Here is a 144,179-nt window from a genome sequence, read left to right as displayed (position 1 = left end):
CCACCACCCTTTGAAGAAGCTTAGCATAATTAAGGGTTAATTATATAAATGATGGTAGTGGAGGATACTATGATCATAGGGACGGCACTCGTCACTTCGCCCGCCGACACGCTTTTCGCACGTGCCTTAGTATTTATATCTATAATCCTGCGTGTCAACCCAAAATAAAAAATAAAAAAACGTCCTTCTGCCGCTCAATCTTGGTTGGAAATTTTTGCGTGCTTTGGCCATGATTTTGAAGGTAAATACTGAATACCTCTCCTTATTATCACTGAAAATGCTTTTTTCTTTCCTAATCTCGGATTCTCCACCATTGCCGATCCCATGCTACTGCAGCGCTGATTAGAATGGAGTTCGACAGTCCCCCAGGTTGTGGGTTCGAATCTCCCTTGTGCGAGCGATGTAACTTGACTTGTGTCTGTGGGTGTGATAACATGTATGCTTTCTACTTTCAAGCCAAGATTTTTTTTATAAATAGATTCTCCACCATCGCCACATCTTTCAGTTCTACATGAGTTTTGACCCATTAGGGCCAAAATTGAAAAAAAAACGGCCATGTAAGGATTGGATTAACTTTCTTAATTAAAGTGATTTAACTAAAATAGTAGAGACAGATAGCTATATTAAATGTCTCTCTTTTATTTAGAAGAGAGTGTCTTTAATATGCTATCCATCACGTATCTATAGTCTTTAATTCACCTATCCTTTTAGCGGCCCTCTTACCTACTTTAGTACATGTTTTCTAAAATAAACTAATTTAAAATATTTGAATACATAACATACTTCTCTTTTCTATAAGACATGACACGAGTTTTTCCCTCTCTTTTCTTTCTACTGTATTTTTTCTCTCCCCGCCATCTCTTGCATCCTTTTTGGATCATTTTTATTGCTATGGCAACTCCAAGGGTTCATCCACACTTAAATTAAAGACACCATATCAACTTGGTACTTGACAAAGAATATTGCTCTACATGATGAGGCTGAAGCTTAAAGGCTATCTGCAGAAGGAAAGAAGGATGTAGATTTGTAAGTTCAAGGAGGTCTATACCCTCTTGACCCATCCAACTAGTAAGCCTCCATCATTTAGCACCTTGCATGATCTTGTTCGATTCATTGGGCATGGTAGAGAAGGCTTATTTGGATATTGCTCAAGATTGAATACTCAAGCTACTATTTTCCATTATCAACACATAAGTATGGCTGAAACTATGCTTGGTGTACAAGCAATCTATTAAAGGACTAGAAGACATCGTGATCTCACAAACTCAACATGTAAATGAGTTAGAAAGGATACTTTAGTCATCTCAAGAACAGGTAACAAAGCTTAGACAAGCTAACCAAAAATTGGAGGAACATTGTAAGATTCTTCCCTCCAGCTTTGGAGATGTAAAGGTGTAAGAACCTCCTCTTCAGTTTCTGTAATCATCCCCTATTTCTGAATACAAGAAAATATTGTTTTCCCTTGTTTTTGGCCTAGAGAGAGAAAATTTTCTAGAGAGAGATAATACAAAATTGAGATATTTTTGTATACAAAGTTTCTCCTAATATCTAAGATGAATTTCCCTAAAACAGAAGTTCAAAAAGAATTTTCCAATGTGCATTAGAAATTACTTGAATATGTGTATAAGAGACGTTAGCCTAAGGGTCCACATTTTCAAAAAAAATTATTAAGGTCCAAATAAGGTTCCAAAGGACCAATAGGATTAATCCAAGTGTTGGGATGACAAAAATACAAAGAATAAAAGAAAATCCCCCAAAAATGAGTAAATGCTCACATAAGATGAAGAGTTGACCAAGTACTAGGTTTATTAGTTAAAATTTAAGGTTTATTAGTAAAAAACTCAAATTTTAACACCTCAGTAAGGAGGGAAAGGGCTCATGAAGGAGTCACCTTTTTTCATCATTACTTTGCATTTTTTATTTAAAAAATGAGATATTTTTATCCCTCCTCTCTCCTCTTGCAAACGGGATCAAAAAGTGAGCTAAACTGGTCCAAAACTTATCCAAAATGGATTAAACTGAAGCTGGAAGCCTCTAGATTCTAGTTGGACTTGGTTAGTGGCCTCCCTCATCTTTAAATAGACCCTCATTCCTTTGTATTTTTGTTGAAATTTGAGCATAATGATGAGCTATGGTGGATCATACACTAGAATCAACATCATTAACAAAGTGATTAATAAATGATTAAGACGTAATTAGTGAATAATTAGCAAATAGATTAATGTAGGCATGGATACTCAAAAACCAGCAAATTCTCATTAGGGCTATGCCTCAATTTATAGAGTTTACATCAAGCATCTAATCCCATTGATTTCTCCATGATTCACTCCCAGAATATCTCCACCTTTTGCCTGATTCTCTCCACCTCTTCTCTTTTCCCTGAATATCACCCAGAATATCTCCACACTCCTAAATTCCCTCATGCTACCCATTATTCTCTCCCAGTAGATTCTTCTCACCTTTTCACAGGTTCTTTCACAATTACATCTTCTCTTTTACAGCCTCTATCTAAGAGCTTGTTCCCACACACATCCTATTCACTTGTATATTTCAACACCTCCTCTCAAGTGAATAATCCTAGCATACCTGGACCCTGTATCAAGTTTCCCTCTTACTTGATAGCCCGCGACCAGTGCCTCAAGTCCCTAAACTCCATAGTCCTTGACACACTCTCTCTCTCTATGTGTCCAAGGCTACTATAAGTGCCCGCGACCTTGACTAAAGTGCTCACACATACATCTACCACGTGGCCTACATCATCGGTGGCTCAGAGGTGGTTTTACTTTATTGGGGCAGGTTACATTGGGTTGTGGGGTCTCTCTCTCTCTCTCTCTCAGAAAAGATGATCCGACTCCACTTCCCTTGGAGCCTCCATGAAGTTTGCCGATGTCGTTCCTTCTTCACTGGGTTTGCTGTAGCAGTCTCTCGCCATGTGTCCTGGCTTTCCACATTTGTGGCAAGTGAAGGTCCTCCCTCCTACTCTGCCTCTTCCTCGTCCTCGTCCTCGAGAGAATCCTCCTCGGGTGAAGGTCCTCCCTCCTACTCTTCCTCGTCCTCGTCCTCGTCCTCGAGAGAATCCTCCTCGGGTGAAGAATGCTTTTTCCTCTCCTGCTATTGAGTCGAGCCCTTTCTTCTCTTTGCCTCTGCTCTCTTGCTCTAGTAGAGCTGCTTCTATCTCATGTATCTTCAATTCAGGTACATTCTTTAGTGTTGCTACAATGTTTTCATAATCTCCTTTGTCCACACTCTTCAGGAGTACAGCTTAATACTTCATCATCTTCTACCTTTTTGCCAATAGCTGCCAGCTGTTGCTGAATGCTTTTATATTTGTTCAAGTGTGTGATTAAAGGTTCACTTTCCTTCATGTCCAATTTGTAGAATTGCATTAATAGATTTATCTTTGAATTTTTTGCTTGTGTACCAAATAACTTATTGAGTTCATCCCATGCATCTTTTGCCCACTGTATCCCTGTGATGTGATAAATGATTTCATCATTTAAACTGAGTGCAATAAGTCCCAATGCTTTTTCATTCCTACTCTTCCACTCATTTTCTCCTCTCTCTGGGCATTCATCTCTCCCTTCAACTAATCTCCACAGATTTTTTCTCATCAGCAAATACATGGTTTTTGTCTGCCATGTATAAAACTGTTCCCCATTAAATTTAGCTATTTCCTGTGCTGAACTCATGGTGATGTGAAGGGGGTCTTACCTCTTGATCCAAATTCAAGATTCAAGGGCAGTGTCTACCCTTTTACAACTCAATCTGGGGTTTAATAGATGATTACAACAATTTTATCAGCATAAAATCACCAGAAATTACACTAAATTAAGGGTAACCAATTTGTACAGGATAGTTGGAGTATCAAACCAACTCCGATTTGCAATCTGAAGCTTTAGGGATCTGTATCAGATACCTAATGGTTAATTTGAATCCTCAATTGTACCAAAATATAGTGATTAGCACTGATTAATCACTGATTAGCAAATTAATGCTCTGGTTTGTGTGCAAAAAACAGAGTATGCGGGGAGCCCAGATCTGGTGCCTTCCACTTCAAATGAGCTCAAATGCTTTCAAAGGCATCAATAGCAATGATTCTAGTAGAGGATTAAGCCAAGAAACACAAGATTTGACCAAATAATGAAACCTTAATATCTGTTTTACCAGTCACCTGCAGATTTGATGAAGAGCTTTGATCTCAATGTAGACTTGATGAAATTGAATTCTGTCTTCACCAGCTTGTAGAGCATGCTTGATTACACCTTGGGCTAGGAGGAATTGAATCAATTTGACTTGCACAAGGAGAAATCTTCAAACTGCTTTAGAAAAACGGCGCCCAGTAATTTACGAAAATCGGCTGCATCCGTCGGCGGTTTGCTACTCCCTTTGGATGGGCTTGAAGCCAATGGTGTTGGCTAGCTTGTGTTAGAAGCACAAGACCTAATTCTATGTGTGCAAGGTACTAGAGATCCTCCACTGGCTGGGGGTGAAAGGGAGAAGTGAAAACTCACTAAAAATTTGATTTTTTACTAATTAATCCTAATTAATTAACTAATGGGCTCATAAACCTAATTGATTCTAGGCATGGCTCTGATACCATGTTAAAATTTAAGCATAATGATGAGCTATGGTGGATCATACACTAGAATCAACATCATTAACAAAGTGATTAGAAAATGATTAAGACGTAATTAGTGAATAATTAGCAAATAGATTAATGTAGGCATGGATACTCAAAAACCATCAAATTCTCATTAGGGCTATGCCTCAATTTATAGAGTTTACATCAAGCATATAATCCCATTGATTTCTCCATGATTCACTCCCAGAATATCTCCACCTTTTGCCTGATTCTCTCCACCTCTTCTCTTTTCCCTGAATATCTCCCAGAATATCTCCACACTCTTAAATTCCCTCATGCTACCCATTATTCTCTCCCAGTAGATTCTTCTCACCTTTTCACAGGTTCTTTCACAATTACATCTTCTCTTTTACAGCCTCTATCCAAGAGCTTGTTCCCACACACACCCTATTCACTTGTATATTTCAACAATTTTCATCTTTGAGTAATTACATGCCAGTATTATCTTCATTTTAGTGTAATTCTATTTTACCTCTACCTTTGGAAGCTTTGGAGCTTCACAATTCTCCATCCTCTCTTGGAGATTACCCTCCCCAACTTGGTGGCTAAAGCTTGCTTTGTGGGCTTCACTTCTTTCTTTAAAGAATCAAGCCAAAATCAAAGGTAAGCCTTAATCCAATGGTTTTTCTATCTTTCTCAATGGTTGTCTTCTTCCCAACCCCTCTAATGCTTGGGAAGCTTTTAATTAAATGGTTTTTTTTCTTGAAATCAAGCTTTCTAATGATTCATAATGTTTAAATGGATTAATACTAATCTTTATGCTTAATTATAGTACTTTTATTAGTAAAACTCTCTTTTTGGAAAGATTAATCATCTTTATGGTTAGATCCTTGTTAGAAGAATGGTTCTTAATGATTAAACTCATTTTCTTAAACAAAACTCTAGGCTTGACAAGCTAGAGAAAAAGATAAGGTATTTTTATGATTTTAATCTAGTTAAAAATGATGATTAATTTCTTTAATCTTGTTTATGATTAAGAAAAATCATATTAATTCATTTTAAGTTGAAAGAGGATTATGCTAATATTTTTGGAAATGAAGAATGGATATTTAGGAATAATCAAGAGATTTAATCATAATTATGCTTATAACTATGATTATAATTATCTTATATATGCATTTAAAAAATTAGTTTAAAAGAGGAGTTCTTATCATATTTCAATTATGAATATGAATTCATTTAAAGTTAGAAAATTGAACATTCTCAGAAAGTGCAATAAAACTATGGTTTTTTTTAATGAATTTAATTTTGTGCATAATTTTGTTAATACAAAAAGAGAAATTCCCATCGTATTCTAGGCATAAACATTTTTATGCTAAAAGAATGATTCTTGTTACATTTATGAAGGGTGCTTTTATAGTATGTATACATATTTATTTAAATAGAGAAAAGAGGAATGCCCATCATATTCTAGGCATAGATATTTTTATGCTAAAAGAATGATTTTTATCATATTTATGAAAAATGCTTTTATAGTATTTATGCATAATTGTTTAAATAGAGAAAAAAGAAATTTTTGTTATATTTATCTTTATATATGTTCATACACATAAATAATTTTATGCTAAAAGTGGAGTTTTGAGCATTATTCAATAGTTCATGAAAATAAAGAAGGTTATGCACAAATATTATAGAATCATTCAATTTATGAGAATTATGAAAATAATTCATTTAGATAAATGGATTAGTGTTTATGCTAAAAGAGTAAATATGGGTATAATTGATTTTGTAAATCCCATGAATCTTTTATTCAAAAAGAAGAATACTGAGCATATTTTATTTTGAGAAATTTGAGAATGAATGTGAATGGATGTAGGAATGATGTGAATGGATGCATGAATGATGTGATATGATGTGAATGGATGTAGGATGATGTGAATGGATGTGATATGATGTGAATGGATGTAGGATGATGAGAATGGATGCGAATGGATATGGAATGATGTAAATGGATGTAGGATGATGTAAATGGATGTGGAACGATGCAATGTGAATTGATATAGAAGAATGTGGAATGATGAGAAATGACGTGGGTGATGTGAAAAGATGGGAGTATGTTGGAAACTGTAATTGAAACCTGTTTTTAAATATTGTTTTATGTCAAGAAAGCTGGGGAAGCACTATTTTGTCAAATAAGGTCATGACACCTAAGTGAAAAGGTTGCAACAACAGCTGATGGAGAGTCAATGAAGGACGTCTGATGTGGCAAGATTGGCTGAGATCTTGACCAACCACGGTTTGATTAAAATGGTGAGCTTCCGGTACGGTGGATGAGGGACCAAGGAAGCGGCCTATGAGTGAAGTGCTAGGTGACCTACGAAGGAACCTAGAGGATGCTGACCATACGGTGCCACGCGTGCGTCGGGGAAGAAAATGAGTTAGAGTCGTTTTCTGAGCATGGGCATGGATCTGGTTGATTGGCCTTACTGGTCTTCAAACGGATGAATTCATCACTTTTTTACATGGATCTTCTTGGTTGATCTTGTTGATCCCCAACTGAGAGTCCATGTGGCTTTTATATGTGATTAAACTCCTATATACTATGCCACATCGCCACATCTTTCAGTTCTACATGAGTTTTGACCCCATTAGGGCCAAAATTGGAAAAAAAAAACGGCCATGTAAGGATTGGATTAACTTTCTTAATCAAAGTGATTTAACTAAAATAGTAGAGACAGATAGCTATATTAAATGTCTCTTTTACCTATATTTAGAAGAGAGTGTCTTTAATATGCTATCCATCACGTATCTATAGTCTTTAATTCACCTATCCTTTTAGCGGCCCTCTTACCTACTTTAGTACATATTTTCTAAAATAAACTAATTTAAAATATTTGAATACATAACATACTTCTCTTTTCCATAAGACATGACGCGAGTTTTTTCCTCTTTTCTTTCTACTATATTTTTTCTCTCCCCGCCATCTCTTGCATCCTTTTTGGATCATTTTTATTGCTATGGCAACTCCAAGGGTTCATCCACACTTAAATTAAAGACACCATATAAACTTGGTACTTGACAAAGAATATTGCTCTACATGATGAGGCTGAAGCTTAAAGGCTATGTGCAGAAGGAAAGAAGGATGTAGATTTGTAAGTTCAAGGAGGTCTATACCCTCTTGACCCATCAACTGGTAAGCCTCCATCATTTAGCACCTTGCATGATCTTGTTCGATTCATTGGGCATGGTAGAGAAGGCTTATTTGGATATTGCTCAAGATTGAATACTCAAGCTACTATTTTCCATTATCAACACATAAGTATGGCTGAAACTATGCTTGGTGTGTACAAGCAATCTGTTAGACTAGAAGACATCGTGATCTCACAAACTCAACATGTAAATGAGTTAGAAAGGATACTTTAGTCATCTCAAGAACAGGTAACAAAGCTTAGACAAGCTAACCAAAAATTGGAGGAACATTGTAAGATTCTTCCCTCCAGCTTTGGAGATGTAAAGGTGTAAGAACCTCCTCTTCAGTTTCTGTAATCATCCCCTATTTCTGAATACAAGAAAATATTGTTTTCCCTTGTTTTTGGCCTAGAGAGAGAAAATTTTCTAGAGAGAGATAATACAAAATTGAGATAATTTTGGATACAAAGTTTCTCCTAATATCTAAGATGAATTCCCCTAAAACAGAAGTTCAAAAAGAATTTTCCAATGTACATTAGAAATTAATTGAATATGTGTATAAGAGACCTTAGCCTAAGGGTCCACATTTTCAAAAAAAATTGATTACGGTCCAAATAAGGTTCCAAAAAGGGCCAATAGGATTAATCCAAGTGTTGGGATGATAAAAATACAAAGAATAAAAGAAAATTTTCCAAAAATGAGTAAATGCTCACATGAGATGAAGAGTTGACCAAGTACTGGATTTATTAGTTAAAAATTAAGGTTTATTAGTAAAAAAATCAAATTTTCACACCTCAATAAGGAGGGAAAGGGCTCATGAAGGAGTCACCTTTTTTTCATCTCATTACCTTGCATTTTTAATTTTAAAAAATGAGATATTTTTATCCCTCCTCTCTCCTCTTGCAAACGGGATCAAAAAGTGAGCTAAACTGGTCCAAAACTTATCCAAAATGGATTAAACTGAAGCTGGAAGCCTCTAGATTCCAGTTGGACTTGGTTAGTGGCCTCCCACATCTTTAAATAGATCCTCATTCCTTTGTATTTTCATCTTTGAGTAATTACATGCCAGTATTATCTTCATTTTAGTGTAATTCTATTTTACCTCTACCTTTGGAAGCTTTGGAGCTTCACAATTCTCCATCCTCTCTTGGAGATTACCCTCCCCAACTTGGCGGCTAAAGCTTGCTTTGTGGGCTTCACTTCTTTCTTTAAAGAATCAAGCCAAAATCAAAGGTAAGCCTTAATCCAATGGTTTTTCTATCTTTCTCAATGGTTATCTCCTTCCCAACCCCTCTAATGCTTGGGAAGCTTTTAATTAAATGGTTTTTTCCTTGAAATCAAGCTTTCTAATGATTCATAATGTTTAAATGGATTAATACTAATCTTTATGCTTAATTATAGTACTTTTATTAGTAAAACTCTCTTTTTAGAAAGATTAATCATCTTTATGGTTAGATCCTTGTTAGAAGGATGGTTCTTAATGATAAACTCATTATCTTAATTAAAACCCTAGGCTTGACAAGCTAGAGAAAAAGATTAGGTATTTTTATGATTTTAATCTAGTTAAAAATGATGATTAATTTTTTAAAGCTTGTTTATGATTAAGAACAATCATATTAATTCATTTTAAGTTGAAAGAGGGTTATGCTAACATTTTTGGAAATGAGGAATGGATATTTAAGAATAATCAAGAGATTTAATCATAATTATGTACATAATTATGATTATAATTATGTTATGTATGCATAAATAAATTTTAGTTTAAAAGAGGAGTTCTTATCATATTTCAATTATGAATATTCATTTAAAGCTAGAAAATTGAACATTCTTAGAAAATACAGCAAAACTATGGGGTTTTTTTTAAATGAATTTAATTTTGTGCATAATTTTGTTAATACAAAAAGAGGAATTCCCATCGTATTCTAGGCATAAACATTTTTATGCTAAAAGAATGACTCTTGTTACATTTATGAAAAATACTTTTATAGTATTTATTCATATTTATTTAAATAGAGAAAAGAGGAATTCCCATCATATTCTAGGCATAGATATTTTTATGCTAAAAGAATGATTTTTATCATATTTTTCAAAAATACTTTTATAGTATTTATACATAATTATTTAAATAGAGAAAAGAGAAATTTTTGTTACATTTATCTTTATATATGTGCATACATAAATAATTATATGCTAAAAGTGGAGTTTTGAGCATTATTCAATAATTCATAAAAATAAAGAAGGTTATGCACAAATATTATAGAATCATTCAATTTATAAGAATTCTGGAAATAATTTATTTAGATAAATGGATTAGTGTTTATACTAAAAGAGTAAATATGGGTATAATTGATTTTGTAAATCCCATGAATCTTTTATTCAAAAAGAAGAATATTGAGCATATTTTATTTTGAGAAATTTGAGAATGAATGTGAATGGATATAGGAATGATGCGAATGAATGTGAATGGATGTAAGAATGATGTGAATGGATGCATGAATGATGTGATATGATGTGAATGGATGTAGGAATGATGTGAATGGATGTAGGATGATGTGAATGGATGTGATATGATGTGAATGGATGTAGGATGATGAGAATGGATGCGAATGGATGTGGAATGATGTAAATGGATGTAGGATGATGAGAATGGATGCGAATGGATGTGGAATGATGTAAATGGATATAGGACGATGTCAATGGATGTGGAACGATGCGATGTGAATTCATATAGAAGAATGTGGAATGATGAGAAATGACGTGGAATGATGTGAAAAGATGGGAGTATGTTGGAAACTGTAATTAAGACCTGTTTTTAAAGATTGTTTTATGTCAAGAAAGCTGGGGAAGCATTTTGAATATTTTGTCAAATAAGGTCGTGACACCTAAGGGAAAAGGTTGCAACAACAGCTGACAGAGAGTCAATGAAGGACGTCTGACGTGACAAGATCGATCGAGGTCTTGACCAGCCGCGGTTTGATTAAAATGGTGAGCTTCCACCAGTATGGTGGATGAGGGACCAAGGAAGCGGCCTATGACTGAAGCGCTAGGTGACCTGCGAAAGAACCTAGAGAGTGCTGACCATACGGTGCCACGCGTGCGTCGGGGAAGAAAATGAGTTGGAGTCGTTTTCTGAACATGGGCATGGATCTGGTTGATTGGCCTTACTGGTCTTCAAACGGATGAGTTCATCGCTCTTTTACATGGATGTTCTTGGTTGATCTTGTTGGATCTTCTTGGTTGATTGGCCTTACTGGTCTTCAAACGGATGAGTTCATCACTCTTTTACATGGATCTTCTTGATTGATCTTGTTGATCCCCAATTGAGAGTCCATGTGGCTTTTATGTGATTAAACTCCTAGATACTATGCACTAGGAACTATTGAAAAGGCCCCTGAGAGTGAGCATGTGGTGAGCGTTCTGGTTGCCGATGATGCCATAGGTACGCTGAGGAAGGAATGACTGAAATTAAATCTTAGGGTTGGAAATTGGATCTGGAAATGGAATACTGAGGATTAGGAAAGAAACACTGTGGTTTTATTGCAAATCTATTTTGGAAATAGTTAAATAAGAGAAAAGGCAATTTTATATTGGTGGGTGTGTAAGTGGTCTGTCTATTTAATTTTTGCATGAGAGCCGGCTAGGGGGCCTGGGAACTCTTTTCCCTCGTACTCGGAACAAAACATAACCAAATTTTCATAATGGATCCTATCAATACAGTGGGTGGTTGGCTAACCCATGGGACTGGATGGGATTAGGCTGGACTAATGGATTCCTATAATTAAAATTCAATTCTGTTCAAGTTACGATAGTTGAAGTAAATCACAGATAATCCTTGTTCTATGGAAAAGAATCAACAGCTGTGTCTCTTGACGAGGAAAAAAGCGTTGGTCTCTATGATCCAAGTGCAAGTTCCTCCCTTCACCCGGCCATGTGATCCACAGGTTCGGTCGGAATGAAAAAGGGAAGTTAAGGCTCTTGACTACGTTAGAATATTTTCTTGGAGGAATCACCCATGCTTTCTGGGTGAGGAAAGTTTTTTTTGTCTCGATTTTGGAAGAGCTGTCGGATTAGTCTCTTCTTCGGGGCGAGGCCCCCAGTGGGAAACTCTGCCCTGCGCACAAGGTTGCTACTTCCGCTGCCAACACTCCAGAGTTCCGATGTGCAGAGGAGGCAGGGATCTCTCAGCTGGTATTAGAGCAAATTGGCTAAAGTTGATAAAATAAGAAGCAACAAATGTAAAAAATTTATGAGTTACTAGTAAAAGATTACAATTGCGTGTTAAAACTCGTACGAATCGATATTCAGAATGAAAATTCATAAATTGGAAATTGTGTTTTTAAATGAAAGTACCACATTTGTGTGGAATCCCCGACTTGCTTGAGGCCTAGATATGATGACATTTACCTTATAACATTAAGGATCGTGACCACCTGTATATACCGTGGGTATAACTGCAGCTCTTTACTGACCATATATACGAGTGAATCTAAGACCTTGATGTTATAAGCAAAAATGCTATCCTAGATGATGATTTTGAATGCTAGTTGATATGATTTTAGAATTCTGGTTGAGAATTGATGAATTGATTTGGATTTTGATTGAAGGATGATGATTTCAGAATTCGAATGATGAGCTAAATAAGTCATGATGATGATGAATGGAGAGAATTCTAGTAATGATGTTGGTAGCTGGGAAGACGATCAAGTCTTTCAGCAGATCACTATGAGATTAGTGGATTGTGCTGACAGATTGTTCGCAACTTGACCTTTCGCCCAGTGGACCAAATTGTGAAATGGCAGGTTAAGAACCTGTATAACTAAAATCCCCGTGGGGAATGTTCAGATGATAATTGAAAATCACTGGTCTGATGAATCATTTTTGTGTGGATCCTTAGGCTAAGGTCTCTTATACACATATTCAATTAATTTCTAATGCACATTAGAAAATTCATTTTGAACTTCTGTTTTTTAGGGGATTTTATCTTAGATATTAGGAGAAACTTTGTATCCAAAAATATCTCAATTTTGTATTACCTCTCTCTATAACATTTTCTCTCTCTTTAGGCCAAAAACGGAAAAATAATACTTTCTTGTATTCAGAAATAGGGGATGATTATAGAAACTGAAGGGGAGGTTCTTACACCTTTACATCTCCAAAGCTGGAGAGAGGAATCTTACATCCTACCCCACTTAAAAAGCGCAAGATGTCCTCATCTCACAACTGGAGGATAATCTCTTAGTTCGCTTTCTTCTTCTATTACTTCCAGCATTACCACCTTGGAAGTGGACGGCTGGTTTGGGAACTTCTTTTTTTTAATTTCCCCAATTCTTAGACTGAGGTCTTGCATAATTACTTTGCATTGAAGCTGTGGGTTGGTTAGGGGGTGTACCTTTGGGGTTTCCCTAATTTTAACGGAAAGGACCTTGATTACTCTGGAAGGAAGGAGCTGGAATCTAGAATCTTGGTCCCTGATTTCCTTGTCCTGAAAACCTTGATCAAAAAGGAGTTGGGCAATCCATACTATGATGACCGTATCCTTGGCAGTTAAAGCATTTAACTTCTTTGTTCAAGGGTGGAACTTTTGAAGTTGAATTCCAGGGGATTGTGTTCTGGGAAAAAGATCTTTCTTCCATTCTGGAACCTCCCGTATCCTGAGTTTGCCCTTGTTGTCTCTTAGGAGGTGGAAAGTTGGAATCACTTTTCGGAGCTAGGAATCTCTTGAAAGATGATGGTGTTGGCTTCGACGGGACCTTGACAACAAAGGCCTTGGCAAAATACTTTGCCATCCGCACTGCTTCAGCCATAGAAACTGGCTTAGCATTCTTCACCAAGGTATCCAAAGGTTCGTTCATTCCCCGAATGACCCTAGCCCCCATCAACTGTTCTTCATCCAGCGGTGGCGAGGAGGAGAGCGAATGCCTGGTGATATTCCTTTGTGGTTCGGCTTCCCTCGGTTAGCTCCACGAATTCATTCATCTTAGTTTCTAGGAAGCCGGGAGGACAGAATCTCTTCTTGAGGTAAGCTTTGAGATCATTCCACGTTTGGGTGTTTCGATCCAAACGGTTTGTCTCACAGTGGTTCCTCCATGCTATCTTGGATGTTTCTATGATATTCAACCTGGCAAGAGCCACCTTACTTTTTTCATTGTAAACCAGTGACATTGAAGTACTCTTCCATAGCTTTGATCCACTTCTCTACTATTTCTCCCAAGTGCTCCCCTTCACCTTTGAAAGGCCCAGGCTGAGATCTATGAAGAGCTTTGCGAACATCTAGATCGAGCTCTTCCTCATCGCGTCGGGGTCTAGCATTTCTACCACGATGACCTTGATCCATAATCCTATCAATACGAAAATTCCCTATTAAGTCCCTTTTTTTAACTTAATCAAGACGCTCATGTGAAAAGATCACTTCAAATCTGAAAGGAGTTAAACTTTAGATGCAACTGATTCTGGGGTTCCTTAAAGTTTGGTCAACCCTCTCAGAATCTTGGGATAAAGATCCCTTAGATATTTTTATGCTAAAAGAATGATTTTTGTCATATTTATGGAAAATACTTTTATAGTATTTATGCATAATTGTTTAAATAGAGAAAAGAGAAATTTTTGTTATATTTATCTTTATATATATACATGCATAAATAAATTTTATGCTAAAAGTGGAGTTTTGAGCATTATTCAATAGTCTAAAAAATAAAGAAGGTTATGCACAAATATTATAGAATCATTCAATTTATGAGAATTATGAAAATAATTCATTTAGATAAATGGATTAGTGTTTATACTAAAAGAGTAAATATGGGTATAATTTATTTTGTAAATCCCATGAATCATTAATTCAAATAGAAGAATATTGAGCATATTTTATTTTGAGAAATTTGAGAATGAATGTGAATGGATGCGAATGAAGGTAAATAGATGTAGAAATGATGCGAATGAATGTGAATGAATGTAGGAATGAATGTGAATGGATGTAGGAATGATGCGAATGAATGTGAATGGATATGCGAATGAATATGAATGGATGATGGAATAATGTGAATGGATGTAGGAATGATATGAATAGATGTGAATGGATGCAGGAATGATGTGAATGGATGTAGCATGATGTGAATGGATGTAGCAATGATGTGAATAAACATAGGATGATGTGAATGGATATGAATGGATGTAGGATGAATGGATATGAATGGATATAGGATGATGTGAATGGATATGAATGGATGTAGGAATGATATGAATGGATGTGAATGGATGTAGAATGTTGTGAATGGATGTAGGATTGTGAATGGATGTGATATGATGTGAATGGATGTGATATGATGTGAATGGCTGTGAATGGATGTAGAATGATGAGAATAGATATGAATGGATGTGGATGATGTAAATGGATGTAGGACGATGTAAATGGATGTGGAACGATGCGATGTGAATTGATGTAAAAGAATATGGAATGATGAGAAATGACGTGGAATGATGTGGAAAGATGGGAGTTTGTTGGAAACTGTAATTGAGACCTGTTTTTAAAGATTGGTTTATGTCAAGAATGCTGAGGAAGCATTTTGACTATTTTGTCAAATAAGGTCGTGAGACTGAGAATAAGGTTGTAACAACTGCTGAGACGGAGAGTCAATGAAGGACGTCTCACGTGGCAAGATTGGCCGAGGTCTTGACCAGCCTCAGTTCAATTAAAATGGTGAGCTTCCTACGGTGGATGTGATGAAAAACAGGTAGAGGGAGAGGAGACACACACAGGAGCAAACCCTAATGTATTATCAAACCCTAACCATAGAGAAAAGCCATCTCCCTTCTCACACAATGCATAAAGCCATAATCCATAATCTACAACACACTTGTGTTGTGTCCACACACTGCTAACCCTAGCTAATGTCCACACACTATGACCAGCCGAACGCGGTCATTTATGTCTCACACATGTTACTACCTAACATGCCAGCACATCGTGCAACTGGCACAAGCTGACATCGAGCTTTAATCTCAACAGCCCCTCTCAAGCTCATGATGTACTGCCATAGATGAAGATGTAGATAAGCTTGGGCTATCAAAGCTCTCAACACTCCCCCTCAAGCTCATCTCATGTACTCCCAACATAGTGCGGAAGTACTCAAACTTCTCCCTGCTAAGTGGCTTTATAAAGATGTCAGTCACCTCAGTCTTCACATACTTCAAATCCAATGTACCATCCAACACTTTCTCTCTTACAAAATGATAGTGGACCTCTCTGTGTTTGGTCCGTGCATGAAAAACTGGATTCTTGGCCAATTGTATGCTACTCATGTTGTCACAATGAATGACAACCTTGCCATCAATAGGCTCACCCAAATCAGCCAAGAGACTCTTTAACCATACTCCTTCACATGTAGCAATGGCTGCACCCCTATATTCAGCCTCTGTACTAGATAAAGCAATAGTAGGTTGCTTCTTGCTACTCCAACTTACCACTGCACTTCCAAATGTAAAGGCATAAGCACTAGTAGATCTCCTATCATACGAGCTACCTGCCCAATCTGCGTCTGTGTAACCGTGTACATCCAAGCCTTTACCATGCTCATAAAGAAGACCATAATGTGCAGTGGTCTTTACATTAGCGCATAATGCGTCTCACTACATCCAAATGAGGTTTTCTAGGGCTTTGCATAAATTGGCTTACTAGCCCCATGAAAAGATGCAAGGGGGAAGAGAGCTTGAGCTCTTGCAAAAGCACACACACACTCATTAGGTTCCTAGCCAACTGTATACTGCTAATGTTGTCACAGAAAATGACAACTTGTCTATTCACTGATAGACCCAAATCTGCAAGTAGCTTTCTCAACCAAGCTACCTCACATGCTGCCATAGCAGCTCCTCTGTACTCAGTCTCTGTCTCGACCTCTGTACTGGATAGAGATAGAGCAACCGTAGGCTGCTTCTTGCTGCTCTAAGTCACAGGAGCACTCCCCAAAGAAAACATGAAGCCACTAGTAGATCTTCTATCTGAGATACTACTAGCCCAATCAGCATCTGTATACCCATGTATACATATCTCTGTCCCAGTCTCATAAAATAGTCCGCAATGCAAAGTAGACCTCACATACCTCAGTATGCGTCTCAATGCATCCAAATGCGGTTTCCGTGGAACCTGCATAAACTGACTCACCAACCCAACAACATAGCTCAAATCTGGTCTGGTGATCGTCATATAGATCAAGCTTCCTACTATGCGCCTATACATAGTAGGATCCTCCAAGATCTCTCTTGAATCTGCACTCAACTTGCCATTCTGATCCAATGGCACAAAAATAGGTTTACAGCCTGTCATACCATACTTGGACAACATGTCCAAGCCATACTGTCTCTGCAGTAATCTAATACCATGTGGTGACCTAATCACCTCAATGCCCAAGAAATATCTGAGCTCCCCCAGATCCTTCATCTCGAACTTCTGTCTAAGCGAGATCTTTACATCAAAGATCTCTGCATCATGGTCCCCTATAATGATCAAGTCATCTACATAGATGACAACAAGCACAACCCCTCTATCACCATGTCTCACGTACAGCGAGACATCTGCATTGGCTACCTGAAAGCCAATAGTGACAAGATATTCAAAAATCTTGTCAGACCATGCTCTTGTGCTTGTTTTAAGCCATACAAGGCTTTCTTCAACCTGCAAACATGCTCGGGGTGACCCACATCCTCATAACCAGGTGGCTGCAACATATACACCTCTTCTTGCAAATCCCCATGCAAGAATGCATTCTTTACATCCATCTGATGTAAAGACCATTGCTTTGACGCTGCCACTGCTATCACAACTCTCACTGTTGCCATCTTGGCAACTGCGCTGAAAGTTTCCTCATAATAATCAATGCCATATGTCTGCGCATATCCTTTGGCTACCAATCTAGCCTTGTACATGTTTATACTTCCATCACTGTTATGTTTAACTTTGTACGTACCCACTTGTATCCAATGGCTTTCTTGCCTTCAGGTAATTGCACTAAATTCCAAGTCTCATTTCCATATAGTGCATCCATCTCCTCATCCATAGCTTTCTCCCAACACACATTTCCAACAGCCTCATCAGTGCATGTGGACTCTACAACCTACACAACCTTTGCCATATATGCATAGTGATGTGCCACATAATCATCATAGGTAAATCTCTGCACAGGATTTTTCACTCTCCCAGATCTTCGCAGCTTTTCATTCATGGCTTCCATAGCCTTCTTTACACCAGGTGTTCTCATAGCTGGGATCCCAAGCTCCTCATCAAGGCTCATCTCTGAGCCACTAGACTCTCCATCAACATGAGAATGCCCTGTAGAAATGTCAAGCATACCAAGGGGCTCAACCACTTTCTCTTTTCCTTTACGTGATGTACTAATCACATTTGCAGGGCTGGTATTATGACGTAGCCTGCCACTCCATGGTCTATCAACAGACCCACTAGATGAGGACTCTCTTGGTCCACTCAACAGACCCACTAGATGAGGACTCTCTTGGTCCACTCAAAGACTGTGATTGCTGACCTGCATTCTGTGCAACCACACTTCCACTCACATCAGCCCCAACAGCTTCTTTTTCAGCAGTATACCAGCTGCTCATCTCATCAAAGACAACATCCCTGCTTACCCTCAACATCCCTGCTTACCCTCAACTCACGTGTAGCAGGGTTATAACACATGTATCCCTTTTGCTCAAGGGAATATCCAATAAACACACATTTTTCAGCTTTTGGATCCAGCTTGGTTCTCAGCTCATCTGGCACATGCACATATGCAATGCATCCAAAGCCTTTCAGATGAGACAAATCAAGTTTTCTGCCAGTAAACCTCTCCTCTGGAGTTACATTATGTACTGGAGTTACATCATGTATGGCTGCAGTTGGAGTCCTGTTCATGATGTATACTGCTGTAGAAACAGCCTCAGCCCAATAGTTATGCGGCATATTCTTCTCTTCCATCAATGCTCGCGCAATCTCAGCAATGTGCCTGTTTTTCTGCTCAGTAACTCCATTTTGCTGCGGAGTGTATCTGCATGTAAACTGTCTCCGAATACCATTCTTCTTCAAAAATTTAGAGAACTCATTGGAGAAGTACTCTCCCCCTCCATCTGACCTTAGGCACTTTACAAATTTCCCTGTTTGCTTTTCAACCAAAACTCTGAAATTCTGAAAGTGAGTGAACACCTCACTCTTCTCTTTCATGAAATATATCCACACTTTCCTTGTGTGGTCATCAATAAATGTCACATAATATCTACAGCCTCCCATAGACATGGTCTTCGTAGGACCCCATACATCTGAATGCACAACATCTAGTGCATTTCTGCTCACATATCTATTTAGTGGAAATACATGCTTTGTTTGCTTTCCAAATTGGCATGATTCACATATTCTCTGCATACCTTCCACTTTAAGCTTTGGCAGCCCTGTCACAATTCCTTTAGTCTGCATAGACTTCATTCGCTGCACATTCACATGTCCAATTCTTTTATGCCAAATGTCTGTGTCTGCAACAATTCCTGAACCATTTGCAAACATCGCAGTACTCATTTCAGGCATGTCTACATTCAATGTAAACATTCTGCCCACTCTGTTACCTTTTGCAACCAACCTGCACTTGTCTTTAAAGTTTTCAACATAACAACCATCAGGATTAAACCGAACCTGCAAACCCTGCTCAATCATCTGGCCAACTGAAACCAGATTCTTTGTTATGTTTGGAACGTGAAGTACATCTGCAAGGTACTTCACTTTGCCATCCTGCATAGACAATGGCACATCTCCAACATGGGCAATTGGATGAGTAGTGTCATCCCCTGTTTCCACAAAACCTGGCCTTTCAAAAGGTTTTTCATCTCCTTGAACCACTCTCCCATGACTTGTCATGTGGTTCGAAGCACCTGAATCCACATACCATACATCATCTTTTTGTGTTGCTTCAACATTTTCAGACATGGCATTCACGACATGTTGCATAACAACAACCTTTCATTATCCTCATTGTTTCTGCTTGAGGATGCATAGTTGTTCTGCTACACTTTCCCATTTTGCATGTCAGCCTGCTTCTTATAACATTCTGCCTGCACATGTGAAGGCTTACCACAATAATAGCATTCACGTGCATCATTATACTGCCTTTGCCAATTTCCACGGCCTCTTTGACTCCCCCTGCCTCTGAATTTGCCTCTTCCACCTGCGTTTTGTTGTTGTTGTTGTTGTGTATTCTGGGACTGTTGTTGTTGCTGCTGCTGGCCATAATTCTGATTACCTGTTCGGCCACCTCCTTGACCGCGTCCACGGCCTCCTTTACCTCGTCCTCTTCCTAAACTTGTGTAGAAGGCCTGTTGCTCTGAACTGTTTTTGTTTTGTGAAGACTGTTGGTCTTCACCCAAGCTCTTCTCTTTTATAATCAGCATAGACACCAAATCTGTAAAGTTGGGAATGTTTTCTCGAGTCTGAATAGACGTCTTGAACGCCTTGTATTGTGGCCCGAGACCACGTAGACAGACTTCCACCTTATCATCATCATCTACTGACACACCAATAGATGCAAGGGATTCCACAATACCCTTTATCTTCAATGCATAGTCATTCACAGACATGCTCTTTTTCTCCACAGTATGAAGTTCGTTCTTCAATTGTATCTTGCGTGCCTTGGTATTTGTTTCATAGAGTTTAACCAAGGTGTCCCACGCCTCCTTGGGGGACTTGGCATCCTGAATGTGTCCAATCATGGTGTCCTTTATACTAATGGAGAGCCAATACATAACTTTCCTGGCTCCTTGGTTCCAGTCTTTAAACTCTTTCACATCTACAGCAGTTGGATGTATGTCTGGTATCTTTGGTGCCTCTTCATGCTCACCTTCTATGTAGTCCCAATAGCCCTTTCCCATCAGGAAATTCGTCAACCTGAACCTCCAAGCATGGAAGTTATTCTTATCAAGCTTCTCAGCCACAATCTGGATTATCCCATCATTTGACATCTTGGTAAACACACAATTTTACCAGAAACAGCACTCTGGTTTGTCCTGCACAAACTGTTGTATTTTCTGCAGCAATACTGTAGTACTCCCAAATGTCACAACCAGTGATTGCATATATGCATACATACACCCAATGGCAACTGTTGACCTCTTTGCAGCACCCACAGTGTCTGCACAGCCAATCTATCTTCCTACAGTTCTCAAAACAAATTTCTGCAGAGAATTGATGACTTACCCGCAGTGCTCGAAATCGCCTGCTTTCTGAAAAACGGAGGTCCAGACGCGCTCGAAATGCATTTTTGGCTCAGAAAATTTTGTTCGATAGGACGATATAGTTGCCTTATAGCTTTACTCCCGAAGAAAGCTCCTCAATCAGAGATTGTTTGCCGGTGCCTCCCGTAGAGCTCCCGACAAGGGTGTAGTCACCAACACAAATAGGGAAGAGTAGCTGGAGCTCTTACCCTCGTACCGCTTCCTGTGGTTCTCTTGCTTGCAGCTCAGCCCTTAGCACGAACCAGGCTCTGATACCATGAAAAGATGCAAGGGGGAAGAGAGCTTGAGCTCTTGCAAGCACACACACACTCACAAAACCCTAATAGAGAACACACAAGGTGAGAGGCTAAAAAGCTTCTTCTTCTTCACTCAACACTCAACACACCATATACAAGATCAGAGTACACACACTATGAAAGGTACTCAACCAAATACATACAAGGGTTCTCTATAGGGTGAACCCGACTAAATGAGCTGGCGCTATAACTATGCCAGTCTCTAGAATGGCTGTCACACACAGCCTGTCATCCCACTGGCCACATATCACCCAAGATCTCACTAACCATGCCAGTGGTGTAAGTGTGGGACCTATCCCCCAGGCGGGTCATCAGTGTCCACCGCCTCACCAGATGAGCTCGATATCTCAACACCCCACAACATAACTGAGATCCGGGCATGTGATAGTCATGTAAATAAGACTGCCAACCATCTTTCTATACATAGATGGATCGTCCAACTCCACCAAAATCAGCCTATAGCTTCACATTCTGCTCCAAAGGTGTACTCATTGGGCTTACACCCTGTCATCCCATATTTCGCCAACATATCTAATGCATATTGGTGTTGCACTAACCATGTCCCTGCATGGTCTTTGATCACTTCAATCCCAAGAAAATATCTCAATTCACCCAAGTCTTTCATATCAAACTGCCCACTCAATTCCTTCTTGACATACATAACATATGTAGCATGACCTCCTGTGACAATCAAATCATCCACATAGATGACAAGTAAGACAATCCCATGATCTATTTTCTTCACATAGAGTGAAGAATCTGTTGAAGAAACCTAAAATCCAAGGGAGATAAGATATCGGCTTATCTTATCACTCCAAGCACGAGGTGCTTGCTTCCAACCATATAATGCTTTCTTTAATCTGCATACATGAGTGGGGTACCTCGGGTGTACATATCTTTCTGGCTGTGCCATATAAACTTCCTCTTGTAAATCACCATTTAGAAATGCATTTTTCACATCCATTTGATGCATTTCCCAACCATTTGTTGTAGCCATAGCAATGACTGCTCTCACTATTCCCATCTTTGCAACTGGACTAAATGTTTCATCATAGTCCAAGCCTTGGGTTTGTGCATAACCCTTAGCTACCAATCATGCTTTATGGCACTCAATGGAACCATCTGATTTGCATTTCACCTTATAAACCCATTTGCAACCAATGACATTTTTGCCTTGTGGGTGGTAAGGCAACCAAATCCCAAGTGTCATTTTGAACCAATGTGTCCATCTCAAGATCCATTGCCTTCTCCCATACATGCTTCCCAATAGCTTCTGTATAGCATGTAGGTTCCACATGCTTCACCAAGGAGATCATATATGCGTAATGTATAGCAAAGTCACGATATGTTAACCTGTGTCATATGGTTTGATGCTCCAGATTCCATATACCAAGTGTCATCACTGTCACCATTTGTCATCATAGATCCCACAACATGTTTCATGGTGGCAAACAAGTGATTTGCACTGCCATCATTACTGCTTGATGCAAAATTTTCACCATTTGCATAATTTCCACCATGTTGTGCATAATGTCCACCATGTTGTGCTCTACCCCCTCTCAAATCATTTTGTTTGTGGAAACAATCACGTGCCATATGACCAAATTTCTCACAGTAATGGCATTCCACATTTTGCATAGATGTTTGTTGGCCTTGCCAACATCCTCTTCCACGAGGATTACCTTTGCCTCTGTGAGCTGTATATCCACCACGACCACCTCTAGCACCATATGTAGGTTGAAAATTCTGTTGTGATGACCTATCCTGCCATCCACGACCATTACCCTGACCACGTGATGCAAATCTCCCCCTGCCTTTAAATCCCCTTTATGAATAGAAAGCCTGATTTCTGCCATTATCATCATGGCTAGTAGATGCATCATGAAAAGAGTCACTGAGTTTGATTTCCTCAACAAGCAAGAGTGAAACCAACTCATCAAAATCTGGTAAACGTGTACTCCGAACAGAAATATATGTATCAAAAGACTTGTACTCCTTACCAAGACCACGCAAGGTAATGTCTACCGAATCATCATCAGGCATGGGGGCATTGATAGTTGCCAATTGGCACAAACAACCATTTTTAGAAGTGGAGGTGATTCAATGTCTCGTCTTTTTTAAGTGTGCGAACATCCCTGTGATGCATTCCATGCGTACAAACTCCTCAAGGGGTTCACAATTTGAAACATCTATGTCTCCATTACCAATGCCTATGGTGATTGAAGCTTCAATAAACTTGTTTTTCTGAGGAGGAGGCAACACTGATGGTTCTGACTGTTGTTTCTTACCTTTGTTGTTGGTGGTTTCACCAGAGCCTACAAAAAGAATGCTGTTTCTTTCCTTGGTTAGATTTAATACATAATGCTTATTCGTGGAAGCACGTACATGCTTGAGAAGAAGCACTTGAAGAACATGTGAGTGAGAGCCTTTAAAAAACGGTATGTAATATTTCCAGGAGCGCTTATTTCGCACACTTGTTAAATACTTATAAACACAAAGAAGAGTAATGCAAACATGCAAAATTTGTTTTTGATTATTGAATATGTTCATGATAGCTGGTATATAATTAATCCCAGAAAGAATTTATAACAGAAAATAATAAAATGACAGAGATCATTTTGTTGTATTAATTTTTATTAAATATGGGAATATATATGAGAAGGAGAATGGTTATATGATTACTGCTGCTTAAAAGGAAAGAAGGTGAAATTCAGATAAAAGGAAATACAAATATAGAACCTCTGGATTTTGCTAGCCTTTTCATAGCAAGGACATTGCGAACAGATGTAGGCCCTTTTGAGGAGGTGTGATTATCCTTCTCGGCAAAACGATTGGGTTGCTTCATTTCTAGGAATAGTATTGACTTTAGGTAGTTGTTCATGAGACAAAAGAGGGAAGCTTGTACACGAGGTGGGGCATAATAATTAGTGACGTCACGCAAAGCCGATCTTTTGGGAGCCATTATTGAAACCTTACAAAGAACGACCATAACACGATATTTATAAATGACGGCAAGCTTTTGAAGGATTTTTGGAAGAGCATGATGATAGGTGTGCATAGGAAAATGGAGTAGGATCCAGAACGGCAACGATAAGCAGGCTCCTTTGCATAAAGTCGATCATGCACCTTGTAGAAGTATCGTCCATGTGACAAACCAGTGAGAGGATGATAGAGCAGCAAATCCAAAAAAGAAGCACGCGGAAGCAAAGACGCTGATACATGCAAAAGTCTAAAGGCATAACTAAGCATGTGCAAAAAGACGATGGCATTCATACCCAACACAGAGCTGCATCGAGTAGCAAGGAGAGCACACCTTGTAGAAGCATCGTGCATGCAAAAAACTAGTGAACAGCAACACAAAGCATCGAATCCGAGGAAAAAAGCATGGCGTTGTAGACCCATCTGCAGAAAGTCAATCCATGCACCTTGTAGAAGTATCGTCCTTGCGACAAACCAGTTAGAGGATGACATAACAGCAAATCCAAAAAAGAAGCACGCAGAAGCCATGAGAGCAATACATGCAAAAGCCTAGAAGCAAAAACAAGCATGCTCAAACAGACGATTGCATGCATGGTCACAGAGGAAGAGATAGCTAGCAAGGAGAGCAGACATAGAAGCATCGTAAACCAATACATTGAAGCACGCCAACCATGCAGCAAACGACAGTCCATGTGGATGAGCCGAACATTGGCAACATAGAAGGAAAAAAAGCCACGTGGAACAACAAAAAATTTAATCAATCCAAAGGAACGCGTGTTGGCCAAAGTTGTGACCCAGGTTGTGACCAAACAAGCTTTCCACGCGAATTAGAGACATATTAAACAGGGTTTCCACGTGAATCAGACACATACAGAGTTATTCTAGGGTTTTCTTCTCGACACGGAAATACAGAGAAGATAGAAATATGGCCACTTCTGAGAATGGATCCGCTGCGCCTGCCGCTTACAGAGAACCAGATCGAGCTTGGACTCCCCCTCCACCTTCCAGCCATGGATTGCGCCTAAACAACAGCTTGTCTGGCTCCAAAAAGCCTTTTCTCACCAGCGATGGCTCCCGCCGAGGTATGATCCAAGGAGCCTTGATGCTAGTTATAGAATTTCTGCTCTATGTTGTTTTTCTGTAGCATTCCATGCCAGGAAAACGCAAAAATTCCTGCTCACCTGATCATACACTTTTTAAAGGGTTTTTATTTGTATGGAGTGTCGTCCATGTATGGTTTTGCTTTGTATTGAGTGTTGTCCATGCAGCGGCTTTCTTCGCATCAAGTGTTGTCCATGTAGGAGTGTCGCCCTTGTCAGGTTTTTCTTTGTATCGAGTGTTGTCTATATATATGGTTTTTTTCACCTTGAACCGACCATTAGTTCTTCATCCTTGGCTTGTTTCGAACATGGCAAAGACAATGCCAAAGCATTTAGGATGTGCATCTTCACACCAGCAATCTTGATGGGTTGGTAATGTATTCTTTGGTGCATTCCTTCACTTACAATCAAACAACAGGGATGTACCAATACCTTTTTCAAATAAATGGCTGCATTTGGCATATGAAAATAGTAGCTTGCATCATGTTGCTTATGTAAACAAAGTCCCTTCATCCTTATGTGAAAACCCCACAAAATAAGTTCTTTTATGATAATCTATTGTGTTTTGTTCTACAGTCACTTGGTACATTTGTGGGCCAACAGTATATGACTCATCCCATGTTGGCCATGCGAGAAACTATGTAAGCTTTGACATCATACGAAGAGTACTTGAGGTAAGTGGGATAGTTCTTTTCAAAGTCGTGCGAAGAGAATAATGGCTTTTGTAGGAGCAAGTTTTGATTTCGGCATTGTTGCACTCTCCAGGGTTATTTCAACTACCATGTTTTCTATGTGATGAACGTAACCGATGTAGATGATAAGATAATTAATCGAGCACGGCGCAACTACTTATTGGACAAATTTTTGAAAACAGCTGGAGAACCCAAGGAGGTTTGATACTTGCTTTGCAAAGTAGAAATTGATTGTAAAGCTGATGTCTGATTTTTTTTTCTCTCACAATCCGGAAGCATGAGAGCAAGGTAATGTAGCCATATTAGGATCTGTTAGTCTTATGTTTTATGGCCTCATTGCACTGTTGCAACTTTCATTTTGATAAGAAGAATGTCTAGGCAATGTATTCAGTGCAAACTATTGCAGATGCCAAGGATCAATTTTACCTTGTGACGGCTTAAGGCTCATAGGTCACGTTGAATCAATACCAAAGCCGATGAGCTTGTTGTCAAGAGAGGCATCCCACATTTAGAGAACTGACCAGGCCATCCACCAATGATCTTTTGAAGTATTGTGCCCGTCAAATTTGGAGAGGTGAAGAACACGACCCAAATTGATGTGACGCTTGCTTGATTATTTCAATGAAAGTATAAATGCCTTTGTAGTTTACAAGGTGCCTCTTGACATCATTGCTTATGTCACACACACAAATATCTAGATATTATTTGATACCCCTCTAAGAGGTGGTCTTTCACCTCAGCATGGTGAGAGATGCTATTGACAGGATGCAGACTAGGAGAGCACGGGATCATGATGGACTCCTCACCGAGCATTTCTCCCATGCTAGGGACATGAATGGGAGAGAGAATTAGGGTTGGAGATTCATGTGGGAGACATACACAGAGAAGCAAGGGAGAGAGAGAGAGAGAGAGTTGTGGGGATAAGTCAACTTATCAAGATGAGTGTGTGACTCCCCTATCACACATGTATATTGCACTAGTACACATAGTGCACTTAGTACATTAAAAGTACTAAGTGTACTATGTACTATAACTTATGGGCTTGTACACACTATAAGGGTGGGCATTATGCCTTTACCCCAAAAACCTCCCACTTAAAGCCAAAGTGCCCTTAAGTAAAGGAAAAGAAAAAATCAGCATGTACATGATAATATACAAGGCCATATCAAGGCTGAAACTGGCCTCATCCAATGCCCATCAAGTGTCTGCAATGAGCAAACTGCTCCGGAGGCAAACACTTTGTCAACAGATCAGCCGGGTTGTCATCCGTATGAATCTTAACAAGCTGAATTTGCTTCTTCTCTATCACCTCTCTAATGAAGTGATACTTCACATCCACATGCTTCGTCTTTGCATGAAAGACAGGGTTCTTTGCCAACTGGATGGCACTCTGACTGTCACAATGCAACAATGGAATATCCCCTGTATAACCCAAATCAACCACTAACCGAGATAGCCATAATGCCTCCTTGCAAGCCTCTGTGGCTGCAATATACTCGGCCTCTGTAGTAGATAAGGTTGTGCACTTCTGCATCCTGGATATCCATGACACAGCACCTCCTGTGAATGTAAACACATAACCGGTAGTAGACTTCCGGTTATCTGGATGACCGGCATAATCCGAATCCGTGTAACCATGCACTAATGCATCCTGTTTGCCAAAGCAAATGCACATATCCTGTGTGCCCTTCAGGTATCTCATGACACCTTTCACTGCTTCCCAATGCTTCTTGCCAGGGTTGGCCATGTATCTAGAAACCACTCCCACTGCAAATGCAATGTCCGGCCTAGTAGCAACCATGGCATACATGAGACTGCCACAAGCTGAAGCATACGGAATCTTGGCCATATCAGCCCTGTCTCTATCCGACTGTGGGCTGTCCATAGCACTGAGTTTCACATATGGAGGCAAAGGAGTACTAGTTTTCTTCCCCCCGTCCATATTGAACCTCTGCAAAACTTTGCCAATGTATTCCTTCTGAGACAAATACAACACATGCTGATTTCTGTCCCGAAGTATCCGCATACCCAAGATGTGATTTGCATCACCCAAATCCTTCATATCAAAGGTTTGATGCAGTCTCTGCTTCAAGGCATCCATCTCCTTACGAGATTTCCCGGCAATCAACATATCATCGACATACAAGATGAGGATCAATAGACTGCCATCCAAAGCTTTCTTGGTGTATAAGCAGTGATCTATGTCACTTCTCCTGAATTTCTGGGATTTCATGAATGTATCAAATTTATGATACCATTCCCTTGGTGCCTGTTTGAGCCCATAAAGATTCTTTTGGAGCTTGCATACAAGCTTCTCCTTTCCACTTACTGCATAACCCTCTGGCTGCTGCATATATATCTCCTCATGGAGCTCACCGTGAAGAAAAACAGTCTTCACATCCATCTGAATCAAATCCAGATCATCATGAGCAACCAAAGCTAATACAGCTCTAAGTGTGGTCATTTTGACCACTGGAGAGAAGATCTCATCAAAGTCCACACCATATTCCTGCTTGAAGCCCTTAGCCACTAACCTGGCTTTGTATCTTAGCTTAGCATCTGGTGCAACTTTGAGCCTGTATACCCACTTGCATGGCAAAACCTTCTTGCCTGCAGGCAAATGCACCAACTTCCATGTTCCATTTTTGTGCAGAGAATCCATCTCTGACTTCATGGCACGCTCCCAAAGAGCCTTGTCTGCCCTCTGTAAAGCCTCCTTATAACATGAGGGCTCCCCACAGTCAGTAAGCATCAAGTAGTCAACCCCTGGAACAAACCTGTCAGGGCCCTGGAGGGTCTTGTGGACCTCCGTACCTAATGACCATCATTTGCAGGTTGCTGTCCAGCCTGCATATCACCTATTGGTGGCTCCTGTTCCATGCCAGAAGGCTGAAAAATCATGCCCGGTATCTCCTCTAACTGTGGTATATCCATAGGGATATCTTCTGCCATCTCTGGCTGTCCATTTGGACTATTTTCAGCACCATTTAAGGGCTGGTTTTGCTGCTGTAATGGCTGATTTAAAGCCCTTGGTTGTTGTCCATGATGTCCATCATCATCAAAGATGACTCTGCCAGGCTCCTGTTGCCTTGCAAGCTCCTTATACATGCATGTTTCATCAAAAATGACATCATTGCTGCGTATAATCTTTCTATTCACGGGATCCCAAAGTCTATACCCCATTTCACCCCTGTCACCATATCCTAGGAATATGCATTTGTGAGACTTAGGATCAAGTTTGGTGCGCATTTCCCTGCGTATGTGCACGTACGCAACGCAACCAAACACTCTCAAGTGCTTGTATGACGGAGGCTTCCCTGTCCATACTTCCTCTGGCACTTTCCCACCAAGCCTCGTGTTAGGTGACCTGTTTATAAGGTGAACGGCTGTCATAACAGCTTCAGCCCAAAAACCATGAGGTAATGCAGCATGTGACAACATAGAACGGACCTTCTCCTGAATGGTCCTGTTCATCCTCTCTGCTGTCCCGTTTTGTGGAGGATCATAAGGAGTAGAAAGCTCCCTCTTGATGCCTTTAGCATCACAAAAGTCCTGAAACTGTTTGGACATATACTCTCCACCATTGTCGGAACGCAAAGCCTTCAGTGTTTTGCCAGTTTGATTCTCAACAAGAGCAACAAACTTCTTAAACACTGAGAATGTATCACTCTTCAAACGAAGAGGATAAACCCACACCTTGCGTGTGGCATCATCAATAAAAGACACAAAGTATTTTGCCTCTCCCAAAGAAAGCTGAGGCATCTCACATACATCTGTATGCACAAGCTCTAACTGAGCATCTTTTTGTCCAAGAGCTTTCTTGTGGGGGCACTGCAGTTGCCTGCCATATATACAATGCTCACAAAACTGAAAACTTGAAAACTTTAGAGAAGTACCCCAACAGGACACGCTAGCCCCTTTACTGGTTCACATGTTTAACATAGCTTTATGTGAGGGCTTCCTCGTTAGCTGGTCATCGAATACTATTGTACCCATCTTTTGAAAGCAGGTGACCCCATGGACCCCAACAACTATAGGACTATCATGATTGGTCACACCTTGGCCAAGATTTATGGTTCGATTTTGGAGCATGAGCTTAGTAGATGGTCCGAGGAGTAGAGACTCAGAGCATCAGGGCAGGCAGGCTTCACGAGAGGACACTCCACACTAGATCATATCTTTACACTACGGGGGATCATTGAAGAGGGGAGAGGAGAGCTCACGGGAAATGGATATACTGCTGCTTTGTGGATTTCCGCAAAGCTTTTGATATTGTCCCACGGGCCAGATTGATGAGGAGACTGCAGGATATGGGAGTGCCAGCAGAGATGCTGTGGGGGATCATTACACTCTATGAGTCAGTCACAGGTAGAGTATGGGCTCCAGGAGGTGACTCAGAGATCATACACAGCACTATCGGGGTGAAGTAGGGCTGTCCCTTGTCTCCTACTCTATTTGGTCTATACATTGACGAGATCTCGGATTACATAGACAGACAGGGAGGACCAGGAGCACATTTGGTAGGAGTCCTGATACCGATCCTCTTGTATGTAGATGATATTGTTCTTATTTCTAATTCACCAGAGGGGCTGCAAAGGCATTTGGATGCATTACGGGCCTTTTGCGAGGACCGGAACCTTACTGTGAACCTTGGAAAGACCAAGGTCATGATCTTTAACACCTCCTCACAGTGGATAAGTAGATCTGTAGTACAGTTTACATAGAGTGGAGAGCCTGTGGAGTATGTTACCTCATATGTATACCTTGGGATCACGTTTTCTGGACCTCAGTTCTCGATGCGGAAGGCGGCCGTTGCTAGATTGATGAGGGGATATGCAGCCCTTGGCTCGCTAGAGAGACAATGCTCACAGATACAGTTTCAGAAGCCGAGAACGAAGCTTTGTCTATTTGATACTCTAGTTACACTTGCACTACTGTATGGTGCCCCCATTTGGGGTCCTAGCTTATACCACAGGAGGAGACAGAGGAGAGAGCCGGCCGAGATAGATATAGAGAAGGTATATGATGGGTGGAGGCTGATGGAGAGACCCCTAGTGGCGATGATCTCACGCATGATTAGGAGTAAGCCATCAGTGCCACGTGAGATTGTGCGGGCAGAGATGGGGGTTGCACCGGTAGTGACAGAGGCTCTATTCCAGACAGTGACATACTAGCATAGGCTATGGGAGCTTCCACTTGATAGATACCCTCGGCTAGCCCTGGAGTCCTTGAGACAGTTGACACTTGAGGGAGATACAGAGTGCTGGTATGCATAGGTAGGCACTTGGTTTGGCATGCATGGTATGCAGATGGAGGCACTCCCCCCGTTCGAGTACATCATAGAGGCCCCGTCGTTTGCTCTCATCTGCACAGAGCGAAACAGGGTCATCAGGATGGACATTGTCAGACTTGATACTTAGAGGACATGGAGTTCACCTAGTCGTCCACTGGGGAGATACAGAGATCACCTCCTATGCCTTACAGAGGATGGGTTCATCATTCGTCCACGCTACATGGACATACACCTATCCTCTGGGGTGAGATGTGCGATTGGCCAAATCCGCACCTCGTCCCACCAGCTGAGAGTGGAGACTGCCAGATATGGGCCTAGGGCGGTCGCACCAGAGGACAGGATATGCCAGCTTTGTCACACAGAGCCCGAGACAGAGGACCATTACATATGCCGATGCCCTGTACACTATGAGATTCGGGGGAGGTTCCACCACCTCTTCCGAGCTGGGTTCGGACCACTTTCTAGGATCATTGACTTCCTTGATCAGAGATGCCTGGAACTTTTTCTTCTAGAGCTCCGTAGACACACGGAGTCCTTAGTGAGATCCAGATTAGCTGTACTTGCTCAAGGACCAGCACAAAGAGCTCTCACCGACTTCTTCCATACCAGCAGACTAAAGGGCCGATCCACCCATCATACCCAGACCACAGGCTAGTGTAGGAGCTCGGTCAAGAGGTGTGACACTCAACAGAACCACTGAGTTATGCAGAGCTGGATGCCCCAGACCCCATGGCCCCCTCGCCCACGGCCACGCCACCACAGGAGGAGCCGGGCCATCATCTCCCATCATCGCAGGACCTTCTCGCGCCAGCTTAGTTTTACCACCTTGAGCACCATGTCACAGCGGCCCATGAGGGATGTATTAGGGTGATATGAGAGCTCTTTGCTCATGTATCTAGATCAGATTTTAAAGTTCTAGATTTTTGTTATCTTTCTTTATTACTATTTTGTACCCAGGATGATGTACCTCATGGATATGATGTAACCTTTTGGTCTCATAGGTCATTTTGGCCTTTTGAAGACGTTAATACAACTTTCTTCTTCTTCTTTCTTCTCTCTCTCTCTCTCTCTCTCTCTCTCTCTCTCTCTCTCTCTCTCTCTGTGTGCACACCCACCCACCAAGGATTTCTTCGATCCACCATAGCTTCATCCTAGGTGTGCATCTCTACCATGAAAAACAACAAAGAGTACTTTGGGGACTTGTTGATTGAGCACTTTTCTTGGGTATTGCTTAATATGTTGCTTTTATGTCTCATGTTGGAAATCTGGTGGGTCTTGTGGAACATACTTTAGATGAAGATTGTACTTTTGAGATTGGTTTTTGTGCCCTTGTTTTGGGTATTTGTGATGTTACATTGGCTAGTCTCAGTTAGTCTTTGATTTGGCTACTAATTTGGAGACACATGTGAATCTTGTACTTGTACTTGAGTTTGGATTATGGATCTTCTTCATGGACAGATGGACTTCCTTATGGAAGTATGTTTATGTATTGGCATTGTGGCTCTTGGATTTGTTTATATGGAGTATGGATCTGTCTTGTAGAGATATGATTTTGCATTGGCCACTCTCAGCATGAACGATTCTCTATCCAGTGTCTTGTAGATTGAGAAGAAAGAAGAAAGCAAGAAAAGGGAGGAGAAAGAAGAGAGAGAAAAAGAAAGAGGAAGAGGTGGAAGGTGAGTAGAAAAAGAAGGTTGAAGGAAAAGGCGTGAAAAGGGTGAATAAGAAGAAAGAAGGTGAGGAGAATTGAAAGGAGATGGGAGCTTGCTCAAGCAAGTGGAGAGGAAGAGAATGGGTGAAATGGGAGGCAAGTTACTGGCATGGAGTTTGGGCAAAACACGACTAGAAGTAAGGCAGAAAAGCAATCAGAAGTAAATATACAAAAAAGGAAAAAGTAATGGTCTTAACCTGGGCAAGTTTTGTGGAGGTTTTGAAATGTTTCAGGCTAGAAATGTTTTGAAGGTTTTGTGAGCTAGAAATGTATTTTTTTGTTTTGTTTCTATGGGACTTTGCTTGAATTTATGACTATCTGATAATTTTATTAGAGTCTTTTTTTTTCACTCTTGAAAAAAAACGAGGTCTCTTACAATTTCATAGGTTGTGACATAAATCTCCATTTGGTATGTCATTCTGGTTTCAGATACTAGAGGAGCTCATGACAGCTTTTGAGAAAGAAAGACAGAAGCAAGAAAAGAAGGTGGGACTTCAAAGTCGGCTATGTATATAAAATTTTGAAGTGCTTTTGCTCTCACTCATCAGTGGTTACACACGTCTTTTTTGGGTAAAAAAGACACTATGTAAAGTTTCAAATTTTGAATTTTAAGCAGGTCCAGGAGGCCAAAGATGAACTTTCAAATGCTTCTTCTATTCGGCAGCATCAAGAACTAGAGGATGTGAGGTTTTTGAGACTCCTTGTACTTTTGATCTTTGGTGACACATGTACTTGATTTTTTGGATGCTTTATTATTTTAGATCAGATGGAAGGCCATGCTATGAAATCTCAGTTTTCTGGGTGCGTATGATGGGAAGTGAGTTTTTTTTTTGATGTCTTTGTAAGGCACATTTTGAAAATTGTATGACTTACCTTTTTGTTCTTTTGCTTCTAAGTATGGAGGGATTGGGGCTGGCCCATTTAAATGTCGCCAGTTTTATCTCTGTTAGCCCCAAAAGAGCAGCCTGCTCTTGTGTGCCTGTTGGTGTCCTCTGGGCCTTAAAAGTTACCCTTTAAGGCTTTGCTTGGCTCTCTTGTAGACATTTGTCTCTCTTCACCTTGCTGGAGCCTATGCCAATGGCCAAACTTGATGAAAGATATTGATACTGGAGGCACAATGCTATGGAGTCTTTCTTTTGAAGTGGAGGCTCTGTAACTTTTGAGGTCGTCAACACACGTTGACACAATAAAGCTAACCTGGCCAGTAATTCCTTATGGGACCCCCGAGGGAGAGTTGGGGCACATCTGGAGGAACCTCTCTAGGCTCGTTGTTGTGCGTGTCTCCCAAGGCGATATTTTGGCGCTTCGGCCTTCTTGTATCCCATGTTGCCCCGCAAATCCAACACTTCAGTCGGATCACAAATTGGAGCTCGTTTGCTCAAGTTATGAGCAAAAAACTCCTAGGTATGAACCACCTCTAAGAGCCAAAAAGCCCTTACTAAAGTCATCGTCGCTGATTGGGGGGGGGGGGGGGGGGGGGGGGGGGGAGCGGGGAAGGTGTCCTTAAACTGGATTTTTTTGGGAGAAGGCTGCATCTACAGGAAGAAAAGGGGAAGTCCTCCCTTAAGTCTATTCACATGGGGGGGGGGGGGTGGGGGAGGTGGGAGGGAGAAGCTAAGGACACTCTGTCCACAAGGGTGTGATGAGGCCAAAAAATTCTACAAAGGGTTTACTTGGAGATAGGCAAAAATGGCTTACTGGAAGAGGGGTGCAGAGGGCTATCGGGTACAGTCCTGCACAGAATGCCGGGTATGGATGGACTGTCGGCATAGTAGAGTGTCAGGGTATGGGTATGGTCAGCAGAGTGTCCGGGTATTGGTCATGGGGGTATTGGGGGTTTATTTATATGGGTGCGGGTGCGGGTACGGGTGCAGGGAAAGGAAGAGCAAAGCGTGGGTCCAAAGGACGGTGTATGATGAAAGTACACCGACTTGTGGCTTGCATGGGCCTGGGGAAAGGAATGGTACTTGTGTGTGGGCAAAAGCTATGGTGTGCATGTACCTTCCGCGACAATAGAGGCAGCATGGGCGTCCACGTGGCAGTCTGTGTGGACCGTACACTAGGGTGGTCGGCCTTTGGTCCTTGTGCGGGTGTTGTACGGGCACTCGGGTATGTGTAGGAGATCTTTTTGGGGCAGAGACCCCTAATTTAGGGCACTGGCCTCGATATGCATGTTGTAGCGCCTGACGGTGTGAAATTTTTTTTCTCGGCAAAAATTTCCGAGGTGTCTCCCTTGAATCTAATATGGAGTAATTACTTTCCAATTTCATATGTTTTCTTGCCTTTGCACTAGTAAAAATACTTTTATTACTCAGGTTAGTAATCTAATTCTTTTACATCTTTGCAAGGGCTATAGATGTGAGAAGAGCACGTAAAAGGTTTGAACTATGTTAAATACGCGCATACACACACTGGAGAAGTAAAGAGATTGCAAGTCATGATGTTTTCATGGATGATTCAGAGTAAGCCTTCAATGCCCCGCTCCATTATCCTCGCAGAGTTTGGAGCAGCGCCCTTGTTAGACAATGACGACCATATGCCGCATCTATACCTTGGACACAGGTAGGCTCCCTCAAGTCGAACTAGAGTCATCTAGGCGACTAGCCAAGACGGCACATGCTAGGCCAAGTTACTAAGTGGTTCCTCTCACATCCTTCAACCTTAAATGCATGCTGGAGCTTCCCCCTTGTTGTGCGCCTACCTCCCACTCTTTTGCCCCCCCTGTGATTGAGCCGCGCTTCGCCCCTCGCCCTCGTCCTTGCTACGCCCTCCTTTGCTTCTAGCTGTCACCTCCTTGCTGTTGTGCACAGCCTCTGCCTTCCTCCTCCTATTCGCCTATCCCCATCTTCGCCCCCACCGCCTCCCTCCTTCGCTTCCGCCATCTCCTTCGCACTGCCCTCCACCCCTTCTAGTTGCTCCACGTGCATCCTGCCACCTCCTTCCCCTCCCACCTTTTGCTCATCTAGCCGCTCCAGTTTCGTTGCCTTGCCGCCTTTCCACTCTCCCTCAGCTGTCAACGTCTCTCTTCTCCCTTTTCCGTTGTTTCGCCGTCGCCTCCCGCTCCTCATTGCCTTTCGTCATCCTTGCAGCTTTTGCTCTTGGGTTGTTTTTCATCGCAAGAGTAGACGCTTTTGGTCTTCACCTTCCAAGAGGACTCCATGGCAGGCCCGTCCAAGGTCGCCATCCCTTGCCCATTTTGAGAGGCGGACCTCCCGCTCTTAGCTTTGAGAGTATCTTCTCTCGTGGCCTCTTCCTTGGTCTACAAGATCGTAGGGAGACACCCTGTGCGCGGACAACCCTTTCGAGAGTATCTTGGCTTGTGGCCTCTTCGTTGGTCTGCAAGATCATAGGGAGACACCGTGCGCGCAGATGTTGATTGAGTGATGCAGGCACAGCCCCGTCACGATTCGCAACGCTGAGGCATTCTTCGCAAGATGACACCATGTTTTCGACCCTACATCCGACTCCCTACCCATTGATTTGATCGATTGGACGATCCATAGGGCAAGTTTTGGAGTCCCTGCAGAAGGCTGCATTTGTGGTGGCTAGGAGTCTAGGACATCTGGCATCCCGACGTTCAGAGTTTGCCTTGCCTCCCTTGAGGATCTCCCGCAGGTTATTGCTCTCTCGAGCCTCCACGGAAACCCGATTCTTCAGCGGCTAGAGTACGCCGTCTCCCAAGCTAGTGTGTCATTTGTAGATAGATGGGCCATATTGCTTGGTTATGCCCTTGATGATAGGCCCACCCGATTCCCGCCCGAGGCCTCATCAAGTGCAACATGTGAGAGCAAGGGAATCATGACCGGAGGCCAGAACAGAGGTTTTTGTCTAGCTGACCCTTGGACCTAGTCTCCCTCCCAAGCTCAATGGGAGGAGGGTCATAGCGGATCGCAGGCAATCCGCCGCCCTAGACGGCATCGTCGCTTGCCTCCCCAAGAGTGCCACTGGCTTGATCACCATGCATGTTACACCCTACGGACCTCCTAAACACAAAACACAGGTGATTAGTACAAACCCCCTACGAGGGGTGCGCTAGCTCACATCCCAATCGTAGGTTCTATCCTTCGAACCAAGGGCTAAGGTCCAACTCCTGAGGTTATGACAATAATAACCCATGTTTCATGTATATAGTGCCCACTGTCACTATAAATAACCATCATGTCATAAATAGACAGTACACATGGATTTATTAATAATAACCTTAGCCACCCTTATTAGCGTTCTTCCTCCTAATCCCAGGGCTTCCCTAACCTTGCCGGATTAGGCCCACTAATCTTGAGGATTAGTACTAGGTACGGAACAATGCACCTGGCCCTCTTGAGGTAACATAACCCATTGGCAATTGTTATGAGCATTTAGTTATCGATGAGGAGATGCACAATGTGGTGACCCCCTGTGCTGCCTAGGAGATTCCTACAAATCTTGGCTCATCCTTTGAGGCTCTAGAGCCGGTCCCCCCCCCCCCCCCCCCCCCTTCTCTCTCCTTCCTTCTCCCCCTCCCCTCTCTGCCACCTTGGTTTTTCTCCCTCTTGTGATCCTTGCTGGGGGTCGAGGGCAGCAAGGGGACCCCGGAAGTAGATAGAGGAGATTGAGGGAGGGGGGGAAGAAATTGAGGGAGGAGGCCTATGAAGAGGGGTGGGGGAGGGAGGAGCCACTGCGGACGAGGGGGAAGAGGGAGGAGGCCTATGAAGGGGGGAGGAGCCACTGCGGGGGTCCAGAGTCATCAGCTCGGACTGGCGAGGTGGCGGATACACCAATACACGGATCCTATGGAGATGACTATCGTAGCCTCCTCGATGGTTGCCCTTTACCCCCCCCCCCCCCCCCCCCCCCCAAAAAAAAATAAAAATAAAATAAAAAATAAAACATAAAAAATAAAAAATAAAAATCATGGGGCACATGTTGACTATGGCCTCCTTAAATGCCTTCCCGTTGAGGCCGGTGAGTTCTCGTGGAGATCTTGGTGGCACTCCACATTGTGTTGTCTTCCACCATACATGAGGCAGTGGAACGGTGGTCCTCCGTTTTTTGCTCTACGTCGCTACTGACAGGGAGTGGGATTGCGAGTCTGCCGCCTCCACCATTCTCTCCCAGGCGGTCTCCCTAGTTTAGCACTTGGGAGATCGCCGTCTAGTTGACATCGTCACCCACTTTTTGGCCCTAGCCCGCATGGAGTTAGCAGGCTCCTTTCTCCAATGTAAGGATGGAGACATTGATACCCCGAGCTTGGAGATGATATTGTATGTGTTCCTCCACGTGGCAGTCATTGTCCCCTTTAGGTCCTTCCTCCACTTCCTTTATGGCGAACGATGGTTCATAGTAGTGCAGGGCTAGAGCGGAGTGGAGCTTCATGGAGGATAGGATCATGGATCACTTGGCCCGGATCCGGCCCTTGTTAGACTGTGATTATTCCCCCCTCCAAACTGACCACAAAGACCCTTTGTGGAAAGGGTGTCCTGAGTAGGTCCCACTCCCCCCATCCTTATTTATGTGAATCGTCTCTTGGAATGTTCATGGGATGTGCTTCGTTAGGAGCTTTAGAGAGCTTATGTAGGAGGCCCGATTCCCAATAGGGTGGCGGGGTGGAGAGGCACTTCCCTAGGCTGATTTTTGGTGCACAACTCGAGATTTTTACATGCTAGAGGACATAGAGGACAGGTAAGGAGGAGGCTTGGATATGATCATTGGGAGTGAGTACACGGCTTGGGAAGAGCTGATCCTCTCCGTGAGAGGACAGGGTCTTTGGCACTTACCAGTATTTGGGTAAACGCTAGGAAGCCTTTGCGACCAAACTTCTCACAGGCTTGTCGCAAAGGTGGTTTGGTTGGTGTTCTCGTAGGCACCTTGTTGCCAGATCATTCGCTAGTTGTACTTCTCTTGGAGGATGCTTAGAGTGTAGGACCTTGAGATCGCCAAAAGAGTTGTTGAGATTTGGGAGTCCCTCACTTTTAGGCTGGGAGAGGCGGACCATGCTCGACAATGGACTTCAGGTTATGAACACCCTTTTATTGAGCGCAGCTCAAGACGGACCCACTAGGTTCAAAGAGGAGGAGAGTTGTATCTTGAGGGGCCTAACCTCCCTCCAGTGGCTGCAAGAGCAAACTGTAGACGATCCGTGTGGGTGGTTTCAATTGGAGGCAACCCGCACAGAGATTGGATTGATTGAGAGAGGAGGGTGGAGTATCGATACCATGCGAGGGCCTCTTTTTGGACTCAGGCAAGGGACACGGTCACCCATGATTTCTTTGAGATAGCATGCCCTCACCATCGTAGAGATGGGGTCCAGTGGGTTGAGGAGCTCAGATGGTACTACACCCCCCCCCCTCCCCTGGCGGGGCCACAAAGGTTTAGGCCCATAGCCACAGCTTTCTTCAAAAATCTTCCTTCAACAAATTTCCTCATCCCTCACGCGGAGGAGCGGAGAGAGAGTCTAGCAGCATACGAGGGAGGTGGTGCTGCCGAGCCACCAAGCCCTTTTGTGCTCCCCTTTCTCTTTGATCAAGTTATGTGATTCGCTCCATGCCCTTTCGCGGGGCAAGTGTTTAACTATTTGGCCCTCCTAGCTCTATTTCACATGATGGAACCCTTGCCAGGACATGAGATAGATGGAAGAAGGCATGGGGGCAGGGACCGTATGGTTTGCTCAAGAAAAAGCACAAGTCTTGGTCAAAAAGCAAAGAAAAGCAAAATGTCAAATTGGGTTAACCGCGAGCCAGGAGCACCATTGGCAAGAGGAGGCTGAGCCGGACCAAAAAGCAAAAGCCACTTTTTCAAAAAGCAGCTCTAGGGCCAAAAAACAAGGCCTTGAAGCCAGAAAAAGCAAAGCATAAGAACTTTGGAAAAGCCGGTCAAATTTGAATAATATTTCTTGTATAAGATATTTTATTATTAAAAAACAAAAGGGAAAAGCGAAGGCAAAAAGGTAAAAGCAAAAGCTTAGCTTTTTGGCAAAAGCAGGGCCCTCCTCAAGTATAAATAGGCTTGAACCTCTCTTGTAGCCCCATGAGCAAGACCATTGAAGGAGCTTGAAGATCATCGACTTCATCATCATCATCATAAAGATCGTGGGAGAGTGCGAGCAGATCATCATCATCATCATCTTCATCAAACACCACCTGGCTGTGCTGCCAGCCAACGCCTGATCCCTGCTGTGCACCACCTTTGCCGCCACTGCCAATGTACACCGCAACCCAGCTGCTGCTGCAGGTTACCGCCTTTGTACGCACGACTGCTCTTGATAGTGAGTGCTGCAGCTCCTTTACTGGTTCACATGTTTAACAGGGCTTTATGTGAAGGCTTCCCGGTCAGCTGGTCATCGAATACTATTGTACCTAACTTGAAAGCAGGTGACCCCATGGACCCCAACAACTATAGGACTATCATGATTGGTCACACCTTGGCCAAGATTTATGGTTCGATTTTGGAGCATGAGCTTAGTAGTTGGTCCGAGGAGCAGAGACTCAAAGCATTGGGGTAGGCAGGCTTGAGGAGAGGGCACTCCACACTAGATCATATCTTTACACTACGGGGGATCATTGAGGAGGGGAGAGCTCACGGGCATCGGATATACTGTTGCTTTGTGGATTTCCGCAAAGCTTTTGATATCGTCCCACGGGCCAGATTGATGAGGAGACTGCAGGCTATGGGAGTGCCAGCAGAGATGCTTTGGGGGATCATCACACTCTATGAGTCAGTCAGAGGCAGAGTACGGGCTCTAGGAGGTGACTCAGAGATCATACAAAGCACTATCGGGGTGAAGTAGGGCTGTCCCTTGTCTCCTACTCTATTTGGTCTACACATTGACGAGATCTCGGATTACATAGACAGACAGGGAGGACCAGGAGGACATTTGGCAGGAGTTCTGATACCGATCCTCTTGTATGGAGATGATATTGTTCTTATTTCTAATTCACCAGAGGGGCTGCAGAGGCAGTTGGATGCATTACAGGCCTTTTGCGAGGACCAGGACCTTACTGTGAACCTTGGAAAGATCTGCAGTACAATTTACATATAGTGGAGAGCTTGTGGAGTATGTTACCTCATATGTATACCTTGGGATCACTTTTGCTGGACCTCAGTTCTCGATGCTGAAGGTGGCCGATGCTAGATTGATGAGGGGATATGCAACCATGGGCTCGCTCGAGAGGCAATGCTCACGGAAACAGGTTCAGGAGCCGAGGACGAAGCTTTGGCTATTTGATACTCTAGTTACACCTACACTTCTGTATGGTGCCCCCATCTAGAGTCCTAGCTTATACTACAGGAGCAGATAGAGGAGAGAGCCGGCCCAAACAGATATAGAGGAGGTATATGATGGGTGGAAGTCGATGGAGAGGCCCCTAGTGGCGATGATCTCACGCATGATTAGGAGTAAGCCATCAGTACCATGTGAGATTGTGCGGGTAGAGATGGGGGCTGCACGGATAGTGACAGAGGCTCTATTCCAAACAGTGACATACTGGCACAGGCTATGGGAGCTTCCACTTGACACATACCCCCAGCTAGCCATGGAGTCCTCGAGACAGTTGACACTTGAGGGAGATATAGAGTGCTGGTATGCACAGGTAGGCAGTTTGTTTGGCATGCACGGTATGCAGATGGAGGCACTCCCCCTGCTCCAGTATAGCATAGAGGCCCCGTCATTTGCTTTCAGCCGCACAGAGCAGAATAGGGTTATCAGGAAGGACATTGTCAGACTGGATACTCAGAGGACATGGAGTTCACCGATCCACGTGCTGAGATCCAGATCAGCTGTACTTGCTCGAGGACCAGCACAGAGAGCTCTCACCGACTTCTTGCATACTAGCACTCCGAGGGCTGATCCACCTGTCATACCCATACCACAGGCTAGTGTAGGAGCTCGGCCGACAGGTTTGACACTGGACAAAACCATTGAGTTATGTAGAGCTCGACGCCCCAAACCCCTTGGCCCTTGCCCACGGCCACGCCACCACAGGAGGATCCAGGCCATCATCTCCCATCATTGCAGGACCTTCTTGCGCCAGCTCAGTTTTACCATCTTGAGCACCATGTCACAATGGCCCATGAGGGATGTATTAGGGTGATATGAGAGTTGTCTGCTCATGTACCTAGATCAGATTTAATAGCTCTAACTTCTAGATTTTTGTTATCTTTCGCTATTACTATTTTGTACCCAGGATGATGTACCTCATGGAAATGATGTAACCTTTTGGTCTCATAGGTCTTTTTGGCCTTTTGAAGATGTTAATACAACTCCAGGATGATCTTTCGACGCCTTGTGCGGAGGAAGAAACGAGTCTACCTAGCTAAGCTAGAGGAGGAGATCTACGAACTCTTCCTAGGGAAGGACAGCAAGAGGACATGGAAGATGTTTCAGGAGAGACAACCTGGTACTCTGATTACTGCACTTGAGGCATGGCTTACTTATGCTAGAGAGCTATATGATGCACCAGGACAGCCCCCCACCCCTCCTCCACTGGGAGCTAGACCAGCTAGCAGCACTTTTTTTACTATGCGGATGGTGCTAGATGCGATAGATAGGTTACAGAATGGAAAGGCACATGATCATGATGGGCTAGTTTGAGAGCACTTCTCATATGCACGTGACACTTTGGCTCCGCTCATCGTACATGTGTTTAATCGTGCCATTTGTGAGGGTTTCTCGGCAAGCTGGATAGAGCATATCATTGTACCACTCTTTAAGACTGGGGACCCCATGGTACCAGGCAATTACAGAATGATCATGATTGGTCATTACTTGGCCAAACTATATGGCTCTATATTGGAGTCCGAGCTGAGCCGCTGGGCAGAGAGGCATGGTCATCGAGCACATGGAAAGCCTGGCTTCAGGCGAGGATTTACTACCTTAGATCACATATTGACACTTAGGGCACTTATTGAAGAGGGCAAGGCACAGAAGAGAAGGATATACTGTTGCTTTTTATTGGCCAAAGATGAAAGGGTATGTAGAAGATTATGTTCTCAAGTGTCAAATTTGTCAGGCAAATAAAGCTGAACGCTTTAGACAGGCTGGATTATTGCATCCTTTGCAAATCCCAGGTAATAAATGGGAAAGTATTTCCATGGATTTTATTACCGGATTGCCAAGAACACATCAAGGCCACGATTCTATTTGGGTTGTGGTAGATCGCTTGACAAAAATGGCTAGATTTTTTTTTTTTTTCGAGAAAAGATCCTTTCATTAGTTATGTAAAAAACGCCCGTAGGGCTACAAAAGAGATCTCTCCTGCTCCTAACAGAGAGAAGAGCAGTGAATACATCATGGCAGCCCGGGAGACTCTCCCTAGGTGCTGCAAAATACAAGCATCAGTCTAAAGGACTGAGCGGCTAAATCATACAATGGGGGGGGGAAAGAGCCAAACAGGTGGCCTGTAGTGCCAACGGGGGGATCCCGTGTGTAGGGTGTAGAACGGGCCGCAGCGCCAAGTGGTATGAAAGGCCTGGCGCCGTAAGATCGCCTCATCCGAGTCTCCCCGGATGCGGTCGTACTGTCCTCGCAGGGTGTGGATCAACTCCTGCCAAATCCCCCGAACAGTCTCTGCTGGTGGCTCTAATCTCCCCTCAAAGGCCGTAAAGCACCGGGCCCTCCAGGTGAACCAGATGGTGAGGCTGCTGAGGAGCTCCCATCGTAAATCCCTCTCCTGTGTCCAGCTGGCGGACGAGAAATCCGGTGCCGGAACCAGGCGAGGCTGGCCCCTAATAAATCTGATGGCTTGACTGCCCTGCTCCATCTCATAGCCCATAGCAGGCCCTGACGAAGTCGACCAAGCAGTGGCACCCCACGTAAACATACCCTCTGGAGAGAGGGGGGCTAGAATACGCAGCATCCGCAGCCAAATCTGCTGTGCCTGAGGGCAGTCCCAAAGGCAATGTCTCTGTGTCTCCATAGGGTGGCCGCATCTGACGCAGGCCGCCGGAAGACCGCTGTAAACAAGCCAAGTGCCAACTGCTGAGCCCCTGTGGGCGACCAGCCCACTGAAAAGCCGAGATCCTGCGGGCCTGTCGACTAGCCCAGAGCCGAGCCCAGAAATCCTCCAGGAACTCCTGTGATAGTCCCTGCAATCGCCAATGCCCCGCTGCCGCTGGAGAAACCGTCCTCCTCGCCGTCAAAATATGCCGTCCCAGCCGAACAGTATACTGGAAAAATGTGATCTCTGTGGCCTCAAGGGATGCATAAGGATCATGCCACTCGTACTCTCCGGGGTCCCACTGTAGCCGGGCCAAGGGGCGCGCTGCATATGCCCATATGCGCCAATCCGGGAGCACGTCAGCAGGGTCGGGGTCAATATGCCACTTCCGAGAAGCGGCAGCCACTACCCGAATCCTCTGAAAGGTGCACTCTGCAACCAAAGGCGACTCCACCTCCACTCTCTGGAGTCTGCCCTCATCCTGAATCTCATAATAGAGGCATCTGCCATCCTCAGTGCTAGCTCTGACAGCAATCAGGATCTCCAACTGTGTAAAGGCTCCCATCCACCGTGGGGCCACTGGCTCGAGAGGTGTGAACCACTCCTCTGTAAGTGCCTCCTGAATATCATCCCTCATAATCAACCCCCCTCTGAAGTGACTCAGCCTCTCCACCTGGGTCTCCTCTGGTAGACTGCAGAAAGCCTGCCAGTCTCCAAAACTACGAGCTGGGCCTGCCGCTAAAGGTCCCCAGGCTAGACGAGGCCGAGAACCCAGCATATGACCCTGCTCTGTACGAACCGCTGGGCTCCAGATGAGCGGCTGCCTGGCCCGCTCCTCAACACAAGAAGGAGGCCGCTGAGAGAGCCCCGGTCTCAGCAGCTCCCAAGCTCTCAGGATACTCAAAGCAAATCTGTCCTCCCATCCTCTACTGAGGCCTGTCCTCCTCATCTCTATGAAGATCCAGCGAATCTCTGGTGCCCAAGTACCCCCTGCAGGAGGCGCCCGGGCCTGCAGTCGCTGCAAGAGGAGCTCTTTCCAAGGCTCAGCGCCTGGAAGCAACCCCCGAACAATAAGCTTCCCCAATAAGGCTCTACTCTGATCGACTGGATCTATAATGCCCAAACCGCCCTGAGCCAGCGGAAGTGTAATAACTGCCCATGCAACCTTTGCCCGAGCTGGCTGACCGTCCCGCCCAGACCACAGAAAGTTCCTGATCAGCCTCTGTACCTGGCTGATGCAAGAGCTCGAGAAAATCCAGCAAGACGTAATGTACCACATAGTCGCTAACAGCACCTGATTTGCCACCACCACCCTCCCAGCCAAGGATAGTCGAGCTGTACTCCAATACAATAGCTTCTTCCGAATGCTCAGAAGAAGCGGGGCAATCTGCTGCTCAGGTGACAAATCGAGGCCAATCTGGCATCCCAAATACCGCACTGCTGTGCCGGGAGGAATCCATCTAAAACCGGGGTCCGGACTCCATGCCGGAGTGGGAGCACTACTGATCCAAAAGGCCACTGTCTTGCGCCAATTGATCAATGCTCCCGAAGCTGCACTAAAAACTTGGAGCGACTGCTCTGCCCGAATAAGATTGGCCTCTTGGCCATGCAAAAATAAGCCCGTGTCGTCTGCAAACTCAGCATCAAGCAAATCCTCCCCCCGGACTGGGAGCTGAAGTCCTCTCAAACCAACCTCCTCTGCCGTCAAATACATACTCATAGCCTCCGCAAAGAAGAGAAAAAGGAAAGGGGCGAGAGGACACCCCTGACGGACTGATCTGGTCAGCTCAAAACTCGGCCCCCGACCTCCTGCAATCAGCACCTGGCTGCGAGCTGTGGAATACAAAGCTGCCACCCCTCTGATCCATCCTGGCTCAAAGCCCAGGCGTAGCATAGTGCCCTCTAAGAATCCCCAATCAACTCTATCGTATGCCTTCTCAAAATCGAGAAGCATCACGACCAAGTCCTCGCCAAGAAACCTAGCTCGGGCCGTCGCCTCCCAGAAAGTAAAGATGTTGTCAAGGATACTGCGCTCCTTGACAAATCCTGTCTGAGTAGCATGAATCAACTCCCCCAGGAAGGGCTGGATCCTCAAACTCAAGGCCTTTGCCAAGACCTTGTAGACAGTATTGAGGATCGTAATAGGCCTCCAATGCCGAATATCATCTGATACTCCCTCTCCCTTGGGGATAAGATAGATCAAGCCCTCTGAAAAGCTCTGCGGCATCACCCCAGTGTCCAAAACATGCTGAAAGCCCCTGCGGAGGCCTGGCCCCAAAAGGTCCCAATAGCGCATAAAAAAGGCCGGCGTCAGTCCGTCCTCCCCTGGGCAACTATGTCGCGGCAGGACCCTCAAGGCCTCGGCAAGCTCAATCTCTGACAGAGGCGCACCTAGAACTGTGCGCATATGGTCTGTGACCCTCCTCTGCACATGGGCCCACACAGTCTGTCTGCATACATCTCGATCCTCAGTGGCTGGCTCCGCTGAAAGCAAGTCACTATAAAAAGCAGTGGCAATGGCTCTGATCTCCCCGAGCTCAGTAGCTATCGATCCATCCGGTCTACCAAACTGGCGAACCCCTGCTCGCGCATGACGGGGTCCAGTGATCTCAAAAAACTCCCCAGTCACTCTATCACCAAGCTGCGTCCACTGAGAGGCCTGACGACGATAGTAAAACTCATGTCTCTGCTCCTCTGCCTCTCTAACCTCCTGGCGTGCCTGGCTCAGCTGGGACGCCACCCACTCACATGCAGGCTGCTGCTCCTGAAAGCGCTGTAGCGAAGCAAGGCTGCGTCTCAGCCGTTGCTCCCGCTCGCGAATCTCTCCCAGTCGTGTCAAAGCTGCAGCGTATAGAAAAGAGCTAAGATCAATGAGTCCCTGGGCACACTGGCCCGCTGCATCCTGGTCAGAGCACTGACTATCATGCCAGATCCTCTCAATGTCCTCAGCGAGACTGGGGTCTGCAAGTACCCTCTCTGGGATCCTCAACTGCAAGCTGGGCTCCCGTGTCCCCTCCTCCAAAGTCAATATGACTGGCGCATGATCTGAAAATGAGGTGCCAGCAAGAATGCCGACGGAGCCCCCTCGCTCCCCCAACCAATCGCCCACATAAAAGCGATCAATCCGAGATAGATTAGTCCCTCCCTGCCGGCGATCTGACCGAGAGAAACTAAGACTGTCCTGAGACCGGGAGAAAGCCCCATGCTGCCATGCATCAGTGATCCTCAGTGACATACAAAACCGGTCCCAAGCTGCAAGCTCCGTGCCGTGCACTGTAACATGACTGCCTCCCACCCTATCTGCCGGGTCCTCAAGCATGTTGAAGTCTCCCCCAACACACCAATGTGCGGCCTCTGGCAATGCATCTGTAACCTGAGTCCAGAACTCTGCTCTGGCACTAGCATGATTGGGCGCATAGATGTTGAGCACACCCAATAGCTCATCATGCATCCTCAGAATGACATACTGTGCTCTACCAGGCACAATGATCCCTCGATCCACAATGGCCTGCCGCCATGCATCTGCAATAACCATGCATACTCCTCCCTGTCCACCCAAAGGACCAAACCCTGCAGACCAGAAAGTGTCCCATCTACCAGGCATCACCGAACCATATCTCCGGATCCTGCTCTCACCCAAGTGGTGCTCCTGCATCATCAGAATGTCAATGCTGCCACCAACCAGGCATCTCTGTAGCTCCTGCCTCAAGCAGCCTCGATAGCGTATAAAGTGTGCTCCGCCAAGGCCCTGTACATTCCATGAGATGATCCTCATGGATGTCCTACTGAGGTGGATGCTGTCTCAGCCGTGCGGCGGGCCTTCGCAAGCGGCTTGGATGGAGAGTAGTCCCCATCCGAACGGCTGCGAGTCTGCCCACCCAGTGTACTGCAAGAATCCCGGATCAGGCGCCAGTGGCTGTGACCCATGGCGACTGCCTCCTGCTCTGACATAGTAACCTCGTGTATACTCACATATCCTGGGTCGCGTGCCAAATCTGCAACTATGCGCACGACCAAATGCCGAATCCCGGATGTATCCACACTCCCGGGATCCAAGAAAAAATGAGCCAACTCCCAAAGTCGGCCTATCACATCTGTAACCTCCAAATCGCTCATGTGATGAGAAAACTCAACTGCCTGAGTCTTCAACGTGCTGAGAGCGAGCTCTAGAGTCCACTCCCGGTCACAAGGTCCACATAGAGGGAACGAGAAGGCCACCGCTGAGTCTAGTGCCTCCTCCCCGCGGGCCGGAGGTATCACTACATGCACTCGGATGGGTGCTGGCTCATGGGGGCCCTCTGCTCCAAAAAGCCGTGTGAAGGTATAATCAAACGCCTCCGAGCGCTGTCGAATGCCGAGGCGACTCAGCCGACTGCGGATAGATGAAATCCGTGAGGCCCTAATCGGCATAGGTCTCCTCTGTGATGCTCGAGCGAGGTCAGTGCTCAGCGCCCTCCGGACTGCAGGTGAGCGCCAGGGAACTGCCAGGACCTCCCGGGAAGGCGAGGCGGGCGGAGGGGGAGGAGGGGGAGGCGAGGGAGGAGGAGAGGGAGCCGCTGCCGAGACCGGAGCGGGGGCGGGAGGAGGCGATGGTGGAAGCGAGGCGGTGGGAGGGGATGGGTGTGGGGGAGGTGAAGGAGGGGGAGCTGGCATCTCCTGGTCCTCGGTCGCTGCAGGGGTCTCCTCCTGAAGGGGAGCAAATCTGTTCCTCACGGGAACCCAGTGAGGCTGAGACTGTGGCTGCTGCTGCAGCGGTATCTGGGCGTGCTGCTGTGGCTGTCTCCCTCGACGGCGCCCCTGTCCAGGCTGCCACTCCGAGGTCTCTGTGGCCTGAGCAGGTGTCCCTGAGGCAGCCTGTCGAGCCGAATCTGTGGGCGGGCCATCCGTGGCCTGCTGCTGTGGTGAGGGCCGAGGTCTCCTGCGAGGGCAGGCCTTGGCCAAATGACCGACCTGCCTACAAATGAAGCACTGGTTCGGGAGCCCCGAGAACTCCACTCTCTGATCTATCCACCCCCCCCCTATCCTAGGTAGCTGAATGACCTTAGGAAGGGAGGAGATGTCAGATACCAACACTCTGACCGAAGGTAGCCCAGCTGCTGCTCTGCCTGTACTCCATGCAGCCGACAGTCCACTGGTGCAGCTGACAGTCCCCTGGTCTCATAGGCCATTATTGTTGGATGATGGACTCACACACTCACACACACAAACCTGCACATTAGGGTTAGGTGCAAGGTTGAGAAGCTCACACACAGAAATGAGAGAGAGAGAGAGAGCCAAAAGTGTGGTATCCACAAAATGCAAGTCAACCCTTGCATGTGTGCCACATCCATATAATATAGAAGTACAAAATATTATATGTTAGAGTGTCCTTTCACACTTGATGTCCAAGGGAAAAAACCACATGGGAAAAAGTGCCCTTGGTTAAGCCCTGTTCACACTTAGCACTACCATAAGTGAGCATATGCCTACAATTATGGCCTCTTAGAGACGTTAATATATCATTTCATTTCATTTCATTTCTCTCTCTCTCTCTCTCTCTCTCTCTCTATGTCTTGGATACGTGGTTGAATCTGTCACGGCACGCCCCACTGGGCTTACAGTGGTATCAGAGCAGGATTTCCTTTGAGGAATCTTTCTTGGGGTGACAGCAATCGGCCAGCCGACTGGACCAAAAACTCATAAATTCTGCTCTGCCTGTACTCCATGCAGCCGACAGTCCACTGGTGCAGCTGACAGTCCCTTGGTCTCATAGGCCATTATGGCCTCTTAGAGACGTTAATATATCATTTCATTTCATTTCATTTCTCTCTCTCTCTCTCTCTCTCTCTCTCTCTCTCTCTCTCTCTCTCTCTCTCTCTCTCTCTCTCTATGTCTTGGATACGTGGTTGAATCTGTCACTCACGGCACGCCCCACTGGGCTTACAGTGGTATCAGAGCAGGATTTCCTTTGAGGAATCTTTCTTGGGGTGACAGAGCTATGTCGAGAGTAGAGGGCAACCAAGGGCCTAATGAAGGGAATAACTTTGAGGCCGATCCAGGACTTAAGGATGGAAACCAGGGTCGTCGATCCATTACTCATGAAATTGCGGCCATGTTGTTAGAAGAGTACCTTGACTTTCAGTAGTTCAGACGACTTCTCAGAGACGAAGAATTCCTTGCTTGGAGAACCAAGAGGGAACATGACCAAAGAAGGGCTCAAATGTTTGAAGATTTCATCAAAGAGAGAGCCATCGAAGCCGAAGGAGTTGAAGCTACCAAAGCCTATCTCTGAGCCAAAGGAGTCGCCATTGCAGAGGGACCTAGAGTTACTCATTCTATTACTCGTGACGGAGACAGAGAGGCTACTCATAGGCTTGCTATCTCAGATGCCGTTTCATCAAGACAAGCAAGAGTAAGAAAGGCAAAGGAGCCTACATCCACCGGCAAAATAGACTTCAAGCCGAGGGAGAAGAGTGTCAAGTTCGATGCTTTCTATGGAAAAAGGGATACACAAAAAGCTTTATCCTTTATCAAGCAATTTGATGCGACTTTTGGAGGAGACAACTACTCCGAAAAGTCAAAGCTTCGTATGGTTCGCATGCATTCGAAGGATTCGGCCTTAAATTGGTGGCTAAAAGTGGGACAAAAAGGGACCGAGCCAAAGACGTGGACCGACTTCAAGCCTATGTTCAACAAGAAGTGTCCAAAGCTGCCTACAGCCAACAGCGCAGCCAACCAGCATGCGTTGTCTGCGCCACTCCACCAGCCCTTCGTGGGGAGGTGATGAGTAGCGTTGTCTCCACACAGGAGACATGACTCCTAGGTCTCCGCCTCCCCTTTAGATCCTAGGAGGAGCTTCTTGATTGGAGTTTGCAAACCACACACCTGCCTACCTCTTGGGAGAGGGGGACCTGCTAAGATTTGCCCTCACCATGGAGATCTTCTGCGTAGCCTTTGGAGTCAAATCAACTGGCACAAGCCGTGTGGTTTTTGGGTTGGATCTTCACCCACCCTGGCTTGGCATCCAATCAAGTCATTTCCGTGATCCCTAGGGACACTTTGGTGAGATACCTTGGGTGTTAGGTAGGACTGACATCTCAATCGAGCAGTAGCTTGCCCCCCTTCTTTTGAGCCTTTGGAAGAAGCTTTTGTATTGGAGCACCGCTTGCCACCCCCTCGTCCGCCGTGTGATCGTGGCCAACCATGTGGTACATCACTTCTTGTTGGTCGTTTTTCCAGAGCTTGCTTGGGTTAGGTGGAACGATTGATCCGGAATTTTCTGTGGGCGGGCTCTGACAGCCACCATCAACTCGGGCCAAGGTGGCTTGGAGGGATATTATTCTGTGTAGGACTTGTGGAGGATTGGGCATCATAGACCTAGCGATGCAGAGCATAGCTCCGTTGGGCAAGTTGATCTAGTCAGAGGCCTTCTACTTGGTGAAGACCTTTTTGATTGATCCAATCTTGGCCTCGACCCCCTCATTTGGCGACCCCTGGACTCCCGGTGTATGATGGATCTTCACAGAAGCCTGATCTCGATACCGGAGCACCGTTGTCAAGGACAAGCTTGTAGCCAATTTGATGAGAGCTAGGGCACCTCAAGCCAACCCTCCAACAATTCTCCCCGGCATCAGACGCGGAGAGGCTTTGTTAACCGCACTGATCTGAAACCACCTCTTTAGGATGCCCAGCGGTCACCCTTTGGGCGCGCATTCACATAGCCTGGGCCCCCCGTAGTTTTGGTCCATTCCAGTCTCTTGGCGAGTGGACTAGCTTTAGCAGGCTTAGGACAAACTCCTCGTAGAGATTAGAGGCAGGGAGGAGATAGTTCTCGCCATCGACACAGCCAACAATTCCTCAGAAAAGGACTCTAGTGGTGGCTCACTTTGGAGCGTTTGGATCATCGGCTTCCATGAGCACCACTGGCACATCGACACACACCCCCCCCCCCCCCCCCAAAAAAAAAAGAAAAAAAGAAAAAAAAGAAAAAAAAGAAAAAAGAAAACAAAAGCTTGATGTAGATAGTGTGTGTGAATGGCTGCTAAGCTGTGTTGTGTGTCTACTTGGTCAACATAGTGTGTATGTGTGTGTGTGATATAAGCAATGATTTAACTGAGGCAACCTTGGTAACCTATAAAGGTGCATGTACTTCATTGAAGGAAAAAAGCAACTATCACATCATTTGAGTCGTGTAAGAAGCACACTCTCTCTTTCTCTCTATCATTGTCCGCTTAGACTCCATAACCATGGTTGTCTCCTTCAAGTCCCCCACCAGATCCCCGTCCCACCACCTCCACCTTCTTCACACAGGCATGGTCCTCAAGGCCATTCGTAGACTACGCAATGGCGAGCCCAGGATCAGGAGGGACTCACTGCCGAGTACATCTCGCATGCCGATGATACCTTGGCGCCCCTACTAGCCTACATGTTCAATAGAGCCCTTTGTGAAGGATTTCCACCCTCTTGGTCCACCAACACCATCATCCCCATCTTGAGATCCACTTGATTCTAATAACTACACGACGATCATGATTGGCCACACATTGGCTAACTCTATGGATCAGTACTAGAGGCGGAGCTTAGTTCATTTGTAGAGAGCCAAGGATGCAGAGCCTTAGAATAGGTTGGCTTTCGGAGGAGCTACTCTACCCTTGACCACATCTTCACCCTCCGTGCCATCATCGAGGAGGGCAGAGAATGACATCAGAGGATTTATTGTTGCTTTGTGGATTTCCGCAAAGCTTTTAATATTGTACCCCGAGCCCGCCTCCTACACCGTCTACAGGAGATCAGAGTCCCATTTGACATGGTTTGGAGCATCATCGCCCTCTATGAGTTCGTCATCGGACAAGTGAGATCCCCATGAGGTACATCACAGGAGATTTCCAGCACTTTTGGGGTGAAACAGGGCTGCTCTCTATCACCCACTCTTTTCGGCCTCTATATTGTTGGGGTAAAGGCACTATGCCCACCCTTATAGTGTGTACAAGCCCATAAGTTATAGTACATAGTACACTTAGTACTTTTAATGTACTAAGTGCACTATGTGTACTAGTGCAATATACATGTGTGATAGGGGAGTCACACACTCACACTTGGTGAGTTGACTTATCCCCACAACTCTCTCTCTCTCTCTCTCTCCCTTCTTCTCTGTGTATGTCTCCCACATGAACTCTAACCCTGATTCTTCTTCTCCCATTCAACTGGTATCAGAGCTTAGGTAGCTGTCTTGATTCTCTCTCCCATTGCCCTGCACTGGAGGTGTGTGAAGCGAAGGCTACAGAGGTGAAGCCGGTGGCACTTGCTGTTGGCTAGCTTGGGTGTTGCAGGTGTCAGCTGACAGGCAGCGCAGCAAAGCGCCGCACAGCTGGTAGCGATAAGGAGCATTAGCCACAAGGCGTCAACAAACAGAGGCCGGAGGAGTGCAGCGGCGTACCCATTCGCACGTAGCAAGGCGTTGGGCGTAGGCTGGCTACTGGGCGTGAGCGAGTACCCGTAGCGCTACTAGGCGAAGGCAGGCGGACACGTAACTGGCTGCGGACACGTAACCAGGCGCATACTCAGGCGGACACGTAAGCCAAGGACAGGAGGTCCAGTCGGCTGCAACAAGTACGTGGTGGTGGTCCGCATGAGTAAGCTAGTCGTTCCTGGCTACAGGGTAGCGCGAAGGCGAAGGCAGGCGGGTGTCCATCGCTTCGCTCCATGTCACCTTCTCACATTCAACGCCTAGTCGACCTGCTCAAGCTCGACTACAAAGCAGCCGTCCGTACCTGCACAGCAGTAGACACATCAGCAAGAAGCGCCCCCCCCCTTTCTGCATCAGCATTAATACACGTGCGGCACCCTTCTCAGCAGCAGCAGCATCCGATTCATCAATACAGCAGCATCAGATTTCTGCAACAGCATCAACAGAAATTCAGCCTGCAAATCTCAGAGAAATTCAAAAAATTAAGAGGTATTTGTCTTCAATTTTGGGAATTTCTTATCAATTCAATCAGTTGAGCAGGTACAGGTGCCGAATTGCTCAATTTCTGAGCAAAATTGGCAAAATTGGGTGACGTTGGTCACAATCAGGATCAATTTGCAGGAAATTGGATGTCAAAATTTGGGGCTTTTGATGTAATTGTGCAATTAAGCATTCATACATGCTGTATGATGTGAGAAATCGCACATTCGGGCAAAATTGCAGCAAATTGCAGTGCAGATCAAAGGGCTTTTGTGCCGATTTGGTTGATTTGCATGCAGGCACTCGCATTTGATGCTTTGGGCAACGTGTTGATGCCTGTCAAGCACTCAATGTGCCTGTAAATCAAGGGGCTTTCATGTATTGGATGTATATGTGGCCTGGGGGAAGCATCGTGAAGACTCTGGATGCCTTCATGTGCGTTAATGTACCATGTATGATCAGCAATTGATCTTAAATCAAGGGGCTTTTCAAGATCGTATGCTTGTTGAGCTTGGCAAAGCAGCAGGCAAGACATTTATGCCTTGAATCCTCAGAAATCAGCTTGCAGTCAAGGGGCTTTTGCCCAATCTCTGTTCGGGACTGTTGTATGCAGTGTTCGGGACTGTAAAAGTCTGATTTTCACTCATTTGGACAGCCAGGAGAGCATTTATTGCTACTGTACCTGCTGGTACAGATTTGGTACAGCTTTGTACGAGTTTTGGCATGGCTGCACATTGATTTGAGTGGGAAAAAGGTTCATTTTTAGTTGCTGTACTTGCCGGTACAGGTTTGGTACATCATTGGTGAGCACTTAGTACTGCTGTACAGTACTTTGAAAGGGCAACAGAGCACATTTAAGGTGCTGTCCTAAATCTGCAGCAACCAGATTTTGGTGATTTCATCACATACAGTGGGAGAAAAGTTGCATTCGTGCCTCCGCAGTGGGAGATAAAGCTTGGGAGAACAACTGTGAGCACTTTGTGTGCTTTTGGTGCAGTGTTTGCACATTTTGCAGGGAGTCAGGCATTGACATGTTGCATATTGCTATGGCAACCACAGGTGAGAGCTCTTCATTGCTTCACATCAAGAAGCTTGAAGGCTCACATAACTATGATATTTGGCAAACCCAGCGCTATAATGTGTTGCTCCAGAAGAAGCAGCACAAGCCTATCAAAGAAAGGGGTGTAAAGCCTGCCTCTCTTACTGCTGAAGAGTGGGAAGATATGGATGAGCTGGCAAGATCTACTATCATGTTATCTGTGAGAGACTCTTTACTTTTGAGCATTCGTGAAGAGAAGACAGCTTGGGAAATGTGGCAGAGATTAAAGGACTTGTATGCCCAGCAAAGTGCCTCAAGCAAAGTGTATTGGTTGAAGAAACTCATAGGTCTTCAAATGAAGGAAGGGGCTTCTATGACAGCCCATCTAAATGAGTTTAATGGTATTGTCAGCGAGGTTATAAATCAAAAGTTGGCAATGGATGATGAGTTCAAAGCCACTTTTCTCTTATGCACTTTGCCAGAGAGTTGGGACACATTCAGGACAGCCACTCGCAATTCGAATGCTATGCTGTCATATGCAGATGTTGAGGGTGCTCTTCTTTAAGAAGAGATGAACAGGAAAAACAACTCTGTTGGAAAGTCCAATGCAATGAATGCACGTGGGAGATCCCAGCAAAGGGGTAAAAGCCAAGAACGGGGAAGGAGCAAGTCTCGCTCCAAAAAGGACTTGGAATGCCATTATTGTGGCAAGAAGAGACACATCAAAAAGCAATGCTACAAATGGAAAAATAATCAAAAGGAAAAGGGAAAAGGCAAAGACAAAGCCAAAGATGTAAAGCCAAAGGGCAAAAGTGGAGTCAAGATTGAAGAAATCAATGTGTCACATGCAGGTGACAGTGAGGATGAGGTCCTATTCACGTCTTCACTTGATGCCCATTCAGTTCTTACAGGAGATGGTGATGGTATGCACTCATGGATCATTGATTCAGGTGCCTCCTTTCATGTCACAGGTTGCAGAGACTTGTTTGTCAGGTATACTGCTGGCAATGAAGGAGTAGTTTATTTGGGTGATAACCATGCATGCAAGATTCTTGGTAGAGGTGATGTGAGGCTTGTGTTTTCAAATGGCTCACAGCTTATGCTCCATGATGTCAGGCATGTGCCTGAGATCAAGAAGAACCTGCTTTCTACTGGACAGCTTGATGATGCTGATTATGTTACCACATTTGGTCGTGGAAAGTGGAAGATTAGTAAGGGCTCACTGGTTGTTGCCAGAGGCTCTAAGGTGGACACTCTTTACTTCATGCATGCAGGTGTTTGTCACCATGCTAATGTAAATGCAACCGAGCTGCCAGAAATTTCTATGTGGCATAGCCGGTTGGGACACATGAGTGTCAAAGGAATGGAGCAATTGTCTCGTTTGGGTCACTTGCCTTCTCTAAAGTTTTCAAGTTTTCAGTTTTGTGAGCATTGTATATATGGCAGGCAACTGCAGTGCCCCCACAAGAAAGCTGTTGGACAGAAAGATGCTCAGTTAGAGCTTGTGCATACAGATGTATGTGAGATGCCTCAGCTTTCTTTGGGAGGGGCAAAATATTTTGTGTCATTTCTTGATGATGCCACACGCAAGGTGTGGGTTTATCCTCTTCGTTTGAAGAGTGATACATTCTCAGTGTTTGAGAAGTTTGTTGCTCTTGTTGAGAATCAAACTGGCAAAACACTGAAGGCTTTGCGTTCCGACAATGGGGGAGAGTATATGTCCAAACAGTTTCAGGACTTTTGTGATGCTAAAGGCATCAAGAGGGAGCTCTCTACTCCTTATGATCCTCCACAAAACGGGATAGCAGAGAGGATGAACAGGACCATTCAGGAGAAGGTCCGTTCTATGTTGTCACATGCTGCGTTACCTCATGGTTTTTGGGCTGAAGCTGTTATGACAGCCGTTCATCTTATAAACAGGTCACCTAACACGAGGCTTGGTGGAAAAGTGCCAGAGGAAGTATGGACAGGGAAGCCTCCGTCATACAAGCACTTGAGAGTGTTTGGTTGCGTTGCGCACGTGCACATACGCAGGGAAATGCGCACCAAACTCGATCCTAAGTCTCACAAATGCATATTCCTAGGATATGGTGACAGAGGTGAAATGGGGTATAGACTTTGGGATCCCGTGAATAGAAAGATTATACGCAGCAATGATGTCATTTTTGATGAAACATGCATGTATAAGGAGCCTGCAAGGCAACAGGAGCCTAGCACAGTCATCTTTGATGATGATGGACATCATGGACAACAACCAAGGGCTGTAAATCAGCCATTACAGCAGCAAAACCAGCCCTTAAATGGTGCTGAAAATGGTCCAAATGGACAGCCAGAGATGGCAGAAGATATCCCTATGGATATCCCACAGTTAGAGGAGATACCGGGCATGATTTTTCAGCCTTATGGCATGGAAAAGGAGCCACCAATAGGTGATATGCAGGCTGGACAGCAACCTACAAATGATGGTCATTGGGTACGGAGGTCCACAAGACCCTCCAGAGCCCCTGTCAGGTTTGTTCTAGGGGTTGACTACTTGATACTTACTGACTGTGGGGAGCCCTCATGTTATAAGGAGGCTTTACAGAGGGCAGACAAGGCTCTTTGGGAGCGTGCCATGAAGTCAGAGATGGATTCTCTGCACAAAAATGGAACATGGAAATTGGTGCATTTGCCTGCAGGCAAGAAGGTTTTGCCATGCAAGTGGGTTTATAGGCTCAAAGTTGCACCAGATGCTAAGCCAAGATACAAAGCCAGGTTAGTGGCTAAGGGCTTCAAGCAGGAATATGGTGTGGACTTTGATGAGATCTTCTCTCCAGTGGTCAAAATGACCACACTTAGAGCTGTGTTAGCCTTGGTTGAACATGATGATCTGGACTTGATTCAGATGGATGTGAAGACTGCTTTTCTTCACGGTGATCTCCATGAGGAGATATATATGCAACAGCCAGAGGGTTATGCAGTGAGTGGAAAGGAGAAGCTTGTATGCAAGCTGAAAAAGAGTCTTTATGGGCTCAAACAAGCACCAAGAGAATGGTATCATAAATTTGATACATTCATGAAATCCCAGGATTTCAGGAGAAGTGACATAGATCACTGCTTGTACACCAAGAAAGCTTTGGATGGCAGTCTATTGATCCTCATCTTGTATGTTGATGATATGTTGATTGCTAGAAAATCTCGTAAAGAGATGGATGCCTTGAAAAAGAGGCTGCATCAAACCTTTGATATGAAGGATTTGGGTGATGCAAATCACATTTTGGGTATGCGGATACTTTGGGACAGAAATCAGCATGTGTTGTATTTGTCTCAGAAGGAATACATTGGCAAAGTCTTGCAGAGGTTCAATATGGACGGGGGGAAGAAGACTAGTACTCCTTTGCCTCCATATGTGAAACTCAGTGCTATGGACAGTCCACAGTCGGATAGTGACAGGGTTGATATGGCCAAGATTCCGTATGCTTCAGCTTGTGGCAGTCTCATGTATGCCATGGTTGCTACTAGGCCGGACATTGCATTTGCAGTGGGAGTGGTTTCTAGATACATGGCCAAACCTGGCAAGAAGCATTGGGAAGCAGTGAAAGGTGTCATGAGATACCTGAAGGGCACACAGGATATGTGCATTTGTTTTGGCAAATAGGATGCATTAGTGCATGGTTACACGGATTCGGATTATGCCGGTCATCCAGATAACCGGAAGTCTACTACCGGTTATGTGTTTACATTCACAGGAGGTGCTGTGTCATGGATATCCAGGATGCAGAAGTGCACAGCCTTATCTACTACAGAGGCCGAGTATATTGCAGCCACAGAGGCTTGCAAGGAGGCATTATGGCTATCTCGGTTAGTGGTTGATTTGGGTTATACAGGGGATATTCCATTGTTGCATTGTGACAGTCAGAGTGCCATCCAGTTGGCAAAGAACCCTGTCTTTCATGCAAAGACGAAGCATGTGGATGTGAAGTATCACTTCATCAGAGAGGTGATAGAGAAGAAGCAAATTCAGCTTGTTAAGATTCATACGGATGACAACCCGGCTGATTTGTTGACAAAGTGTTTGCCTCCGGAGCGGTTTGCTCATTGCAGACACTTGATGGGCATTGGATGAGGCCAGTTTCAGCCTTGATATGGCCTTGTATATTATCATGTACATGCGGATTTTTTTTCTTTTCCTTCATTTAAGGGCACTTTGCCTTTAAATGGGAGGTTGTTGGGGTAAAGGCACTATGCCCACCCTTATAGTGTGTACAAGCCCATAAGTTATAGTACATAGTACACTTAGTACTTTTAATGTACTAAGTGCACTATGTGTACTAGTGCAATATACATGTGTGATAGGGGAGTCACACACTCACACTTGGTGAGTTGACTTATCCCCACAACTCTCTCTCTCTCTCTCTCCCTTCTTCTCTGTGTATGTCTCCCACATGAACTCTAACCCTGATTCTTCTTCTCCCATTCATATATTGATGAGATCTCGAGCTTCATTGACGGATAAGGCGGGGCTGGTCCCACACTGGCAGGCATATTGATCCCCATACCACTTTATGCAGATGACATCGTCCTCCTCTCAGACTTAGCCGAAGGGCTTCAGAGACAGTTGGATGCCTTACATGACTTTTGCACTCAGCGGGACCTCTCTGTTAACCTTGGTAAAACCAAGGTAATGGTCTTCAATACCTCTCGCCCCTTCACATCCAGATAGAGTTTCACATATAGAGGGGATCCTGTGGGGATTGTCTCATCCTATGTCTACCTTGGTGTCACTTTCAATGGCCCATGCTTTACCATGGTTCCCGCAGCACATGCCAGAGTGACGCGGGGATATGCAGCCTTCAGCTTACTTAAGCGGCAGTGCTTCTAGGCACATTTCTAGGAGCCCAGGACGAAGGGCTGGCTTTTTGACACCCTCGTCACACCAGCCTTGATGTATGGAGCAGCGTTCTGGGGGCTAGATTTATCCGATGAGGATTGGCAGCGAGTTGAGAGGCCCTAGGTCATGATGTTCTCCCGTCTGATCCGCAACAAACCATTAGTCCCACACCAGATTATCCAGGCAGAGTTTGCTGCAGCCCCGATGGTAGTGGCTGCACTCTTCCAGACAGTCATATATCTCCATCGCATCAGTCACATGGATCCCCACAAGTACTTGAGGCTTGCCCTAGAGTCCTCCAGACAGCTAGTACTTGAGGGCCACTCTGGAGTATGGCATGCACTAGTTTCCACTTGGTTCTCAGTATATGGGCTCCGCATGGACCACCTACCCCCCCTTCAGTACAGTTTTGTAGACGTTAACTTTTAATAGAAAATTTTCTCTCTTTCTTCTTTCTTCTTCTTCTTCTTCTCTCTCTTAGTATAGTATGGTACAGGATGGAGCTAGCTAGGTTGCATATCATGATTGTATACTCCATGCATATAGCTTTGCATTCTCCTAGTAGTAGAGCTCCAGCCCCTTCACCACTCATTGTACTTATTGCACACCCAGATTCAGCTTTTTTAGTTCAGTACTTTTTCATTTTGTTGGGATGACAGAGGATACCCCATACAGGTACACCGATTTGTCTCGTAGGCCGAGTTCGGTCTTTTGGAAGACGTTAATAAAATCTTTCTTTCTTTCTTTCTTTCTTTCTCCAAGACATGCTCCATTGCCATCACTCCACGTCCATGGCTGTTGTTTCTTCTCTCAGCTCTAATTGTTTAATCATGTTTTTTTCTCCATGATTTTGTCACTTCATGGGCACATTGTAACACTTTTGGTCTCATAGACCCTTTGATCTTTTGTAGACGTTAAATTTTAATAGAAAATTTTCTTTTTTTTTTGCATTTTTTTCTAGCATTTTTTCAATGTTTGCGTGGTTTGCTGTTAAAGAAGTGCAATTATTCTCTCAATTCCAATCTTATGTACACTTGGGACCACCCTTTGTAGCCGATAGGTGGATCTCTGCGCTTACAGATTTTGTACGCTTCGCTTGGATTTCTAGCCCCTAGAAGTGAAAATCTTTTTGCTGTTTTGGCATCCATTTGGTTGGCTTAATGAGGGGTGACTCATTTTGTGTTGTAGTAAGCTCCCGATCAAAAATTATGGTCTAATTACTACATATGCATTTCATTTGGTTGTTGCCAGAAACTGAAACAAGAGGAATTGAAACTAGAAAAGCTTAATCAAGCTTTTGCAAATGTAAAAGAAAAGGAAGGCACTACTGCTAGTCTTGACAAGAAGGAAGAAATTGAAAGGCTTGTTGATGGTGGGGCTGCTGATGTCCTCGCATCACATCTTGATGACCTTGGAAAAGCTGGAGTTTCTGATTTGGCCATATTCCGTTCTCATGCTGCCAAGTAAGCCTTTGAACATTCTGTTTTTAATGCTCTATTTTGGCATCTTTTTCTTGGTTCATGTTTCTTTGGAGTCTCATTTGGTGGGCATGTTTGTTTCTATATTTCAAAATCTCTTGGTTTTTATAAATTTGAATGTCACTTTTTCAAATTAAAGGTCGTGGATAGGAATTCATTCCAACGCATAATGTACAACTACTTGGCATATACATGTGACATGCCAAGCTTTGAATCAGAGTGATTCCTTGATATTTTGTCAAGATCTTGTTGATGATGCTAGTAACATGTTGGAACTTATTAGTGAGGTATATGCTAGGATGTATACAATTTCATGGTCTTAAGCCTATGTCAAAAGGAAGGCTTGAGTGATGTATAGTTTGAATTTTGGCTTATTAGAGCCAAACAAAACAATCTTCCTTCTCTCTCTCTCTCTCTCTCCCCCTTTATATTGTTTGTATATGGGCTCCACCGATCCATGATGATTCACAGTTGTATCCAGACACATGCACACTTTTTCTTTTCTTTCTTTTCCTTTTCTTCCGATGACCGGAAGAACACAATTGTATTATTTTTTGTCTCATAGGCCGACTTTGGCCTCTCGTAGATGTTAGTATATCATATTCTCTCCCTCTCTCTCTCTCTCTCTCTCTCTCTCTCTCTCTCTCTCTCTCTCTCAATCTCTCGCTTCCACCGCCCTGCTCGCTTCCGCCGCCCTGTTAGTGCCGGCTGCTTCGCTTCCCCCTCCCGCCTGCTGTTCGCCCTGCTCGCTTCCGCCGCCCTGTTAGCACCGCCTGCTTCGCTTCCCCCCCCCCCGCCTGCTGTTCGCCGCCCCCTCTCTGTTCGAACTTTCTGTCACCCCCTCCCGCCTGCTGTCATGTACGCCGCACAGTTCTGCTAGCAATGGCCAGTCTATGTATCCGTTAGGCTGTGTGTCCCCCTGCTGCCCTGTACGCTGCACAGTTCTGCTGGCAATGGCCAGTCTATGTATCCGTTAGGCTGTGTGCCCCGCCCCCCTTCACCCACCCACCCTTGCTCAGGCCCCCAAGGCAGCAGCATAACTCTCTCTCTCTCTCGCTTCTTCCATGGCTTCCCCCTTGCGCAACCCGACGAAGGCGACCTTTATGGTCACAAACAAGAGGATAACAAATGTGGAAAAGGAAATGAAGGAATGGAAGGCAGAGATGGAGGGATGGTGGAAGGAGAAAGCCAACTTTCTCCAAATGGTATTCAATGAGGGTAAGCGGTGGAAAGAGGAGGAGGAGGACCTCATAGCGGAAGTCAAAGACCTTCATGGGGAAGTCAACACGCTCAAAGGCGTAATTTCAGCTCTTCAGAGGGAGCTTGCAGAGGCCAAGGCAAATGGTGGACTTGAAGAAGGTGAAATTCAGCCATCCATGATAGAAGAGCTCAAGGTTATCAAGGAACAAGTACGGGCAATTAAGGAAGAAGAGAAGCAACACGAAGCAAAGACTTCCTCATGGGTGGAAGTCATCACCAAGATGCAAAAGAAGATGGATGAAGCGGAGAAGTGGATAGAGGTCGCCAAGAAGGGTAAAGGTAAGGAGATAACAACCCCTACACCTACAATCATTAACATGACTTTGGAAGAGGAACAACGAAGACGTACACGTGCCTTGCATGTGAGGATTACCGGCCTTAAAGACAGGGATAAAGTTGAAGAGGAGGTGAAAGAGCTTATGGTGTTGATGGGGATTGACAGTCCGGCACACGCAAAAGCCTGGAGAGTGGGCAAAAAAAGCGGAGGCAACGGGGAAACATCAAAGGAAAGAGCTTGATACTTCGCTTCCCCTCTATTGAGGCGAAGAAGGAGTTCTTGAAGAGACGACCCACTTTAAAGAATACAGGCATTTTTCTGGGTGATGATCTTACTCTTTCACAGCTTGCACATATGAAGGAAGTTATGCCAGAGATTAGAGCGGCAAGAGAAAAGGGAAAGATAGCATTTTATAGAGAAGGGAGGGTGCTCATCGTGGAGCGACGCTCTACATGACGGTGTGAGACCTATGGGACCAAATTAAAGCTGGCAGCCTGGAACTGCAATGGATCCCTCAGACTTGATGTAGGTGTCTTTGAGGACAGCTTTAGAGATAGAGATATAGTCTTCTACTCGGAGACTCACCAGGCTCCTGGTCAGATGATGCCACAGGTGACAGGATACAGATGGGAGACAACTTGCAGAGTAGGGACGAGATCGGTACACAGTAGTAGAGGATCAGGAGGGTGGCAGTTCTTTTCAGGGAGGAGCTGCAACCGCTTCTACACATCGTTCGGAGAGATGATCAGGCCAGATATATGTGGGTGAGACTGAGGGCCGACACAGGCAGATTCCTGTATATTGCCATATGCTATTTTGCTCCTAGTACATCGACATATGCAGCACCTAGAGGGCAGTCTCCTTTCTCTGTGCTAGATGATGACATATGGGAGTTCTCTAGGGATGGAGACATCATCCTGTTAGGGGACTTTAATGCCCGGACGGGCAACCGCCAGACAGCCTTTTATGATACCTCGGAGGAGATGCTGAGAGAGCTGGACACTCTCGATATGGGATTAGACAGACACTCACAGGATGTGGAGTGCACAGAGTATGGGAGATATTTGGTAGATATGGGGACTGCACATGGGTTGGCCATACTTAATGGCTTGCAGAGGTTTCCGTCAGCAGCTGGATTTACTTGCTTTCCACATAGACATGGTGCTAGCACAGTGGATTATGTTATGGCTATGCCCAGCTTTGTTTCATGCATTGAGGACTTCACAGTTGGATCTCGGCCCATTGGGGTAGTAGTGGATCATGCATTGTTGACATTGACCGTCTCTTTTCACTTTACCACAGCTCAGAGAACACGAGGAGCAGATCACACTCCATATACTTTTACCTCAAAGACTGATGCTGTCTACACAGATGGGATTTATAGACGTCTGTACACAGAGGAGCCAGGGAGACCTTTGGAGGAGTTGACCCATATACTGAGAGAGACTTTACATGATGCAGCGAGAGAGGCATATCCACATACTCAGCCTGGTCAGAGACAGTGTTCTAGATGTATGCCCTAGAACAGCTGGTATGATGAGGAGTGCAGAGAGACCAGAGCCTGACTGCAGCGGGAGGTTGCTTTGGGAGTCACTACTCACCGACAGTCACGTATTGCCTTCCGACGCCTTGTGCGAAGGAAGAAGCGGGCCTTCCTTGCTCAGCTAGAGCAGGAATTATACCAGCTGTTCTTGAGCCAGGATTCGAGGGAGGCTTGGCGTCTGTTTCATGAGTCCTCCCTTGCTTTGGCCATCACTTCTACAGAGGTCTGGGGTAGTTATGCAGCATCAGTTCCTGGACAGACACCTTTTCCTGACCCGCCAGCACCATGTCCACAGACATGTACTTTCTTTACCGCAGAGATGGTAAGGAAGGCCATTGATAGGATGAAGACTGGGAGAGCATATGATCATGATGGATTGGTCGCTGAGCACTTTATTCATGCGAGAGACATGTTGGCAGAGCTTCTAGCAGTGATGTTCAATCGTGCTATGTGCGAAGGCTTACCGGAGACTTGGAGTAGGTCCACCACCATCGTGCCTATCTTCAAGTCAGGGGACCCTATGGAGCCAGGGAATCATCGCATTATTATGATTGGTCACACACTAGCACGATTGTATGCATCCATTCTTGAGCAGCAGTTGAGTAGATGGGCAGAGAGAGTTGGCATTCGAGCAGAGGGACAGGCAGGGTTCAGGAGAGGTTTCTCTACTCTTGACCACATCTTGACTCTGCGGGCCATTATTGAGGAGGGCAGGTCACATGGGCGACGGATTTATTGTAGCTTTGTGGACTTCCGCAAAGCATTTGATACAGTGCCCAGAGCCAGATTGATGAGGCGATTACAAGAGATGGGGGTACCTACAGAGCTCATATGGGGGATTATGGCTTTATATAGATTAGTTTGCAGGACAGGTACGCACCCCAGAGGGGGTCTCTACTTTGGTTCACCCCACTATAGGAGTAAAGCAAGGTTGCCCGTTATCTCCTTCACTGTTTGGTATGTATGTGGATGAGGCTTCTGACTACATTGAGAGATTGGGGGACAGAGGAGCCCAGCTAGCAGGTACATGGATCCCACTATTGTTATATGCTGATGATATTGTGTTGATCTCTAACTCCCCTGAGGGTATGCAGCGTCATTTGGATGCTTTACATGAGTTTGCACATGATAGTGGATTGTCTGTCAACCTTGGCAAAACCAAGGTTATGGTGTTTAACACCACGCCACAGTGGGTTAGGCGATCAGCTTCCACATTTACATATGGACAAGAGATTGTGGAGTATACAGATGCATATACATATCTTGGGGTAGTATTCAGTGGGCCAATGTTTTCGATGAGGAGAGCAGCAGAGACTAGATTGACTAGAGCACATGCAGCCCTGGGTGGTTTGGAGAGGATGTGTTCGCAGGTTCAGTTTCAGGAACCTCGAACGAAACTTTGGCTTTTTGACACTCTAGTGACATCAGCTATGCTTTATGGAGTGCAGATATGGGGACCTTCAGTGGGCCATCACAGCGCAGGCGGGTGGAGAGGTATGGAGAGGCCTTTGGTATCTATGACTGCTAGGATTATTAGAGCCAAGGCCGTGGTACCTCATGAGATTATTAGAGCAGAGCTGGCGGCTGCCCCTCTGGTGATTGAGGCTCTTACGAGATCAGTCTCCTACATAGATGGCTTGTGGGATCTCCCCCGAGACAGATATGCACGCCTCGCCCTGGAGTCCTCCCGACAGTTAGCTTTACAGGGAGACACAGCTTGTTGGTATGGACAGATGACATCTTGGTTCCAGGCACATGGTTTTAGCATGGACAGATTGCCTCCCTTCCAGTATTCTCTGGAGGCACCCTCTCTCACTCTCACACGGACAGAGATTACCAGACTCATCCGTCAGGATTTAGTTCAGCTGGACATTAGGAGGACATGGATACAGCCGACCGAGGAGCTGGGCACGAAGATGGCTTTCTATAGAGAGCATTTTCTTCAGCTCACAGCAGATGGTTTTGTGATCAGACCCAGTTACATGGATGTACACTTGTCTCATGCAGTACGATGTGCTATTGGTCAGATTCGTACATCCTCACACCAGCTTGAGATTGAGATTGGCCGATATAGAGGTATACCAGCTGAGGCCAGGATATGCCGAGTATGCCATGGGGAGCCAGAGACAGAGCTGCATTATATATGCCATTGTACTGCATACTATGAGATACGTGGTCGTTTCCACTGTTTATTCAGAGACGGTTTTGGACCACTTTCTAGAGTCATGGGGTACGAGGACCAGAGGTGTTTGGGATTGTTCTTGCTTGAGCTGCGGAGACATAGAGATAGCCTGCTTAGGCGCACAGAGAGCCAGACTCAGAGGCACATTACAGATTTCTTTAGTCCAGCCATCACTGCGCCAGATGGACCACAGCAGCAGCAGGACATGGATACCGCCCACACCAGGGGTACACTGATTGATCGTGCGATTGAGCTTGGGTGGTCCAGACGCCCACGACTACGGAGGAGGGCATCCCAGCATAGACGGAGGTTGCAGCGGCAGATTCGGATTATTCTTGCGAGGCATGCGGGACACCCAGTCAGGGTGCTGACCACAGAGGATATTGAGGAGATCCGCCAGTGTCCGATGCAGCATATATTATGAGATGGAGGCACCTCCATAGTGTACCCCTCCGTCCCACATGATATTGTATCCCCTCACTATATTCCACTCACCTCCATAGCGTACCCCCCCCTCACTATATTCCAGTTCCAGTTTCATTTTCTAGGTGCCAGTGGTATCATCTTTATTTTTCATTTTCTGGGTTTCTCTCTATTGGAAGGCTGGCAGGCAGGGCTTTCCACGCCTTTGGGGAGGAGGTCGGGCTGCAGCACATGTGCTTTCTCCTTGGAAGGCTAACGGGCTGGCCTGTAGGAAACGCACGGAACAGCACGTTTTTGGGACTATGCCCCAGAACAGATGGTATGATGACGAGTGCAGAGCCCTATACTCACGGCTCCGCATACAGAGAGCCTTGGGAGCCATCACAGAGCAGGAGTCGAGGAGAGAGATGAGGAGACTTACTCGCCGCAAAAGGCGGGCCTTCGCAGAGATACAGGAGCTAGAGATCTTTCATTTCTTCATGAGTAGAGATAGCCCTGTCTCATGGCGGCACTTCAGAGAGCCCCGGACACTGACACCTATTGCAGACCCACAGACATGGCACACATATGCAGAGGGCCTATACCACGCCCCACAGCAGCCACCTATACCTCAGCCACAAGAGCCTCGACCTACCACAACTAGCTTCTTTACCCACTCGATGGTACAGGAAGCTATCCGTCGCCTACAGCGTGGACGGGCCGCCGACCATATGGGCCTGCAGGGTGAGCATCTCATATATGCAGTAGATTCTTTGGCTCCTTTTCTTGCACACCTGTTTAACAGGGCACTAGCAGAGGGTTTGCTTGCGGAGTGGACGATGCACACCATTGTGCCGATTCACAAAACAGGGGATATGCTCGATCCGAGCAACTACAGGACGGTTATGGTTGGCCACATGCTGGCCAAACTTTATGGTGCAGTGTTGGAGCAAGAGCTTAGCTTATATGCTGAGCGAGCAGGTTTACGCTCATCAGGGCAGGCAGGCTTCAGGAGAGCTTTCTCTACCACTGACCATGTATTCACTTTGAGATGTATGATTGATCAGGCCAGAGTGAGGAAGAGAAAGCTCTATTGCTGCTTTGTGGATTTCCGCAAGGCATTTGACACAGTACCACGAGAGAGGCTCTTTCAGCGCCTGCAGTCTCTTGGCATACCAGCAGATATGACATGGGGTATCTAGCAGGTTTTTGGGCGAGTCAGATGTCCAGGAGGTATGTCCGAGACTATTGCTAGCACCATTGGTGTGAAGTAAGGATGCCCACTTTCCCCCACGCTATTTGGGTTATACATTGATGAGGTGGTTGACTTCATTACACGGGAGGCGGAGATGGAGTTGATTTAGCAGGTACCTCAGTATATATTATGCTTTATGCTGATGATATTGTATTAGTGTCTGAGTCTCCAGGTGGTCTACAGCAGCATCTACATGCACTCGATGATTTCTGCACACAGAGGGGTCTTAGTGTGAACCTTGGGAAAACCAAGGTTATGGTCTTTCATACATCGAGACAGGGCAGGAGTCGGCTGACATTCACCCTCGCAGGACGCCAGGTGGAGGTGGTGACATCATACGTGTACCTAGGGGTTACCTTCTCTGCAGCAGCCACCCGCTTCACCATGGGTTCAGCAGCCAAAGCTAGATTGACACGGGGATATGCAGCATTGGCTATGTTAGAGAGATAGTGCCACCAGGCGCATTTTCAGGAGCCCCGGACGAAGGGGTGGCTATTTGACACATTAGTCACACCGGCATTGATGTATGGAACAGTGGTATGGGCGCCAGGCCTTGCTACCCATTGGTGGACACAGATAAAGAGACCACAGGCCCTCATGATGGCACACATGATACGCAGCAAACCGTCAGTACCTCATGACATTATCCGAGCAGAGTTTGCTGCGCCTCCTATGATGGTAGAGGCGATATTTCAGACTATATGCCTGCTAGACAGATTCAGAGAGATGCCGCAGGACAGATTGTCATATAGAGCTTTTGAGGCATCGAGACAGCTGGCTGAGGCAGGAGACAGAGGATCATGGTATGCACAGGTCACACATTGGTTCTCACAGCATGGCCTAGACATGGATCATCTACCACCATTCCAGTATGACAAGGATGCACCACATATCCGTCTCTCTCATAGTGAGAGGAACATAGTATTGAGACAGGACCTATGGCAGCTCTATACACGAGAGACATGGATATCGTCTACACAGCCTCTTCCACCGAAGATGCTATACTACAGAGATCACTTCATGAGTATCATTGATGATGGATTTATAGAGAGGCCTAGATACATGGAGGGCTTTTTACCACACGACTCCTGAGTGGCTATTGGTCAGCTTAGAGTTTCATCACACCGATTGGAGATTGAGACTGGCAGAGCAGCACGGGTCCCCCGAGAGGAGAGGGTATGCAGATTGTGCAGAGAGGAGGTGGAGAGTGAGGAGCATTATGTATGCAGATGCAGACATATACAGCCATAAGAGAGAGAGATCCCATTTTATTCAGAGAGCCATATTCCCTACGCCAGATCTTTGAGGCAGCAAACCAGCGCATACTAGGGAGATTCATTCTAGACATACAGCGCCACAGAGAGACATCATTACAGGCTCAGACAGCTCCAGAGGGGGGACGACAGACAGAGATTACTACATTTTTTCAGAGATCCATCCCAGCCCCTACACGGTAGGGAATTACTCTCCAGAGAGCAGAGACACTCAGAGCCCGCAGGAGACAGAGGACACCTGGCTTTCGGACACCACGCCTATACCAGAGAGAGATGACAAAGATCAGAGCTCAGTTTCACAGGGAGGGTGTGGAGCGACTGGCTCGCTTCAGAGCACACCCAGGCATGTTCTTCAGGGAGCTGTGGACACCCCCTTCATTGATGTATACCATTTTATACCCCCAGTATGGTATAGGATGGAGCTAGCTAGGTTGCATATCATGATTGTATACTCCATGCATATAGCTTGGCATTCTCCTAGTAGTAGAGCTCCATCACCTCCCCCACTCATTGTACTTATTGCACACCCAGATTCAGCTTTTAGTTCAGTACTTTTTCATTTTGTTGGGATGACAGAGGATGCCCCATACAGGTACACCGATTTGTCTCATAGGCCGAGTTCGGTCTTTTGGAAGACGTTAATAAAATCTCTCTCTCTCTCTCTCTCTCTCTCTCTCTCTCTCTCTCGTGGAAGGCAGGTGCAGGGCAGGAGCCACAGGACTACTTTCTCTCTTACTTGTGGAAGGCGGCGCAGGACTACTCCTCTCTTGCTTGGGCTTTCTCTCTCTTGCTCTCTCTCTCTCTCTCTTGCTTGGCTGTAGGCGAGCTGGTTGCAGGAGGCACAAGGGCTGACAGCCGAGAGGCTTCTCTCTCTCTCTCTCTCTCTCTCTCTCTCTCTCTCTCTCTCTCTCTCTCTCTCGCGCGCGCGCTTGGTTATGGGGAAAAAGAACATGCTGTTTGTTGTGGGAAAGCAGCCCTGTTTTGGTTGTGGAAAAAGCGTAGGGTTTTGCTGTGGAAAACAGCGTGCTGTTGGCACTGTCTGTGAATGGTACTGTGTATGGTTGTGTGTGGAGACAGGACAAAGGTTTCAAGGGGAAACAGGCCTAAGGGTTTCATGTGGAAACAGGTTGTAGGTTTCTCGAAGAAACATGTTTTTGGTTTTCTCCTGGAGATAGGTCACATGCAAGTAGTGGTTACAAGAATGGACACATGTTTTGTACAACCTTGCTGCTGATTGGATAGGGATCGTGGAATCCATGACTGAGAAGGATAGTACCCTTGGACGGCAAAGAGGGATGGTACAGGTGTGTGTCGACTGTATGGTATGGTGTGCTGTGATGCGAGTTCTCTCTTGGGAATCAGTTTGGAGTCTTTGTTGTGATGCAGGAGCACTGGATGTATCAAGGTTTGAGGCTGTCCATAGGGTGAGAGACTATGGATGGTTGTGGCAGCCTTGACTGAGGGAGAAAGCTTTTATGTACAGGACTCGTGTGAAAGAGTCTTTGGGATGTGAACAATAGCTGGAATCGTTTGTGGATGCCAAGTGAACATGAAGCCATGATGCAGGGTCTGTGCAAGCTTCAGGAGTTCTACTATGACGGCTGAGTTTCTAGCCTTATTGTAATCAAAGCTCTTATAATCAATTAAAGAAATACCGCAAGGGGTGACATTGCGTTTTGGGGCAAATCGGTGTTCGTGTATTGTTTGCAGGAGCACTCTAGCTCCCCTTATCTGTTTTCCTTTTCTAGGTCTTCGAAGGTGTTGAAGCGTTTTGTGTGCCAGTTTGTTTTGCACCGCCCTTTGGTCTACTGAAGGCCGATTTCAAGATTCTGTTGCCGGGACATCGTCGACTTTCTCAAGAAGGCCAGCCCGTGGTTGCTGTAGCCGGGACAATCGCCAACTTTACCAATGGGGCGAGCTCGTGGTTGTCTCATGAGAGTCACATCAAAAGCTTCAACATGTGGAAAATAAAAAGGAAGTGCAGGAAGCAATCTAGGACTGTGTGTCTTTGTGTGTATGAGGTGAAAAGAAGAAGCTAAAGATGAAGTTTAGGAGAAAAGATGCCAAAGAGAAGATGCTTGGGCCAAGAACAAGAGGCTGTTGAAGTGTTATGGTGCAGAAGATGGGTTGAAGGCTATGGCTTTCGACAGTTTGTCACTAGTGGTATCTTCACGGAGGTTTCAAAGGTTTGGAAGGCAGCTTCTTTCTTGTAGAGCAATGTTTTGCAGTGGTGGTCTACTATGCTTCATCAGGGACTTGCTCTTACCATTTGGGGTCTGGAGGATTGCGTGATGCCCAAGAGGGGAGTAGCACCTTCGCTCCCTTGTTACAAACAAGCTCGGATGTCATCTAGAGGCCGTTTGGTGCAGCTTTTGTCTCACCCGAAGGTACTGACAGTTGTCAGTACATCTGTCTATGGGACCTCTATGATATTGTGTACTAGTCACATGAGATGGAAAAGTTGTGTATCGTTCACAATCGGCCACACCATGAACTAAAGCTGCAACTATGGATAACTCTGTCTACACCTATGGTTAATAGAGATGGTTTTTGCCTTTGAAACTAATGTATGACCGAGGAAGATTAGGACATTGATCTTTGTCATATGGTTCTAGTTGTTCTTGACCACAAGATTGGTCAATTGGATATGGAGATGGATGCTATTTGTGGAGCTGGTCTCCTTTGGAATGGCATGGTTTGGTTGAGCTCAAAGTTTGCAGCAACTTGGTCTAGTTCATGGATATATGGATCGAACTCTGTTTGTGCATGTATTCGTACACTTTCTGAGGTATTATTGTATTTTGGTGCCACTGGATCCTGGTACCCTTGGGAATACATGGGAAATACTCCGGATTGTGTCAGGTGAGGAATATATGTGGTTATGATACATCAGGTACTTTACTATATTGATGGTGTACCACGAGTCGTGGATCCTGCGGGATGGCCATGGGCGTAAAAGACTTGCGAGGAGCCCTTCGTGGATGTATTGTTTGAATGCATTGAGTGCTTTCATATGCCCATGATGTACCACCAGTCGTGGCTCCTGTGGGATGGCCATGGGCATAAGGCTTGCGAGTGGGTAAAGCATCCTGAGGACCATATTGCTTTTGAATGCATGTGTGTCATATGTGGAATGACGCATGGTATTGTTTTTGGTTAACACAGGTTATGTGTTTCCACTTAGCTTTTAGACTTTTGCTGCTTGTTCTTATGGAACAAGCAAGAGTCTCATGTCACTTTGACGTGAGGGCATAGCCATATTGTGCATAATGATTGTTTCATCACCCAGATGCACTTGAGGACGATTGCTTTTGTTATATGAGGCGGAAATCATGGCTTACAGTTGTGGGGCAGGTACGTAGTACTCAGGGTATATCTGAGATGGTTCACTCCACTATTGGGGTGAAACAGGGCTGCCCCCTTTCTCCCACCTTATTTGGGATGTATGTGGATGAGGTTTCGGACTATGTAGAGCGGGAGGGTGACAGAGGAGCACAGTTAGCAGGGACATGGATTCCGCTGTTATTGTATGCTGATGATATTGTGTTGATCTCATATTCTCCAGAGGGGATGCAACGTCATTTGGATGCATTGCACACGTTTGCATAGGACAGTGGATTTTCTGTTAACCTTGGTAAAACCAAGGTGATGGTGTTTAACACCACAGCACAGTGGGTTAGGAGGTCAGCACCCACCTTTACATATGGTTAGGAGACAGTGGAGTATACAGATGCATATACTTACCTTGGTGTGGTTTTTAGTGGCCCACTATTTTCCTTGAGGGGAGCAGTGGAGACCAGATTGACCAGAGCTTATGCAGCATTGGGGAGACTAGAGAGGATGTGTTCGCAGGTTCAGTTTCAAGAACCTCGAACAAAGCTCTGGCTCTTTGACACTTTGGTCACTTCAGCCATGCTGTATGGAGTGGAGATATGGGGACCCTCAGTGGATCACCACAGTCGAGTTGGTAGCACTGATGGATGGAGAGGCCCTTGGTTTCTATGATTTCCCGGATGATTAGGGCCAAGGGCTCCGTACCACATGATATTATTCGCGTAGAGATGGCTGCCCCCCCATTGGTAGTAGAGGCACTCACTCGATCAGTCTCCTTTATACATAGCACTTGGGCTCTCCCTAGAGACAGATATGCTCGCTTAGCCCTGGAATCTTCACGACAGTTGGCATCACAGGGAGACGGATCATGTTGGTATGCACAGATGACAGCTTGGTTCCAACTGCATGGCTTTAGTATGGACAGGCTACCTCCATTTCAGTACTCCCTAGATGCACCCTCCCTCTCTCTCATTGTAACTTAAACTCTTAAGAGTCTTAAGAGTTCATTTTAAGTTATTTTTTTTCAGTTTTATGCCTCTTTGGCATCGATACCCAGAGTGGAATGTACATGGATGTACCTGATCTGTCCCATAGGTCGGATTCGGCCTCCCGTGGACGTTAATATAACTTTCTTTCTTTCTCACACGGGCAGAGATTACTAGACTTAACAGGCAGGACTTGACTCAGTTGGACACTAGGAGTACATGGATACAGCCGACACACGAGCTTGGTACGAAGATGGCTTTCTATAGAGATCATCTTCTCTAGCTCACAGAGGATGGGTTTGTTATTAGACCTAGCTACATGGATACTCATCTTTCTCATGGGGTACAGTGTGCTATTGGTCAGATGCGCACATCCTCACACCAGCTAGAGATTGAGATTGGCAGATTCAGAGGAGTACCAGCCGAAGCCAGGATTTGTCAGTTGTGCCAGATGGAGCCAGAGACAGAGTTACATTACACATGTCACTGTTCAGTATATTATGAGATACGAGGCCGTTTTCACTGCTTGTTCAGAGAGGGTTTCGGACCACTTTCCAAAGTCATGAGATACTAGGATTAGAGATGCCTCGGATTATACTTGCTGGAGCTGCGTAGACATAGAGAGGGTCTCTTGAGAGGGAGGGGATCAGAGAGGGAGAGACACCTAGAGAGGTAGATTACAGACTTCTTTCGACCAGAGATTGAGCAGTCAGGCTAGCAGGCATTGCAGCTAGCCCCATAGTATAGCCGCACCAGAGACACTGATTGATCGGGCTATAGAGCTGGGGCAGTCCAGGCGCCCCAAGATGAGAGGCCCATCTCGACACCGGCGGAGACTACAACAGAGGATCAGGACCATACTAGCCCGGCATGGGAGACGTCCAGTCAGAGTACTCACCATGGAGGACATTGAGGATATCCGCCATCGACCGATGAGAGACATCTTTGGATAGTGATGTATATGATGCTTACCTTTGTTGCTGGAGTTTTCCTTCCCAGATGTTATCCATTACGAGCTCCTAGTACCTTACTTTTCCTCATAGTTGTTGTTTCAGTTTCAGTTAGTTGTTTAGTTGTTTTAGCTTTTTCTTACACAGACATTGTATCAGATCCACCAATTGTTGTAACCTTTTTGGTCTCATAGGTCATTTTGGCCTTTTGAAGACGTTAATATATCATTTCATTTCTCTTTGGTTGAAGGCGGTTGCAGGGCAGGAGCTGTAGGACTGCTTTCTCTCTCTTACATGCACCACACATCCAGCTCTCTCACAGTGAGAGGAACAGAGTCCTTCAACAGGATTTATGGCAGCAATACACTCAAGAGACTTGGATTACACCCAGTCAGCCTCTACCGCCGAAGATGCTATACTATGGAGATGAATTTATGCATATCTCATTGAATGGATTCATTCAGCGACCCGGATATATGGACGTATACATGCCTCATAGTGCCCGAGTGGCGATTGGCCAGCTCAGAGTGTCATCACACCAGCTTGAGATTGAGACAGGTAGGGCAGCACGGATCCCTCTTCATAGTAGAGAGGATATGTAGACTATGCTGGGAGGAAGTTGAGAGTGAGGAGCATTATGTATGCAGATGCAGAGCATATAGTGACATTAGAGAGAGATACACCACCATCTTCAGTGGACATCCCTCACTCCGCCAGATCATGGAATCCGTAGACTAACGTAGATTTGGCGAGTTCTTGCTATAGACACAGCGTCATAGAAGCACTGTTATGACCCTGTGTTTTGCCCTCTAGACAACAAGTAGGTGGGTACGGGCACGGGATGCACAGTGTGAACAGGCATCAGTTGGATATGAAAAGGAAACTCATGTGTGGCCAGCCCAAGTGTGAAAGGGGAGAAAAGAGTTTTGAGTTTATAAGGTTTTTAAACCTTAGATGACTTAAATATTATTATTTTTCTGGGCATTCGTTTTGGATATGTTGCTTTTGGTGTTTTTGAGAAAAGCAAATCGCCTCCTTATAAAAAGGCGAAAGGTGGCGCATGGAGGATGGCGCATCCCCTTGATCGAGATCTGGCACATGGTATACACGGGTGCTGCTGCACGTATGTGTGGTACAGGCGGGCAGGCAGGCTGCATAGGGCTGTGTATGGCTGAGGGCGCCAGGTGGACTACAGCCAGCAAAGGGGGCGCTGCTGCACGTATGGGCTACAGCCAGGCAGGCGACCAGGTGGCTGCGCATATGGACTGCAGCCAGTCGGGCAGTCAAAGTCCTACCAAGATCTTACATGGCGATGGTTATCTTCTTGGACTTTTTTTGTTCGTTTGTTTGTTTTATTTTGCATGTAACCTCGAGAACACTAGAACCTATTCACATGAATCCAAAGACATGCTTTCCACATGAAATCAAAGACCTGTATCTGATAAGCCATAGACCTTTATCCCATAACCATAGGCCTGTTTCCTCGATAACAAACTCCTGTTTCCTCTCGAAAACCAATGCCATGTTTCCATGACAGATATACCATCAAATTACGGTTGCCAAAACCTAGAGAGAGAAAGATAGGGAACGCATCAAGCAATCCCTGAATACACATAAGTCCAAGATGAAGAGCAACAACACATCTCTTCCAAGAACATCATCCTGTGCATCTTAGCTTGATCCTCTGTATCCCAATCCCGTAAACAAGACCTGCAATCCATGATGAGAGAGAGAGAGAGAGAGAGAGAGAGAGAGAGAGAGAGAGAGAAAAAGGTCTCTCGACTGTGTATTTCCTGCAACCCCACCTGCTTGCGAAGAGGGAGAGAGAGAGAGAGAGAGAGAGAGAGAGAGAGAGAAACCCCTTGGCTGTTAGCCCCTCGATGCCTCCTTCAGCTCGCCTCCTTCCAAGAGAGAGAGAGAGTCGTGCTGTTCAACCCAACAGTTACCTTGAGATGTCTCTGCTGGCTGCTTCCACACATGCAGCCCGCCTGCACCCGCCTGGCTGCCCGGCTGGCTGTAGAGAGTCTCCCGCCTGGCTCCCGTTGCTGGCTGCTGCCCATAGGCGCAGCCGCCCGGTCTTCCACACGTGCAGCCTCCCACCTGAAGCCCACCTGGCTGCCCGACTGGCAGCAGCCCCTACGCATAGCCACCTCGTCCCCTTTGCTGGCTGTAACCCATGCGCAGCCGCCTGTTCCCCCCTTTGCTGGCTGCAGTCCATAAATGCAGTCACCTGCTGTGACTATAGGGAAGGCCATGTGGTTTGGTACAGCCCTAGTGCTGTTTGGGAAAGGGTTTGAGGGATCCATGGTAGCGATGGAGAAGACCTTTTCAAGCGGGGAGGTGTTGTACAGATGTGCCTTCTCTATGGAATGCTTTGCTGTAATAACAAGAGTTCTTATTTGGAAGTCCTGGGTGAAAGCTTCGAGGATCCTATTGGTAGAGGATTCTACGAGTTGTACTATGTACTCAAATTTTGTTGAAGTAAAGAAATACCGCAAAGGGCGCCACTGCGTTTTGGGGCCAATCGATGTCCTTGTACTATTTGCAGGAGCACTCTAGCTCCCCCTGTTTATTTCCTTTTCCGGGTCCCCATGGGTGATGAAGTGTTTTGTGTGCTAGTGTTTGTTTCACCGCCCATCATATTTCTGAAGGCTGGTTTCAGGCACTGCTACGGACTCATACCACAGGGAGAGGTGGGCGACAGCTCCAGCTCACTGATTTCTTCCAAAGATCTATCCCAGTGCCTACCCTGACACAGGAGGGGGTTTACACTTCAATGCGCTGCGGACCTCCGAGCCAGACAGAGACCAAGAGCACCGGGCTACTAGACTCCCAGACTACATGAGAGTGAGATTACAAAGATATGGGCTCGACATCAACACCATATCCAGGAGCGGCTAGCTCACTTACACTCACACGCGGAGATCATGCTCCGAGGGATTTTTGCCTCGCCATCGCCTATGTATCACATATTACACTCCCATTACGGTGCTGGTTGGAGTTAGACAGATCTGCATTGCATTCTTGTATACCCTACGCATATAGGTTGCATACCGAGCCTTTAACAGTAGTGCTCCATCCATCACAACCCCTCCACTAGCTCACTACTTTCATAGTTTATTTCATGTTTATTTTGTCCTTTTTTTTCAGGACATCCAGAGGACATTCACAGTTGTACATGATTTCTCTCATAGGTCGAGGTCGGTTTCTAGTAGACGTTAATACAGCTTTCTTTCTTTCTTTCTTTCTTTCTCGCTTGGCTGCAGGTGAGCTGGTTGCAGGAGGCACAGGGGCTGACAGCCGAGAGGGTTCTCTCTCTCTCTCTCTCTCTCTCTCTCTCTCTCGCGTGGTAATGGGGAAAAAGCACACGCTGTTTGCTGCGGGAAAGCAGCCCTGTTCTGGTTGTGGAAAAAGCACAAGGTTTTACTATGGAAAACAGCTTGCTATTGGCACTGCCTTTGAATGGTGTTGTGTATGGAGACATGACAAAGGTTTCAAGGGGAAATAGGCCTAAAGGTTTCATGTCGAAATAGGTCGTAGGTTTCTCGTGGAAACATGTTTTCGGTTTTCTCCTGGAGATAGGTCACATGCAGGCAGTGGTTACAAGAATGGACACATGTTTCGTACAGCCTTGCTGTTGATTGGATAGGGGTTGGGGAATCCATGACTGAGAAGGATAGTACCCTTGGACAGCAGAGAGGGATGGTATAGGTGTGTCGACTGTATGGTATGGTGTGGTGTGATGCGAGTTCTTTTGGGAATCAATTTGGAGTCTTTGTTGTGATGCAAGAGCACTGGATGTATCAGGGTGTGATGCTGTCCATAGGGTGAGAGGCTATGGATGGTTTTGGCAGCCTTGACCGAGGGAGAAAGCTTCTGTGTACTGGACTCATGTGAAAGAGTCTTTGGGATGTGAACAATAGCTGGAATTGTTTGTGGATGTCGAGTGAATATAAAGCCATGATGCAGGGTCTTTGCAGGCTTCAGGAGTTGTACTATGACAGTTGAGTTTCCAGCCTTATTGTAATCAAAGCTCTTATAATCAATTAAAGAAATACTGCAAGGGGCGCCATTGCGTTTTGGGGCCAATCGGTGTTCGTATAATGTTTGCAGGAGCACTCTAGCTCCCCTTATTTGTTTTCCTTTTCTAGGTCTTCGAAGGTGTTGAAGGGTTTGGTGTGCCGGTTTGTTTTGCACCGTCCTTTGGTCTATTGAAGGCCGGTTTCAGGATGGCCTAGGTGATGGAGGCAAGGCAAGTAGCCACTTGGGCAATATTGGGATGGCAAGGTCATCATCATGGATAAGCGCCCCACATGATGGCACGGGTCTATGTGACAATAGATGCATTGAGGGATGGCAACTTGCGATATTGAAATGCAACGGAACTCTATGGTCGGACACGAGGCTTTGTGGCGACTTATACAGATAGAGATATTACCTTTTACTCCTGAAACTCATCAAAGCGCCGAGAGGGCTACCCAAGGTGGTGGGCTATACATGGAAATCAGCCTTAAGAGAATAGATACGCACCACTACAGGGTTGCATGGTTTAGGAGGAGTGGCATGCTTGTTTTGGCCTCATCTGAGACAGATGCTCATAGTGGTAAGTAGAACATAAACTCTTTTTGGTAGTAATACCCAAGGTTGTGTTGGGAAAAAGCAGTCTCCTCATTAGTTTGGCCCGTGGGACGATATAAAAAGCTTTGTGGAAATCCACAAAGCAGCAGCATATCCGATGCCCGTGAGCGCTCCCCTCCTCAATGATCCCCCATATTGTGAAGATATGATCTAGTGTGGAGTGCCCTCTCCTGAAGCTTGCTGTGCCGAGGTGCTTTGAGTCTCTACTCATGCTCCAAAATCGAACCATAAATCTTGGCCAAGGTTGACCAATCATGATAGTCATGTAGTTGCTAGGGTCCATGGGGTCACCTGCTTTCAAGATAGGTGATGACCAGCTGGCGGGGAAGCCCTCACATAGAGCCCTGTTAAACATGTGATCTAGCAAAGGGGCTAGCGTGTCCCTAGCATGAGAGAAATGCTCGGTGAGGAGTCCATCATGATCCTGTGCTCTCCGAGTTTGCATCCTGCCAATAGCATCTCTTACCATGCTCAGGTGAAAGAAGGAAGAGGAGGTTCGGGTGGATGGGGGAGAGGTGGCTGCTGGGGGGCATGGTAGAGAGAGGTGGCATAGGTGTGCCAAGTGTCGGGTGAAGTAATCGGAGCCGGCAAGCGATGATCGTGGAAGATCCTCCAGGCCTCCTTACAGTCCCTCCCAAGAAATAGCTGGTATAGCTCTTGCTCAAGCCTATGCACATGCGGTGCGGGCATTGAAGTCTCTAGCCAAGAGGATGTCCCCTAGACTAGAAAACTTCATAGTGTCATCATAAAGGGGCAGGTATGGGGACTCTCTGTCACCAGCCTGGACATTTCCCAGTCTGAAAAGGGGTCTGGTGGACTCCAGGATGCTTAAATATTTGGAAAGTACAAGCTTTGGGAATGGGGGATTATCCTAGAATACAAAGGACCACACTCCTAAAATTTAGGAGAGTTGCTATTTTTGGCCCGACTCCGATGGAAATTCTGTTCGCGTCATTACATCTGGAATTGAGCAGATACCAAGAGTTGGCAAAGTGCCTATGACAGAATGTCTACCATTTGGGATATTTTTAGAGGTAAAGATTATGGAAGGACCCATCTCTTAGATTGGGACATGTGGCAAGAAAGTGGACCAAAGTGAGACAAGTGGCCTGACACTTGTTAGAAAAAGGATCAAAGTGAGACAAGTGGCCTCACACTTGTCATTGTAGCCTTCTCTTGCCATTTTAGCTCATGGGAGGCCTAAATCTATAAATTGGAGCCCTCTCTCTTCATTAATGGAGGCTCTCTTGCTGCACACTAGCCTCTACCACCGTTGAAGGCTTCTCTAATGATGGCTACTCTCTTTCTCTCTCACTTGAAGGCTGCCCACGAAGAATACCGGCTGTATGGGACCGTTTTGGAGGCTTCCATCGTGAAGAAATACTGAAGGCAAGGGTATTCAATCATTTATTATGATTTCTAGCCATTGTATGTGTTGTACCAGCATTTGTACTTGCTGTACCTGCTGTACCAGCCACCATACCGGCTGTACCAGCCATTGTACTTGCTGTACCAGCCACTGTACTTGCTGCACCAGCTTCTGTACTTGCTGTACCTGCTGTACCAGCCACCGTACCGGCTATACCAGCCACTGTACCTGCTGTACCAGCCATTGTACTTGTTGTACCAGCCATTGTACCTGCTGTACCGGCTGAATGGAGAGTTGTACTTGCTGTACCCTCTCTATTGCATGAAGACCCGTGGTTTTTGGGGAAGAATCAGTACCCACACGGAGGTATATGGATTATATTGTTGGCTCAGCATTTCTACAGCCTATGTTCCGGCTTGGTTGCCTCGTGTTAGGCTGTGTTATGGCATTTGTATATGGATAATCCGGCATCTCCCGTGGGGAGAGTAAGGCCCTCAAAGCTTGTACATGATATTATTCTCCTTGGGTAATAAAATACTCCAAGGGGGGGGGGTCGGCCCATTCCGGCCTCTATGCGGTGTCACATGTGCAAGATCCATTTTTCAGCATTTGTGGATGTTTTGTCCAGCTTTATGTTTTATGCAAAGTGATGATGGATATGTGTTAAGGCTGTGGCCATGTTTAAATGTTTTAATATGCATTGATGGTATCAACAAGTGTGTCAAAGGCCCTAGTCCCCCGGGCACCGCCGCTGCGAGTTACATTGGTATCAGAGCATAGGCTTTCTTGGAAGCGAAGGCTTCCTTCTATCAATAAGGAAGAGAAAAGATCTGGAGTGGGGACCACACTTACCATCATTGCTATTAAGCATGGCCAGCCACTTCAGAGCCTATGAAGCAAGAGCATGAGCAATAGACAGCTTGGTCTAAGGATTTATGAATTCACAAAATTTATCTTGGAAGTATGGAGTTGGCTTTATGTGCACACGTTTAGCACTCTTTCCATATGGATATTGTGGATTATATTATCAAGCTTACAGGCAAGCTATATGGAGATATATCTCAAGATATCTTAAGGATATGGTGACGAGATATTTCTGTTGGCTTCATGACCAACCTGGCAAAGAACAGCTAAGTATACTTTGAGTTTGCAAAGTTGGTGCTTTTGCTATTTACTATGAAGTGTTTTTGATGTTCACTAACCCTTGTATAGCTATGCAAGGAGAAAGGTGTTGTTGTTTGCCTTGAGATGGTTTCAGGGAAACATTGTTTATGGCTCCCTTTAATGGGATGAATTCTTTTCATGGCTCCCTTTATTGAGATGGATTATGCTTTTGGCTCCCTTTATTTGGGATGCATTGATTTTATGGAAGTCATGGTTATCTCATGGATCGAGGATTTCTATTGGCGGCCGAAATGCATGTAAAACTACTGGTGGTCGAAATGCCTATGAACTATGTGTAGCAGATATGCCTATAAACTATCTATGCCTGTGAGTGATTCTTATTTTATGTTACACACTTGAGTCCACCTCTCCTCCAAGGTGTGTGTTCAGAGTACCAACACGGAGTGCAAGTGGTAAGAGTGGACATGATGCCTAGTTGGTAGGGGACTTATGTCTATACCAAGGGTCATGTGGACTGACACCTTCTTGGCAGGAGACTATGTCTACGCCAAGTGTCAGTAGACTGGAATGTGGTATGCTGGGGACTTGACGTCTGCGCTCAGATCCAGTGGACGTTCTACATCCGCGTGCACGGTCAATCGGTCTTCTATTTCTCTGCCTGGTCTTTGCATATGTAAGCATGGAAGCCAGTGGAGAGTAGCATGCGTTTGACGTGACACTGGGGATTGGGGAACGAGTAATTGCTTCTTGGAGTTGGATTCAACTTAGAGTATGGACAGAGAGACATGATTATGATATCTGGACTTATGGGACTGTTTTGTCTCGCCCATTTATCTTGGGACATGGATTATGATATCTGGACTTATGGGATTGTTTTTGTCTTGCCCATTTATCTTGGGACATGATTTTGATATTGGTATTATGGAGACTTATTTAGTCTCGCCCATTTCTTTGGGACATGGATTCTTCAGTTATATTGGATTTTTGAGACTGTCTCGTCTCGCCCAATCGATGGGACATGATTATATCTTGAATATATGGCTTGAAGCTTAAAGTTGCGGACAACTTTTAAGAAGTTGGGGAGGATGTCACCAGCCTGGACATTTCCCAGTCTGAAAAGGGGTCTGGTGGACTCCAGGATGCTTAAATATTTGGAAAGTACAAGCTTTGGGAATGGGGGATTATCCTAGAATACAAAGGACCACACTCCTAAAATTTAGGAGAGTTGCTATTTTTGGCCCGACTCCGATGGAAATTCTGTTCGCGTCATTACATCTGGAATTGAGCAGATACCAAGAGTTGGCAAAGTGCCTATGACAGAATGTCTACCATTTGGGATATTTTTAGAGGTAAAGATTATGGAAGGACCCATCTCTTAGATTGGGACATGTGGCAAGAAAGTGGACCAAAGTGAGACAAGTGGCCTGACACTTGTTAGAAAAAGGATCAAAGTGAGACAAGTGGCCTCACACTTGTCATTGTAGCCTTCTCTTGCCATTTTAGCTCATGGGAGGCCTAAATCTATAAATTGGAGCCCTCTCTCTTCATTAATGGAGGCTCTCTTGCTGCACACTAGCCTCTACCACCGTTGAAGGCTTCTCTAATGATGGCTACTCTCTTTCTCTCTCACTTGAAGGCTGCCCACGAAGAATACCGGCTGTATGGGACCGTTTTGGAGGCTTCCATCGTGAAGAAATACTGAAGGCAAGGGTATTCAATCATTTATTATGATTTCTAGCCATTGTATGTGTTGTACCAGCATTTGTACTTGCTGTACCTGCTGTACCAGCCACCATACCGGCTGTACCAGCCATTGTACTTGCTGTACCAGCCACTGTACTTGCTGCACCAGCTTCTGTACTTGCTGTACCTGCTGTACCAGCCACCGTACCGGCTATACCAGCCACTGTACCTGCTGTACCAGCCATTGTACTTGTTGTACCAGCCATTGTACCTGCTGTACCGGCTGAATGGAGAGTTGTACTTGCTGTACCCTCTCTATTGCATGAAGACCCGTGGTTTTTGGGGAAGAATCAGTACCCACACGGAGGTATATGGATTATATTGTTGGCTCAGCATTTCTACAGCCTATGTTCCGGCTTGGTTGCCTCGTGTTAGGCTGTGTTATGGCATTTGTATATGGATAATCCGGCATCTCCCGTGGGGAGAGTAAGGCCCTCAAAGCTTGTACATGATATTATTCTCCTTGGGTAATAAAATACTCCAAGGGGGGGGGGTCGGCCCATTCCGGCCTCTATGCGGTGTCACATGTGCAAGATCCATTTTTCAGCATTTGTGGATGTTTTGTCCAGCTTTATGTTTTATGCAAAGTGATGATGGATATGTGTTAAGGTTGTGGCCATGTTTAAATGTTTTAATATGCATTGATGGTATCAACAAGTGTGTCAAAGGCCCTAGTCCCCCGGGCACCGCCGCTGCGAGTTACACTCTCCATGGGTAGAAGTGGAGGGTGCAAAATAGCACACTGCAAGGTAGATGTCCCGGGCCCTCTCTGTCTGGATCCTCACCCACAAAAACCGTGCAGCCTCATCCCGCCCGACCACCTGTGTCATATGCTGAAGCTCCTCCTTGTATGGTAAAGCTGTAAACCCAGTGGGGCGTGCCGTGACAGACTCAACCACGTGTCCAAGAGATAAAGATATAGAGAGGGGAGAGCGAGAGAAGGGAATAGGGATCTTGCACAGTACACCACATTGAGTGGGGAACAAGTTCCGCCTCCTTTCAGGAATTTATTCAAGAACAATCCACGGGCTTGTTGGCCAGGATCGATATAATCAATGAATATAAAACAAACAGATATACCGATGTAGGATATCCAAGTCAATGTCGATGTCTAGGCACAAGATCTCTGATGCCAAGCACACCACAGGGACGACCCACAAGTATCTCTCACCGAGCTAGTACCAAATCCAAATCCAATGAATCCAAGTCCAAGTTCCAAGTCCAAATCAAATCCAAAACCAAGTCCAGATCAATCCAAGTCCAGATCTATGTCCAAGCTATATGTCTAAGTTCCATGTTTATGTCCAAGTTCCATGCCCAAGCTCTATGTCCAAGTTCTCCATGTCTATGCTTCATGTCCAAGCTCTATGTTCCATGTCCAAGCTCTATGTCTAAGTTCATATCCAAGTTCAAGTAGTCCAAGTTCCCATGAGTAATCTCCACAACCTTGTCGATGAAGAAAACCATGGAAAAGCTCTTTCTGGCAAGAAAACTGATATAAAGCGTGTTTAATGGTTTTTGGGCGATAAAAACCTCCAAAAAGTAGTTTTTAGGATTACGGTCAACCCTGTTTGACTTTTTGCTTTTTCTTGCTTTTTGACCAAGAATGATGCTTTTTCTTTATCAAACCTTATGGACCCTATCCCCATGTCTTCTTCCACCTGTCTGGTGTCCGGGCATGGATTTCATCATGTGAAATAGAGCTTGGAGGGCCAAATAGTTACAAAAGCCACCTCTCCCGACCCTTGGGTACCCCTTGCTGTGCGTGGCTATGGGCGGTGAAAAGAATCCCATCTATATCCTCTCACCTTTTTGACCAAGAATGGTGCTTTTTCTTAATCAAACCTTATGGACCGTGTCCCCATGTCTTCTTCCACCTGTTTGGTGTCCGGGCATGGATTTCATCATGTGAAATAGAGCTTGGAGGGCCAAATAGTTACAAAAGTCATCCCTCCCGACCCTTGGGTACCCGTTGCTGGGCGTGGCTATGGGCGGTGAAAAGATTCCCATCTGTATCCTCTCACCTTTGGAAGCCAACTCCCCTAGAACTGATGTGTCTTTGTGTATAAGACCAAGTCTCTCTCTCTCTCTCTCTCTCTCTCTCTCTCTCTCTCTCTCTCTCTCTCTCTCTCTCCCTGCTCACCGCCGCCGCCGCCGCCTTCCCTCCCGCATGCTGTCCCCCCTGCTCGCCGCTGCCACCTGCTGTTCGCCCTGCTCGTTTCCGCCGCCCTGTTAACGCCGCCTGCTTCGCTTCCCCCTCCCACCTGCTGTTCTGTACGCCGCACAGTTCTGCTGGCAATGGCCAGTCTATCTATCCGTTAGGCTGTTTGCGCCCCTTTCCCCACCCACCCTTGCTCAAGCCCCCAAGGCAGCAGCATAACTCTCTCTCTCTCTCTCGGTTCTTCCATGGCTTCCCCCTTGCGCAACCCGACGAAGGCGACCTTTATGGTCACAAACAACAGGATAACAAATGTGGAAAAGGAAATGAAGGAATGGAAGGCAGAGATGGAGGGATGGTGGAAGGAGAAAGCCAACTTTCTCCAAATGGTATTCAATGAGGGTAAGCGGTGGAAAGAGGAGAAGGAGGACCTCATAGCGGAAGTCAAAGACCTTCACAGGGAAGTCAACACGCTCAAAGGCGTAATTTCAGCTCTTCAGAGGGAGCTTGCAGAGGCCAAGGCAAATGGTGGACTTGAAGAAGGTGAAATTCAGCCATCCATGATAGAAGAGCTCAAGGTTATCAAGGAACAAGTACGGGCAACAGAGGAGCCCAGCTAGCAGGTACATGGATCCCACTATTGTTATATGCTGATGATATTGTGTTGATCTCTGACTCCCCTGAGGGTATGCAGCGTCATCTGGATGCTTTACATGAGTTTGCACATGATAGTGGATTGTCTGTCAACCTTGGCAAAACCAAGGTTATGGTGTTTAACACCACGCCACAGTGGGTTAGGCGATCAGCTCCCACATTTACATATGGGCAGGAGATTGTGGAGTATACAGATGCATATACATATCTTGGGGTAGTATTCAGTGGGCCAGTGTTTTCGATGAGGAGAGCAGCAGAGACTAGATTGACTAGAGCACATGCAGCCCTGGGTGGTTTGGAGAGGATGTGTTCGCAGGTTCAGTTTCAGGAACCTCGAACGAAACTTTGGCTTTTTGACACTCTAGTGACATCAGCTATGCTTTATGGAGTGCAGATATGGGGACCTTCAGTGGGCCATCACAGCGCAGGCGGGTGGAGAGGTATGGAGAGGCCTTTGGTATCTATGATTGCTAGGATTATTAGAGCCAAGGCCGTGGTACCTCATGAGATTATTCGAGCAGAGCTGGCGGCTGCCCCTCTGGTGATCGAGGCTCTTACGAGATCAGTCTCCTACATAGATGGCTTGTGGGATCTCCCCCGAGACAGATATGCACGCCTCGCCCTGGAGTCCTCCCGACAGTTAGCTTTACAGGGAGACACGGCTTGTTGGTATGGACAGATGACATCTTGGTTCCAGGCACATGGTTTTAGCATGGACAGATTGCCTCCCTTCCAGTATTCTCTGGAGGCACCCTTCTCAGTCTCACACGGACAGAGATTACCAGACTCATCCGTCAGGATTTAGTTCAGCTGGACATTAGGAGGACATGGATACAGCCGACTGAGGAGCTGGGCACGAAGATGGCTTTCTACAGAGAGCATTTTCTTCAGCTCACAGCAGATGGTTTTGTGATCAGACCCAGTTACATGGATGTACACTTGTCTCATGCAGTACGATGCGCTATTGGTCAGATTCGCACATCCTCACACCAGCTTGAGATTGAGATTGGCCGATATAGAGGTATACCAGCTGAGGCCAGGATATGCCGAGTATGCCATGGGGAGCCAGAGACAGAGCTGCATTATATATGCCATTGTACTGCATACTATGAGATACGTGGTCGTTTCCACTGTTTATTCAGAGAGGGTTTTGGACCACTTTCTAGAGTCATGGGGTACGAGGACCAGAGGTGTTTGGGATTGTTCTTGCTGGAGCTGCGGAGACATAGAGATAGCCTGCTTAGGCGCACAGAGAGCCAGACTTAGAGGCACATTACAGATTTCTTTAGTCCAGCCATCACTGCGCCAGATGGACCACAGCAGCAGCAGGACATGGATACCGCCCACACCAGGGGTACACTGATTGATCGTGCGACTGAGCTTGGGTGGTTCAGACGCCCACGACTACGGAGGAGGGCATCCCAGCATAGACGGAGGTTGCAGCGGCAGATTCGGATTATTCTTGCGAGGCATGCCGGACACACCAGTCAGGGTGTTGACCACAGAGGATATTGAGGAGATCCGCCAGTGTCCGATGCGGCACATATTATGAGATGGAGGCACCTCCATAGTGTACCCCTCCGTCCCACATGATATTGTATCCCCTCACTATATTCCACTCACCTCCATAGCGTACCCTCCCCTCACTATATTCCAGTTCCAGTTTCATTTTCTAGGTGCCAGTAGTATCATCTTTATTTTTCATTTTCTGGGTTTTTTTATCCAGACATTGTATCAAATCCACCATGATGTAACTTTTGGTCTCATAGGTCATTATGGCCTTTTGAAGACGTTAATATAACATTTCATTTCATTTCATTTCATTTCTCAATGTCTCCTCGAACAGACTTGCATCTGTCCTCAAGGTACCATTGCAGTTCCAAAATGAAATCTCTAGTTGGTCTCATAGTGTTGGGGTAAAGGCATTATGCCCACCATTGTAGTGTGTACAAGCCCATAAGTTATAGTACATAGTACACTTAGTACTTTTAATATACTAAGTGCACTATGTGTACTAGTGCAAATATACATGTGTGATAGGGGAGTCACACACTCACACTTGATGAGTTGACTTATCCCCACAACTCTCTCTCTCCCCCTTCTTCTCTGTGTATGTCTCCCACATGAAACCCTAATTCTTCTCCCTTCAACTGGTATCAGAGCCACGGTTGTGTCCGTGTGTGCGGGTGTGCAGAGTCGTCTTCATCGCAAAGAAGAAGCTCGGCTATGGAGGCTTGAGCTTGGCACGAGCAGAGGAGAGCTTGCTGTCGTGTTGGGCGCTGCAAGACAGTAAGAGGCGGTGGCAACAAACAAGGCTAGCCACAAGGCGTAACAAAACGAGTGCAGAGGCTCAACCCGTTCGGCAGTACAGGTGCGCTGGGCAGTACAGGTGCGCAGGCGTGTCAGCGTTGGGCAGTACAGGTGCGCAGGCGTGTCATCGCTGGGCACTACAGGCGTTGCAAGCTTGGCCAACTGTAAGCGACGTTGGTAGGTATGCTACCAGGTCGACTGTGGTCAGTAGCAAACACAGTTGTGTGTAGGTCTGACTACAGGCAGTGAGCAAGAAGGTTGTTGGCCAAGACACCTACAGTAGCCCTCTCAATACCTGCATAGAAGCAGCAACAACAGCTCCTTCACGAATCAGCAAATTTGATGCTCCCCCCCTTTTCTGCAACAGAAATCATCTGATTTCAAAGGTATTTGCTTCATTTTTTTTGGGGATTTGCAATTGAGCAGGTACAATCATCAATTGAGCAGGTACAGGTGCCAAATTGCTCAAATTTTGACAAAATTGGCAAAATTGGGTGACATTGGTCACATTCAGGATCAATTTGCAGCAAGAAATTGGATGTCAAAATTTGGGGCTTTTGATGTAATTGTGCCATTGGGCATTCATACATGCTGTATGATGTGAGCAATCTCACATTTGGGGCAAAATTGCAGGAAATTGGAGTGCAAATCAAAGGGCTTTTGTGCCAATTGGGTTAATTTGCATGCAGGCACTGGCATTTGATGCTTTGGGCAATGTGTTGATGCCTGTCAAGCACTCAATGTGCCTGTAAATCAAGGGGCTTTTATGTATTGGATGTATATGTGGCCAGGGGGTAGCATTGTGAAGACTCTGGATGCCTTCATGTGCATTAATGTACCATGTATGATCAGAAATTGATCTTGAATCAAGGGGCTTTTCAAGATTTTATGCTTGTTGAGCTTGGCAAAGCAGCAGGCAAGACTTTTATGCCTTGAATCCTCAGAAATCCACTTGCAGTCAAGGGGCTTTTGCCCAATTTCTGTTCGGGACTGTTGTATGCAGTGGTGGGGACTGTAAAAGTCTGATTTTCACTCATTTGGACAGCCAGGAGAGCATTTATTGCTACTGTACTTGCTGGTACAGATTTGGTACAACTTTGTACAAGTTTTGGCATGGCTGTACTTTGATTTGAGTGAGGAAAAGGTTCATTTTCAGCTGCTGTACTTGCCGGTACAGGTTTGGTACATCATTGGTGAGCACTTAGTACTGCTGTACAGTACTTTGGAAGGGGAACAGAGCACATTTAAGGTGCTGTCCTAAATCTGCAGCAACCAGATTTTGGTGATTTTATCACATACAGTGGGAGTAGAGTTGCATTCGTGCTTCCGCAGTGGGAGATAAACTTTGGGAGAACAACTGTGAGCACTTTGTGTGCTTTTGGTGCAGTGTTTGCACATCTTGCAGGGAGTCAGGCATTGACTGTGACAGGTTGCATATTGCTATGGCAACCACAGGTGAGAGCTCTTCATTGCTTCACATCAAGAAGCTTAAAGGCTTACATAATTATGACATTTGGCAAACCCAGTGCTATAATGTGTTGTTGCTCCAGAAGAAGCAGCACAAGCCCATCAAAGAAAGGGGTGTAATGCCCGCTTCTCTTACTGCTGAAGAGTGGGAAGATATGGATGAGCTGGCAAGATCTACCATCATGTTGTCTGTGTCAGACTCTTTACTTTTCAGCATACGTGAAGAGAAGACAGCTTGGGGAACGTGGCAAAGGTTGCAGGACTTGTATGCCCAGCAAAGTGCCTCAAGCAAAGTGTATTGGTTGAAGAAACTCATAGGTCTTCAAATGAAGGAAGGGGCGTCTATGACAGCCCATCTAAATGAGTTTAATGGTGTTGTCAGCCAGGTCATCAATCTAAAGTTGGCAATGGACGATGAGTTCAAAGCCACCTTTCTCTTATGCACTTTGCCAGAGAGTTGGGACACATTCAGGACAGCCACTAGCAATTCAAACCAATGCAATGAATGCACGTGGGAGATCCCAGCAAAGGGGTAAAAGCCAAGAACGGGGAAGGAGCAAGTCCTGCTCCAAAAAGGACTTGGAATGCTATTATTGTGGCAAGAAGGGACACATCAAAAAGCAATGCTACAAATGGAAGAATGATCAAAAGGAAAAGGGCAAAGGAAAGGACAAAGACAAAGATGAAGCCAAAGATGCAAAGCCAAAGGGCAAAAGTGGAGTCAAGATTGAAGAAGTCAATGTGTCACATGCAGGTGACAGTGAGGATGAAGTCCTAGTCACGTCTTCACTTGATGCCCATTCACTTCTTGCAGGAGATAGTCATGGTATGCACTCATGGATCATTGATTCAGGTGCCTCCTTTCATGTCACAGGTTACACAGACTTGTTTGTCAGGTATACTGCTAGCAATGAAGGAGTAGTTTATTTGGGTGACAACCATGCATGCAAGATTCTTGGCAGAGGTGATGTGAGGCTTGTGTTTTCAGATGGCTCACAACTTATGCTCCATGATGTCAGGCATGTGCCTGAGATCAAGAAGAACCTGCTTTCTACTGGACAGCTTGATGATGCTGATTATGTTACCACATTTGGTCGTGGAAAGTGGAAGATTAGTAAGGGCTCACTGGTTGTTGCCAGAGGCTCTAAGGTGGACACTCTTTACTTCATGCATGCAGGTGTTTGTCACCATGCTAATGTAAATGCAACCGAGCTGCCAGAAATTTCTATGTGGCATAGCCGGTTGGGACACATGAGTGTCAAAGGAATGGAGCAATTGTCTCGTTTTGATGAAACATGCATGTATAAGGAGCCTCCAAGGCAACAGGAGCCTGGCAGAGTCATCTTTGATGATGATGGACATCATGGACAACAACAAAGGGCTGTAAATCAGCCATTACAGCAACAAAACCAGCCCTTAAATGGTGCTAAAAATGGTCCAAATGGACAGCCAGAGATGGCAGAAGATATCCCTATGGATATCCCACAGTTAGAGGAGATACCAGGCATGATCTTTCAGCCTTATGGCATGGAACATGAGCCACCAATAGGTGATATGCAGATTGGACAGCAACCTGCAAATGATGGTCATTGGGTACAGAGGTCCACAAGACCCTCCAGAGCCCCTGACAGGTTTGTTCCAGGGGTTGACTACTTGATACTGACTGACTGTGGGGAGCCCTCTTGTTCTAAGGAGGCTTTACAGAGGGCAAACAAGGCTCTTTGGGAGCGTGCTATGAAGTCAGAGATGGATTCTCTGCACAAAAATGGAACATGGAAGTTGGTGCATTTGCCTACAGGCAAGAAGGTTTTGTCTTGCAAGTGGGTTTATAGACTCAAAGTTGCACTTGATGCAAAGCCAAGATACAAAGCCAGGTTAGTGGCTAAGGGCTTCATGCAAGAATATGGTGTGGACTTTGATGAGATCTTCTTTCCAGTGGTCAAGATGACCACACTTAGAGCTGTATTAGCTTTGGTTGCTCATGATGATCTGGATTTGATTCAGATGGATGTGAAGACTGCTTTTCTTCACGGTGATCTCCATGAGGAGATATATATGCAACAGCCAGAGGGTTATGCAGTGAATGGAAAGCAGAAGCTTGTATGCAAGCTGAAAAAGAGTCTTTATGGGCTCAAACAGGCACCAAGGGAATGGTATCATAAATTTGATACATTCATGAAATCCCAGAATTTCAGGAGGAGTGACATAGATCACTGCTTATACACCAAGAAAGCTTTGGATGGCAGTCTATTGATCCTCATCTTGTATGTTGATGACATGTTGATTGCCGGGAAATCTTGTAAAGAGATGGATGCCTTGAAGAAGAGGCTGCATCAGACCTTTGATATGAAGGATTTGGGTGATGCAAATCACATTTTGGATATGTGGATACTTCGGGACAGAAATCAGCATGTGTTGTATTTGTCTCAGAAGGAATACATTGGCAAAGTTTTGCAGAGATTCAATATGGACGGAGGGAAGAAGACTAGTACTCCTTTGCCTCCATATGTGAAACTCAGTGCTATGGACAGCCCACAGTCGGATAGAGACAGGGCTGATATGGCCAAGATTCCGTACGCTTCAGCTTGTGGCAGTCTCATGTATGCCATGGTTGCTACCAGGCCGGACATTGCATTTGCAGTGGGAGTGGTTTCTAGGATGAGGCCAGTTTCAGCCTTGATATGGCCTTGTATATTATCATGTACATGCTGATTTTTTCTTTTCCTTTACTTAAGGGCACTTTGCCTTTAAGTGGGAGGTTGTTGGGGTAAAGGCATTATGCCCACCCTTGTAGTGTGTACAAGCCCATAAGTTATAGTACACAGTACACTTAGTACTTTTAATGTACTAAGTGCACTGTGTGTACTAGTGCAAATATACATGTGTGATAGGGGAGTCACACACTCACACTTGATGAGTTGACTTATCCCCACAACTCTCTCTCTCTCCCTTCTTCTCTGTGTATGTCTCCCACACGAAACCCTAATTCTTCTCCCTTCACATAGGTCTCACACTTTCATTAGGCATGCGGCTCGGTGATGATCACCGCTGTACACTGCCCATTTCCCTGCCTTTTGGTGCATCCAAGATGTGTGGCATGCACTCCGTCCTGTGTGTCACCTGTGCTAGCGTGAGATTGTCTTCGAGGTAAGTCTTTTCTCCTTTTAGTGTCCGCCTTTGGTAAGGGATTCTTGCCTCGTCTCCAACCCTGTAAACTTGAGGATGAGTGCGCGTTCCTTGATGGTGTCTTTGCCCACCCTCCACGCCTCGACGAAGGGGGTATCAGAGATTTCCATCTTTTTGCATAGCGCTATGGCATCCTCTTTCGGCAAGGCTTTTTCCTTCCATCCGACCACTCTCACATTGAATGCCCTAATCTTCCTTCTGTTCTTCTGTTCGAGTGTGTCATTGATGATGTTTGGTAATGATGGTGGGTTCCGTTGCTTCTTGGCAACCTCAATTCAGCTGCCCGCTTCTTCCACTTGTTTTTGTGTCTTCTTAATCATCTCGGCCCATGTGGCTGCCTCGTTTGCCTTCTTCTCATCTTGTTCTTGGAGGGTCTTCATTTTCTCTCTAAGTGTATTTAGCTCATCATTGAGGGAGGGATGGCTGAATTTCTCCTTCTTCGAATTGAGTACGTGCCCTCAAGGTCTCATTTTTCACTTTAAGGGTGGCGACTTGGGCCTCTAGCTCCGTGATTAGTGAGGCATGGTGGCTGGTTTTTGCGTCCAACATCTAGCAGGCAAAAGCTTGTGCGCAAGTAATCTCATACCATGGGAGCTGGTGCGCATGCCATAGCTCGTTTGAGAGACAGAGTTGTATTAAATGTCTTCAAAAGACCCAGTGGGTCTATGAGACCAAAAGTGATGCAATAGTGTCCATGTAATCTCATCATGGTACAAAAGAAAACAAAAACTAGAGTTATGAGCTTGGAATGTCAAATCCAATCCATATGATACAAAGTGGGACCATCATCATCATACAACCTATGGAGCTAACCCTCGGTAGGGGAAGGGGACCATCAAGGATATCGAGCATGGGGTTAGCTTGTACTTCATGTTAATAATACATGGTAGATTAGGTCATCTCTCTTTATTGTGTATCGAGCATGAAGAAGAAGCAATTTGTTGTGCATGGGTTTAAGTCAGATTAGGCTCTAATTGCAAAACACGCTTTCGCAAGTATTTTTGCTACAGATTGGTAGACTGGGAGCGAAGCTCGTCCATCAATACATCCTTGCTACATCCAATTGAGTGGAAAACCCTCCTCGAGAAAATTTGGCACTTCGTTCTTGGAATTGTCATGCCTATGTTAAGAAGCACGAGCCTCAGTAGAGACCTCCAAATCCAGAACACCATGCACTTGGTATGTCGACTCTATTGTGTCGAGACGGTTAGACACGGCCTTGAAGACCTCAAAGTGAATCTACAAGCTGCGCGGGATGCATAACAAGTTACCAAAAATGAGGTATAAAGAATGATGGCGGCCTCCATGCTTGTTTTGAGGCCTTGAAGTAAATTTGCAAGCTGTGCGGGATGCATAACAACTTTCTAGTCACTTTTCCCAAACCTGCTAGGGGCTCTACCCTATCCAAGCCCTATCCAAGCAGTCGACGCACACGGGTGCGAGAAAAAATTGTAGAACACTTGTGCCTATGTGCTGGGGTTTTTAGAGATAGAAAAGAGTGCAACAAAAACATACACAATATACACAAGAGTCCTAAACTATTGCCTATATTTTGTACAAGAAAGAAGTATTTGCATAAGGGGTGCTTGTGCACGAAGGCGTTAGCACACAATCATGCTCTACAGATCCTTCTTGACTTTCTTGCTTGTAGAGAAATGCTTTGAGGACTCTAGCGTTGAGGGGAATGGAGATGCTTACGGCGTTTTTCAATATACCTATATATAGAGGTATATTGCTGTTGGTCAGCTTGTGTACTAGAACTGTCGGCGTGCTTTGCTCCACTTGCTACGTGATAGTGCCATGTCATCATCTACCATGTAGCACATGCGTTGGCCAGTCTACCGTGCTCGCTCCCCGATTGCTCTCACGCTTGCTGCCTGACTCCTACAAGCTAGCCATGTGTACGTAGGGTGATGTGTGTCATAGGGGGGTCCCCATATGTACTATTCTTTGGAGATATTGCAAAGGCTCCCAACAAGGAGAAGTCTACTTGTTGTTGGGAGACTAATTCTTGAACATGGAATAAGTACGGGTGTATTACTTCAAGGGAGATGCCATTATGTTTTCATAGATTGACTTGATTTGCTATGGGCCTTCAGAGGGTCAACCAAGATGTGCAGAAGGCAACAATATATGGTAGACACTTCTTGGAGATGGGGGCTATGTATGAGTGTTATATATGACAGGTTGTCCAGATGGCCACATGCATGCTTCGTGAGAAACTTCTCTTCGCTATACGAAAGATTTACAGTACAGGCTATCATAGAGGAGATGAGGTGGGGGAAGAGACGTTTGCATTGTGGATTTTGGCAAGGCCCTTACTTTCGCTTGATAGGACGCTTGCGGGAGCCTCGACAACCATTGAGATGATTTGGGGTGTGATGGGAGCGTATGATGCCGTACTTGGCCGAGTATGTGCACGTGTGGGCCTCTCAAGAGACACATGTAGCACTATTGGGGTCAAGCATGGTTGCCCACTCTCACCCATATATTGATGAGATTGCAGTATTTGTGGATAGTTTCAGAGGTAGAGGCTCGCCATTGGCCGAGAGAGTAGTGCCCATATTGCTATATGATAACGACATTGTCTTGATCTTAGATTCAATTTAGGGCTTGTAGAAACATGTGGCTCCATTGGAGAAATTTTGCAGGGGGAGAGACCTTACGATTAATTTGGGCAAACCAAAGTTATGGCCTTCAACACATTTTATTTGGTCACCTCACCATTATCTTTCGTATACAAAGAGGCCCCAATGGAGGATTTGTATAAGTATGTATGCCTTGGAGTCACTTTCAAAGGCCCCAGTTTTTCATGATCACGGGTGCTAGCGACTGTCTAGTGAGGGGGCATGCCTCTCTAGCTCGTTTGGAGAGAGTGTTTCTAGGCACACTTCCAGGAGCTTGGTACGGAGAGTGTGTTTCTAGGAACATTTTCAGGAGACCCGTACTAAGTGTGAGCTCGTTGACGCTTTAGTACGACTAGTAGCTATGTATGGTGTAGTCTTTTGAGGGCCAAGCCTAGGGAAGGATTAGTGGAGGACCATAGAGAGGCTACAGGTGATGATGTTGCTATGCATGATCAGGAGTAAGCCTTCTCTACCACTTGACATTATACGCATGGTATTCACTGGTGGTTGAGTGGTTTCATCCACATGGCATGAAGATGGACTATTTCCCTCCATTTCAGTACAGCCTAAATTCCCCCCTACCTCAACCTCTGATGACATGAGCTCAATTAGATCATACAGCTAGATCTACTTGGACTACACATACATCAAACATGGGTGTCGCCATCAGATATTGGTAAGAAATGTGAGTTATACGAAGATCACTTCTTGAGACTCTCTGAGGATGGATTCATTGAGATTTTGTGGTACAAAACGTCACATGCTATGCGTATCGTGATTGGCCGTCTTGGGGTATCCTCCCACCACCTCATAGTAGAGACTTGTAGAGCCGAGGATATCCCACAAAAGGTGAGGAGATGTAGATGCCGGAGTATGCACCACGAGAGTGTTAGAGGATTAGGCCCATTATATGTTTTTCTGTTTGGCTTATTACGAGATATATGTTGAAGATTCCACTGCCTTTTTTGAGAGGGATTTGGGCCACTCATAGGGTATGAGGATCAGAGGTTGGAATGTACTTTGGTAGAAAAACATATAATGGTCCTCATCCACGAGTGTTAGAGGATGAGCCCATTATATATCTTTGTCCGGCTTTTTACGAGATATACGGGGGAGATTCCACTGCCTTTTCTAAGAGGGATTCAGGCCACTCGCATGGGTGATACAGTATGAGGATTAGAGATACTTGGCATATACTTGAAGAAGCTCAGGTGACACATGGTTGTAGTGCTAAGGCAAGCGTTGAGAGACAAGCCCATCCCTGACCCGACACCTCCCAGAGAGCCATCATAGATTTCTTTGTGGTACATGCATCCACATCATAGTCGACTTGCCTTTGGGAGATCCATTGCACTTATGAGAGAGCCAATTGCCATTATTGGTTAGTTTTCACTTGTTTACTACATACTCTTTAACTAGAGTACTTGCAAGTTGCATAGTACTTACTACCATAGTTGTTGGTGTATGGTCATAATTTTGGAACACAATACGGTAAAGTACGTTAAAAAAAACACTTATAAATTTATAGATTATCAATTTGAAAGGATAGAGAGCTCAAAGGTTGTTACAAGCCAAAATTCCATTAAAAACAAGCTATAAACAAAAGTATAAAGCAGAGTACTAAGTGCGGCTAGATTGTAAGATCGTTGCAATGCACGCTAGGTGCAAGTACAAAAAAAATGGACAAGAGGGCGGAGGCTAGAATCTAAATCCTAGGACCTAGATGGAGAAGGCATCACTAACGGAGTTCTCGTTGAGATCATCTATAGGAGAAGAAGGCGCCTCCGAGCTCTCACTGAAGTTGCCATTGCTAAGGAGGTTGCCGTCCTCATCAAACTTGGGCTCTCTGACCTCATGTGAGAAGCCAAGGGGAGCATCCTCATCTTCAAGAGCGGCTGAAGAACTACCGGAACCGTGCCGCACGTAGGTCTGCTTGGAGACTTGGAGTTGGGCACCTTGCAACTGCCAAGGCCCAAGAGAGGAGAGCTTGAGTTTGAGAGCACCAAAAATGGCCATTTTTTTTCAAAAAAAGAATGTTAAAAATTGGGGGGGGAAAAACGATGTTTTGAACCTTTCGGTACCGTACGATATCGTGCGATATCGTACCCTACGATTGTGTCGTACGGCGTACGACAACAACTATGCTTACTACTTACAAAGTTTTCTGCTCTCTTAATGATAGAAACTCCTTGCATTGCGAGTCCTCCCATAGAATTGTAGCTCTTGTCCTTGTGAGGAATTGGAGCACATTGGCCCTCTTCCATACAAAGAAGATTGTCCACTGCTCAATTAGAACAATTGGTTTATTGCTATTGTGACCTTTGCCTGATTGAGCAGCCAGGTAATCCCATTGAGCTGCACTAGGTGAATGTCCACAAGATCGACATACAAAAAGTGAAAGATATACGAGAGATTCTTGCATAGGCCACATGCATCCGTAGATCAGCTTAAATGAGTACTGCAGCTACAAAGATTGAGGCTACCAATGTTGACATAATATCTTCCTGCGACATAAAGACAGAAATATCAGAGGAGGGTGATGAAACTGAGGAGGTGGGATGATGTTTGAATCGTGAGTCCTTTCAGTCCAGATAAATCAGGATTTAGAGATGTTGTATTAGTTTTTTGAAGCCTTCTAGGATTTCTTTCTTCTCACGACATTTGTATTTCAGACTATAGATCTACTAGTGCTAGGTGTAGTCTGGTGTCTGGACTCTGCTACTTCAACTCATAGTTCCCATTTGTCCGTCTTTCTTAGTCATTTCATGCTGTATCTTCTACTTCAGCTTTGGGAACATTGCCTTGATTTCCATTTCCTGTGCTGGTAATCTAATGACCGTTTCTGTGGTTGGCATCACGCATCGCCATGGACAGGTCTGTTTAAATGTGGGAACATGTCATGCCGTTTAGTAAAGCTCATGTAAACACTGTTGGTGCAGGTATGAAAAAGACTTTTTTGACGACATGCAGGTTTTGGGGGTCAAGCCTCCAGATGTACTTACAAGGGTTACCGAGTAGGTATCAAGGACTATAAGGGATATTGTTAACTTTGTTATTTGACATATATTCAAGTTTTTCATCTGACCTGTAGTTTCATGATATATTCAAATGCCAATGCATTGTCCACTTGGTGTACTTTTTGTACTTTCAGGTACATTGAAGATATTATCCTTTACATCCAGAAAATTATTGACAGAGGTCTGGCATATACTGCGAATAATAGTGTCTATTTTGACACAAAGGCATTTATGTAAGTATAATCTCTGCTAAAAGATCTGATCCCTTATATCAACAGTGAACACCTGGTGTAGAAGAATTGAAGCTTGATCTGGTTAAAAAGTGTTTGTTTATCCTTGAGTCACCATACATCAGAATTTGTTGAAGGGATTGTCCTTGCTGCATTTGATTGAGCTGGGTGGTGTGCTATTGTGGCACCATCATGAGATTCCAATTGCTCTGCCAAGCCATTGAATGCCTGTTGGTGTGCCCATTCTTTGTCACAAGTGGTTGTGGGTCTCTGCTAAAGCTGGTCTCCTTTCTCATGGTCCAGGTAAGCCTTGACCTTTATCTTGGGTTAGCTTTTAAGTCTAACCTTCAGCTTTAGGTGATCCTGTGTTAGCACATCCTATTAACCTTAGGTTGTCCAACCTTTGGTTAATAGGGTTGGCATCTAACACCAGATACATTGTCAATCTGGAGATCAAATCTTACTGGAACAGCGTGAGTAAATACCTCAGTGATTGATGATTTCTATGGATCTCGAACTCAACACCAATCAAATAGTGCCGTCACTTGCTAAGGGTGTGCACATCTGCGAGCAACTCTTGATCATACCTGGAATACCGCAACTCGGCACCTCGGGGCTTCCGGCTTTCATAGGCAATTGGGTGTCCATGCTGCTACAGTACTACTCCAAGTCCACCTCTGCTAGCATCGCAAACTTAAAATCTGGCAATTGGAGAACCGGCAAAAGATACAAGTACCTTGAGCTTCTTAAACCTGGCGTGCTCTCTCAGGGTCCAACAAAACACCCAATCTACTTGCGTAGCATCTGTTAGAGGTAAAACACAATCAGCGTTGAAAATCTTCAAAGCTCGTGTACATTTGCCACTACTAGTCACATAACAATTGTCTCAATGTAACGTCTAATTAATTTAGCGAGTGGTTGTGCTGAATTTTCAGCAAATACAACATCTCTACTTTCAAAGATCCTTTGATTGCATGGATTGTAGAGATGGTATCCCTTGCTACCACTACTGCAGCCCACAAATATGCATTTAATTGCCTTGTCATCCAACTTGCCTCTTAGCTATGCAGATATGCAAGGCAATCAAAAGTCTAGAGATAGCCAACCTTAGGCTTTCTGTCAGACTAGGCCTCAAAGCCTCAAATGGAGTAATGGTTTTTACAGCTTTTGTAGGGCACCTGTTCAAAACATGTGCTACACACATGATAGCCTCCATCCAAAACTCGTGATGCATGCCCTTACCTTTGACCATACATCTAGCCATCTTCGTTAATGGCGTGTGTTCTTTTTTCTGCCACACCATTGTGCGGTGGTGCGAATGGCATTGTGCATTTTATTTTACAGCCTTTCTCTGCTGAAATATGCTTTGAATGTATCTGACATGTATTCCCCCCCTCAATCTGATGTCTATAATGCTTTTCTCTGCCAAATCTGCTTTGAATGTGTCTGACATTTATTCCCCTCCTCGATTTAAGCGGAGGGTTTGCACTTTGCAACGTGTTTCATTTTTAGCTCTTGTTACATAATGCTGAAAACACATAAACACCTCAGATTTTGCTTTTAAAGGGTACACCCAACATATCTGGAGTAATCATCAATGAAGGTCACAGAATAAAGATGCTTCCCAAGTGATGGTGTCCTCATGGGACCACACACATCAATGTGTGTGAGCTGTAATTTCCAGACAGCCCTTACGGATCCATCCTTTGGGAAAGCATTCCTGTGCCTAAAATGCACCCTTCACATACATGTCTAGGTGGTAGCTCCACATGGAGATATCTTGCACCATTTGATGCCTTTGTGGCAACAATAGCCTGCCAAAATTCACATGCCCAAATTTGGCATGCTATAACTCTGCCTCTTGCATGGCAGGAGGAGAAGAACGGCCAAACATGCATCCTGGGCTGTCTTGTCAAATGAGTCCAAGTGATACAGACCACGGTACAAAGTCCGAGAAGCGACTATCACATAGTCTTTCTCTCTATCTCTCACTGTGCATCTGTCATCCTCAAAGTTAACCACATGACCTCTTTTGGCATTAGAGAAGACTGACAATAGATTCTTCTTTATCCTCGATACATAAAGTACATCTGAAATGTAGAGGTTTGAACTATCTGCAGTTGTGAGTGTGATCTCACCAATGCCTTTGATAGGATAAAAGAGTTATTTGCACATGTGACTTTATTGCCTTATGGGGGATTCCTCAATGAATTAAACAAATCCCCCTTGGAGGTCATGTGTCTGGAGGCTCCACTTTCAAAATACCATATAACCTATTTCTCATTAACGTTGGGTGACAAGTGCTCTTGTGATGCATCATAATTGCAAACCAAAAAAACCCAATCATCTTGCACACAGTTTGCCGAATCATCAGCTTTGCGTGTAGGAGCACTAGAAGAGTCCAGTGCAAAACTAGATTCTTTTTTCTTCTCCTTGTCTTGTCTTTTCGTGCACTCATTGATGTGTTGCCTCGGCTTTTTGCAATGCCCTTATTCATGGATTGATCTACAATGCACATCACTGTTTGCTTTGCTTGATGGGTGTTTGATTTGGCCTTAGACTGATAGTAGCCCTCGTTTGCCTTGCCCTAATCTACTAATTTGAGTAAGGTCTGAGCTTGTATTTATTGTTCAAAGCAAGAAGTTTTGAATACAGACTTCTGATCTTTGTGGCTAACAAAAATTGTGCAACCATCACCGAGATCCTTTCCATGAGTTTGTGTTTCTTCAGGCACTAAAAAGCTATAGCTGACCTGGCTAGTGCTGTTATTTAGGGATGCTGGTCACACTTATGGAAAGCTCAATCCATGGGCTGTTGGAAGTTTGGGCCTAGCTTCTGAAAGTGAGTCGGATTTCCAGACGAAGGAAAAGAAGAATAACATTGATTTTGCTCTCTGGAAGGTATTGCAGTTGTTTTTTTAATGAAGGGCTTGATGTTCTCTGAATGATTGTGCTCTTTAGAGTAATGTTTTTTAGCTATGGGTAGGGAGCGCATGGAGCTTTATAAGAATCACCATGCCTGTTGTTTTATGCTAGAGTGGTATTCTTCTGGGACAAATAATTGGTCTACTCAACTGAATGTGCTGTAGGCAAGTAAGGCTGGGGAGCCATTTTGGGATTCACCTTGGGGACAAGGCCGCCCAGGTTGGCACATTGAATGTTCTGCAATGGCTTCAGATGTTATTGGATCAGTTATGGACATTCACTCTGGTGGGCAGTAAGTATCTATGTAGAGGTCACAAGCTTGGAAACTATCTACCTTCTTAAGCAAGCCAGAGCAGTGCTTTCATGTTGTCTTTTTCTGTGTGATAAGCTAAGTTGGTCTTCTCAAACTTGTTGAGACACACATGCTGTATGGATGGGCAATGATGAGGCATGGGCCGTTATGTTCACTTCTTCTGTTTCAAGTTTTGCTGCTCAATGTCTGATTGCTCTTATCAATCGTTGCCAGAGATCTGATGTTCCCACACCATGACAATGAGTTAGCCCAAGCAGAAGCATATCACGGTTGCTCACAGGTATGAAAAATCTTAAGTAAGCTACATATGCTGTTGGTGGGAGTGCGAATGTTAGATCCGGTGCTCCTCAGACTTCTCTGGAGACAGTATGGCAGAATACTGCTACCCACTCCTCTATTCAAATGAATAGCCCATTTTGTATTATGTTGTTGGCAGTGGGTGAACTTTTTTCTACATTCTGGGCATCTCTCCATTGAGGGTTTAAAGATGTCAAAATCCCTAAAGAACTTTATCACCATCAAAGAGGTACGCTTAGTCTCAAGTACTCCTCAGCCTATCCTAGTATTACTACTTAATTAGTCTGGTCTTACCTAGTTTGTTGTAAAACAATTTGAATATTGAAGTTGACCATGATGAGCTTTTGAGCCATGATACCTTGTGTTTAGGCATTGAAGACTTATACACCAAGGCAATTGAGGCTGTTGTTTGTCTACCAGGCTTGGGACAAGGTGCACAATTAAGGCTTACACTAGAAGGCTAATTAGAGAGGGGTTTTTTGAAGGTGTTATAGCTTATTATGCTTGAAGATGTCTTATATGATTCAGTAGACGTGTCAAAAACTCTTTAAGGTTTCTGATATGTTGCAAGCTTGATCCTGCATATCTTTTTGTGGATTTGCAGCCATTAAACTTCAGTGAATCTGTAATGAAGGAGGCAATTACAAAAGAGAGGGACTTGCAAAGTTTCTTTAAGATAGTAAAAAACTATCTAAGAAAAGCAGTGAGTTGCTTTTTTACTTATTTTGGGAGGGAGGCTCAGATATATATCATTATTGAGTTATATTGCTTTGAGTGGGTCTAGGTTTCTAAATATGGAACCCAGGTCCTTATCCTGGAACACAAAACCTTTTTACCACTAGGCTACATGCTTGTGGACAAGAAGGATTGTTCATTTCGTATGTGTGGATTACATGGCACTAAATAAAATAACAACCAAGGATCAGTGATATCTTAGACAAATTGGATGGTTCATCATGCTTTAGTTGCAATGATCTCAAGAGCGGCTACCTACAGTTGCTTTATTACTATACTTACATTTTGGTTAAGTAGATATAAATTATAATTATACTTACTATGTAGGTAGATTTATTTCTTTTGTTCTCTGCAGGGGATGGATGGAAACACATATTCAAAAGGATTTGAGGGCCCTCAGAGGCTAGGCGAAGAAGAAAAAAAACTGCAAAATGCTTTACAAGGAGCTGAATCTGAAGTAGGCATATTGCTTTTGCTTGTAATAGTGTCTTTCTACAACTTACGAGCTTACGTTACGTGAAATTTTACTTGTGAACTATGACAGGTTCAAGCAAGACTAGAAGATAATATTGATACAGGTGGTGCCCTGCTTTCCCTCCTAAATTTAGTCAGTGCAGTGAACTCATACATTGATAAGACGGTAAGATTTTGAACGTTGTGTCTTTGGTAAAATATTTTTTTGCTTTGGGCATTTGACTTGTAGCTCTTTATTGGTTTTGACATTACAAGGAAAGATTTCAGATAAGTTCTTCCAGGTTGAGGCATTCAAGGACCATACAGGATCCCTTTGAATGTGAGTGTGAGGCTTGCAACAAATGTGCTAGGGTTGTAGAAGGCAACTAGGACGTAGGGACGTGGGGCATGGGCAAGTGAAAGAGAGAGGCTCTATTCTATTGTCGAAAAATACAATTTCAATCCAATTGACAGTCTGCACAGTGCATGAGGTGTTATTGATGAGGTTTTTGTAAGAGTTGGTGCCTCCCAAGAATAAGTATGCTCCAGATCTTACTACAACACAGCATAATCCACTCAAGCAATTAAATTAAGCACTTTAAAGACAACAAATATAAATGGTATGCAAGCACACTGTATGGATCAGAAGAACCTTAGGGCAATTTTTATTTCGCAGATTGTATTTACCATACTAGGCAGGGACACTCGCAAGTACCAAGCTAGGTATATCATAGGTTCAATCAATCAATTAAAGAAAAAATTCAATCTTGTTCTTGGGGAGGAACTCATATTTTCAGATCTTTAATTCAATGCACGTTATAAAATAAGACAGGACAATATCTTCTTGCCTGCTTATTGTGCTTCAACATCCAAAAGTTGGCTTAAAAATAAGTAAAAGCAGGTCAGAACATAACCTTGGTCATTGGGCTGCTTGCTTGAGAGGCTTCCAGGGTAATGTACGTGGATGCATAAGGCATGTTCTGAGTGGATAGCAATGGGCATGTCCAAAGTAAATTAAAAAGCATTAAAAGATCAGTGTTTGCTGATCGACCAGCTGCCCGCTATTAACTATTCATTGATTGCATTTAAAGGGGACTGGAGACTAGCAAACATCAAGCAAGTCCTTGTGTTCAAGAATGGCGTTGAAGAAATTAGCAATTCAGTCCCTGACAATTGATCGAATTGAGATAAGCAGCCTGCTCTCCAGCAGGCAACTTGGACGCAGAATTCAGCCAGCGCTTGTTTTGCTGATTATATCCCGCACAGTAGTGGTAATTGTGTATGCTCTCCCTCTTGCACTACTGCCACCCCAGGAAGCTCTCCAGATCAGTGTTCAATTTGCCCACCTTTGCCAGCAGCAGCAGCAAAATCAACCCACTCAGCAAACCAACCTAACCCCACCCCCTTTCTTCCTCTTAGATCTGCAACCAGCAGTTCGCATCGACCACTCATTTAGGTGGTATCAGTGGCATTGAGACCCACTTCACCCCCTTACACTACCACCACCACTATCCCAGGCCATTATTGGGAGATATTTCAGAAACGTTCAAATACGAAGGCTAGGGTTCAATCTTAGATTAGGATTGAAATTTTACAATACAGCAAAAAATCAGCAATTAACACCTTTGTCCCCAGGTTATTGTTTTGGTTTTTGGAAAGTGAGCAAAAGCAGTGTGTGGCAGTTCAAGTGGTCGTGAGCTCTAAACTCATAACTTAACAAACTAGGTGAGCATGGACATGGCTAGCTTTATTATAAAGATTACTTGAAACTTATTGCTTGCCCTCATACGTAGCGGAGAGCAGGAAGTTAACCCAAAATGGGGTTTAATACATAGCCATGATAGACTCTTTTCATGACCGATGCATGTTGTGGGAGTAGACTTTGGGGAGTGTCAAGATCTTAACCACACAAGAGAATCAAAGTACCACAAGTGCTCGTATAAATCAAGAATTAGTCATCAACTCCATACAAATAAAAGATTCAAACGTATTAAGCATGGATATGAAAATAAACATGAGATAAAACCATAGACTTGAAAACAGAACTTAGACGACATCACCATCAACAAAGGGTTGGGTTAAATCTCCCCCTCATGCGTGCTGGCTCTTTCCACGACATGAGTATTTTTAATGTTGTATTACCAAAATAGCCCTTGAGCCAACGTGAAGCTTTTGCCAAAAATAGGACTCTTTACTTTTTACAAAAGTGAACAATCCTTCTAGAGGATATTCACACATATCTAGTGTGTACCAAAAATAATAGTGAAGCTTTAGTTCACACGCAATACACCTGTGCACATCGGTGTATATAAATATTCGAGTACAAATAAATAACACGCGGCCAACCAAAAATAATGAAGTATAACTCATAAATGTCGAGGCGATGTAAACGCCTATGCACATGACAAAACCCACGCGACACCTCGTTCGGTGATCCTTGCACACTCATACCTGTGCGACACCTCATTCGGTAACCCTCGCACAAGTACGACGTCTCGTTCGGCATCCTCGTACTCATCACCTATACTCAACAAGTCAACATGTTAGGTGAGGCAATCAAACACCAATATCAACAACACTAGCATGCGTATACATGGCATCACCTAATCACAGCATACATAGACCTGCAAAGCATATGCCAATCGCATCTTACAATGTAGTATTTATTATGATATCACTCACGATACTAATTGCAAGCATGGCACGATGGTCGGACAAGCGTCCCCAATAGACCATAGAGGGCCAATAATGTAAGATCTCTCTTGCTCGGGTTAGCAACTGATCTCAGTTGCGTGTTTGATAGGAGTGGATTAAGTCAAGACGTGTGCGGAAAAACCGCTCGGGCATCCAATGAGCATCTTCTCTCGGATGGTTCTTGAAGGTTAAAAGATATCTATTATAAACAGTGCCAGTTCTTGTAGTAGTTTGCTCATGGTCAATAATAGCATCAGGTACTAATTGCTCTTCATTATGAACTAGCTTTGGAGGTTCTTCGTAAACAGGATGATTAGGGATTGGTCCTTTAAAGGGTCTCAATAGACTAATGTGAAAGGAGTTATGAATCCTCCAATGGGACGGAAGATCTAGTCTATGAGTGAGGTCATTGATTTTGTCTACTATCTTGAAAGGACTGTAGAATCTAGGTGCTAGTTTGACAACAGGATTTTTTTCTACACTCTTAAGTCTCCTCTTTTCTATCCTCAAAAGTACATGGTCTCCTCCTTCAAAAGTCATGGGTTTCCTTTTCTTATTGGCTTGTTTTACATACTTTTCCTGAGCTTTTCTAATAGCCTCTTTAACTTGATCATGAATAGAGTTAAAGTATCTAGTAAGTTCATCAGCAACTTCTATAGTGCGAGAAAGATGAGTCATCGAGTGGGAAGGGTCTTTCCATACACTATCTTAAACGGTGGCTTCTTAGTGACAGAGTGAGAAGTGTTATTGTAGGCAAATTGGAGAATATATAAATATTTATCTCATTGCCTAGGCTGTGATGAAACATAGGTTCTAAGAAGGTCCAGGATAGTACTATTGGTCACTTCAGTCTGGCCATTGGATTCAGGATGAAAAGCAGTAGAGAAATCTAATTTTGTGCCTAAATTATCAAACAATGTTCTCCAAAAATCGCTACAAAATTTAGAATCTCTATATGACACAATGACTTTAGGCAAACCATGATGCACAAATATGTGCTTTAAAAATAAATGAGCAGCTTGATGAGCAGTCAATTTCTTTTTACATGCAATGAAATGAGCCTGTTTGCTAAATCTATCTACTGTCCAAATCATGTCATTCTGATTAGGAGTAAGTGGAAAACCAGTGATGATAAAATCCATTGAAATCTGCTCCCATGGTTCATTGGGAATTGGGAGTGGCATAAGTAATCCTTGAGTTTTTCCCTTATAGCTTTTAATCTTCTGGCAAGTAATGTATTCAGCCATAAGCTCGGCTATATCTTTCTTTATAGATGGCCAATGAAAGTCTTGGGCAATGGTATGTAAAGTAGAGGATACTCCTCTATGCCTTGCATATGGGGGTTGGTGCAACTCCTTCATAACAGACTGTCTAAAAGGTCTCGTGATGCATAATCTCCTCTGAAAGAAGAGATACCCATCATGATAAGAGTAATTTGAGTGGGGAGTCTATCCATTATCTCTTATTTTGGTCCAAGTGTCTAAAAAGTCCGCGTCTTGGTTATAAGAGTCTTTCATAGCATCAAAAATCGAGTTATCTACAGCTGTGATGTGATGAACACTAGGCCGTCGACTAAGGGCATCAGCGACTACATTCTCTTTTCTAGGCTAGTAGAGAATAGTGGGCTGGAAACTTTGAATAAAAGCAATCCATTTGATGTGTCGGTCAGATATCAAAGGCTGGGTAAGCAGGTGCTTGATACTCTACTGGTCTGTTTTAATGATGAATTCTGATCCCATCAAATAATGTTTTCAAATCTTTAGGGCATGGACTACGGCAATCAATTCTTTGTCATAAGTGCTGTACTTGCACTCGGGGGGGTCTGAGTTTCCTACTCTCAAATGCTATGGGGTGACCATCTTGCATTAATACTGCTCCTATGCCTGTACCACTAGCATCAGTTACAACAATAAAGAAAGGTCTAGCAAAGTCTGGTAATTGCAGAACTGGTGCTTTAGTGAGTGCTTCTTTTAAAGCATTAAAAGATTTTTCTTGTTTATTAGTCCACACATACTTGTTTGCTTTCTTTAAAAGAAAAGTCAGATAATGAGAAATGGAAGCAAAGTTCTTCACAAAACGTCTATAGTAACTGCACAAACCAAGAAATGATCGGAGTTCATGAATATCTTTGGGTCTCGGCCAAGTCACTATAGTCTCTATCTTTTTGGGGTCCACATGAATACCATCAGCAAAAACAATGTGACCAAGGTATTCAATCTCTGTCTGAAAGAAAGAGCTTTTCTCAGGATTGAGATACAACTCATTCTCTTTTAAGAGATTAAACACTATCTCCAGATGTTTCTCATGCTCAGCAACACTATCACTGAATACAAGAATATCATCGAAGAAAACTACCACAAAGTTGTGATATTTGAGGAAGATGCGGTTCATCATGCGGCCAAAAGTAGCCGGAGCATTAGTGAGTCCAACGGGCATCGCTAAGAACTCATAATGACCCGTTTGTGTCCTAAAAGCAGTCTTGTATATATCTTTCTCTACCATCCTCACTTGGTGGTATCCGGATTTCAAGTCTATTTTACTAAATACCTTTGCTCCTCGCAATCTATCAACAAGATCGTTCACTGGAGGAATAGGATATGTGTTTTTGATAGTGATTTTATTTAGGGCTCTATAGTCAATGCATAGATGGTAGGTTCCATTCTTCTTTTTGACTAGAACTGGAGCTCCGTAGGGTGAACTACTAGGCCTGATCAGTTTCCTCTCTAAAAGGTCTTCTATCTGTCTCTGGATTTCTTTTTGCTCAATCTAGTTCACTTTATAAGGTGCCTTGCAAGGAGGTATACTGCCAGGGATAAGGTCAATCTTATGATCCTCTGGTCTGGAGCTAGGCAAGCCAGGGGGTAGGTCATCAAGAAAACAATCGAAAAACTGAGAAAGGAAGGAATCATGCGAGGTGTCCTTGGAAGGTGGTTCATGAGTAGTAATCTCATTCACAAAGATGAGAAACGTCTTCTCTCTTTTACTCAGTGCTCTCTTAGCCTAGGTGTGGCTAAGAAAAGGTGCAGTCCTGTCTTCCATCATTTCCCTAAGACACAAATGTTGATCATTGAACATGAAATACAAGGAATGCATGTCGTAATCAATATATGGATTGTATTGGGGCTGCCATGGCATGCAAAGTATTACATCTATGCCTTGCAGTGGTGCAACCAAAAAAGTTCGTTTTTCCTCATAAGGTGAAAGTGATATTGTTAAATTCCTTACTTCTTTGGTGCAGTTATATTTCTGGTTTTGAAAAGCAGACTTAATCTTATAACGAGATGGAGTGATTTCAAGATTAAGTGCCTTTACCATCTTTTCAGAAATAAAATCATGTGGCCGTGTAGATTTAGACTTAGCCCGTGAAGATTTAGGCTTACCTCTTGGGTCTGAGTGATCTTCGTCTTCGGAGTTATCCTCTTGCTCGGGCAGATAGTCATTGTCGTCCTCTTGCTCAATCATGTTGACACTAGCTTTCGGTGTATTCTTTTTCTTCTCCAGGCACTCAAATGCCACATGGCCTTCCTTGTTACATTTGAAACACCGGATTCGACGCTTGGGCTCCTCTTTGTTTGTCCTCGGAAGATTGTCGGTCTTCTTGTTTTCCGATTCGTTGCTTTCTTTGTTTTTGAACCGACCAAAGTTGCGGCGCCATCCATGAGTCCTATCAAAAGGTTTAGATGAAGAAACATGCTTTGAGATTTAAAGGGATGAGACTTCTTGGTAACACGATTCTCCTTCGGAATATTATTCTTCCTCTCACAGTTAATAGCTAAAGAGATTGTTGAACTGAGAGAATGCGGATGGAACATGTTCACTTCGGCCCTAATGTGAGGTTTCAGACCCGCTATAAACTTCCTCTTTTGGTCCTTCTCATGCACTTTCTCAATGGCTTTGAGTTGTAGGAGAACCTGCCAAAATTTGTCTGCATACATTTGAATGGTTTCTTTCTCCAACTGACGCAAGCCATCCCACTGATGTCTACTCTTGGCCTTGTATTGTGGTGGCAAAAAGTTTTTCTTAATTGCCTTCTGGAATTCTTTCCAAGTACGAGGATTATGATGGCGTGTCTTGGTAGCATTCCACCACAGCGCAGCTCCTTCAATAAGATGATTAGCAGCACATTTGACTTTATCTTTTTCAGAGAAGTCTTTCTCGAAAAAGTAGTCATCTAACTGACTGAGCCAAGAGAGAACTAGCTTGGTGTCCTTCTTCCCGTCATAATTTTGGAAGGAAAAGGCCTTCTGACTAATCTTCTTTTCCTTTCTAGACTCCTGGGCTCTAAGGGTAGGTTCCACCGTACGTCGGATCTCATCACCCGAATCAGACTCCGTCCCTCTACTCCTCTTTCTCAACTTCCTCTCTAACTTCTCTCTCTTTTTCCTCTCCTCTAAAATCTGAGCTTGAAGAGCTAGCAATTGCTCCTCCACAATTGGGGGTTATGGATTCATTTTAACAGAAGTAATGAAGTCTAGAGATAGAGAGATTGATTAATTAATGATAGAAATAATTTAGCAAAAGATGATAAATGATGATAAAACTTATCTTTGAACCCGAAATTTGCAAAGAGTCAATCGATTCGAGATTCGAGCGCACCGATGATACTCGTATTCTCCCGGACAATACTGTCGAGAGAGATTGGAAACCACACACACTTGCTCGGCCGCGGAGAATTTGTTGAAGCCTTTGAATTGTTCGAAATTGCAAAATGAATTTTCGGGAGCTTTGACAATTAAATTTTTTTCCCTCAAGGCGTTGAGGAGAGCCTTAGCAAGAAAATTTTAATTCAGCAAATCTTATATACTTAAGTCTTAAGCTTGATTAAGCTTTTTAGACCCAATTTCCTCACATAAATCAGCGCAGCGCAATGTGGGAGAGAAGGAGAGCAGTCGGCCATCCATTATAGACATCTCTGATGCTAAGGCTCTTCAAAATCAGAGAAAAGGTGCTTGAGTTTTGCCTGATGCTGATCAGATACGTACGGTCGGATCGGGGTGAGATGGTTTGCTTCAAAAAACCACTTTTCTTCACGTAGGCATGGTTTTTAGGCTTCGTGTGAGTGGTTTATGCATGTCATAATTGCCTTGCCAAACCATACAAGGTTTAATCCTTTGTTTTTTTTCTTTCCACCTTATACAAAGTCTTTGCCCTTCATGTAATGCTTTTGTCCAATTTCTCCATCAAGTCTTGAGATTTATGCCTTCTCTTTGAGTGTGGTTGGCTCTGATACCACTGTCAGGATCTTTGTCACACAAGAGAATCAAAGTACCACAAGTGCTCATATAAATCAAGAATTAGTCATCAACTCCATATAAATAAAAGATTCAAACGTATTAAGTATGGATATGAAAATAAACATGAGATAAAACCATAGACTTGAAAACAGAACTTAGACGACATCACCATCAACAAAGGGTTGGGTTAAATCTTCTCCTCATGCGTGCTGGCTCCTTCCACGACATGAGTATTTTTAATGTTGTATTACCAAAATAGCCCTTGAGCCAACGTGAAGCTTTTGCCAAAAATAGGGCTCTTTACTTTTTACAAAGATGACCAATCCTTCTAGAGGATGTTCACACACATCTAGTGTGTACCAAAAATAATAGTGAAGCTCTAGCTCACACGCAATACACCCGTGCACATCGGTGTACATAAATATTCGAGTACAAATAAATGGCACGCGGCCAATCAAAAATAATGAAGTATAACTCATAAATGTCGAGGCGATGTAAACGCCCATGCACATGACAAAACCCGCGCGACACCTCGTTCGATGACCCTCGCGCGTGCAACACCTCGTTCAGTGACCCTTGCACACTCATACCTGTGCAACACCTCATTCGGCATCCTCCTACTCATCACCTATACTCAACAAGTCAACATGTTAGGTGAGGCAATCAAACACCAATATCAACAACACTAGCATGCGTACACATGGCATCACCCAATCACAGCATACATAGCATAGACCCGCAAGCATATGCCAATCGCATCTTACAATGTAGTATTTATTATGATATCACTCACGATACTAATTGCAAGCATGGCACAATGGTCGGCCCGGCGTTCCCAATAGACCATAGAGAGCCAATAATGTAACAGGGAGAAGGTGACTCACTGTAGGATGACCATGGGTTTGCATGAAGGGCTAGACTTGATTTGCAGCATTGGGTGCTTGTTACCATTTGGGCATTCTCTGCACTTTTGACCTCTGGATGAGCTTTGGACCTATGGGCAAGCTCCATAGTGGACATAAAGCCTTATGATAGGGACTATGCCTATGCCAAGGGTCAAGTGGACCAGCATCTCATGGCAAGGGACTTATGTCTATGCCGAGGGCCAATAGGTTGGATATGTGAGGTTGGGGATTTCAGTCCATGCCCACATGGGCTGAATGTAGAGCAAGTTTTATGCACAATTTTTGCCTCCCAACTTTGCCAAAAACATATGCAAAAGTGCAATTGGTTGGACCAAAAAGAAGGGGAATCAATCACCTCGTATGTACGGCAAAGGTGATCTTGGACAAGGGATGGGCGTAGGAGCTGGATGACGACGGGCAGCCCTGATGGCGACGACTATAGCTGATGTGGCTGCTATTCATGCAAAGGCGCACACGCGAAGATGGGCTAGTGTAGGTGGGCGGAGATAGAGCCGTGCAGCGCTGCAGGTGCAACAGCAAGAGCAGAAGGCGGTGGCGAGCAGTGGATGTGCGAGATGGACCAGTGACAAAAGTGAGTGTACGGTGCTGCACAGCTGGCGTAGGTGGGCGTTGATGTGGTGCAGCCAGGTGAGAGAAGAGGGAGACGAATGGGTGAGAGGGTGAAACGTTATAGTTAGAGAAACCTACAATTGGTTTTGATACCAATTGTAGGTTTGAGTTTGCACAGGTACAAGCCTAAGCTATGGAGGATCAAAGAGATCCATGGTGTGAGTGTGTGCACATGTAGAGAGAGAGAGAGAGAGAGAGAGAGAGAGAGAGAGAGAGAGAGAATGATGTGATTGATTGATAGAAGTGCGTTCACTCTCCAAGTATAATGCTTTAGAAGAGTTATTGATCTAGTAGTGTGTGAACACACTCTTATAAGTGGATAAAGAAGGTGTGCCATGTGGCATTTACTTATAAGAGTCAGTGAACATACTGTTACAAGTGGAGAAATGTGTGTGCCATGTGGCATTCACTTATTAGAGTAGGATATTTGTATGGGTCGAAAGATAAGACTGCAATGGGGCTGTTAACACACACACAATCATGGGATTGACATTGAAGAGGGGACACACACACACGAGTCCCCAAATTCCAACAAGGATTGCCACATTGATTTGGTACTTTGTATGTCACCACCTAATAGGTTGGCGTATCTTGTAAGTGCTTGCCAACAAGAGGAGATAATAAAGCAAGTTGGTGAACTCTTAGAGAAGGGTTTAGTGTGATCAAGCTCTTGGCCATTTTGCTCACCCGTTCTTCTCGTGGAGAAGAAGGTTGTTCATTTCGTATATGTGTGGATTACATGGCACTAAATAAGATAACAACCAAGTATCAGTGATATCTTAGACAAATTGGATGGTTCATAATGCTTTAGTTGCAATGATCTCAAGAGCGGCTACCATCAAGTGAGAGTGATGCCTGAAGATATACACAAAACAACTTTTCGCACATCTTTTGGTCTCAATGAATATTCATCATGCCATTTAGTCTCACAAATGCTCCGGCAACTTTGAATCGAATGATGGACCGAATTTCAAAAATCATAGAGCTTTTACAGGTGTCTTCTTCGATGATATCTTGGTGTCATCGAAGAATGAGGAAGAGCATAAGATACACTTGAGATCTTTGAAAAGTTGAGGAAACATATGCTTATGATCAATGGCATTCTTTCTTTCAGAGATTCACTATCTTGGATACATAGCGCTTAAAGATGGCGTGCGAATGGAATCCTACAAAGATCCAAGCCTTTAAGGATCAGCTAGAACTCATATCTATTCATGAGATACACATTTTTCTTGGTTGACGCTCGTACCACAAAAGGTTCATTTTTCACTTTGCAATGATTACCTCGCCATTTTTCACTTACCAGGAAACGAGCTGCGTTTAAATGGTCGAAATTTGAAATTGATGCTTTCTATAAACTCCAAGATGTCATCATATGGGGACCGATTTTGATGATTCCCGATTTATAGAAGCCATTGAGCGTTGAATGTTATTCCTCTCTCCCTCCTTCCTCATGAAATAGGTGCCTTCTTCAAGAGAGGCATTATTGGAGTTTTAACTCTTAAAATCAGTCTATACTCTCTCATGCTTGCTCCTTGGTGGTTCTCTTTTATGATGGAGCTTATACATGGTCTATTATTACAGCTTTCTAGCCTTGGATTGACCTAATTTGCTACTCTCTCATGGATTTCTTCATGATGGTAAGGGTTTTGAGCAATTCTATCGTGGACAAATCTTCGAAAAGTTGAAATCCTAATCCTACAAAACCCAAATCCTAATTCATTTGAGACCCTCATTTCAGCCAGGAGTGCTATGGAGTATTCTATCATCATTACTTTGACCTAAAGTTGGACTGAAACATTGATTTCAGTTGGGAGTGCTATGGAGTATTCTATCATCATTACTTCGACCTAAAATTGGAAGGTGTGTGGTAATGGCAACTGATTCTTGGATAAGAGTTGCTTATGTTCTCTAAACCTACTCAACATTGGCGTTCTTGGCCATTGAATAGAGATACTCAATGACAGCACTACTCTTGAGTTTTCAATGACTCAATAATGATTGACTGATCAATGAATGAAAATGACTAAGGCCTAGAATCATATTTCTAGTGTCTAATGTTGGTGAGTTGGCTACCAACCCTACCAACCCTAATAATAATGTCCGACTAAGTGTGTTCACACTAACCGAATTATTGTCCACACTTGGCTGCTCATTGGGCGCATGGACAATATTGTAATGAATTTGCACAACAGTCCGTACAAACACTGAATCTGGCCATGTGCTTACCTCTGAGCTGGCCGATGGGTAGAAGCATGTGCATGTCACACTCGGGAGAGAGTGCATGTGCCATGTCAAAAGCAGTTAAATATGATTGGTAAAGTTATAGATGGTGCGTAAAATGTGAACATGGCATGTCCCGTTTTCTTTTTGGATTTATTTCTTTTTGTGCTTTTCCTTGCTTTTTGGGTTCTCAGTGGTGCACATTGAACTACACTTATCAGAACCAAGGGGAGGGGTGGGGGGGGGATGTTGGGGGGGTTTGAAAAGTAGGCACGAATAAGTAATTATCAGCTTTTTCATGAAGTGGATGAAGCCTACTCAATAAGTTTCCTATTTATGGTTCATGCAATTTGGAAGGGGTCACGAGCAGTTCAGAACCAGAAGCCGTTGTGCAACTGTTACACCAGCTGTTCTGGCCTCACCACTTGATGTGGAAGCAGAAGCAGATTAACTTGCACAGACTAAAGATCAAATATAGGATCTATCAATAATAAATTTGTCATTTGTTTTGTAAAAGCAAGACAGCCGACAATGTGCCGAGGAGTACTGTCTTAAGGTTTTATTCTCTTCTGTCACAAAGAATGATTGCAAAAGCTACTTTCTTTATCTGAAATTCTTTTGTTCATATAGGGCCTTGAAGCTAGCATTCTTTTCTAGTGATTTGTGGGGTAAGACAGCTAGACCAGTACATAACAAGATCTTTGGTTTTTGCGCAGAGAAATGAGAGTCCCAGGGCTGTTCTTGTTAGAAAGTCAGCAGAATTTATAACAAAGATGTTGGTAATTTTTGGTGAGCTACACAGAAAACTTTAATTATTCACAAGTGTTACAGGTCAATTAAGTTTTTCCTGTTTCTTTGTGCATCTTAATGCAGTCTCGTCACCATCTTATTTTTTGCAGGGCTTTCTGATGCAAGGGAGCATGAAATCGGTTTTGGTTCTGATGTGGCGACTTCTTCTGGAAGTCAAGAAGCCTTTTTGGTAATTTGTGATCTTATGTGCCTAAATCTTGATAAACCATTGATTGCCGGGTTCAAGCATGCATGTGATAAGCCATTGATTCCAACTTTTGTAGAGTCCCTACCTTGATGCAGTAGCAGCTTTTAGGGATGAGGTCAGAGCTGCTGTTAAGGATGGTGCCTCCAAGGTAAAACTATCTTACTTGGCCTGCCATGTTTGTTGCTGTATGCAAAGTTTAGATTGCAAGCTGAACAGCTAGGTTTGTGCAGGAAAAAATTATGGGCATTGCAGACAGGTTTCGGGACTACACTATGGTGGATGTTGGAGTTCGTTTGGAAGATACAGCTAGTGGGTCCATTTGGGAGCTTGTAGATGCCCAAGTACTTCGAAATCTTCGCGATGAAAAGATCCGTCAATCCAAGGAGGCGACTCTCAAAAGCTTGCGATCGAGGTTGGAACGGAAGGTACTTTTCTTTCATCGAACATGACTTGGAAAGGGAAGAAGAACATGTCACTCAAGGTGATCAGATTCAGTTCTTCAGTGGTCCTGCGTCCATTTTCATGAATGTCGAAAATTCATGCTAATGTCATGACTACACCCTTCCCATCCATAGAATTGGTGGCAGGATGTTCCCGGGGGTACACATGCCTGGAAATGAACAACGTCCCCCCATTGAAGGAATTTTCTGCCTTTTGGGTCTCAAGAATCATCAAATCCCTCTCTTCCCCTCAAATCTGCAGTACACTCTTGGTGTTATCCTTGGGGGAAACATAGTGTAGATTTTGTCTCTGAACCACTGCCCAGACACCTAACCCAAAGCCCCGAAGTCCAGCTGCAAAGAACGTTCCACGTACCCTATGCTTTCCACTGGATGCATCTGGCTGCAATTCTTGCTATTAAATATCAGTGCTTTTGTGACCCTGTCAATGAGATACTTTGGTTGAACTGTAGATTAAGGACTTGGAGAAGTATGAAGGAGCTTTGGCTGACCCAAAGGATTATTTCAGTAAGCAAAAGCTTGTATACAGTGCCTTTGATCAGCATGGTATTCCCACACATGATGCGGATGGGAAAGAGCTTTCAAAAAAGTCACGGAAGGTAAAACACAGGCATTACAGTTGTCATTTTAAAATGCTTGGTACGGTTAGTGGGTGTATGATGTGTTTTTGCAATGCAGGATGCTGAGAAAAGGATGAAAAAGGCAGAGGAAGAGCATGTTACAATCAAGGGGAAGGTCAAAGCAAAAGAACTTGATTTTGAACTGCTTAGAGCAGATATAGCAAACCTAGAGACACAAATTGAAGAACTCTCGTGATAAATGATCTGATTAGTAGTGTACCATAGAGGCAATGATTCCATCTTGATTTTCACAGGCTGCATGGAAGCTCATGTTATTTTCGATTCTTGTACACCATTGAGTGGGTGCATGTTGTATTTGTGAGAAGAAAGTTGTATATAGTCGGCCTGGCCAGACATGCACCCTTGTGTTTTGTTTCAGACACCAACATGAAGTATAGATCATGTTTTTGATCAGTTACAAATAGTTTACTGCCTTGCTTAATGTTACGTAACTATAGCAACGTTTAACCTTTAGGGTTACCCATAATATTACATATTAATCTACATAGCCACATCAGATATATAGTATGATTACTGTTGTTGTTTTATAGTATAATATTGCAATAATAAAGTGTAAAAGGTGCATCTCTTGATGTAAAAATGCTTTAAGAACACTCTAGCTAGTGGTGGTTAATGAAGGTCCTAAATCCTTATCAATCATGGCTAGAGGGTGTACGAAGATTCAGTATGAGGTTCTGCAATCTTTATGGACTCATGTGCTATTTTTTGTGCATCAAAGTTATGCATAAGGACTGAAAAGACATTTGTTACTCTTCCTTCACCCAAATCGCTTTTGATTTTTTGTTAGAGGTACTCTACCTAAAGCTCTGTTTCGAATCAGAGAAAATCCATTGTTGGGATGCATTGGTGTAAACTTCTTTTCGGTCATCACAAGTGAGTCCCTTATATTGACTGAGTTCTCAGTAAAGACGAGTAGAGTGAAACTTCGTGGACAGATTTTGACTGAGCTAGCGTGGCCTGCAATGCCTGACCATCTCCCTTTGCCTAGTGAAAGTTGTGAACGAGTCTCTGTACCTGATGTACCACATGGTGGGCAGCAGCACTTGGTTGATCATAGCAGCCATCTGGGCTTTTGAATCCACCTAGATCTCATGTTCAACATTCTGAATGATGCCTACTTTATTTTACGTTGGAAGCGAAGCTAACTGTTTTGGAGCAATATTGTCCAACATAGGCTTATAGGTTGAAAGGCTTCTGTAAAAAAATGTGGTCTCGTAGTATTATTCTTTTCAAGAATAATAACTTGAAATATCAAAATGTGGTCTCGTAGTGTGGAGATGCTCTTTAAGGTATCAAATAGCAAGCTACATTCACCCTTGTTTAACTTTGTCTAAATTTTGGTCTTACCCTTTTCATAGCATATCGAAAAGAATTGGTAATTTGTTATGGTTAACTAATTTATGCGACTGGAGTTCTTCAACCTTCCTAAATATTAGAATTGACATAGCCATGATTTGGGAGCATAATTTTAACAAAAAATTCTCTATGGATAGATTTGTTCTGAAGTTGAAAATGAATAGAGGTGGATTTTAATGTTCCTATGTTGAGAGAGAAGCAAGGGAGGAACGAGAGAAAGACAGATAGGGCCGAGATGTGCAAGAGGTAGAGGGCTGAGAAAGGCAGAGAGGTACATTGCAAAGCTCTTTACAAACTCTTCAGATTTGCATCTTTGTGTATATTACTATACATAGGTTAGATCCAGTGGACATAAATTACATATTTATCATAGCCAGTAAAAGAGAAGCAAGAAAAAAAGAGAACAAATAGGGCACCATAGCTTATGGGACCAAAAAGATCATTTCCATGTCAATATAGAGAACAATAATGGTGGCAAATTGTGGCATGTACCGGTTCACTTCATTAAGACCTTTGAGGAAGGGACTCATTAAAACTTAATAGAAGGCTTATCCCAAGTATCACACTACACTTAGGAGTTGGCCTACAAAAATGAAACATATATGATGTCTCAAGGGGCATGCTACATAGGTCATCAAGAGTACATAGAGATGCATATGTTGCAGACATTTGGGTTCAAATGCATAGGAAACAACCCACCCACCTACGACACACACACACACACACACACACACACACACACACACACACACACACATCTTGATCCATCTGCCATTCATTGTACACAAACATAGAAAACTCTTTACAAAGTGATACATACAACTAGTGGGAGACGTCAATGCAAGAACAACAAAAAGACTTACAAAGATGGGAATTTGAAGAGGATACACTAATAATTCTCAAGGTCATGCCACATGAGGTAGAGATAAGTAGGTGCTTAATGGGGGCAAAGAGGTTGCAATCAGGGTGTATGGCCAACACTTGATTGATATTGGTACAACACTAACACCTGCTTTATTCTTATCTAATTGAATAAGTCCCCCTTTAAAGGATGGCTTAGCCCTTCTCTTAAATTCGATATCCTAGATCCTACATAAGAGTCTAGAAAAGTACTTCATTCCACCATCCCTCCATCCAAACATATGGTTATTCTTGAGCGTGAAGTCAATGGTCTTGAGTTCTTCACTGGTCTTTAGTTCTTCACTTTGGACAAAGGCCAAGACATTAAAATGAAGCGAAACCTTGAAAATGAAATAATTCTATTTAGCCCTTTAAATGAAATCATAGAACTCCCTCTAGTCATCCCATATCTTGAAATAAATCCAATGACAACAGGGGTAAGAAGGTTCCATGTGATTCCTAATTTATTGTTCTTTTGCAAATTAAGGTTAGGGTTAGGTTTCTTGCACAACTAAGGGGTGAAATATTATAATGATGTGATGTAAAGAGAGAGAACTAGAGTGAGCGAGAGAGAGAGAGAGAGAGAGAGAGAGAGAGAGAGAGAGAGAGAGTATTTTGCATGTACAATGTGATTCATCGATATGTTGTTTACAAGGTATAATGCTTTTATAGGCAAAATGCCTTATCTTTCTCAACACACAAACCATCAGGGAAATGACACATGGCTCATTGATGACATCACTGCTTACACACAAACACTTAGGTGGCTACTACAAGAGGTGGTTCGCATGTATTAGGTCACTTACTCAAATAAGTGGGTGTTCACACACACAAACACACATACACATATAAGGGGTGTTGACACGTATACACTTACACATTGGTGGACATAGGAGATGGACATGCACACATTCGACTCCTCCGAATCCCAACAAACTCCCCTTCAAGAGTGAAGCTAGAGATGTATTAAGATAAACCTTCAATAGGCATAGTGATTTGGGCTCACTAGCATTTGACGATGCAAAAGATCACAATGGCCATACATAAACACACTTACACATGTAAGGGGTGTTTACACCCAGATAGGCATTTACACCTATACAGTTACACATTGGTAGGCACATAGGGTGGACACATAGGGTGGGGACATAGTAGATGGACACATACACACATGACTTTGAATCCCAATAGTACGCATTGAAACAATGTGACACATTGACTTATCAGACTCAAATCACCCGACACTCCTCAATTGAATAGTGCACTATTCAAACTTGAAGGGCATGATATTCCTTAAGAATTACAAATGGTCGGATCATGCACACTTCTTCACATAAACACTTGAATCACACACAATCGGTAAGTGTTTGAACCCTTGGAAACATGTATAAAAACTTAGAAAACCCAAATTTTAAAAAAAGGTTAAAAATATAAAAGACGATCGAAGATGCATGATTTAGCTATATTTGAGGCCTTTACAAAAACGTTAATTCATATCAAATCACGTGCTATTCTACTATAAATAAGAAGAAGGGGTTATCAAATCATGCATGATTCCTTGTTGACATTCCTCCCCACATAAAAATGTGAGGTTCTTCATCGAATCATGCATTGTTCCATTTGCAATAGCACATGCTATCAAACTCAAATAACACATCAACCTTCTTTCAAATTACATGTCCTCCTTGAATCACATGTTCACCCAGAGATGTTATTTCTAGATTGGGCAGAACTCGAACCTCTGAGACATACCCATGGAAAGAAGACTTAGCCTAGTTGGCTAGAGGCTGACTATCTTGTCATGTACACATGGTCGTAAGGTCTCTAGGATAAAGTCTCCCTGGCAGAGCAGAGTGCCTTGATGAATGAAGTCAATCCTGAGCACCTCCAACTACAGGGAGGAGTCAGGGCACATGAGTGCAATACTGTTAGGGACATATGCAAGAATTTCCTTAACCATATTCGATGAAACTCTAAGGTTAGCAATAAAAATAGGGAAGGGGTAGAAATGGGGAGTGCCTAGTATAGAAGCAGTAGCACCAAGAGCTGCACAGTAAGGCAACCTAAAAGGTTAGATCAATGAAAATAGCTAAGGTAATGCCAAAATTCAATGGAATGGGATATCCCATTTCACCCTTGGAAGTGTTTGATCAAATGTGCGAACATTGGTTTCAATGACTAAAACCCAATGACAAGGTTGATTTTGAAGCCTTGAAGATAATTTCTCGAGGGGTGCACTACTAGAAAACACTTGGTATTACGTGCGTTCTCAAGAGGTATTAGAAAACCCCTTAACTAAAATTTTTCCCCCAGTAAAACAACCCATCTTTACTTACAAACTAACGGAGTTTTTTCTAAAGTTGAATTTAAAAAACCCCTCCTGTTAATGTAATTTTGTTAATTTTTCTTTATGTATCTAATTAAAAAACCCCTCTTGCTGAACTCGTGGTACACAAACATTTTTTGAGGTGAACCCCTTGAGTAATTTTCAAAGTTGGGTATTATCGATAAGGACCCTCGTAGATCAACTTTACCACGTAGTAATAAGAACACCTAGAGAAGAAGTCACCAACATAGTGTAATAACACCTACAATCTCATGATGTAGATGAGCTTCTTCATTGATTGAAAATATATTAAAGATTAAGCTTACTTTATAACAATTATAGTATTAGAAAAGGGGGAGGAGCCCTTAGAGTTACCACACTTGGGATCTTGTGGATCATCCATAGAAATTTAAGATTATGAGCACCAAGTGGGTTCGGAAGGCCGAGTATGGCTATGATGATACATTGGAAGTATTGTAACCACTTTGGTTTTTTGGGTTACATCCTTATGTATCCATGCTAAGTGCTTCATGTAATAGATTTTGGGATATCTTGAAGTTTTTGCTATTATTTTTGATCACTTGGAAAATTTGAGGTGAGGAGAAAACTTGGAGCATAAAAGAATCAAGCCACAAGTAAGTGTTCAATCCTCTTGACCTTTGATTTTAGTTCTTTTTGTTTAATTCTATTTTGTGAAGCTTTCTTGCATAAAAGGTTCAATTAGACCATTTATATTTGCTCATTAGTAATTAGCATGCATTGGTGTTTGCATATAAAAACTTTGGTGTTTGTATATAAAAACCAAACAACATACAAAAAACTAAGGGATTAAATTCATTCCCTATCATTTTTCCTAGAGGAATGATGTGTTGAGAAGCCAAAAGAGGAATCATGTATTGACTCATCTAAGAATGACACATCATTTTTCGTGACTAAGCACATCATTCTTGGTTTCACCCCTAATTTATTATTCTTTTCAAATATTGGCCTTAAAGAAGAATTAAGGACATCAAACAATCTAACACACTCCCAAGAAAGAATCCAAAAAACAGTTGTTGCAAGTACCTATTTTAGCAAATTAAGGTTAGGGTTAGGTTTCCTGCATGGGTGAAATATTACAATGATGTGACATAAAGAGAGAGAGAACTAGAAAGAGAAATAAAGAGAGAGAGAGAGAGAGAGAGAGAGAGAGAGAGAGAGAGAGAGTATTTTGCATGTGCAATGTGATGCTTATATATTTATCGTTGTGTTGTTTACAAGGTATAATGCTTTTATAGGCAAAATGCCTTATCTTTCTCGACACACAAACCATCGGGGAAATGACACATCGCTCATTGATGACATCACTGCTTACACACACAAACACTTAGGTGGCTACTACAAGAGGTGATTCACATTTATTAGGTCACTTACTCAAATAAGTGAGTGTTCACACACACAAACTCACATACACATATAAGGGGTGTTGACACGTATACAGTTACACATTGGTGGACATAGGAGATGGACATGCACACATTCGACTCCTCCAAATGCCAAGAAACTCCCCTTCGGGAGCGAAGCTAGAGATGTATTAAGATAAACCTTCAATAGGCATAGTGATTTGGGCTCACTAGCATCAGGCGATGAAAAAGATCACAATGGCCATACGTGACATGATACCACAGATCACAATCCAGCTTACAAATGAAGCTTGGCCACACATGACTTTAACTTACATCATACCATAAGGCTGTACAAACATATAATAGACCCAAAAAAATGCACATGAGATTATAAACTTACATCAATCTACTCAAAGATCAAACCCCTCCCCCCTAGATTTAAACAGTGATAGATTGGGATATTGGAGCCTTTCATAACATAAGGCTGTACAAAAAAAACAGACACGGAAAAAACACACATGAGATTATTACATCTCATTTTTGGGGACATCCTAGAAAGAGGACCCTTGACACACACATAAAATAAAAAATACAAAAAGTTGGGGTAGAATCCTTCCTCGATGCCCGTGATGTAGAGCTTTTTGTGGTGCCATTGTTATGTAGTCATCAACACATAGGTTATCATTTTAAGCCCCAAGGCCAGAGTAGAGAACCTAGAAGCCATCAACATTAGAGCTGCATAAAAGAAGTCCATAATTTTTGGCATTGTGGGGAGCCTCAATTTGATGTAAGTGGGCAAATATTGAATAAACCCCAAATTTGGGTGGCTCTTGAAGCTCTAATTTGAGGATTTTCTCTTGAGAAAAGCCCCAAATTTCTAATGCTGTAGGTGCTCCACATTTGATACTAAGGGCTGATTTTTATGAAAGCCCCAAATTTAATGCATATGCAAGTCTTCAGTTAGATAGATTTTCATTGATTAAAGTCATAATTTTTGTGGGTTATAGAAGCTTTGATTTTGCAATTTTCTGCATGAAATGAAAACACCCCAAACCGATTTTTGATTTGTGTTTGCAGAGCAAGAAGTGTAACGAGTTGCACTAGTTGTTGTTTTGCGACATCGAGTTGGAGGTGTAGTGCACCGGTCGGGGGCAACTTACAGAGTAGATGAGCTGTCAGTCAAAGGAGAGGAAGCTAAAGAAGAGTGATTGACGAGGCAAGATATGCTTGGTAAGCTAGTGAAGATGCAGGACACGTGGCGAGCTGCAACTTGTGGTTATTGTGAACATAGAGGCGACGATAGCAAGTGACAGAGTTGGCATTAGTGAGACTCGTGCACGCATTACATGATTGATGGGATGGCGCATGCTGAGACTAGTTGCAAGTGGGCACTAGACAGAGCAAGGAAATGGTCACAAGGGTGTTGTTGGCTTCCCACACATAAACACACTTACACATGTAAGGGGTGTTTACACCTACATAGGCATTTACACATATACACTTACACATAGGGTGGACACAGGGGTGGACACATAGGGTGGGGACATAGTAGATGGACACATACACACATGACTTTGAATCCCAATAGTATGCATGAAAACAATGTGACACATTGACTTATCAGACTCAAGTCGCCCGACACTCCTCAATTGAATAGCACACTATTCAAACTTGAAGGGCATGATATTCCTTAAGAATTACAAATGGTTGGGTCATGCACACTTCTTCACATAAACACTTGAATCACACACAATCGATAAGTGTTTGAACCCTTGGAAACATGTATAAAAACTTAGAAAACCCAAATTTTAAAAAAAGGTTAAAAATATAAAAGATGATCGAAGATGCATGATTTAGCTATGTTTGAGGCCTCTACAAACACATTAATCCGTATCAAATCACGTGCTATTCTACTATAAATAAGAAGAAGGGGTTATCAAATCATGCATGATTCTTTGTTGAGTAACATGTCATTCCTCCCCACATAAAAGTGTGAGGTTCTTCATCGAATCATGCATTGTTCCATTTGCAATAGCACATGCTATCAAACTCAAATAACACATCAACCATATTTCAAATTACATGTCCGCCAATGCTTGAATCACATGATAATTCTCCTTGAATCACATGTTCACCGAGAGATGTTATTTCTAGATTGGGCATAACTCGAACCTTTGAGACATACCCATGGAAAGAAGACCTAGCCTAGTTGGTTGGAGGCTAACTATCTTGTCATGTACACATGGTCGTAAGGTCTCTAGGATAAAGTCTCCCTGCCAGAGCAGCAGAGTGCCTTGATGAACGAAGTCAATCCTAAGCACCTTCAACTAGGGAGGAGTCAGGGCACATGAGTGCAATACTGTTAGGGACATACGCAAGAACTTCCTTACTTATATTCAATGAAACTCTAAGGTTAGAAATAAAAATAGGGAAGGGGTAGAACTGGGGAGTGCCTAGTAGAGGCAATAGCACCAAGAGCTGCACAATAAGGCAACCTAATAAGGTTAGATCAATGAAAATAGCTAAGGTAATGCCAAAATTCAATGGAATGGGATATCCATTTCACCCTTGGAAGTGTTTGATCAAATGTGCGAACATTGGTTTCAATGACTAAAACCCAATGAGACAAGGATGATTTTGAAGCCTTGAAGATAATTTCTCGGGGGGTGCACTGCTAGAAAACCCTTAGTATTACGTGCGTTCAAGAGGTATTTAAAAAACCCCTTAACTAAAATTTTCCCCCCAATAAAGCAACCCTGCTTTACTTATAAACTAACGGATTTTTTTCTAAAGTTGAATTAAAAAAGCCCTCCTATTAGTGTAATTCTGTTAATTTTTCTCAATGTATATAAATAAAAAACCCCTCCTACTGAACTCACCTGGTACATTAACATTTTTTGAGGTGAACCCCTCGAGGATAATTTTCACAGTTGGGTATTATCTCGATAATAAGGACCCTTGTAGATCAACTTTACCACGTAGTAATAACAACACCTAGAGAAGGAGTCACCAACATAGTGTAATAACACCTACAATCTCATGGTGTAGACGAGCTTCTTCATTGATTGAAAATATATTAAAAGATTAAGCTTACTTTATAACAATTATAGTATTAGAAAAGGGGGAGGAGCCCTTAGAGTTACCACACTTGGGATCTTGTGGATCATCCATAGAAATTTAAGATTATGAGCACCAAGTGGGTTTGGAGGAAGGCCAAGTATAGATCTGATGATACATTGGAAGTATTGTAACCACTTTGGTTTTTTGGGTCACATCCTTATGTATCCATGCTAAGCGCTTCATGTAATAGATTTTGGGATATCTTTGAGTTTTGCTTTTATTTTTGTTCATTTGGAGAATTGGAGGTGAAGAGAACTTGGAGCATAAAAGAATCAAGCCACAAGTAAGTGTTCAATTCTCTTGACCTTTGATTTTAGTTCTTTTTGTTTAATTCTATTTTGTGAAGCTTTTTTGCATAAAAGGTTCAATTAGACCATTTATCTTTGCTCATTAGTAATTAGCATGCATTGAGTGACCCATTCTTTACTCTTCAACTTTGGTGTTTGCATATGAAAACGAAAAAACATACAAAAACCTAAGGGATTAAATTCATTTTCTATCCTAGAGGAATGATGTGTTGAGGAGCTGAGAGAGGAATCATGTATTGACTCATCTAAGAATGACACATCATTTTTGGTGACTAAGCACATCATTCTTGGTTTCACTCCTAATTTATTGTTCTTTTCAAATATTGGCCTTAAAGAAGAATTAAGGACATCAAACAATCTAACACACTCCCCCGAGAAAAAATCCAAAAAGCAGTTGTTGTAGGTACCTATTTTAGCAAATTAAGGTTAGGGTTAGGTTTCCTGCACAGCTAAGGGGTGAAATATTACAATGATGTGACGTAAAGAGAGAGATCTAGAAAGAGAAAGGAGAGAGAGAGAGAGAGAGAGAGAGAGAGAGAGAGAGAGAGAGAGAGAGAGTATTTTGCATGTACAATGTGATGCTTGTATTCATCCATGTGTTGTTTACAAGGTACAATGCTTTTAAGGGCAAAATGCCTTATCTTTCTCAACACACAAACCATGGAGGAAATGACACATGGCTCATTGTTGATGACATCATTGCTAGTAGAAGAGGTGGTTCGCATGTATTAGGTCACTTACTCAAATAAGTGAGTGTTCGCACACACAAACACACATACACATATAAGGGGTGTTGACACGTATACACTTACACATCGGTGGGCATAGGTACGACTCCTCCGAATCCCAACAAACTCCCTTTGGAACGAAGCTAGAGATGTATTAAGATAAACCTTCAATAGGCATAGTGATTTGGGCTCACTAGCATCAAGTGATGCAAAAGATCACAATGGCCATACTTGACATGATACCATAGATCACAATCCAGCTTGCAAATGAAGCTTGGCCACACATGACTTTAACTTACATCATACCATAAGGCTGTACAAACATATAATAGACACAAAAAAATACACATGAGATTATAAACTTACATCAATCTACTCAAAGATCAAACCCCTCCCCCCTAGATTTAAACAGTGATAGATTGGGATAATGGAGCCTTTTACAACATACGGCTATACAAAAAAAAAATAGATACAAAAAAAACACGCATGAGATTATCACATCTTATTTTTGGGGACATCCTAGAAAGAGGACCCTTCACACACACACACACACACACACACACACACACAAAGTTGGGGTAGAATCCTTCCTCGATGCCCGTAATGTAGACCTTTTTGTGGTGTCATTGTTATGTAGTCATCAACACGTAGGGTATCATTTTAAGCCCCAAGGCTAGGATGAGAACCTAGAAGCCATCAACATTAGAGCTGCATAAAAGAAATCCATAATTTTTGGCATTGTGGGGAGCCTCAATTTGATGTAAGTGGGCAAATATCGAATAAACCCCAAATTTGGGTGGCTCTTGAAGCCCTAATTTGAGAATTTTCTCTTGAGAAAAGCCCCAAATTTCTAATACTTTAGGTGCTCCACATTTGATGCTAAGGGCTGGTTTTTATGAAAGCCCCAAATTTAATGCATATGCAAGTCTTCAATTAGATAGATTTTCATTGAATAAAGCCATAATTTTTATGGGTTATAGAAGCCTTGATTTTGCGATTTTCAGCATGAAATGAAAACACCCCAAACGGAATTTTGATTTGTGTTCGCAGAGCAAGAAGTGTAACGAGTTGCACTTGTTGTTGCGACATCAAGTTGGAGCTGTAGTGCACCGAGGCAACTTACAAAGTAGATGAGCTGTCGAGAGAGAGAGAGAGAGAGAGAGAGAGAGAGAGAGAGAGAGAGAGAGAGTATTTTGCATGTACAATGTGATGCTTGTATTCATCCATGTGTTGTTTACAATGTACAATGCTTTTATAGGCAAAATGCCTTATCTTTCTCAACACACAAACCATCAGGGAAATGACACATGGCTCATTGATGACATCACTGCTTACACACACAAACACTTAGGTGGCTACTACAAGAGGTGGTTCGCATGTATTAGGTCACTTACTCACATAAGTGAGTGTTCACACACACAAACACACATACACATATAAGGGGTGTTGACACGTATACACTTACACATTAGTGGACATAGGAGATGGACATGCACACATACGACTCCTCGGAATCCCAACAAACTCCCCTTTGGAGCGAAGCTAGAGATGTATTAAGATAAACCTTCAATAGGCATCGTGATTTGGGCTCACTAGCATCAGACGATGCAAAAGATCGCAATGGCCATACCTGGCATGATACCATACATCACAATCTAGCTTGCAATTGAAGCTTGGCCACACGTGAATTCAACTTACATCATACCATAAGGCTGTACAAACATATAATAGACACAAAAAAATACACGAGATTATAAACTTACATCAATCTACTCAAAGATCAAACCCCTCCCCCCTAGATTTAAACATTGATAGATTGGGATAGTGGAGCCTTTTATAGCATAAGGCTGTACAAAAAAAACAGATACGATAAAAACACACATGAGATTATCACATCTCATTTTTTGGGACATCCTAGAAAGAGGACCCTTGACACACATTAAAAAAAACAAAACAAAAGTTGGGGTAGAATCCTTCCTTGATGCCCGTGATGTAGACCTTTTTGTGGTGTCATTGTTATGTAGTCATCAGCACATAGGGTATCATTTTAAGCCCAAAGGCCAGGGTAGAGAGCCTAGAAGCCATCAACATTGGAGCTGCATAAAAGAAGTCCATAATTTTGGCATTGTGGGGAGCCTCAATTTGATGTAAGCGGGCGAATATCAAATAAACCCCAAATTTGGGTGGCTCTTAAAGCTCTAATTTGAGGATTGTCTCTTGAGAAAAGCCCCAAATTTCTAACGCTGTAGGTGCTCCACATTTGATGCTAAGGGCTGATTTTTATGAAAGCCCCAAATTTAATGCATATGCAAGTCTTCAATTAGATAGATTTTCATTGATTAAAGCCGTAATTTTTGTGGGTTATAGAAGCTTTGATTTTGCAATTTTCTGCATGAAATGAAAACACCCCAAACCAATTTTCTATTTGTGTTTGCAGCTGCAGCAAGTGTAACGAGTTGCACTTGTTGTTGTTGCGAATTCGAGTGGGAGGTGTAGTGCACTTGGGCAACTAACAGAGACTAGATGAGCTGTCAGTCAAAGGAGAGCAGCTGAAGAAGAGTGATTGACGAGGCAAGAATATGCTTGGTAAGCTAGTGAAGATGCAGGACATGTGGCGAGCTGCAACTTGTGGTTATGGTGAACGTAGGCGACGATAGCAAGTGACAGAGTTTGCATTAGTGAGACTCGTGCACGCATTACATGAATGATGGGATGGAACATGCTGAGACTAGTTGCAAGTGGGCACTAGACAAAGCAAGGAAATGGTCACAAGGGTGTTGTTGGCTTGCCACACATAAACACACTTACACATTTGAGGGGCGTTTACACCTAGATAGGCATTTACACCTATACACTTACACATTGGTAGGCACATAGGGTGGACACAGGGGTGGACATATAGGGTGGGGACATAGTAGATGGACACATACACACGACTTTGAATCCCAATAGTACACATGAAAACAATGTGACACATTGACTTATCAAACTCAAATCGCCCAACACTCCTCAATTGAATAGCGCACTATTCAAACTTGAAGGGCATGAGTCAGGGCACATGAGTGCAATACTGTTAGGGACATACACAAGAATTTCCTTAACCATATTCGATGAAACTCTAAGGTTAGCAATAAAAATAGGGAAGGGGTAGAAATGGGGAGTGCCTAGTATAGAAGCAGTAGCACCAAGAGCTGCACAATAAGGCAATCTAATAAGGTTAGATCAGTGAAAATAGCTAAGGTAATGCCAAAATTCAATGGAATGGGATTCCCATTTCACCCTTGGAAGTGTTTGATCAAATGTGCGAACATCAGTTTCAATGACTAAAACCCAATGACAAGGTTGATTTTGAAGCCTTAAAGATAATTTCTCGAGGGGTGCACTACTAGAAAACCCTTGGTATCACATGCGTTCAAGATAACTAAAATTTTCCCCCCAATAAAACAACCCCTCTTTACGAAGATACTTGATCTAAGGAGAGGGCAACACTTCAACTGATCAACATACATGGATCTACCTGATATACATTTTTTAGTATTTTCCAATATTTTCTACTCAGTATCATCTCGAAGTCTTACAGTTCTGTTCTTATAACTGTAGGACAATCAGTTTATTGTACTTTTTAGTCTCATTTAGTTGTTCTCTTTGATGAGACACCAACTTCAGATGTACTCTCAGTTTTGGTCTCATAGCCCACTATGGCCTCTTAGAGACGTTAATATATCATTTCATTTCTCTCTCTCTCTCTCTCTCTCTCTCTCTCTCTCTCTCTCTCTCTCTCTCTCTCTCTCTCTCTCTCTCTCTCTCTCTCTCAGAGGCACATGATATATGTCCCCAAAAATGAGATGTGATAATCTCATGTGTGCTTTTTTTGTGTCTGTTTTTTTTGTATAGCGTTATGTTATAAAAGGCTCCACTATCCCAATCTATCACTTTTTAAATCTAGGGGGGAGGGGTTTGATCTTTGAGTAGATTGATGTAAGTTTATAATCTCGTGTATTTTTTTGTGTCTATTACATGTTTGTATAGCCTTATGGTATGATGTAAGTTAAAGTCATGTGTGGCCAAGCTTCATTTGCAAGTTGATTGTGATCTGTGGTATCATGTCAAGTACGGCCATTGTGATCTTTTGCATCGCCTGATGCTGGTGAGCCCAAATCACTATGCCTATTGAAGGTTTATCTTAATACATCACCTTCGCTCCAAAGGGGAGTTTGTTGGGATTCGGAGGAGTCGTATGTGTGCATGTCCATCTCCTATGTCCACCAATGTGTAAGTGTATACGTGTCAACACCCCTTATATGTGTATGTGTGTTTGTGTGTGTGAACACTCACTTATTTGAGTAAGTGACCTAATACATGCAAACCACCTCTTGTAGTAGCCACCTAAGTGTTTGTGTGTGTAAGCAATGATGTCATCAATGAGCCATGTGTCATTTCCCCCATGGTTTGTGTGTTGAGAAAGATAAGGCATTTTGCCTATAAAAGCATTGTACCTTGTAAACAACACATCGATGAATACAAGCATTACATTGTACATGCAAAATACTCTCTCTCTCTCTCTCTCTCTCTCTCTCTCTCTCTCTCTCTCTCTCTCTCTCTCTTCTTTCTCTTTCTAGATCTCTCTCTTCTTTCTCTTTCTAGATCTCTCTCTCTCTCTCTCTTCTTCTCTTTCTAGATCTCTCTCTCTTGTTATGTCACATCATTGTAATATTTCACCCCTTAGCTGTGCAGGAAAACTACCCTAGCCTTAATTTGCTAAAAAAGGTACCTACAAACAACTGTTTTTTGGATTTTTTCTTTGGAGTGTGTTAGATTGTTTGATGTCCTTAATTCTACTTTAAGGCCAATATTTGAAAAGAATAATAAATTAGGAGTGAAACCAAGAATGATGTGCTTAATCACCAAAAATGATGTATCATTCTTAGATGAGTCAATACATGATTCCTCGCTCGGCTTCTCAATCATCATTCCTCTAGGAAAAATGATAAGGAATGAATTGAATCCCTTAGGTTTTTGTATGTTTTTTGGTTTTTATACACAAACACCAAAGTTGAAGAGTAAAGAATGGGTGACTCAATGCATGCTAATTACTAATGAGCAAAGATAAATGGTCTAATTAACCTTTTATGTAAGAAAGCTTCACAAAATAGAATTAAACAAAAAAGAACTAAAATCAAAGGTCAAGAGGATTGAACACTTACTTGTGGCTTGATTCTTTTATGCTCCAAGTTTTCTCTTCACCTCCAATTCTCCAAATGAACAAAAATAAAAGCAAAACTCAAAGATACCCCAAAATCTATTACATGAAGCGCTTAGCATGGATACATAAGGATGTGACCCAAAAAACCAAAGTGGTTACAATACTTCTAATGTATCATCAGATCTATACTTGGCCTTCCAAACCCACTTGGTGCTCATCATAATCTTAAATTTCTATGGATGATCCACAAGATCCCAAGTGTGGTAACCCTAAGTGCTCCTCCCCCTTTTCTAATACTATAATTGTTATAAAGTAAGCTTAATCTTTTAATATATTTTCAATCAATGAAGAAGCTCGTCTACACCATGAGATTGTAGGTGTTATTACACTATGTTGGTGACTCCTTCTCTAGGTGTTGTTATTACTACGTGGTAAAGCTGATCTACGAGGGTCCTTATCGAGACAATACCCAACTGTGAAAACTATCCTCGGGGGGTTCACCTGACATGATACCATAGATCACAATCTAGCTTGCAAATGAAGCTTGGCCACATGTGAATTTAACTTACATCATACCATAAGGCTGTACAAACATATAATAGACACACAAAAAATACACATGAGATTATAAACTTACATCAATCTACTCAAAGATCAAACCCCTCCCCCTTGGATTTAAACAGTGATAGATTGGGATAGTGGAGCCTTTTATAACATACGGGTGTATAAAAAAAACAAACACAAAGAAAACACACATGAGATTATCACAACTCATTTTTGGGGACATCCTAGAAACAGGACCCTTGACACACACATAAAACAAAAAATACAAAAAGTTGGGGTAGAATTCTTCCTCGATGCCCGTGATGTAGACCTTTTTGTGGTGTCATTGTTATGCAGTCATCAGCACGTAGGGTATCATTTTAAGCCCCAAGGCCAAGGGGTAGAGAACCTAGAAGCCATCAACATTGGAGCTGCATAAAAGAAATCCATAATCTTTGGCATTGTGGGGAGCCTCAATTTGATGTAAGTGGGCAAATATCGAATAAACCCCAAATTTGGGTGGCTCTTGAAGCTCTAATTTGAGGATTTTCTCTTGAGAAAAGCCCCAAATTTCTAATGCTATGGGTGTTCCACATTTGATGCTAAGGGCTAATTTTTATGAAAGCCCCAAATTTAATGCCTATGCAAGTCTTCAATTAGATAGATTTTCAATGATTAAAGCCGTAATTTTTGTGGGTTATAGAAGCTTTTCTTTTGCAATTTTCAGCATGAAATGAAAACACCCCAAACTGATTCTTGATTTGTGTTTGCAGCAGGTGTTTACACCTAGATAGGCATTTACACCTATACATTTACACATCGGTAGGCACATAGGGTGGGGACATAGTAGATGGACACATACACACATGACTTTGAATCCCAATAGTACGCATGAAAACAATGTGACACATTATTGACATGGGGAGCTGCAACTTGTGGTTATGGTGAACATAGGCGATGTTAGCAAGTGACAGAGATGGCATTAGTGAGCCTAGTGCGTGCATAACATGATTGATGGGATGGCACATGCTGAGACTAGTTGCAAGTGGGCACTAGACAAAGCAAGGAAATGGTCATAAGGGTGTTGTTGGCAGTTGGGGTTTCCACCAAAGACATGTGTACTAATGGCTTCTTCTCATAATGGGGGCCTTTACAAATGTGCACCAAACATAGATGTGAGATACATGCTGAGAGGCGGTTCAGTGTATACAAACACCCCCCTTCAATGTTTGCTGAAAGATAAATTATGTTATTGGCCCAACGCCAAGTTGATAAAGATACCAAGTGAGTTGATCCTTCCCAAGAGCCTTGGTAAAGATGTCACTGCTGCAGTTTTGGTCCATAGAACAATACTGCTTCTCCACTATCTCATCCTCAATTAGCTTTTACACATAATGATATTGAATCTTAATGTGCTTCATTTGAGCATGAAACATAGGGTTCTTGGTAATAGCCATGAAAATTTGGTTGTCACATTACAAGGCTATAGCCCCACTAATCTGATAGCGTGACCCTTCTTGTCACAGTAATAATAGCTCCTTAAAACTTCTTCTTCTTTGACTTCTTCTTTTTGTTATCATTAGAAAATGCCACGCCTTTGCCTTTAACATCGAGTAAAAATGCAGCATCATTGCTATCTCACAGGTCTTCAACCACATCTCCTTCGCAACATAGCACTAAATTCTTCAAATGATAGAGGTGGAACTATAATTGGAGTTTATTAGTTTTATTTCACCTTCTTTAACACAACAATTACATAAACACATCATTGTAACATTAGAAAACCAATTTAACATTTTTCATATTCTTTCCATGATAAAGTAAATCCTCATAGTACTGGCATATTATTTTTAATTTACCACCTACTCATTTTCCTTTAAAAGAGTACTTAAACAATAGTATTAATACCTTTTCTTATAAATTGGCTCTAAGAAGGAACAACAAGACCTGAATCAGGAGAAGACAATCCTTCTTATTAGCCTTCTTCTTTCTACAGTCTTTGATAGCGTGACACTTCTTGTCATAGTAATAATAGCTCCTTGAAACTTATACTTCTTTGGCTTTTTCTTCTTGTTATCAGCAAAAAATGCCACGCCTTTGCCTTTAACATTCGACTAAAACTACAGCATCATCGCCATCACAAGTCTTCAGTCACATCTCCTCCTCCTCCTCAAGTAACATAGCACTGAATTCTTCAAATGATAGAGGTGGAACTCAAACATGAGTTTATTACTTTTATTTTAACATAACAATTACATAAACACATCATTGTAACATTAGGAAACCAATTTAAGATTTTTCACATTCTTTCCATGACAAGGTTCATAGTACTTGGCATATTCTTTTTAATTACTGCCTACTCATTTTCCTTTAAAAGAGTACTTACAGGGTTGTAGCAGTTTTGAGCTTCACTTTCTGGTCCTTATTTGAAAGCTCTATAAACAATGATAGCCAATCCTCCATGGGCATTTCCATTAGAGTGAGCTATTTGGCATTTCTCTCCCATCTAGACGTAGATTATATTCCCTATGAAAGTCTTCTTTTTTTGTGTGTGCAAAATGTTGGGAAAATTGGATCAATTCTTGTGGTGTCCATAAAAGTATTAAAACTCTCTCTCTCTCTCTCTCTCTCTCTCTCTCTCTCTCTCTCTCTCTCTCTCTCTCTCTCTCTCTCTCTCTCTCTCTCTCTCAGGCACATGATGTATCCTTTGCCACAAATTAGGCAGCTAGACACATTGCGATTGTAAATCATAACAGGAAAGAGAGTGAGAGAGTGTCTTGCTGCCTAATTTGTGGAAAAGGATACATCATGTGCCACAGAGAGAGAGAGAGAGAGAGAGAGAGAGAGAGAGAGAGAGAGAGAGAGAGAGAGAGAGCTATCAAACCCTTCAACATTGCCCTATCCTTCTTGTAACCACCATAACCTAAGGGTAGCAACAAACATGCCATCTTATCAAGAATAATGAGTGATGTGAGTGAGCACATGTGAAAGAAACCATACAAACAAAAATGAGTGATGTGAGTGAGCGCATGTGAAGGATACCATTGAAACAAAAATGAGTGATGTGAGGAGACCTAGATTCGCCCTGTTGGAACAATGGCCCCAAGAGCCATGCCATTCTAGGTGATGTGAGAGGACCAGGTGTGCCGCAAACTAAGGGTGACAACAAGGTGATAATGGTTGGAAATTAGCATGTGTAAAATAAGTTGCAAAAGGTATATTTTTGTAATTATTAGACTAATTTGTGATTGAAATGTCATGAATTTAGATTTAGAAAAGATGGTTTTAAAATAATGGATTTAACAAATATAAAGCTCTCATACATTAGAGCTCTCTCTTATGCATACACGAGACCTTACGCATAGAGCTTATGCATTGGAGATCTATCTTATGCATGCATGAAAGATATTTTTTATACATCTATCTCTTATTCACAAAGATTACATATTAAAGAGCTCTTGTGTGTTAGAGAGCTCTTTTATGCATGAGAGAGATCCCTTTTTCATGAAAGAGCTCTCTTTTTCATGAAAGAGCTCTCTTATTCATGAAGATTATGCATTAGAGAGCTCTCTTATGCATGTGAGCTCTCTTATCCATGGAGATTATGCATTGGAGAGCTCTCATGTGTTAGAGAGCTCTCTTATTCATAGAGATTATGCATTATAGAGATCTCTTAAGATTTTATACACGTGAAACTAGCGATCTTATGCATTGGAGAGTTTTCTCATGTATGCGTGATATCTGGCTTGTGCATATTGCTTATGAAAAAGAGAAATATCTTAATCATAGAGCTCTCATACATGATAAATATCATGTAAAGAGTGCTTTCATTAGAGAGTTCTCTTAATCATAGAGCTCTAATTCATGATAAAGATCATGCAATAGAGTTATTTCATACATAAGTTACTTTAAAAGCTCTTATGCATTAGAGAGCTCTGTCATGCATGCACGAGAGCTCTATTTTTCATAGAGCTTATACATTAAGTTATCTTATACATGCATGGTATCTCTTATACATGCATTAGAAAGATCTCATGTATTACAAAGATTATGCAAAAGAGTGCTTTCATACATAAGCTAATCCACAAGCTCTATTGCATTAGAGAAATCTCTTAATCATAGAGCTGTCATGCATAAAGAAAACATGCTTTCATACATAAGCTAGTTCATAGCTCTTATGCACCAGAGAGATCTCCTCTTAAGCAAAGGTCTCATGCATTAGAGAGTTCTCTTAAGCATAGCTCTTATGCATAGCTCTTAAGCATAGCTCTTATGCATTAGCAATATTTCTTATGCATGCAAGAGAGCTCTCTTTTGTATGGAGCTTATGCATTTGAGTTACCTTATGGGAGCTCTCTTAAACATAGATGTTGTGCATTAGAAAAACTACTCTCTTAAGCTCTATATAAAAGCATGAGAGCTCTCTTTAGCATAGATCTTGTGCATTAGAAAGCTCTGTTAAGATCTATACAAATAAAATCTCCCATTAGAGGGTATAAGAGCTCTTTTCGTACATAGGGCTCTATGCAAAATAAACCTCCCATTAGAGGGTATAAGATCTCTCATCATACATAAAGCTCATTCATTAACATGATTCTATATACACAAGCTAGTGCACAAGAGCTAAAAAAAGGTAATGAATTATGACATAAACCTCATTCATTAACATGATTCTATATACACAAGCTAGTGCACAAGAGCTAAAAAATGTAATGAATTATGAGTTTTATGAATATTACATTTAAAAACTCTATAAAAACCCAATGCATAGAGGATGCCATATCAAATATGAATATGAAGTTTCAAGAAGCATATAGGCTTATGGAGAACAATGAATGATGCGAGTGACTGCATGTGAAGGAGACCATAGAAAAACAAAAATATGTGATGTGAGCAAGCATATGTGAAGGAGACCACAGAAAAACAAAAATATGTGATGTGAGCAAGCATATGTGAAGGAGAACATAGAAATAAAAATATTTTATTAGTTTGAAATCTAACAAGAGGAATCTTCTAAATAGAGATCATAGGCTTATGCATAAGTTCTCAATGTATAGAGATTATGTCATGCATTATATAATGCATACACAACTCTCATGCAAAAGAGATCTGATGCTTAGGGCTCCCTTATAAATTATGCATTATCTAATAATGCACAATTTCTCTATATACAGAGATTAAGTATAAACCCTCTATCCATTATGCATTATCTAATGCATACATAGATCTCTTATAAATTATGCATTATGTAATGCATAATTTCTCTATGTATAGAAAGATTACGTATAAGCCATCTATGCATTATCTAATGTATACACATCTCTCATGAAAAAGAAATCTAATGCTTAGAGATCCCTTATGCATTAGAGAGCTCATATGAAATGTAGAGGTCTTGTGCAAAACAGAGCACATGCCATAGAGCTCTCTTAGAAAGAGAGATAATGCATAAGAATAATGGAGGTAATGATCTTTCTATCACCAAACAATGAGTAATGAGCGAGCTCATGGAGGAAGACATCAATAAGAATAATGGAGGTGATGATCTTTCTCTCACCAAACAATGAGTAATGAGTGAGCTCATGGAGGAAGAGATCAATAAACATGTGCTAAGCATTTTAATAATTATAGAATTTACCTACCTATTCTTCTATCCTTTAGTTAAGACACAACAGAAAGTAGAAAAAAATCTTACCCTAAAAACCAAATGTCAAAGAGAAGAGCTTGGCCTCAAGATAACTTCTTCCCCCTCTTTATTGGAAACCCTAATCCTATTTCTAAACCAAGGTAAGGATGTTATTTGTAAGAAGAAAAAGTAAGAGAAATAGAAATAAAAAGCTTAACTTGCTTGCCTTAGAGCTCTCTACAACATGAAAAATCCACAACACTTGCAACAAAAAAATTAGGTAAGTGAGTGAGAGAGGAAGATTGTAGGAGAGTAGTACATGAAAAGACATTCTTGAACTCCTCCCGTGCACACTTGTTCGGCAATGGGGATAGATACAAGTAATTATGGGGGAGGAAACTCACACATATTCTACACTTTTCCAAAAGAAAGGTTCTTAGAGGTTCCAAACATAGCATTGAGATAATTTTTTTCTGACATCACTATTTTTATTGATGTTTCTAGTTCATTTGTGACACTTTTATGATGTAAATAGAAACTAGCATTGATTTTGAGATAAAAATGGTGACTGAGAGCAAACACTTTACTATAGATTATACCAAAGTGGAATTTATGCAACTTGTAATCTTGGGCTTGTTTATTTACTGATGTGGGAGACAAAGGAATTTCATGCCCATGTGGCATATGCAACTTGTAATCTGATGGCACACAAAGGGATTTCATGCCCATGTGACAAATGTAAACATAATATCAGGAGAGAGCATCAAATTACATTTCTCCAGAAACAAACGTGTGAGACATTTCTCTAGAAACATAATATTAGGAGAAATCATCAAATTACATTTCTCTAGAAACAAATGTATGAGAAATTTGAGTTACCAATTGGACACGCTTTGGCCCATGCATCAGTGAGTTTGATCCATGATGCTTACTTTTTAACAATGCTTTTTTATAAAACCGTAGAGTTTGATCCATGAATTGTCTAATAATCTACATGATTTAAACTCTTTGCCTAAAGCAGATCTAAGATTCCAACCCATAGTGACTACTATTTCCAATTAGCAAGGTTTAGGAGAGGTGGCGAGGGTGAAGGTAAAGCATTACTTCTCCATGAGGCGAGGGTGCCTTTCATGCTTTACCTTCACATAACCTATGGATGGAACTACCTTCACATAGTATCGTTGCTATTGTTGTTGCTCCATAGTATGGCATGCTTTACCTTCACATAAACTATGGAGCAACAACAATAGCAACGATACTATGGCATGCTTAACCTTTACATAACCTATGGAGCAACAACAATGGCAACAATAGGAGGGCATGCTTAACCTTCACATAACCTATGGATGTGGATGGAGCAACAATAGTATGGCATGCTTAACCTTCACATAACCTATGGATGGAGCAACAATAGTATGTGTTCTCTCTTTTGTTTGTTAATCATCACCCATTCTTCTCATCAGTAATATTTGATTTAGTCTTATTCATATTCATAGACATCCAATACCATTGGCTCATACTATTGACTCATGCATTTTTGCTCTTTTTCTTTTCACAAAAAGGTGCCTAAAGCATAAAGGGAAAAGCGGGATATTTTGTCCAGCATTTCTATTTTTGCTTTTGAGTAGCAAAAATAGCAACAAAAATAACAGCTTAAATAGCAACAAAACAGATTCAGTGCCCAAAAACTATTCCAAGTTTCAATGCTAGATGGCCCATCTCTTGCTCTTTCGCTACTAGATGGCCCATCTTTGCTCTTTTGTTGCTAGATGGCCCATCTCTTATTCTATGGCTATTACATACTTTACATCTATGGGGGTGGGATCTTCACCTATATATACACTTATTGTCGGGGGTGATCTAGACACACGTTTCAACATTGTATTTTGTAATTACATTCTCATGTGGTGTTGTACATGGTAAGGTGTGTAATGACAAGGAAGATATTTGGATATGAAGGTTTCTTCATGAATTGAGAATCTTTCAATCAATTCCCTTCACTCTTGATCAATAATCATCTTGCAAAAAGTCATGGACATCATGAAAAATACCATGAACATGTAGATTTGAAGTTGCATTGCCTGACTTGTGAAGAGGGTCATGTATTGCTAGAGAATACACCTACAAATACCAACTAGATGACTAAGGTTTTCTCTATCCAACTAGTTTCTCTATTGAATTATTGATCTCCAATTTTGAAAAAAAAAAGGTTTTTGCACAAACATTATCAATTTAGTCCTGCTTTCTTGAAGGCAAGCTTTTTTATTTTGCTTTTTTTCTTTTCTTTGTGCGTTCAGCTATAAGCCCGAAGAACGTTAGATCCTGTAGTCGCCGCTACGACAATGGCCCCAGGAGCCATGCCCTGCTACGTGACGCCGGAGGAGTGGGCGCTGCTGACTGAGGGCGACGACGAGGTGGAGGTCTCCGCCAAGGTGCTCAAGTGGCTGTGGTCGCAGTATGGCCGTAAGAAATTAAAAGAGTTGCCATTCGTTGTGGCTGCTGGGGCCTCCGACTCCACCTCCGCCTCCGCAGCCGCTGACGGAGAGCAGCATCTGCAGCTCGATAGCAAACTCTGGCAACGCCTGCCTTCCTGCCTCCAGGAAGCTGTGGTGGCCAGGTTGCCACTTTGCGCCCGTTTCCGCTGTCGTATAGTCTGCAAGCTCTGGACCTCGTTGCCCTTCATCTTTCTTGACGATCCCCGGGCCACGGCCACCACCATGCCCTGCCTCCTACATCTGGACGTGGAGCCTGGAGCCTGGGGTTTCTACGACCCTACCTGCAGCACGCCATGGCATGTCCTGCCCCCCCTCTTAATTCCAGGTTATCCAACTCCGACCCTTCGATTAAGGGCTTCAGAAGGGGGACTGGTGTGCTTGGAGCTCCTCGACTCGAAGCGTCTACTATATAGAGAAGATGAGATGATAACAGTCGCGCTCGTCGTCTGCAATCCGATTACCGGGCGCCACCGTAGGCTGCCGATTCCGGGTCCTCCTCCGCCGGTCGAGTACTTTAAGCAGAAGAGGATCCGCCTAGTCCACCTGCTGGCCTCCTCCCCATACTCCTACAGACTTCTCCTTGTGAAGGGCGACAGGACAACCTGGCTCTACGATTCCGCCACTAGGAAGTGGGAGCAGCTTCCACAAAGCATGCCGTTGTCAATACTTGACGAGAGCGTTGTGGGCGGAAGCAGCACTTTCCGCTTCCGCACCTTCCGCTGCGCCGGAGAGGCGAAAATCTTAGCCATGGAGGACATAGGCTTCTGGCTGTTCGAGTTCGACATGGAGGCAAGGTCGTGGACGGTCCCTTGCAAAGATGTTGTGCCACAGGTCTTCACCGAGTGGAGCTCCCTTACTCTGCTGGAGTGCAGGGGTGATGTCTTCCTCGGGGGGCTGCGCTACACAGACGCTCTGCACGGCAGCTTAGAAGTGTGGCGGCTGGACAGGGAGCTCGAAGAGTGGAGGCTTGTCAGCGAATTCCCGGGCATCTTCTACCCGGATCTCAAAGCCATGACGCTTGAGCGCTACGATGTCCACGGGACCCAAGACTTTGTGATGGTCACGTGCATAGGCTCATGCGGCAGCGCAGCCGCGCCTGCTCCCATTCGTAAGACCTTCTGCATTGCTTCTTATGACCTCCACCGTCGCACCTGGCGTTGCGTGCCGCGCCCGCTTGCTTCCAACTCACGTCAACAGCCAGCCAATGACTCCATCATCTGTCCAACAATATCTTTACGTCCTCATCCTCTTGCCACGCCCTAACTCCACAGTTGCCCAGCTCATTGACGCCAGCAGCTTCTTCCACTTTCCTGTTGTCTCAAATTGAATTAAATCTATCATGTCTCTTTGGACTACACACGTATCATATCTCACTCTACTGTTGTCTCGAATCGAATTCATTGTTAAATATTAATAGTGATTAATGCGGGAATAAACCACTTCTAGGTTGTTGCTTAAACTAACACTCAAGTGTATAAGCTTAGGTTTAAGTAAAAGGACTCTAGTGTGTGTACAGCCACTAGTGTGTGGGTTTCTTTGTGTGTAGAACAATCTCTAATTAGAACGATCTTATGTAAGCAATGAGGTGACACCTCTTAGGGACACTTGGCAACATGCTTTGACATGTGGTATGTGTCTAAGGGACACTTGGCAACATGCTTTGACATGTGGTATGTGTGGTGATAGCATGTATGCACACACCTTGTAAAGGAGGGAAGAATCAAAATTTCATAGTACAATCATGTTTTCCACGACTCATGTATACATCTGTAATGCTCATTCTATACTTTCGTAATGCTCATTAGTCGTCTGTCAATGTGTTGATTAACTTGTTGGTCAACATTAGTCTCTCTCTGCACATTAGTCGTGCTCTTGCTCACTCTCAACAACTGAGGGGCCAATTCGTGCTCCCATTGGGATCAAGAAGTGGTATCAGTGCTAATTGCAGCCTCATAGAGCCGATCTCGCCGATTCAGACCTATCTTCCACCCAAGTGCCATTGTGCACAGAGCCCATCTCTATTGTCTCATAGATGGGTGCAGCCCGCTAGCGTTTGGGGTGGCTCATTGACTAGTGGGCGGCTCTAGTGGAATAAAGACCACTTCCGTTTTGGCAGCTTAGCTAGTGTCGGCCATCTGAGCTAGCTCCTCGGCTTTGAGACCCTTCGAGAGCCCATCGTAGAGCTTTTCGAGGGTCGTTTTGATAGCTGTTAAGTGGGGAAGTAGATGCATTTCTAGCTAGCACACATTTTGTATACATAAGTAAATTTTTGGGCTTTTTTGCTTACGTCAGTTTTGGGTCTTTTGAGCTAGGAACTTTGGTGATTCTTGTTTACAAGGGCTGAAAATATATTGTGAAGTAGAAGCATCCACCAG

General features: G+C 43.7%; 2 protein-coding genes across 4 annotated transcripts; both read left to right on the top strand.

Moving 5' to 3' along the window:
- The first annotated feature begins 25,061 nt into the window (after positions 1–25,061).
- Positions 25,062–118,212, top strand: LOC147606006 (uncharacterized). 3 transcript variants are annotated; one of them, XM_086792952.1, is made up of 22 exons: positions 25,062–25,388; positions 25,983–26,080; positions 26,172–26,297; positions 33,532–33,588; positions 33,719–33,784; positions 61,098–61,309; positions 99,003–99,077; positions 99,215–99,313; positions 102,084–102,210; positions 102,399–102,526; positions 102,761–102,827; positions 102,984–103,073; positions 103,214–103,276; positions 103,449–103,547; positions 103,935–104,036; positions 104,124–104,219; positions 116,435–116,507; positions 116,618–116,697; positions 116,792–116,863; positions 116,946–117,140; positions 117,629–117,775; positions 117,855–118,212. In XM_086792952.1, the coding sequence occupies exons 1-22, from the start codon at positions 25,232–25,234 to the stop codon at positions 117,990–117,992; spliced, it is 2,367 nt and encodes a 788-aa protein (XP_086649078.1). In that variant the 5' UTR covers positions 25,062–25,231; the 3' UTR covers positions 117,993–118,212. The 3 variants fall into 3 exon arrangements, with proteins under 3 accessions (XP_086649078.1, XP_086649079.1, XP_086649080.1); XM_086792953.1 differs by lacking the exon at positions 103,449–103,547; XM_086792954.1 differs by lacking the exons at positions 25,062–25,388; positions 25,983–26,080; positions 26,172–26,297 and adding an exon at positions 26,589–26,672.
- Positions 118,213–141,651: 23,439 nt separating this feature from the next.
- Positions 141,652–143,067, top strand: LOC147606005 (F-box/kelch-repeat protein At5g15710-like). The gene has a single exon (XM_086792883.1). The coding sequence runs from the start codon at positions 141,652–141,654 to the stop codon at positions 143,065–143,067; it is 1,416 nt and encodes a 471-aa protein (XP_086649009.1).
- Positions 143,068–144,179: the final 1,112 nt, after the last annotated feature.

Source organism: Cibotium barometz, chromosome 58, assembly GCF_041138505.1.
Source record: "Cibotium barometz isolate CiBa-2024 chromosome 58, ASM4113850v1, whole genome shotgun sequence".
NCBI lineage: Eukaryota > Viridiplantae > Streptophyta > Polypodiopsida > Cyatheales > Cibotiaceae > Cibotium > Cibotium barometz.
This window is presented reverse-complemented; position numbering and strand designations above follow the sequence as displayed.

Bases quoted from the DNA above. Each gene is read 5' to 3' on its own strand.
- LOC147606006 (XM_086792952.1), top strand. From the start codon at position 25,232: ATGGCCACTTCTGAGAATGGATCCGCTGCGCCTGCCGCTTACAGAGAA. The intron at 33,589-33,718 runs GTGGGACTTCAA...AATTTTAAGCAG, and splicing joins GACAGAAGCAAGAAAAGAAG to GTCCAGGAGGCCAAAGATGA. The intron at 99,078-99,214 runs GTAGGTATCAAG...TTGTACTTTCAG, and splicing joins GTACTTACAAGGGTTACCGA to GTACATTGAAGATATTATCC.
- LOC147606005 (XM_086792883.1), top strand. From the start codon at position 141,652: ATGGCCCCAGGAGCCATGCCCTGCTACGTGACGCCGGAGGAGTGGGCG.